At 40.7% G+C, this 144,179-nt stretch overlaps 2 protein-coding genes across 2 annotated transcripts in view; one reads left to right on the forward strand and one right to left on the reverse strand.

Annotated features, from left to right (window-relative positions):
• Positions 1 to 6,006: 6,006 nt before the first annotated feature.
• Positions 6,007 to 85,005, reverse strand: nr3c2 (nuclear receptor subfamily 3, group C, member 2). The gene is made up of 9 exons (XM_061253189.1): positions 84,626 to 85,005; positions 80,827 to 82,650; positions 32,751 to 32,881; positions 25,695 to 25,811; positions 21,860 to 22,174; positions 20,005 to 20,149; positions 15,943 to 16,073; positions 11,318 to 11,475; positions 6,007 to 9,898 (listed from the first exon to the last, which is right to left on the reverse strand). The coding sequence occupies exons 1-9, from the start codon at positions 84,637 to 84,639 to the stop codon at positions 9,743 to 9,745; spliced, it is 2,991 nt and encodes a 996-aa protein (XP_061109173.1). The 5' UTR covers positions 84,640 to 85,005; the 3' UTR covers positions 6,007 to 9,742.
• Positions 85,006 to 123,700: 38,695 nt separating this feature from the next.
• Positions 123,701 to 144,179, forward strand: part of LOC133135142 (serine/threonine-protein kinase DCLK2-like) — a 35,942-nt gene continuing 15,463 nt past the window's right edge. Inside the window, exons 1-5 of the mRNA XM_061251934.1 lie at positions 123,701 to 124,778; positions 127,594 to 127,982; positions 140,612 to 140,741; positions 142,895 to 142,996; positions 143,955 to 144,005. Coding sequence (XP_061107918.1) covers positions 124,370 to 124,778; positions 127,594 to 127,982; positions 140,612 to 140,741; positions 142,895 to 142,996; positions 143,955 to 144,005 — 1,081 coding nt within the window. The 5' untranslated portion in view covers positions 123,701 to 124,369. The remainder of the gene's footprint in view (positions 124,779 to 127,593; positions 127,983 to 140,611; positions 140,742 to 142,894; positions 142,997 to 143,954; positions 144,006 to 144,179) is intronic.

Raw genomic sequence — 144,179 nt, forward strand, 5'->3', positions numbered from 1 at the left:
TCGTTACCATGTATGTTTGACACAAGCTCTACCACAGGGACACTTAGTATTGTATGTTCTGCTCATCCAGCGCACCTTGGAAATGTGAAAATTAAATTGTAATCTGCACATGAAATACGCTCTGCTACTCTGTGAATGCTAATTCAGGCTCTGCCGAAGAACTGAGTGTGTAATGTCCTCCGTTCCTGCAGAAATAATTATGTAGGCAGAAGGAGCTAACTGATTTGTCCTATGGGTGCCCTTGAGTGAAGTTATGATGTTTTTCATAGAGAATATTAACCCAGAACCTCATTATGAGCTGAAGCTCGGTAGGCCACTGGTGTTCATACTGAATAGGCACTGTAAAGGTGTGTGTGTGTGTGTGTGTGTGCACGCACGAGTGTGTGTGTGTGTGTGTGAGAATGTGTGTATGTGTGTGTGTGAGTGTGAGTGTGTGTGTGAGTGTGTGTGTGAGTGTGTGTGTGTGTGTGTGTGTGTGTGCATGAGTGCGTGTGTGTGTGTGTTTGTGCACGAGTGTGTGGGTGTGGGTGTGTGTGCACGTGTGTGTATGTGTGTGTGTGTGTGTGTGTGTGTGTGTGCACGAGTGCCTGAGTGTGTGAATGTGTGTGTGTATGTGTGTGTGTGAGTGAGTGTGTGTGTGTGTGTGTTTGTGCACGAGTGTGTGTGTGTGTGTGTGTGTGTGTGTGTGCACGTATGTGTGTGTGTGTGTGTGTGTGTTTGTGCACAAGTGTGTGACTGTGTGTGTGTGAGTGTGTGTGTGTGAGTGTGTGTGCACGTATGTGTGTGTGTGTGTGTGTGTCCACGAGTGCGTGCGTGCGAGCGAGTGAGCATGAGATAGATAGATAACATAAACAATGACCTTGACCATTCAGAGTTTTGTAATGTACTTGGGACTTACTCTACATGATCTTAAATTACTAGCAAATGATAAATGGTTGGCATTTATATCGCGCCTTTATCCAAAGTGCTGTACAATTGATGCTTCTCATTCACCCATTCACACACCACCAACGGCAATTGGCTGCCATGCAAGGCACCAACCAGCTCGTCAGGAGCATTTAGGGGTTAGGTGTCTTGCTCAGGGACACTTCGACATACCCAAGACGGGATCGAACCAGCAACCCTCCCACTGCCAGATTACCTAGCAGGATGCACATCATTGTTAAGGTGTTTCTGGAAACTTTCTGTTTCTGGAAACTTTAACAACTGGTGCACATGATCTATACACTGGTGTGAAAGAAACTGAATTATTAATGTAAACAGGTGCAGTTTGAGCAATCCCCAGTTGCTTACTATCCGATTGTCCATAAAATTTAATAGTCAAGATATGGCATCATTGTATACATTTTCATATTTCATATCAACCTCTTTTTAATTATGCATTAGAACCGAACACCCTGAATTAAGGTAAGTCAATATGTTATGTCATATACATTTTCATAAATGTGTCCTATAATTCTAAATAATTTTAGATCCATTAAATCTATGCTTACTGCTTCCTAAATCAATACACCTAAAGCAATAATTATTTGTTTATGATGATTACTACTACTGCCACTACAACTTGATGAAAAATATTATCGTGACAAACGCAAGCAAAATGCCAGATATATTTTTTGTCACAATTGTAACATCGCACGCACTGAAAAATAACAAAAATGTATGAATGTATTCTATTGTAATAAGGATTAAAAACAAGCCAAGGGACGATGGTTCTGCTTACAAAACATTGTGGTAGAGAATAAAAGAATGAAAATGGAACCAGAGAGAAGAGGGTCTCTGTGAGGCTGCAGCGGTGGGTAGTTTTATACTGTAGCACCAGTCTCTGTTGACACCCATGCAGTTATCTGGGACATGAACTTTCTCCAGTAGCTCCCTTCTACTCAAATTTCACTTTCCTTTTTTCATTTTTATTTAATTGTTTGACAGAGAGTGTTTCTGCCTGCTAGCAACACTCCCTGAGCTTGACTGCTTTCCTTAACCTAGCCTAGTTCCCAGTGAGCCTTAAATTTGTGCTTCATGAGTGCTGACATCACAAATTGTCATCACTCATGTATTTATATAGCGCCTTCATCCAAAGCGCTGCACAATCGATGCCTTTCATTCACCCATTCACACATATACTCACACTCACACACCAACCAGCTCTTGAGGAGCAATTGGGGATGAGGTGTCCTGTTCAGGGACACTTTGACACAGCCAGGGCAGGATCGAACCGGCAACCCTCCTGAGCCAATGTTGACCCCATGATATAACTCTGGTTGATTCTGGGCCACTTGAATGTAACGTATTACGCAACAATTACGCTAAGGCTGCTGCAGATACCTTCTACTGTAGCTGAGTGTGTCCAAACTGAAAGTATACAGTATGTCTGCAGGGGGGATAGGCCTATGTGCCCTTGCTACAGCAGGCTTACATAATCAGCCCAGACAGAGCTAATGAGATGGGCGAATGATTTCCATTATTCAGCTCTACACACTGACCCCAGCCCTGCTGCTGCTCTGTGCTGAATCAGGACACAGCGACTGGGGGAGACTCTCTCTCTTCAAACCTGCAGTCTCCACAGGGTTAAATGCTCATTCACATTCATCAGACCAGATCGAAGAGTATTGGCATTCTGAAATAATATGTTAAAGTTTTATGTGCTGTTGAAGGCAGGTTCGTGGTACAACAGAGCACTGTGGAAAGATACATGATGCAAGGGTCGATGGAGTTGCTGGGGGTCTTTCTGTAAAAATGCAAGTCAAATTACGAGAAACACAAGGATAAGTTCAGGATAAGCGTATATACTGTGTATAAGTCCTCGGTGTGTTAAAATGGAGTCTCTGTAGCTGTTTCCTGAGTTGCCTGATGCATCGGCAGTGCAGTATTAGTCATGAGGAACTGTTTGACATTCTGGATCCATATTCTCAATGGCAGCATCCAGCTCTGAGCCTGCAGCACACCCTGTAGTGTCAGACCTATTTCTAAAACCGCAAGAATCCAGCACTGGTGAGATTAAATGCACCGCACCACTCTATTAAAAATACAGAGATACTTATTATTCAGACAGGGAAGACTCACCATGGTTCAGCTCTGACTGCGTCTGTACAAAATGTGTGGAGGCAGATAGTGAACCCTATACTATACTATAGTACAGTGAGAAAATGGGAACGTCTAGCACCACTGTGGAGTCTTTCTTAAAGTGGAGCTCACACAAGCAAGAAGTCAATTATTGACTTCCACAGCTCTGTTAATTGACTGATTAAAGATCTATGTCAATGAACTTCCTGTCAATGAGCTCTGTGTCAATGAGCTTTAATGAGTGGTGCTTCAGCTAGGGCAGCAAAAACTCCAAGACATTTTAAACAATTTAAAGCGATTAATGGGACCTTGTACATGATCCAGCCAAATACATGTAAATAAACCTGCCGTTACATTGGACAGGTTTCAGATATTTTATCTAACGGGATGTTAACATTTACTTAATGCATATTTACATTTATAGTGGTAAAATAAATGTAAAAATATTATAGAATTTGACATTATGGTCAATATTGAATCATTTATTTCTGATGCCAACATATAATTTCTTTACAGAAATATGTTATACTACTTCTGTTAAATATCCCTTCATATTTACACGAGGAATTGTATGCAGCATATCAATGCTGAGTTTTGTTTATTATCTTGGTTTTCAGATAAGCACCTTTTATTTTGATATGTTGTAATGCAGTGACAGTATTAGCATTGTTGCTAACTATCTTTTTTCACTCCTCCAGACCTGCTCTGCAGCTCTACGATTGGCTCGTCATTCTTGGTTGTCTGTACCTGAGCTGGATCTCCCATAGTGGCACCATGTTTAGCACTAACACTGGGTATGTGGTGTGCATGAAACATATATACAGTTCAATAGCATGAAGAGTCCATGTACGCTGTGCTAGCCTAGCGCACTGCATTCGTAGGAAGTACGAGTGTCCCCAGGTGTAGAGATAGGTGTCGCCAATGACCCAGTGTGAAGACAAAGAGCTCAGTCCTCTCTCACTGTGTCCAGCAAGCCAAGTGTCAATCTCTCTCAATGCCAATACAGAATAGGAATATGATTAAAATCATGGGCACCAATTTAATTTAGGTCAAGAAAAATGCCTTAGTCAAGACACTTCTATTTCAATTAATCCAGAAATGAAAAGACTAGAAATTCCCGATAAAAGCCTCCTCATGCCTGCCCTTCCATTGCCTTGGTTTGTTTGTCTTCCCAATGCACTACAATTCCAATTTCAATATCAGTCCCCTTTAATATTACAGACCATGACTCTCCACAGGAGAACTATGCCTTTAAATACATTGATATGTTGGGACACTGAGATGGGTAAATTATGCTAGGCTGTTAAATTGAAATCCATCCTGAGAGTATGTTCATGTCCAGATTGAATAACTGGACTATATGCATTTCACCCACTTGCGCTATGGCATAGATTTAGCGCAAACCATGAGTGTATATATAGGCAATTTTTCAATTGGCCTTATGACCTCTGACCTATATAGTTGTAATTGGAAAAATATGTGTCCAAAGTCACGCTTCAAGTTGATACTTTGTATGTCCCGATCGGGAATATAATTATCGAGTTATCAGCAAAGACGTGTTTTCCAAGATTGCTGCCCTACCGGATGAAAAGTAGGTCAAGGTTACAAAACAAATAGATGTTGCACAACTCAGTAAATATACATCTCGGATGTACAAGGACTAGTTCCAGTTTCTGAGATTCCGCCTCCACAGTGCAATTTTTTGTCACACCTCTTTTTAAATTGGCCATATGACCTTACTTTGACCTCTGACCTGTATAGTTGTCATTTGAAAAGATTTGAGTCAAGTTTCAGGTTGATACTTATTTGGTTCGGGGCAGGTTCTGAGATTCCGCCACCCAAAATTAACTGGCCAGAAAAGTGATTTTGGACTAGTGGGTGGACATGGAGTCTGATGACGCATGTAATTCCTGCAGGAAATCAATGTAGAAAGAAACCCAACAACTGGTCTAAGCCACACCCTATGGGGGATGCTTAAAAAAAAAAAGGATGAAAATGACAATTGTCCAATTACTGAAAAGTAAAATAATGGTAAAGTGGAGCAGAGGATTGGGAATGTGTGAATAAAAGGAGCTATGAAAATCCTACTGATCCAACACATTCTTGATGTCTGGCAGAATGAGACAGCAAAGCTAGTGGAAATCTGAGAGAGATTTGGAGCAGGATGTGGAACTCTATAAAAGAGCAAACGGTCTGGAGAGTAGGCAGAATATTAAATGAAACTTAACAAGGTTAATTGTGAGTTTCTCTCAGGGGGAGTATTAATTTCGTTATTACTAATCAGTGTGAGCGTCTCTTCTTGCCTTCCTTGCCCTCTTTCACTTCCCTCTCTCTTCCATCTCTCCTTTCCTCCTCTTGTCTCCCACTCTGATCACCATGTTGCTGATCTTGCTGTGTCTCCGTGAAGAACAAATGGTATTCCCACTATCAATTCAATATCATTAGCTTATGTGGGAACAAAAGATAATATCAATTGGGATACAGTACTGCCAAGATACAGCATGGTGAATTGTTCTATCATGTACATAAAAGTAGTGTTTCATTTGGTTAACGGGGAAACTACTATTTTAAGTCACTATATTTACATGGTTTTGTTTGCTCTTGTAGTGCTGTTAGCTTATAGCTAAAGCCTTACAGCGTACTGTAAGTGAAAGTAGTGTAATGATGTACTTTTAATATTGTGTGTGCTCTTAAACAGAGGATTTTTTTAATGCCCTTATTTAGTTTTATCAAATTAATTTTGTACAAGAGCTAAGCACTTTCATGCCATTACATCTTGTGTGTTGGTTTTGCTTACAATAGGTTTTACACTAGGACATTTCAGACATGTGGACCATTTAAACAGTAACTGTGAGTGAAATGACCTAATATGAAAATTTAAATGTGCCAGTATTACATGGTTCAAATATACAAATATAAAAAAAGAAAAGATGAAAACACATGTCATTGTTAAAGGGTTTATTTGAATCCCTTGGAATTTTTAGAAATACAGTTATAGCCATATCTGCGTAAAAGAGACACAGTAAGTTGTTTGTATGAACTGTTCTGCTGATGTTATAATGAAAAGTGCTTATATACTGCAGAGAGTGACAGAGAGATATTATACAAAGTATCGGATGAAAAAAGTTTAAAAAGTCGTATTTTGTAAAACTAATGATTATTAGCTGAGATAGTTTGAGGATTGTAATGGGTATATGGCTTGATAGCGAAATCCATGAACTTGGATCAAACAGAAACACGTACTATGTACCGCAGTTCCCACTTCAATAGCATTTCAACTCAAAGAGGTTTGGGGGAAACCAGGATTATGAGTTAGGACATCCACACATTTCCTCTGCACTGATACAGTAGTGCAAACTGTCTGACCCATCAGCCTGATTACTATCCTTCAAACCAAGTATCTATCTGCAGAATCACACTCGCTCAATCTGTTTTATGACTATACACATCAGTTACAATTCAGAAACAGCTAACTACCTTTACTGCAATAAAAACCATATTATTTTCTAAACCTGGCTGTGTAGATGTACTGTATGTTTGATTGTGAACAGTTATCATTCCTCCTTTTTTTTGCTACCCATCCCATCCTTGCTTACTTGTTTTTGCTGTGGCAGGGTTTAAAATAGCAATGAAAATGTCAATGTGTTACTCTGCAGTAACCTCGTATAAACATCCATTTGCTATGAACTGTTACCACTGGATCTACCGGCTGGTGTCTTTGCACTGTGCCCTATCTAGGTTCTGCAGATTGCTGAGAATTAGAAAAAAATAACTTTTGTACAAAAATGTTACTGGGAGCAAAGGCTGTGATGGAAAAGATAGGCATGCTAAAGACCATTCCGTATTATTGTAGAAAAATCCGGCTTTACACACAATGCAGAAAATGAAATGCCTGCTTGCTGTTATAATGGTGTTATTGAATTGTGTATGGCTAACAGGTCTGATTTCCGAATGCTTTTGAAAAAAGACATTACTTTCAAGTGATGACAGAGTATGTCTTCACAATGAAGGCCTTCTATGGTGTACAGCTTTTATTCCAATCACCTTCAAGGGATCCATTGAATTAAAATGTGAAAAGTACAAAAACATTTTCAGTTCACAGTTAATCCAGAGTGAATGAACACTTTGCCCTCTGTTAATCTTACCTTTAGCAAATTTAGTGCCTGCCATGTGATGCAACGAGTATTATGGTCATTCAAACTTTTCTGTACTATTGGCTTCTATTGGGGGATGTGAGCACCATTATATGCCATAAAACTCACAGCACATCAGTATAATTTGTGGGGAGCTACAGAAACTATGGGTTTTCCAACAAGAGTCCATGATGTAGAAATGTTTTATGCTAATAAATGAAATTATTCACTGTGGTTATTTACAACGGATACTGGAAAATGGTCAATAATATAAGATAAAGGCACAACTTTCCCTTCATGAACACACTGTAAACATCTCTTCAGCAAGCATGCATAAACATTTCACTTTACATAAAAAATGCTCTTTTTAGACAAAGTACTTAAATATTCTTTTCCAACAAAATAGAGATCTTTCAAAAATACTTTCCCATTCTTCCTATGAACCATTAACAATTAGTATCTTTTATTTTGTTTATATATGTGTATAAACAAAAAAAACTTCTTACAGCTTATTTCAGGTCCTTCACAATATTTTATACAGCAATATACAGAACAGCAAAGATTGCAAAAATAATTTGTAAAAGCCTGGAAATTTCTTTTTAATTCTTTCATTAATTTTCTAATGTCATAATTGTTTGCTGTAACATACCTTTTCATCAGACTGCCTGATGCAAGAACAGACGGCACACAAATGTGCCCAAATGTTAAATCAGGGGTTAAAGAGCAACTACCAAAAGTGTAAATAACATTTTGAACATTAAAACACATACTAATGCCCCAAGTGTCACAGTTATTCCTCTGTGTTAAATCTCAGGTCGACAGAAGGAAGTCCGTAATCCTTTGCGAGAGCAATAGACTGCTCTGAGTATATACTCAGATTAGCTCTTGGAAGCCAAAACAACCACTGCCCCACCTTTTGTAGTCAGACACACAATCACATCACAGTTTACATCTCCATCCACTGTTGTCTGTCGTTTGGTTGACAGAGTCTGGACCGTCATTTTTATGATATAAAAAGAAAAAGAAAATGGTCCAATGAAGACATTCTTCCAGACTCTTTTGAAACAATGAAGGGGTATGACACAAGAAAGCTGCTCACTAACGCACCAAAATATGCAGTATCACGGATCAATTTCATTGTGCATTGCCTGCTTCTTCCATACAACATTAACCTACAGTATATTTTGTTATAGTTTTTTTGTTTTGTTTGAAGCAATGCCATTTACAGGTAAGCTGAAATATATATTGATTCAGCATTAACTAAAACCGATCATGCTGGTTCCGCTTTATTCCAAGGTTCCTCTAACAAGTGCTACAGTAAAACTGAACATTTCAGAATTTTTGATATTCTATCAAATTACATTCTGTACATGTGCAGCAAGCATACAGTTCTGCAGATATTTTGTGTCTGCTGTAGGAAAAAGCACCTTGTTATAAAATGTTGATCAATTTAAAAAACCACAACAATAATTCATAGAAATGTTGCATGAATCTTTTTTTTCGGAACCTAGAAATAAAGCAATTTTGAGCACTTGTTGGTTTCGCGAAGAGCTGGTTTTAACTGTTTGGATAATCAGACTATTAAAAAAAAAACTACTTGGCTTTAATATGTAAGTACATTAATTATGGCAAAGATTATGTATAAATCAGTTACACACATGTCATGAGACAAAAACAATAGGGTCATATTGTATTGCGAGTCGAGCTAAATTGCACCTTTTTTCTACTGCACTACAAAAAGTTTACTAACATACAATGAACTTCTCAATGTATGTCACCTAGTTCAGAAAACAATGCATCTGACCAGTTTACTTTCTACTGACTTTAACTTGGTGTCCTCTAACAGTGCCTTTTATTTCATGTTAAATGTTTTCTGTTGTGGAATATAGTGTATATATTTATACAGATTGAATATCAGTAAAATGTTGATTGTTGTAAAATGATTACATATTCATGCACATGTGTGTAGCATAATACATACTAACGAGGGATTTAGGATTCATTTAAAAACTATCAATTTGTACCGGTTTTTTTATTAAACAGTTATAAACTTAAACTTATAAAGCCCTTGGAAAATGCCCACACATGTATTCCCCTTGCAAATGGTCTATCATTTCTCCTACACAGTTTTGTTTTGAAATTTTGCAGGACTGCAAAACAATATACTGCAAAGTGAAGTAAGCATTTGATACTACTTATATAAAAGCCACAGTTATTGATTGATTTCCAGGGAGAGGTAAGTAATTTAGCGTGTTTGTATGTGCGACTGTGTGTGACCAAAAAATAAAGTCTGTATGGCTTCAACTCCGTTAAAATCATGGCCTTTGGGGGCAGGATGCTCTCTTATACGACTCGAGTCCTTTCCAGTGCTTTTCAGTTCTCCTAAGACCTTCCTGATTGGCTCGCCGACTGACGAGCAGCAGCCACGGCCAATCAACGAGCCTCTCTCCCATCTTACATGGGAGGGGGAAGGAGGGGGTATGGCGCACTGGCACGGGCGACTTTAAGGCAATGCCCTTTGTCCTCTGAGAGGCTCCGGTGCGATGTCACTTCTTGTGAAAGTAGAGTGTCTGGGTGAGTCCTGACTCCACCTTTGGTAGCTGGTCGCTGATGATTTCCACTAGCATCTCAGGAAAGGCCACTTTGAGGGCCTGAGACTCACGGAAAGTGTAGAAGCAGAAGTCCAGAAGATCACCCACCAACTAGGGAAATGACACAGAGATCAGTTCTGAGATTTCAAGCATTTACCAACAGGCCAATGCTGTGTAGCCTCAGCACATCCAGTGCTTACAGTCTTTCTGGGCCAAATTGTCAAGAAAAAAAGGAAGAAGTTAGCAAAAATGTTCTACCTCAGTGCTGTACCATTGTTAAATTGTGCAATGACACAGACAGAAAGTCTAGCTCGGTTTAAATGGTTTCTTTTTTCCTCTGTGGCCTGAAGACTTTTTGAGAAACCATTACTGAGTGATTATAAAAACAATACAGAGGAAAGATGAAAATCTATTTGAGTCAACCTTTCTAATCAGCTTCTCAAGCCTAACAGTCGTCAAATGAAATATTGGCTTTGAATGTCCTTCACAGGATAGGCCACAGAGAGTGCAGAAAGATTGCTTTGTATAGGATCCCATCTTATATTAAAGACGGAGAAGACTAGATAAAAGTCAAACCCTGTAATGATGTCCGGCATTGAAAAGAGTCTTGGACTTTCGCATACAGGGCATAAGCCCTTATTTGCATTCTTGGAATTCTTCATACAGGTCTGGGTTTTGGGAAATTATATGATTTGGAAATATGAGGATATACCTATCAAGCTGTCTCAGTCCTCTGATTGTTTTGTTACCTAACAACAGCCCATTTGAGAAGAGACTTTCAAAGGTCTTACAGAGGTCACTGTGAATAAACCAACTTTGTTTTACCTCTAATTTTGTCCCTTGTGGGTGAAACTTAAAATCAATTCCAACTGGACCTGATTACTTCCCTTAATCCTTACCCACTTCTGTGTTATTGTACATGTTGCCATATTAATCTGTACCGAGGATGACAGAATGTTCTTTTTGCTTGTGTAATGCAACAATATTGTTTTCATTAATCAAGTATTGATCACAGAATACTAAAATATAATGACTTTTAAACTTTCTTTACTCTTAATTCAGAAGAGACAGCACTTCCTTCAAAATCATATAGAAAGGCCCAGTGAAGCTAATAATGTGTATAATTAGATCCCTGGTGAACCCTGTCACCAACCCTCTGTAACCCCAGGTCTCTTACAGTAGCACAACACATGAAGCTTGGCCTGTTTTCTTGTATAACGTGATGGGCTATAAATTAGGCCACAGAGCCATTAAACTGGACTGCATTCACAACACTCTGATGTACTGTACACAGATTAAAATTCCGAAACTTTCTTTATGTACAGCAGCTGCAGTGTGGACAAGCGTTTCGTCTGTTACTCTGTTGGGGTGTGCAACAGGCACGCCGGCTTCGCGGATAAACTCACCGACATGGTTCTGTTAAGTTTTAAATCTCGCTGAATCATCGTCAAGTTCAACAGCAGCACGAGCGGCCATTTTGTATTGCTGTAGTGTTGGAGAAACACTTCTGGAAGCTCTGGGCTTACTCACGTCGTGCATGGCGTCCAGTAGTTTGGTGAGCTGGTAGAAGCGTGGCCAGGTCTGCCCGGAGTTGTTGGTGGCCCTCCCCACTGACCTGCGTAGCTCTTTGATGTAGTTGACCCTCATCTCCTCAAATGCTGCTTGATTCTTCAGACCCTCCTTGGGAACTGCAATGTTAAAAATAAACCTTATAGATGGGTAATAATCACAACAGCCTTAGTTCCACAATATGTAATAACAAGAAGTTATGAGCACTGTGATATAGTCACTCTCTAGCTTATGGACACAAATTGTGAGTTTCACTCAGTATGATGGTCTCTTATGGGTATATACAGTGTCCACTAATGAAAATAAAACAAGGGCCTTGCTCTCTGGGAAGAAAAAAATTCCCTAGGTAATTTTGATGCTAGATTTCTTTCATTTCTGAGTTACTACAGTATATCAATCATTTTTTTAAAGTCATGGCCCAGAAAATAGTCCGGATCTGGCAACCAGAACACGTCTGCAGCTGGATTTGGTGAGCACTGCAAACTTCTGCTGCTGTGTCATACTGTCACAGTGAAAGGGAGGCAGGTAATCGGTCTGCTATGTAAGGGGTCTCTGCACAAGGTTTATTTAATTATATTCATCAGACACAATATGTTTTGTGAATAAGAATAACTAATGTGAATAGGAGTAACTACAGTTCTACTTATGTTCATTAGACTAATCCATTTCAGTTGCCCACAGGATGAAAATGTACAAAATTAAATAAATAAACAAATAAATAAATAAATCTGGCATGCTTTATGTGATATTTTTCTCTTACGGTTTGCTAGCAATAATATAATACTCAACTCTCCTTTAACAGCCACAGTGTTGAGGCTGCAGGAACACACAAGGATGTAACAGGCGCTACGGCATTAAAGCCTCCTTTCAAAAGGCCATAAACCAATTACAGCTGAGCAAAAAGAAACAGAAAAATACTCACAAACAACTGTCAGGTCGTGACAGGATTCAGCAAAACAGTCATTCTGCGAACCAATCCTTTCAGATGACTCACAATAAGACTGCACGAACAGTTAGCTACTGTAAAATCGAGGTGACGACTGTTTGCGTCCTATTGTGTCTGACTTTAGCCCTAAATTCAGTGCGGAGACACCCTGTGCCAAGGCGCGTCCGGATTTCTTCCGGAACCATCCTCTCCCGCGGCACGGCTCCCACCTATTGACCTCTCCCCGCCACCCGCTCGCTGGCGTAAACATGCAGCCAGGCCCACAGTCAGTTGTTTTCCTCAGTGAAGGGTAAACAAGCCATTGACCTGGTCAGGACACTGATTCTCAGTCCAGTCAGGGGCCTGTGGCTTTTTACAGTAAATTTGGCGTGTGATTTAATGCTGACAAATTGGGCAGACATTCCCAGCATTTAATAGGCCCAAACATCCTGTGAGTCACAGGAAGATGCAGTTTCCCTTAAATGAGAGCGCTATTGTACTTCCCACCAGATGGTTCTGCAGTCAGGAAATAGGCCAGTCTATAAATATTACCAGTTTAACCACAACCAACAAATGTATTGCACAAAACCGTTGTCTGTACTGTATAATGAAAAACTCAATGTGTTATGACAAGCACAGAATGGTAAGTGTCAAAGCAGTGCTGGTAAGGGAATTCAGTATACAATATGTATGTTTCCATGGCAACTGCTATAAATCTAAAGCCCTATGTAGACCTAAACCAAGCACTGTACATCCGCAGTCTGATTTGTAACCAGCATGCTGTAGTCTGGAATTCTTTGTGGACGTCCTGCTGTTGCATCATTGGACCGCAAAGACCGCAACCCAAGCTGTTCTGGTAGGTAGCCACATTTTTTATGAGCACGGTATTGGAAGCTAAAATGCAAGCTTCACTGTCAAATGATTCTTCACCGTCAATGCAAATATTTTTCTTTTACATAATCGCATAATCAAATTAAAGGAGTAATTTATTGGAAACTGATCGTCCCCTGGCATTCTCGATGGCATTATATTTTAAATCAATACTGCCATCGTCTAGAAAGCATAAAATAAATCAACAAAACCCACAGTTGGAATATGAACTGAAACATGCAATACGATCAATGGCATATACAAGCAGAAGTTATTTTCACTCTCTGAATGAACATTGCTGGATAATATATTTATATAAACAAAAAACCTGACAGTTGCGAAGGTGTTGCAAACAGTGCGCTATCAGACAGTATCGTCTCAAACAGTCCGTCGTCTTGGCCCAGACGGCTTGTCAATGCTCGTGAAGCTTCATCTGCCGATAAAAAAGCACTGCTCTCTAAGAAGACTCAAAGCGGAGCTCATTCCGCTTTTCTTTTTCCTTGAAAAGCCAGCCCCCGTGTTTGAAGAAAGTGGAGAAAAACAGTGCTTGCTGGAGCAGAGCCCAGAGTTTGACTTGACTTATTGAGCACAGCGCAGCTATTTGGAAGGGCTCCAAAATGGTGGCCTGGGAGTCGGTAAAAGCAAGACGGATGAGCGCGACACTTTTAGCCCCGCGAAGCCGAAAACGACAATGACTGTTGGGGGCGAAGTGTGGCAGCGTCTCGGCGTCAACACGATGCCTAATCACCCTTCCCTACTTCCTATTCCTCCTTCCTCATAACCTTCAGCGAACAGGCGCTGAAGGACGACTCTACAGCAGCAACAGTTACGTGTAAAATGCATTTCATATTTTTCGAAATATTTGCTGTAGGTTGCGGAGGGGGTGGGTCAATGTATACAACAGGACTTGACAGGCCTCCAAATTAAGTTACTAGCAATAAAGAAATAACAATTTGTTTGATTGATTTGTCTGATCAGATGACAAAGCTAACAGTGATAAATCACTGATAAACTAATAATGCCTTTCCCTTCCCCCACAAAGAAATAATATATTCGGAACCAATTGACGCAGACATCCCAGCAGCACTGTGGTGAGAGCTTAAACATGGGGGCTGCCGTCACCTCTGTGCATGCTGGGAAGGTGCACCCTTATTTGGCGTAAGCGAGCGTCTCCCTCCCCGAGTGCCTGACAACGCCAATAAATATTTCCACAAATCACGTTGTGTTTAAACAGACAGCGGCCCGACCACCTCTCCCTGCACACAGATAACTCTCTGCGCTGTTCACATCAGTCTCCTCCTCTCCCCCCGCTCGGTCTCGACAGCTGCCTCACCTTTTTTCAGCCGGTTTCATTATTTATTATTGCACCCAAAAGCCACAAAGCACACACTCATGGACACATCACTCTCAATTTGCTCTGTAATGTGGAGAGTTATGGTTGGCGTGTTACATCACCCAGTAGATTCAAATCAACAGCTGTGTGCCGACCGCATTTAGTTGCAACTGCCAGACAGACAGGCAGACATAGACAGACAGAAACACGCACACAAACACACACACACACGTGTGTACGCGAATAACATGGTGACAAGCTGATTACACTTTGTTCACAGCTGAGAGAGACATCCCCATATTACCCATTGAGCTAAATGACACTAATTAAGTAAGCTGTAAGTTAAAAAATGTCATTTTTATTTATTTTATTTAGTAAATTTTTTTAACAAAAGTTTTCTGAGATTCAGATCTATGTGTACATTAAATATGATTAAGCAGCCTTTTTCTGGTCTGCGTACAGCTTTGAAAAAGACAACAGTTACAGCCTTCACCATTCCTGTTTAGACTATGCGAGGATCCCTGCTGGGTGTTTAAAATGGAAGGTGATTTCCCGTTAAGCGATGAAATAAACACCAGAATGGAAGCCAATCTAAAGGCGTCTGTCTGAATCTTTGACCTTTCTCTCTCGCGTGATAATCAAGCCTGTCCTTTGAGAAGAAACGTCAGTAAATAAACAGATGATAAAATAAGACGTCACTAAAAGGCATGGCCAACTTCAAACGTCAATGGCCATTACCCCGCTGCTCATAACTGACCCTTAATGGAGTCGTATAGAGCTAGTATATATCAATGACTCTTACAGAGTAGATTTATTTGCTTGATATAGTGTTTGTTGATGGTGCTTTGCCTTGACAGAAGAATAATCATTAGCAGGGGCGTTGCAGTGGGGAGGAATAGTGGACTGACGACCCAGGGCCCCGAGGCAGTGGGTCCTCAAATGGCCGGGACTAAAAAGTGTGTTTTGGTCTACAATGGAGCCCATAGAGACTGCATAATGGCAGCATGGTGGTGCAGTGGATAGCACTCACAGCAAGAGAGGGTCCTGGGAATGAACAATAATGATTAAATGAGCAAAGATGCAAATAACTAGTCAACCAGCTCCGTATGAATAAAGGTTAAATTAAAATTAAATATGTGCAGGGCCCAGAACCACAGCTACCTACCAACAGCAAGTTGAGCCACTGAGAGCTCACCAATCACAAGCAGAGGTGGGGAGTCCAGGGTCAGAACATAAAAGTCCTGCCATGAACTCAGCCAGTTGATTTCACTAGTTCTACCTCCTGGCTGTAGAAATGTTAATGAGCAAATCCAGGTGACCGGATCAAAATACAGTTGGGGCTTTGGCTTCCTGAGCGTGGATTACCCATCTCTGATGTGTATGTGACCGTCACAGAGCCTCATGCGGCCGGTGTGCGATGTGGCGAACGTTGCGTGTCGCGGGAGAGGAAACACTCACCTGTGCTGAGGAGGAGCAGGACCTTCATGGACAGGAACTCCTCATCCGTCAGCTGCAGCCGCACAAACTCCTGGCTCACCTGCCGCATGCCCACGCACAGCTCGTACATGGCCGACTGCTGCATGCGCTCCCTGGGAACACGGAGAAGGAGGGCCTTCAGAACCGCGAGAGACGCAACCGGGGGTGTGTTTCACCAAGCAGGATTACCGCCTTAGCTGGATAACTGCACTGAGTAACACTCAGTACAGCTCTTTTTACTTCAGTCCATGTTCCAGGTTCATGAGCATTCCAGGATTTACTCAGTGCATGTATCCTGTGAACTCAATCACCCTGCTTTGTGAGACAGGGCCCTGCGCTGATCCTTCCGGAAGGTTAATAAAAATACAGTTTTGTCCAATACAAGTACAGTACTTTCAGCATCTGTAGATTTTCTAATCCCGATGTAATGCACCTAAGACCAGAGTTAACAATTTATTTATTCATTGCAAAAGCCATGTGGTCATCTGTAGAATCACACAATTGAACTAGGTCCAATTTCCCATTATTAAGCATTGGGTACAGTATATACTATACATGTAGGTATACAATGTGGCACACTGAGTAGAGCTTTAACGAAGAAGGTTAGGGGCTGTGGTTGCCTGTGGGGTTCCGGGCATCCTAAATGAAAATGAAATAAATAAATGTCAGCAGTGTTGACACTACTTAAAGTTCATGGCTGTGAATGCTATTTGCATGTTGTGGCCGGTAGTTTAATACGGAACCAACATTGCATACCTCCAGGCTAACAAGCGTATGATTAACTCGTGCAAAGCCAAACATGCTTCTCACACCTCGTTTCACACCCAAGTCATAATTCAGAATGCGCTAGACTAGGAAGATATTTGCAAATGTGAAAGGGCTATATATTTTCATGTTTATATATATTTCTTTGGTTTATTTGACATATGTTTCACAACTCAAAGTTTAGCTGTAACTGGGCATCTGCACTGTGTTTAAAAGGTAAGGATTTATCATATTAATATTCTTCGGTTTTCAACAGGAAGTGATTGGCATCTCATTATGCACAGAAAAATCCCCCATAACAGAACTGAGCATAGTTGATGCGTGATGGTGTGACCTGAAACAGTTCAGCAGAAAAACCACAAACCCAGATATTACATAAGCAGAGAAATCCCCTCTTTCACTGTAAACAGTCTGGCCTTGAGACCTGCTCTATGGTACAGAGAAAACTTAATGTTCTAATTACAGAAAAAATGCTGCTCAGAGTTTAAGTAATCCCATTAGTTTATAATCCTTCTCTCAAGGGGTGTTGTGTGTGAAATTGGATAATTATGCTGCACAGCTTTCTTTATGTATTCTGAATATTTGTTCTAAATAAATGCACACTTGTTCTAGGCGGTTTATTTAGAAATTTATTTGTGAAATACATAAAACTATGATGCAAATAGTTTTTTTTTACTTATTTGCTAAGCTTATGCCCTCATTTAGACTATAGACCTTATTTTTATACATAATCCATTCTCACAAAGCCTCACCTAAACTGAACCTGTAACCTACTTCCCTAATCACAAAGCAGCTAGACAGAGAATGTTTACGCACCTCTGACCACAGCAGTCTTCAAATGAGATCACACTCACATAGACCTTAAAAACCCTGTAATGCATTGTAGTGCACCTGTACTGCATACTTAAACACCCAAATCGGCAGTGGCATACTTGCTGAAACACCTACACTGTAAATCAACAGTGGCATACTTGCTGAAACACCTACACTGTAAATCAGCAGTGATATGACTTGACTGCCCCCTCTTTTATGATTGTTTATGCATTTTGGAATTGATTTCTAAAACAGGAAAGTTTAGGAAGGTGAAGTTGTCACATACAGTAGTCATCCACTGTCCAATGAAAAGGGCTAAAGAGCCGCCGGTGAAGTAATATAACAGAAATATGAGGGTTTTTTATTTATTTATTATCATCATGTTTGAGAAACTTTAGGGGGATACAGTTCAAAGAATCAGTCCATTACATTCCATTACACACGCTGCTGTGGAAACCCAAACTGCTGTGGGGAATTCAGTCTGATCAAGCTATATCCATGGATGTACAGGACGAACCAAGCTCTTCCCAAACTCTAAGCTCTCAAAACTCACTCGGAGAGTAGAGAGGAAAAGAGCACTAGATGGAGGTGTTATCCTCACAGAAACGTCCAGAAAGTTCCACTATTAATTATCTTCACACCCTTACATGAGGTCTCTCAGTGGCACTGTTTTACATCATTAGCGCATCTTCATTCTTAACAGGAGAACCAGGGGTTGTGAGATATTTTCTGAGGCGCAACATTACTGTCACACCAAGTACCAGAGCCTTGAAGTTTATGGAGTAGATCTGGGTAGTGTTGAAAGCACACTAGATCCAAGTTCACTGCACCATATCACTGTAAACTGTCAGTGGATGTGGTTGAATGTGACAATGATGCACTGTAATACCATTGGCACACTCTTCTCTTCTGGCCCAATATTGATTTGAAATTTATGAAAACCTCTTGCAGGATGTTCAGTCGTCATAAGTCACTGTTAGTGACAAACCTTACAGGCAGTGTTGTGCCTTCTGCAATGCTGGCACAACGCTATTCTAATTTTGAATATGCAGGTTGTAAACTTCATTTCATTTCTGAGTGACATTTTTCCAGTCTTTATTTCCCAGCAACATTAATTAACAAAGTAATATAAGGTTACATCAGAGCAGCTAGACTCAACAGTGTCTTGAACCTTGAACCCTCATGAGGTCACTGGACTTCAGGGCTCCAGTGAAGTCAGGGAGGTTGACATATCGACAGGGTCTGCTACTGAAGGTCAATTTCAGTGATAAAAGCAGCTGACGTTTGTAATTGTACTCATTACATTTACGTTACATTATAGGCATTTGGCAGACGCTCTTATCCAGGGCGACGTGCAAAGTGCAATGACGTACTCACTGAGGCCATTAAGGACGCAATAACTCTGTCAGAGTTCCAGTGATTTACTGTACTTGAAGGACTTTTGTAAGGAGTACACAGGTGTATACTAACAAGAATAAAACTCAAACATAAAGCAAGAAAATAGTGACTACTTTGAAGGACATTCAAATCTTCAAAGGGTTGACACTGACTCACTTCAATTAGAAGACGGGATTATGAATGCAAATATGTTCTTGTGTTGAAAAGCCTTTTCTCAGAACGTCACAATTGCATCTTCGTGTTTGACCTGCAGGGGGCGCTCTCCTCTTGCCTCCTCTGAGTCATTAAGCCAGTGTGGGCAGAGCAGTCCCAAGGCTTTAGAGCTTCCACAACCTCAACACGGTTTTGCATGTTGTTCTCATGTTCTGCTTGTATTGGAGCTGATTCTTTAGGCACTGGTCTATTTATAGCACTTATACTTTCATTTATTTTTCTATTTATCTGGCAAGGACAAAGCACAACCACACTACCCGCACTTTTATCAGCGGTCACTGGGGAAGGTTTGGGCAGTAAGGCGTTACAAAAAAGAGAAGGGACGTCATACGTTATGAAGCGTTTTCTGGTTACAAAAAGAGTGATTTATATAACCAATAAAAGCTGAGGTAGAATGGTGAGGGGGAGGGGTGATTGGGGGTAGGTGTGTGAAATGAGTTTGAGAGGTGAAAGTGAATGAGATGTGGGGGGGGGTACAATTCCAGGTTATGAAACTCATATTGCGCAAATGCGTCATGTTCAAAGAGTCATTGCAAAAGTGCTTTAGTGGGATAAAGCAAAGAACAATGAGTCTGCTCTCTGACATCATCTCCAAATTCAATGGCTGAAAAAACAAAAGATAAAGTCAGAAGAAGGCTTGCCTAGCCTCATATCTTTTTTTGCTCCTTAATCGTGTTCTGATTCATAAATCAAATTCACCGCACTTTACACACTTGAGGGTTCGTGTACCTCATATTTGTACCATCATATACACAGTGTACCTCTGCGGCTTGTTTTTGTAACAGTCTACAAAAAGGAGGCATTGTGAACAGTTTGCACCGCAACCATCTACTATGTACAATAGCCGCAACTTACTCATTGAAGACCAGATCTGGGGCGAAGTACAGCATCTGTCCGTTGGTGTGCTTGTAAGACCTCCAGCTGAGGGAGAAAGATGACAGGCACATCCAGGAGTACTGAATGAGAGTGATTTGGTCCTCGATTGGCAAGCTCCTGAAACCTGCACACAAACAAGAGACTTATGAGGATCCCGTTTGCAACTGGACCATCGTAACACATTAAAGATACCATCCATCCATTATCTTAACCCGCTTATCCTGAACAGGGTCGCAGGGGGGCTGGAGCCTATGCCAGCATACATTGTGCGAAAGGCAGGAATACACCCTGGACAGGTCGCCAGTCCATCGCAGGGCACACACACCATTCATTCACACACAATTTAGACTCTCCAATCAGCCTAACCTGCATGTCTTTGGACTGTGGGAGGAAACCCACGGGGAGAACATGCAAACTCCACACAGAGAGGCCCCAGCCAACCGGAATTCAAACTAAATCCTGGTGACTGGAACAAAATACTGTGGAGGACTTTTTGAACCAGGATTTTCCACCTCTGGCTAATATACAGGAGATAAGTGAAATGTATTGTCGTAAAAATGTATTGCTGTTGGTGCATAACACAAGTGAAGGTTCATTACAAACAGAATACTGTATTGTAATATTCAACTGAAAAAGCAACACTTCCACAGGTTCATAACAGCAGGGGAGCGGTGTGTTATTAATTTATGTAGAGATTAAACACCCTTAGCACACAAAAGAGCCCCTTTGTTTGAAATACCCTCAAACCTTCCGACAGTCATTTTCATATTTCAGTGTAAATATATTTCATGGGCCATTTGCCAAAATGTAACTAACGGTCATGAAATATTTGCATGCAAGCCAAACGAACATAGGCTAGGAACAAAGGCACTATATTTGCCCACACAGTACATATAAAGTAATGTATACTGGCTTCTATAAAACTTGGGAAGTTATCACAGTTGGAAGCGAAAATGTTTTTAATGTGCCAACACCACCACAACAAACCTAATCCCATTCTAAATGGTTTCATAATTAATAAAAAAAGAGCATAAGGGCTAGAATCCTCCCACATATTTAAAAGGCTGCTGACAGCCTTTATGCATGCTACAGTATGCCACATAATTGAATACAGTGACCTGTAATAAGATGGCATGATCGCAAACAGTGTCAGATAGTGGCACTGCAGAGACAGGGCTGGCGGTATGAAGGTGAACTTCCTCTGTTTTCTATTGGCTTCACTTCACAATGTAAACCAAATGCCGTAGGCAGTAGGATGTAGCGCTTTCAAAGTCAACGAGACAGTCTGCCCGGCCGCCTGTGTGGCCATCTATTTATACATCTGGATAAAGCAAGCAGACACTCTGGAAGTATCAAATATTTGTGATACAGCATATTAAACATCACAAAAGATGATATCCCGGTATCTGGGAGGGGACCACTTGGCTCAGTGGGTCAGAGGATTTGAAAAGTACCACATTAGATTAGACCATTTTTGAAACTTAAATCATTAACCGTCGATTATATCCCACATCAGATAATAATTACATGTTTTCACTTTATGGGATACATATTAAAGGGAGGAAAATTTGGTTTAAGTGCGATTGAATTACAGCGTGAAATATGATGAAAGTTTCAGAGAAGAATATCCCGTGCCACAGAGAAACTGATATCTGTTGATATGTGAGACGTATTTCTTCGAGTCTTCAAAGAGTGACCTTATTTTTATTATGCCTCAGACCAAGCTCATGAGCGGGCGGGATTAAAATGTGACCTCGGGGGCCAACCCCCTCTCCCGCTGAACTTTATGTCACCGCCAAGCCGCCATTTTGTGAAACACAGCCGCCGGTCTGACCTGGAAGTAGTTTGGCCCACTTGACGAGCCGGATCATCTGCTTCCCCGCCAGCTGGTTGAGGCTGGAGAGGAGGTGGTCGGTGGTGTCGGGCTGGGAGTTGTCGTAGCCGGCGTAGACCACCTCGGGCTCGATGAGCTCCAGGACGCTGCAGATGGACGGGGACAGGTACGGCGTCACCGGCGTGTGGGCCACCAGGGCGGTGCTGTTGCTCAGCTCCTTCTCCGGCGTCAGGTACGTCTGGCCTTCCTTGGATGCGTGCAGAGACGTGTCGTCACCCACTACTTTTAGTTTGCCCAGCTTCTTGGACTTCCGTGCTGTAGGCAGAGAAAGAGTGAGGCTGCTCAGTAACACTGCTCGTCCACCGTCCTTAAAGGGAACCTCCACAGGAAACACTCCAGGCAAATACATTATATCTCTAGTTTTGTTCCTGTTTTCAAAATGGCTTCCTTTTTTGTTATTTGCATTTCATTCAGAAGCACTTTCAGTTTAAATGTACTTTAATGTCATTACCAACTATTATGAAAAAAAAAGAAAAGGAAATGCACATATAATTATTCAATATAATAGTATCTGTACATAATACAGTACAAAAAATAATAGATTTATTTCATGGGTTTGCATTTTCTACATAAATACCTGAGGGTTTGCATTTTCTACATAAAATCTTCAATTGTTATTCGAAAATCTAGCCAAAAAACTTTCCATTACGTTTTTCTTTTCTTTTCTTTTTTTTTTTGCTCCCAAAGGTCACACTAAGCTCAGAGCAACACAATCAGAAAGAGCCATCTCCAACAGACAAGTAACAAAAGTTAAAAAAAAATGAACAACTTGTTTCCTTTTTCAGGAACGCACAATATTAACAAGCTGGCCTTGACTAAAGTGGCCCTCCATATTTTAAAATCAGTCATGCATTAAAATCGCATACTATGACCTGCAAACCCTTACCAGTGTATGAAATGTAAGTGAAATGCAAACTGCCTAACCTTGGAGATGACTGCACTGTGCTAAGTACTGCAGGCTCCAGCCTTCCTTTTCTAAGACTTAAATACATGAAATCTTTCCTCACAATTGAGAAACAATTTTCATCCATGCAAAAAAAGTGTTGCGTGATAGATTTCTTTGTCATACTGGATGTTGTGTTGCGTCCACTTTTAAGATTCCATGCTAAGGAAGTGAAAATTGCAGTGACAAGCCTTTTTCTACAGGGAAATCTTACATAGGTACATTATTGTTTTGTGCCTCATTTCGTCATACTTTTTTGTAAGCATCTCTGGGTGAGGGAATCTGCCAAATAATAACAAGTAATAATCCTTAAGGTTGGAGCTGGATTGGAGCACTAATACAATTTTAGGAAATGGCAGTATGTGGCAGAGTGGATAAGAGCAAAAAGAGAAATAGCCCAAAAAATGTCTCCAGGCTTATGATACAAGGCCATCCAGTCCATGGCAAAAGACAGACGATACACACACACACACACATGCACACCAGGCTTGGCTCAAATACAAAATTGTTTTGGATTCAAATACTTTTCTAAACTTTATTAAGCTTGTTTGGTGTATTGGAACCTATGAAATACTTCAAGTTCATGTCTTCTGGTCCTCTTGGTTGGCCCTATTGCAACAGGCAAGATCAATCAAGCACAGTGTCTGAATCCAAAATAATTATGGTCTGAAAAACACACATACTGTCCTGAATGTAACACACACTGTCTAACTTACCAATAGCAATACCAAATTTCAAAAGCAACTGTACAGCCAACTAGAATATTACATTGAGAATTTTGCCAGGGGGCACTTCTGGACCCGTCCAGACATCAAGAGATGCAACTGTGTTCAGACAGGGTCTGTCAAGAACTCATCATCCATTCTGCAGTCACTCCAACCAACAACAAAGTGTCCCAGAGTCTGTCAAAAGACCAACTGATCCATCAAATGTTGTATTTATCTACACTAATGTTGCAGTACAAACCTGACATTTGTTTTGTCAGGTCGGTCAGAGGACTGAGCTGGCACAGAGACGCTGACGCATCAAACTCACAGAAACCTCACTGATGTTTTCCAATACATTTCCAGAAACATTCTTTCTGCTCCGATCTTGCTTTTCCTTTGAATTAATTCTCAATACACAGCTTTCCACGGAGACCAAAAACCATCCAACATGCCTGTCTCAGATTAAGATCAGTTATCAGTTATTTCACTTTTTCCCCTTTCAACAGAAAAACATCTGCTGTCAGAAATATTTCGCTTTTTATGAAGCAACAGTGCTGCACCTTTTTTAAAATGAGTTTTATGACTATGTCTGCAGTCATATTTGATAAGTCAGCTTTAAAGAATCCCTATTTAGTTATTCAACCAAGATGGTATTTACCCTTTATAGTGTTAAATATGTTCAACAGCAAAATGCTAAAGAAAATGGTTATTTAGTAGAACTCCATAATGCTCTGTATATGTACATATACACTTCTTAGAATGATAAACTGTAATAAGTATCAGAGATATTTCCTGCTTCTAGAAGAGAGAAATTCTTAAGCGCTGTGTGTTACATAAGCAGGCTACCTTCCTCTAAGCTGTTTCCTTTCACAGACCAACCATCCCAGTTCTGGACTAAAACACAGTCTCCAGTGCCGAGTAAACGGCCTCGTATCCACAGTCAGAATCTCCAGCGGAAAAAGCTGTTCTGCAGCGAGAGCTGGCTGCAGTTAAGACACGCGCGGCCGCCTCGGTCAAACCAAAGTCAGAACAGGAGCGTCTGATAAACTAAACACACGACCGCTTTGGCACGGTCCTCTCTCCTCTCTACTGTTACGAGAGGCCCCGTCCTAACACACAATCGAATAAAGCGCCACGTTCATAGACCCGTCGACTCAATGTGCAGCTGTTTCTCCCCTGAACCACGCATTTCTCCATCCGTTCTGTTCTTTAAAGGACACCGAAGGTTACTCCCTGAAGATATACTGAAGGTAATTGGTTGGATATGCTGTAACAAACCATTAAACATCATCTTAGTTAAAGGTCATTGGCCAAAGTTTGCACTGTCATCAGTGGTGAGAATAATCTGCCCGATTTGTCCAATAATACACATTCCAAACCATAAAAATATAAAAATCACCATACACTCTACAGTATGTAACTTGACTTCATAATTTATAATAGTTGGCCATAGCCTCTTTTCAACGGTTTACTACACAACTTGCATACAGTGTTACTTATAGACTGAATATAGCTGGGTATTTACTGCAGTATGTTGGGTTACATACTCCTTCCTCAAGGTTAAAAAGCAGTTGCCCCCTGCCCCCTCTCCTCTCTCAACACCCCCCCCCCCCACCTCCTCAATAAATTGTAAAGTTGTAAACTTCAGGTTACAAGTCCTGCTCCCAAATCGCTATGGTACCACTGGCCCTAGTAACGCAATTCCAAGTATAACTCCGGGAGGCATTTCAATGCCATGCTAACACAGAGTAATGACATGACTTGAAGCCGTCTCCACAAATACACGTCTCTTCTCATGTTATAGAGCAGGGCTGCCAACCCTGTTCCTGGAGGTCTACCATCCTGTAGGTTTCCATACTCAAATCTGGCCCTGGTTTTCACTCCTCCCAGGTAATAAACTGAACAATTACTGCTACTGATTGGCCAGACTGTCTTCACACCTGACTCCCAGGTAAAGGGAGGGTGGAAAACCAGCCCTTGAGGAACAGGGAGCTAGAGATCTCATTGAGCTGCTAATTAGTACCCAGGCGTGCCTAATTAGGGTTGAAATGAAAACCCCTACAGGTTCTCCAGGAACGGGACTGGGTTGCCCTGTCATAAAGAATTCCCGTTTTCCAGGCCTTACCTCCCAGATTCATCCCGGCCTGCAGGCATTTCCGCACCCGACATGCCGGGCAGTTTTTCCTCCGGATCTTGTCGATGATGCAGTCATTCCGTCCGGCACACAGGTAGTTGTGCTGACCTGTAAAAGGACAACAGGGGGTCACTGGTTTCTCATGATAGCTAAACGACATTAGCAACAAAACAAAAAAACACTGAACATGAAACATATGGCCTCGAGTCTCTGAAAACAACACAAGACCACAGCACAGTACTCATACTCAGTTTAACAAATTACTGTTAATATTTATGCTTACTTTTTATTATGGTTACCAGAAAAATATATCACCAACTGCAAGAAAATACACTCCTTAAGCTTAAATACACATTAAAATATGCATCTTCATCATGTATATAAATCATAACCGTGGCACCGCTGAAAATAGCCTTGTGTGATATATGGCTGCACTGGAATGAATCAGGAACAGTAGGAACCGTGTGCTGGAGCTTTATTACTGTACCACACATATTTGTAAGTTATGATCTACCGAGATGTTGCATAGCTACAGTCTGAGACCGAAATGAAAACATTAACCAGGCTTATAAACTCATGACACACCGCTGGATTAAAAGAGTCAGTTGGACAGTGATTTTAACAGCCTGAGAATCATTGGACCCCTCCTCCATCCTGGTGCGTTAGCAGTAATGCTTCTCTCCGCCCAGGCCTGTTTGACTCCTGCAGTTCCACACGAGTTGTTAGCAACACACCCACGCCTCCTCCCCCTCCTCCTCCCCCCCCCCCCCCCCACTCCGGCCCGTCTCCCTCCGCTCCGGGAGGCAGAGCACTCGTTCGTTTTCTCTCTCACTCCATCACACGCGCGATCCTCAGAGAACAGGAGCGCAGCGATTAGCTAATTTCCCCTTTTTCTTTTATTTTTTTGATACGCTGACGGGAGCGGACGATGCCTCGAAAGAGGAGGAGGCGGAAGGAGGAGGAGGAGGAGGCGCCGGGGCAGAAGAAATGTGCCGCGCCCGCCCGGCCGCTGCCAAGAGCCGGGGAGAAGCCGCGGGAGCAGCGGCGGCAGCTGCAGCCCAGTCACATGACCCTTACATAAGCCTGTTTCTCCCGCTCCGAAAAACAATAAACGGGCCGCGGAGGAAGACGGACGATGCCCTGCGCGGCTCCGGCCGGAGTAAAAGTCACCGTTTAATAACTCCCCCTCCCCCCGTCTGTGCGGGCGCTACCCGTGCCCCTAAACCTGGTTAAACATTGCCAGCGTCAATCGCGGGCTTGACGGGGGCCATCAAACTCGCTTGTATCTGACTTCCAACTTCTTTTTTTTCTTTTTTTGAAGGGGGTGGGCTTAGCGTGTATTTGGTTTCCTAGGGATGTGTTTATCTCGGTCTCATGTACAGTACGAGAGGAGATAAGATACAGAACGCTTTCACCCCCTTCCTGTTCTTAAGAAATGTCAAGCGTACCTGAATTTATTGGTGGGTGTGACTGATACATTTCTACTAATGAGGAAGCGAACTCTGGCTCCAGCAGAGATTAAAACCGTTGAGCAGCAGTGTGGTAACTTCACGACGCAGTGCATTCTGGGGGGTTGAGCGGCAAAGGGTATAGTGGAAAAAAACAAAGTCTGTTTTAGCGGCTAGATGAAAGACTTTGTTCTTTAATCCGTCATACAAGAATGTGACCGCATTCCGGGGTGTTACGCTCACTCTGTGTTTCACAAATACATTCCACAGTGTAACACTGTAACACTGTAACACACCATAATATTAAAAAACAGACTTGCACTTTGATCTCTCTCTCCGTTCCTCAACCTTCCCTCCCTCTCTCGTGCTTCCCGCTCATGATCAAACGGGTGAACGCAGCGAGCCTCCTGAAGATCTCCATTCCAGTTCTGTCTCATCATCGTCCTCTGCCCGAGCCTGCGAGGACCCTGCGCTGCCCAATCAGGAAGCGCCACAGAACTCCCCCCTCCAATGAGCGACCGAACAGCTTCCTCTTCAGCTCAGATGCAGGCAGTCTTCCTGGCAGCGTTCCGCTGCTGGCTGCCATATTTACAGTGAATTCCTCTCGTCTGGAATCTGGTGGATCACTACCGTCAGCGGCTGGTCTCCTTCCCTACTCTACTAATAACTTACTATGTTAGCAGACACTTCTGCCCTAGGCACCATGTATACACAGTACAGCTCACACTTGACAAATCATCCATTTATAGAGAAGGATACAAATGAAGCAATCGATGTGAAGCCAGTGGATTGAGTGTACAAAAACAGTGTTACTTAAACACCACCTAGGAATTTAACTTCAATCTTGCTATCCCACTGACCACAATTCCAAACTACAACTGTATACGGCTTGCAATGTATACAAACATTGGTTATTGACATCGCCCCAGAATTTCCGTACCATGTCTGCTGAATTAAATATAATTAATACGGATATTTATCCTTGTCCCGTCTCTTTAAGAAACCGTAGCCCGCTCCAGAGGAGTGGTTCTCCCAAGTTTCCCACCTACCTCACAATCCACCACATCGATACGTACATGAGCCTGGTGTTTATTAGAAAAGACCAAGCAGCCAGCAATCCACGTAATTCGGGTACATCGCTAAACACACTGTGACATTTATAAATGACCTAATTAATCCAATTCATTTGGGAAATGGCACTTTCGTTTTACAACTAACATTCAGCCGAAAAGAAAACCGCCTCTAGCGACACTTCAAGGTTTTTAAATCCGAGTTAGCCCTCGCCCCCGATCCAGCGTTAATGACAACTAGTCTGCGTGAAAAGTTTTTGCAAATGCCCTGTGAATGAAAAGCACGTACTGAAGGCAACACAAGACAACACCCACTCTGTGTAGCGGTGTATTCAATACCAGACTTTCAGACGTTATCATCCAGGAGATGGAAAAGATGACAGATAAAAAATATCAGTGTTGGGGGCGAGAGGGCCATTTCAGGACAGAGTGAATTAAGGTCAGGCTTTTTCAACAGTCACCTCGGAGAAACTTGATAATTGGACATTTCCTGTCATTGTAGGGTATTGATGACAGTACATTATTCATGTGCGCAGGGCATGCCCTTTTCCTGCTTGTCTCCCTCAGATCACAGCCTTACGCATTACCCCTTTTAAAAAAGTGCCCCGGTTACGTAAGTAACTAGGGACAGTGACCTTTCACAAGGGCAGGGGGAGTGATATCCAGAATTTAAAACTGAAACCTCCGGTTACAAACACGCCGCCTCCCGAAAGGGACTGCTGATATGGTAAAAATGGCCGCTGCCCCGGTCGCAACAGGACAGCGCTGATGTGTATTGATTAACATGGAAACATGATAACACACACAGCATAGCTGAGATAGTAGGCCCGGTAGAATCGGGAGCGAAAGTGCGAAAATATAGCAACAGCGAGGCGCTGAATGTATCCTTTTCACTCGCGAGAATGAGGTAAGACGTGGGAAATTCATTCCACTTTACATACAGACGCACGCAGCTTGTGCGAGAACAGTCTTAGCTTTGTCCGAGAATGGCTGCCCGTGGCCAAGGCACTCAAAGAGCTGTTTAACTGCTCAGAGTCTGTCTCCGCCGCATTCGGAACCAGGCAGCTTGGCAAAGCGCAGTCGCTGGATTGGCCCGGACAATTACACTGTAGGCCCGTAAGCCAATTTTTTGGTCCAACCATTAAGTCATGGGATAAGAGACAGTAAATACACTTGATCCCAATGATGTGCCACGCTTTCGATAACCGGCATCAAAGACGAGTCTCTAAGTAACCTGGACTGAGATTACTTAAACCGACATCATGCAATGTTCTTGTATTTCTGTATAGTGTTAAATTAATTCCCTAAATTCATGTTTGTAAATTCATGTTTGTATATCATATCCATTGCCTGGTTAGCGCACATTTTCAAGCTGTAGAAAGGACTCTGAAGGCTTCACTTGCAAACTTGTATCCCAGTAAATACATTTCTGTCGACAATAAATGAATACTTGAAGTGTAATATCAGACTATGTATAGAGGGGAATTCAAACAAGAAATAGTCAGTACCTAAGCTTTGTATTATAAGGGGTATGGGAGCAGAAGTGAAAGTCTAATGTAACTGCAAATATCACATTTGTCTTCACATTGCTGTCGTTGCTGTTTGCTTGATGCCAGCAGCTGAGATTAAATCCTTTGCTCAAGAGTAAAACTGTGATTGGACAGAGGTGCCATGCCCATTTGGCCAATGGTGGGGTTGCAAGCTGCTACTTCCAATCTAATAACCGGGACCGAATACGGCTAGAATGCATTTATTGTGTTCAAGTTTCCCATATTGAGTCAATGAATCTTTGTTACTTCTGCCTGGGCTCTTGCAAAACAGGGAAGCAGTCTCTACTTTGAACAATCAATCAATTCATATTTTCCACAAAGGAATGTAAATATACTTTTTAGAGTTACTACTTCTTGCTTCTACATCCATTCCACAGGAGTTGATATTCTGTCTAACCGAGCAACACAGCACAAGTCTACAGTACATCTGTGGCAACCAAAAATGACTTATTTCCCCTGAGAGAACTACACAAACAAAAATGAAGAGATGTATGAACTCCCAGCTGTACAGTATCCTTGGTAGTGTTTTTGCAGACTCGTCTCAGTCTTCCAGAGGAGAATTTTAACACTTTTAACACTGAGACAGGGAATCATACACACTTCTGTGGATCTTGTGGCTGACTCAACGCATTTAAAAGCAGAACTCTCTGTAGTCAATTCCCCAATCCAGTTCCAAATATTTAAAAACCAACTTACTGTAACTAATCACAACACTCCTTAGAGCCCCAGTACATCATTTTGCAAAATAATCTACCTCTTACTGTATATCTGTATATAATCTGTAAGCAAGTAAACCTATTATTGCTGTTCAACCACTGTATAAACCCAAAAACATTACTTGCAATCTTCAAAGTCCATTCTGATCAATATCTGAGCATGCTGATCAAAAGAATTACAGAAGCTTATAAACACACAATAGTCACTGAACCACATTCTGGCTGCTAATAAGCAATATATAAATATATATGAACAACCCCTTACAGAGAAGACATATCTCAAAAGACTCGAAAACTTCTCAAACTCACACAGCATAGACTCCTTTGTCGCTAACTCTATGCATGGCATTTGGAAGTGGCCATTTTTTGGGAAAGAAATCAGTGAATGAAATATACTCCTGTGCTCCCTGACACTAATCCTTCTACCGCCTCATAAAAATCATGAACGCTTCACCCAAAATGACATTATCAGAGGTTTAACCAAAATATCCTGCTTGGTTTCCTGGCCGGCTGAATCACCCTGCCCTCACTATCCGCTCTGAATGGCCAATGTCCACACCCCCTCTGAGTGACATAAAAAACAGAAATCTCAAATCTCATTCTCCATCACTCCTCCCTTTCCCTCCCCCTCCCTCTCTACTGCGCCAGGGTTAGCTGAGGTAACGCACCAGGCAGAAATCATCGCTACTGTACAACCTGCAGAATATGAATAGGTTTCGCCAGGAGTGATGCTTCTCAAAACGTGGGTCTATTACGGCGGTTGTTGGTGAAACAAGCACGCGTCCGCACATGAAACGCTCTTGTCGATGCGACGCGGGGGTCGCAACAGCTCTTGTAACGGTTCAGATGACATGGAAAAGGCTCTGGAATTTGGTCTTGATCTGAAGACCGACAGAAATCCTCTGAGCGGTCTTTTCAGCGTACTGTACGAAGTCGAAATCTGCTGTGTCTGCGTGTGTGTGTGCCTGTGTGCGTGTGTGCATGAAAGAATGGCTATTCTGTAATCATCTGGTTATTTTGACCGATAAGACACATTTCAGTTTAAGAGGGTCGAGCATAATAAAATCAATCAGATAAGAATTGCCTTTTCTGTTTTTTCCACATTACATAAAGCACTGTTTAATCAAGAACTGTAGATGTTTAATCAAGTACTGTAGAGGCTGTTGTTTTTCATTACTGTCTCGTAATAAATTCAAAGATACGGTTGAAAACGTATTTCCCTTTTTTGTGTTAAGGAACCACCATGAAGAGCTTGTTGTGTTAATTTCATTGAGAGCTCCCTAGAGGTGGATCCACAGAAACAATTTCACCTGAATTGATTTCAGACAGCAGAAAAGCAGATTATGAAAGAGAGGGGAATCTGTTATTGAATGAGACAAACGGTGTTAAAAAGGTGGGGTGACTGCTTTGTCTGATAGTGTTGTTGTACACAGTTTGCTAGACGTCACACCATGGCTTAATGTTTCTCGATAAACTATGCGTCCACTGTTAAACTGCATGTTGTGCCAGCTTGTATATCAGTGGAGAAAACTTGCATCGCTCTGAGTAATACGTTTCATCTTCCATGTTAGGGCATCAAACACACCCATATACATACAGTAAGCCTTCAAGTGTTTCGTAATGACTGGTGACAGAAATGCTAATCAGAAATAACTGAAATTTGGGTGAAACTGGAAGCATCAAAACCCACCGTTTCCTTCCACTAAATCCCACATTGACTAAAGGACTTGAGTGAGACTACCGAAAATGACGTCAACAGGCAGCAAGAGAGGGTGGCAAGGACACAGTAATGTAATGGGACAAACTCCACCATCAAACAGCTTCATGTCAAGCTAACTTCTACTGAAAGGTTCTATTGAAAGGTGAAAGGGGCATCCTCATTTTGGCTCAAAGTTCGTAATGACAGTAGCATCTTCGCTTTGAGCCCTCCCTTTCAGTAATAGTCAGAGCAGACCACTCTTATCATCTGAAAAGACTACACTATGGACTGCTCTGTGGCTGCATGCACATTAATGAGGGTGACCGGGATTCGAACCCAGGAGCTCCTTGCTGTGAGGCGGCAGTGCTACCCACTGCACCATCCGTGCCGCCTGGCCCAAAAATAAGACATTAAATTAAAAGCAGCACACGTTCACACGTTCACAAGTTCACACAGTGCGGTGTGTAAAAGCCTATCATACAGCTTCCATCTTGTCTGTGAATGTATCTCACTACACATTCAACAACAGACCCAGCTCTTTCTCTTCAGTAAACCGGACTGTACCTTCGATGGCTCTCTTGAAGAACACCTTACAGCTGCCACAAGTAACCACTCCGTAGTGACATCCCGAAGCCTCGTCCCCGCACACCAGACACACTTTGGCCGAAGATGAAGTCGATGAGTTTCGAATCGAGCTGGGAAAGAAAGAAAATCACATAAGTTTCACATATTTCTTTACTGCCATATTTTAAGGAGTAAAACAATAAGAGTTTTATTTGGACTGAATTCTAGCAACAACAACACAAATTCTGTGTGTACACTACTTCATTTTGAAGAGACCCCAATTCCAGGGGGCTGTGCTGGAGGCATGAGGGAGGAGAGGCAGATAAGGCGGGAGGAAGAGAAGAGACAGAGGGAGAAAAGTAGCAGAGTGTGGGGGTGGGTGAAACTGTTCATAACAAAAAAAAAAAAAAAAATTAAAACAAATCTTGTGGCTGAGGAGCAACATTGTGAGAAGAATTCAGGCACTTTCACTGTTTGCTCTTTTGGGTGTTAAACACTAAGGGACCTTTTTGATGTGTAGGGATGACAAAAAAACTGTACTGTTTTTCATTTTAATTTAAACAAATGTACTGTATCTATGTGCGTGGGTGGAACGAACGCTAGTAACTCCAGCATGTGTGCGTGCGTGTGTGTGTGTGAGAGTGTGTGTGTCTGTGTACATGTGTGGCCAGAGGGGTTACCTCAGGTGACCTGCAACATTTGAAAGACTCTAAATTGTACATGAATTCAGATGTATGTCAGATATGCAGAATGTCAAAGGTTTATTCAGGGACTGTGCCCTTGCTGTAAACCACAAAAGCCTCTTAGCACCCACCTCTGCGCTGATAGGAGAGACAGAGACAGAGACAGAGACAGTGAAAGGAAGAGAGAGAAAGGGGGGGAGGGGGAGAGAGAGAGGGAGGCAGAGACACAGAGAGAGATATGAGGTAAAATGAAATAGACAGAGAGGGAGAGAGAGATCCTTTGCATGACATGCCCTCCAAATGAGACATCAACAATATAAAATGAACCATGCACAAAAATAGATCAGCCGACTCATCAGAAATCAGAATGAAACCTGACATAGTTTCAGGGCGACTTACACAAGGTCAATCATTAATAAAACAGATGTGACCTTTTCAAAAGGCGTTCAGACAGTCCTTTCAAATGCACATTATTACTATGTTCCATTCCCACGTCCCTGTCCCCAACCATAAAATCACTTTAATTACTAATAAAAGAAAAACCAATAGGTGTTATCGACCGTGTAGGAAAAAAAAGGCCTAACGATGGAAAAGCAGTAATGATTGTTGCTTTGCAACTAGGGTGATTTATTTTACCACTGCAAATGCAAACTTGGGCACAATTTATAGGTGCAATTGATTTAACTGACATTTCTAAGATAAGTTAATTTAGGAAACACTAAAACACAGCTAAACTGCTTACTTTCTGAATGAAATGGGGACAATTAGCCACCAGTAGCTGGTCTGCCTTCTCAGAGTTGATGCAACTTTAACACAACAGTATTGAAAACTGATACAGCTGTGTATCTATGTGGACTAAATCAGAGCTCAGCAAATTACCAATGTTCAGAATTCATATAAATTAATGTATTAGATTCACGGTTCATGAGAATAAATTGGGAGGCTTTAAATGAGGTTTTAAAAATGGTTTGATTAATAACCCGTTCATAACCCCAGTAATGCTCGATTAGCTTTTCCGAACTTTTCCGAAAGTGTAATAACAGTACAGTAAGGGGAACTATCTGCTTCTGCAAAACAAAAACAACAGCGTATTTCATCAATCACATACAACTAAACTTAGTGTGTATACTGTGACATTCACATGATGGAGAGAAATGGGTGGTATTTAATGTAATCGTCCATGGCAACCGAATGTGACAAAACATCGAAATGATGTTTGTTAAGTGCGATATTATCGTAGGATTAGTGACGCGGGAACTCGCCGACCCCCGTATTGTAACTGAGCAAACGTTGAGATTCATTTATCTTTATGGAAACAGGGCTTGGCACACATGTGACTGTTTATCTGAAGCCATGGCATAGCCCCCAGCATGAGGTAATTAACCTACATTGGTGCCAGAGACAGCCTGGCTTCACTCCTGCTACAGTAGATGAGTCATCACAGTGGGTAGGAGGAGATGACCATGGAAGGTGTTGCTGAAGAAGGCCCAGTGAAATGTCACTGTTTAGATTTTCTCCAACTCTGCTGCCATGACAAGACATGGCATTCCACTCCACAGTGCGGTATACTGTCATACTTTCTCAATTTACTCAATTTAAGTGAATACAGAACAATGTAAGCCTTTTGATACTGAAAAGTCAATATACCACAAAAAAAAATTATGTTTAACGTTTTTTTGTTTTTATGTAGCAGTATTACAAACAGGACAATGAGCATTTTAAGTGGCCTTCCTACTTGTGATGTTGCCATTACATTAATTTCACTTGAGGGTCATTCCACGAAGCACGATTATTGCAATTTTCAGTTAGCCAGATAGCCAGTTAGCCAGATAGCTACACAGAGTAAAACCTGAAACAGCTCTTTTTAGTCTGTGTTCCATATTTGGGGGCATTTGTGTTTTACTCAGTGCAATTAACAGGCTAACACAAGTAATTCTGCTCCATGGAACAACTCCAAATATCAGTATATAATGTAAAAACCGAACGAAAATAATGTATATATATTTGGTAATTTGTCTCCTCATTGCTCATTATTCTTTAGAGGCAGTGCCAATATTCATTACCGTGGAGTTGTACACACACACTTTTCAATCAATACCACAGGCTGATGGTCCGTTTCAAATTCTCTTCATAATCCTCATTACACAAACTGTCTACTCCGAGAGGCACGTTCCCCGTTTTAAATCCTGGAAGCCTTCTGAAATAACAGCACTTCAAATACAATCAGATCTGATCTAATTCTGTTGCGTCCAACTACACACACATTCAATTTGTCTGCTATTATAAGTCTCCTGTGAACCGTCGTTTCCAGCAGTGACGTGCGATTAGCATTTCGCTCTCGCTCTCTCCGCCGACTAGCCTGCCTGTTGATTGAAGCCCTGCTCGCCACCAGCTTGCTTCGACAAGACCCATTTAACACAAATGTATAAAGGCTATGTTTAGAAATTGCCATTTCATGCATTCTGTGCTGCAGACAGGGTGACTTCTCACACAGTGGGCTAAGTGGGTCAACGTTCATGTTCCAATGCCATGGACTGCACAGCCAGGGGTCAATGTGTACAGTAAGAAAATGAAGAAGTGGACAAGCAATAAGCAAACACCTGTCCCATGCCGAAGAACTAGGTCCTATTCATTGTCACATAGTAAACACATTTTTCTATGGGGCTGGATGAAGGAGGCCTATAAATCTGCTTTTACATTTTTGCCATAAAATGACTTACCCCTCAAGCGTCATTTGCATTCGCATTTGTCATTTGCGCACAGCTCAATTCTGTTCAGAGGGAGACAGCTTGTTCACGAAATTGCTGTGCATTGCGACGATCCCAGGCTCATAATGCTAAAGCCAGACACGGCATTAGTGTCGTGCTTCCATCTGGCGCTACGCAAGTCCAGCCAACTATCCGACGCGGTCCATGAGTGGTGACTAACAGACTGCCCTTTCGATGGTGGCGCACGCAGGGAGACATGCTAAAATGAATAAAATAGCACCAGCAAGAAGTGTAGAATAATAAAAACCAAAGAGCAGAAACTGTTTCGATAAAAGTAAAGGTAAAAATACACCACAGGAAACAAATGTCGCAATTAGTATCCGGAAGGAGCAGGCTACATTTGGCAATCAATAAACATGAAAGTGGAAAAGACGGAAGATACACAAGTTTCCACATTTATATTATTAATCAGTGTATTGATCTGTTTGTCATTCTGAGCTTTTGGTTTAGCATCATTGGGAATGTCATTTAGATAAAAAACATGTTTTACTAATTGCCATCAATAATGTGCATGTAGGCCTGCCTTCGAGCAGTGCCATGCACCGAAATTTCCCGAGATACACACACTGTCCTTCCAGCCACCCCGTTTACAGTATGCATTCCATATCTCATGTGCAAAGACCAGGGGTTTCAGCCTCGCGTGATGAGATGTGGACAACCCAACCCAAAGCAACCCTCTCTACCCAGCACACTCAGGATTCTGCACCACAGGGGCGTAGCGTAGTGTAGTGGTTAAGGTAAATGACTGGGATACGCATGGTCGGTGGTTCTAATCCCGGTGTAACCACAATAAGATCCGCACAGCCGTTGGGCCCTTGAGCGAGGCCCTTAACCCTGCATTGCTCCAGGGGAGGATTGTCTCCAGCTTAGTCTAATCAACTGTACGTCGCTCTGGATGAGAGCGTCTGCCAAATGCCAATAATGTAATGTTAATTAGCAAGACTAGCCACAAAATTTGTTTTCTTTTCACATGTGAAAGCTTTAAAAGCTCACTGATGCGCCTTGACCTTTTGACAGTCAATCACTGTCAGAAGAAGGAGCTTAGATTCTTAGACTTAAGAATCTTTCAGCACTGTCAGAAAGAGGTTAAGAAGACAAACTTGTTTAGCCATCACTTCCATCAACCAGGTTCAGGGCATTTACTGCATTACACTGAAACAAGTCTGTCTGCTATTTATCTCTCCGTCCAGTTCAACAAAAAATAATTCTGTTTGTTTAGGGGGCACAGTACAGTAGTCAAGCTAAGCTTCTGTACAGCCAATTAACCAACAGCTCTGGAGTCTTCTGTCAATGTAATGCCCCTCTAAAACCAGAATAGGCAACCCACATTTTTCACTTGGACACCATATTGTTTTGAGTCATGATTTGTTCTGCACTGCAATGCAAACATGCCCCTAACAACTAAAAAGAAATATGCAACTGGTATAATAAATACTACTTCAGAAATGATTGCCACAATTCCTTTTGGAAGGAGAAGGGTTATTTGGCTCCTTTTTAGTTATTTATGGAGCCCTCTATCATACTATATGTAGGTGTGAAGTGTGAGAGCTCCCAATCAGATAATCATTATGCCTGACAAAATGAAGAAGATCCCTTGAACTAGATGGGTTCTTGTATGGAATCAAAGGGTTCCATTGTGAGTGAAACTGTGGATTAACAGATTTTTGTGTTGAAGATGATTCAGTGAACATGCCACAAAGACCATATTTCATAAAGTAGAAACATATGCAACAACTATTCATACTCCAAATACTTCCCCTATGTCATAAAAATGCTGACTCAGAACAGCATTGTTGGCAATGTGATAACAAAAAGCAGGAGTACCCCTCCAACTGAGCGCTGTTCTGAGATCAGCTCTTAAGATTCCTGTTTGCTACTTAAATGTACAGTAAACGTTGCTGATTTTGGCCTGGTTTTGTTCCCAGACCTCTTAAGCCAAAAGTGCTTGAAATACAGAGAAAATGGCTGAGTTGCAGAGGTCAACTGAACTCCAGGGAAAAGTTGGGAAAGTTTGTATGGAAGCGGAAGCCTAAAAACACACCGGATGGGATTAATGTACGAATCCTCAGCTTGGCATTATCCCATCTTTAAAAGCAGCATGAGAAAAGAAGGAACAGCAGGTGCACGGGTCCCCTGAAATAATAACCACAAAACTACGGAAGCCTCCATTTAAGGGATAACTGGGGTTTAACATAATGCACGGGTAAGCGAAGGAGCAGATAAAGCAGTTGGACTCTGATAATCTTGGGTCAGAGGTTCAAATCCCCTATGAGCTACTTGTGGTATGCCCTCAGGAAGTCTAAATTAACTCTATAAAAGGGTAGGCGTGCACCTTTTAAATACGTCCAATACATACGTCCATAAAATTGCATGCATTAACTGACACTTACCATTCCTTTGGTCTACATGCATGAATAGGTGTTATTACTTTTTTTGTATGAGGTTTTAGCTGAAAAATGCTTGGTGTTTTCTTGAGCATACTATGTGCAATACATTTTGACTTACTGACAATAATTGTCAGAATAAAAGTCTTTATTCTGCATCTCGGTTGAGTTCAGAGATATTGTAGCATACAATAACCAATAAAAAAACATGTAAGATAGCTTAGAGTCACTGTCTACTTACAGATGGGTGCCAACCTACATTTTGCAAAGGCATGATCCAGCTATGTCAAGACTGTCCTTGTGGAATTCCTTACACAATACCATAATTTGTCCTACACCCAATTTTACATTCATTATGTATGCAACAAAAGAGAATTGCAATTTTTTAGCTTCATGAATAATAGATATTCAGCTCAGATGAAAGAAACTGGCCTTTTCATAATGGCTTTGGTTGAGCAGATACAGTGCACCCATGCATCTGTTTAGCTAAAAAAAAAACTAACGTCAAGTCAATAAAAGCATGTGCAGTATGTTTACACGCAAAATAAATATTTACATTTCAGCTCATTTCTTCTTCTACTTGTGTTTACTTTAGTTTTTCTGATACAGTGAGATTATTGGCACCCTATGAAGAAAAAAGACTGCACATAACAAACAACACAGATAATAATTAACATGTCATGTTCAAACATACAGTATAGGAAAACTATATACAGTCAAAATTACTGCCGTCCCTAACAATTATTGCAAATAAAATCTAACAAAGTGAAATAGAATTTTACTTAATTGAGTTAATCTCAGTCTAAAGGAACTACTTTGTTTCATTCCATCGCAATGTCTAAAAATATAAGTATAAAAAGGTAAGACTATATGTAATATCGTTATTTACAGTATTTTTTGTGCATACTGTATTTATCACAGGTGCCAATAATTCTGGAGCCCAGTGTAAATAATAAAACCCAAAGGCTGAGCATAAACGTGCAGGATCTTTGGAGACAAGGTGCGGTCATAGGGGCTGTGTGCAGTGTAAACCACTATAAAAAGACCATGTAATATAAACAGAGACATTAATGTTTGAATGCGACACTCAGATTGAAACACAGAGCAGGAAAATAAAATGTGCGTGTCAGTTTCACCCTCATGATGTTGAAAAATGGGTGGACAGCCAGAGAGTAACTGTCAGCAAGCTGCAAAGGTAATGTGTCAACTACACTGTAAAAGGTTTCATTACATGGGCTTCTCTCTCCCTCTCACACACACGCGTGCCGACAAACACTTTACAATTTTGTCAGGAGATACAGGCAATTACAAGTAAGTATTTATAATTACTTACAGTTCCTTATCTTCCACAGCAATGAGAAATCTACTCAGAAATGTTGTATTTAAAAACCTATTCTCAGTAACTGTGAGCCCTGGGATACTTCGGGAAATCTACTTGGGGGTAGAAGGTTCTACTGTGTACCATTGGGTCTGGTACATAAGCTAAAGTGTGCTCTATGTGTTCTGTCTACTCAACATCATTTTGGGAAGCTGACCTGAATGCACACCATCCATCTGGAACAGATCCAGTTACTCTTCAATTATTTCTACACCAAAGCCCAAGCCTGGCAGTAGTTGGGAAGCTTCATAAATAACATCTTCTCATATACAGTATACTAATGAATTAATATGCAGAGAAACACACATCAGTTATATAAATGCATTTCATTTTCCATGTGGGGACTTTGATATTCTCAATGTTTGGCCAACAATTTTGCAATAATACACAAACTTTGGAATACGCACTCGCTCCTTTGCATACAAAAGCAGCACTAAAACGGAAATTGGCTGCCAGTGTGGTTCAGAGTCCTTATGTAACATGTTCTTACAACTCTGAAATGCTAAAGGTGGAATAAACATTGGTAAAGACAACTGGGTTACGCAACCGCTATCAGGCTCTCATAGCGCTAGCTCTCGTAGCGCTAGCCCTGCGCACGCGGCCTTGCAGGGCCAGCCTGGCGGCCGGTGTCGACGCAGTGCAGAGCGGGAATTGTTTTCCTTGGGTTTCAGACGTGAAGGTGACCCTCGCCAGGGGTTGTTTGCAAAGCGGCCGAGTCAACAATAAATCACACGCCTTTCGCCGAGCCTTGGGTTACAGTCTCCCCACAGGTGTCCGCCAGTCCCCCGTCAAAATGGTTCCCCTCTTTTCCCATCGATAAAAACCAGCCACGAAATAACGCTTATGATGTGTGCCCCATTATATGAAATACTTTGCAGCACTGGTGACAAAATAGAAGGATGTTCAGATATTTGTACAATATACACTCAGGGATCACTTTATTAGACTTTATTATTTATTAGTAGACCTGTACACCAGCTTGTTAATGCAAATAGTCAGCCAATCATGTGGCAGCAGCCAAATGCATAATGCATAAGAAATGTGATCTTAGTGACTTTGACCGTGGAATGATTGTTGGTGCCAGAGAGGGTGGTTTGAGCATGACAACAGTGGTATGCGGAGGAGCATCTCTGAACACACAATGCTAAGTGGATAGGCTAAAGCAGCAGAAGACTTAATAAGTTTAAAAAATAAGTCTAATAAATGCCTAATAATGTGCTCACTGAGTGTATACCTTATCTAGTCATATGTATAAATGCAGATTGTGGGAAGACGTAAGTGCACATTGATCTTGTTGTAAATAAATACTGTATACATATACAGTCTGATAAAAGTACAGTAGATAAACTGTATCAGAAAAGGATGACGTCAGCTGTTCAGCTGTGTCACCCATCATGGGTTAAACAACCAATTTCTATGGAAATTGAAAGTAATAGTGAATCATGCATGCACATAAGTTATTTATAAATGATCATATTACATATATTATTGCTTTTATGAGCTGCAAGTAAACTGTTGTTTCAAACAGGAAACAATACTCTTTATGTAGTTGTTTTATTATTAGTTATCATCTGTTAAAATGTCCTTGGACACCTCATATCTTGATTATAGCTTGTGAAATACATAGTGTCATGGTTCATAAATTGTTCATGAAAGTAAATGATTGACCAACAGTTATCAGGATTATGCCAATATCTAACAGTATTTAAAACTATAAAATCAGACCTGGGTTAAATAGTTAGTTCTTTGGGATTCAAATACTTTTCTATGCTTTACTGGACTTCTGGTCTATTAGAACCTATGAAATGCTCTTAATCCCTTCTGGTCCTGTTAGTTGGCTCAATTTTACCAGGCAAGCACAGAAAAGTATTTAAATCCAAAACAAATTATGTATTTGACCCTGCATGGTAGATTGTCTACCTTTCACATTGAGTGTCAACACAAGGTATAGTGACAAGCATCCTCAATGGCTTGTTCTTGCCATTATGTAACCTTATGTTCTTGAATGTCAGACTGATAAAGATTGACTAAACACTCACAGCATTCAATATTTATATGGCAAATCCATTTTCAATAGTACTGTTTATCATCAGTCAACACAACTTCTATCGATTAGATGGATAAAACTATGAAACTACACTGAGCCAACGAAAGGGCAGATTCCTATCTATTCATGACAAATCTATTCTCAATCTATTTTCAACAATGGTAAGTTTGGCAACAATAGCATAAGCTACTCAACTGACGACCATTTTCTCTTTGTCGCACAACTCTAGGTAACCTTGGAGAGAACTGGCCTTCTGTGTATCTAGTGTTTGCCTGTAAACACAGCGTGTTGTGCGAAGGAGGGACCGCACGCTCCTCTGTCGGCAGACCCGCGTGCGTGTGCTTCCTGTTCCGTGCGGCAGACGCCACACAGTATCGCAGAATCGCAGATATCCTTCTCCCACCCCGATCGAGGCGGGCATCTGGAAACAGGTGAACCAGATTTTCAGGTCTGGTGGCGTGCCTACGTGACAGGCCAGGCAGCGAAAGGAGGGGGAAGGGCACCCAACGCCGCACGGGCGGTGATGGAGGGACGCTGAGAGACACAGCCGGCTCGCCGCAGCACCTGACAGTTGCCATTTTATGCCATGACATCATAGCATGGTTGACTGAACAAGTACACTGGATGCGCCTTGGTGCCTTTGGCATCTGAGTGCAAGTAGGTGTTACAACTTGAAACCTAAAATAACAGTCGTAAAAAAATAGGACTTCATGAATAAGTATGCAAATCCAATGAAGAGTGTTTGGTGTTTGAATAACTATTTCAATGTAACATCACATCAATGCAATAAAAATAAGCTAAATATGATTACCAATGGTAGTTCTGTGATGTGTTTTGCAAGAACAAAGGAGTGATATAGAGCTTTTCTTTTTAACAACATAGCAAACCCAGGCAGTACAGCAAACCACCAAAGTATTGGACAGTTTGCATTTTGAATATGGGCATGTGCTACACTGAGGTAAGAGCCATCTGTTCCGGTACACCTGTTTACTGTGCTGGCCTGGCGACCCACCACATCCTGCCTTGGCCTGACATCACACACCAAACCGCAAGCCTAATTAACCTTTGACTTCATTTGACACATCATTTCCTTAATCGTCCTGCTTTTTCCGGCAACGACAGAAAAAGATATCGTCATGAATCAAAAAATTGGACATAAAAGAATCCAAGAAATCGTGCTCCAACTCGATTCATTTGAATTAGTCCACTCTGGAAGTCTTTCTTGGATTCCTAGTTGTCTCAGTATTTTGCCACAGTTGTTCAGCACCCCTCTTTTCTAATCGTTTGCTGTTGAGCGCAGGCACATCTGTTCGCATTAACTGGACTGGTGCGTTCATGTACCACTGAAGGCCATGTAGAGTCCTCTCCTGCTTCTCCACGCGAAACACGGAGAAGATTACTGAAGCTTCTTCGGAAAAGTGCACCCGAGAGCAGTGTTCTCTTTCTACTGCATGACATACCCATGCGCTCCCATTATAAGCCATCCTCTGCAGCATGAAGTGGACATTTATAGAGGACGTCATATATTAGCTCCGGAATTTAATTGGCGCTATGTGCTATGCTGTAACTGTACATTAATATACAGTATGTATACAGCATTAAGCACAGCACACTGTACATGTGCTATGTGGACTGTCACCATGGGCAGCCCTGCCTCAACAACATCTATAGACAGCAGCAGTTAATCAGCTGTATTCAGACTGTTGATGCGTGCGAGTGATTTGTGAGTGATAGTAAATTATAAACCAGATGTATTATATACACATCAGGAGCCAAAAACAAAGAAGTGGACTTCCTAGTATCTTATCTATCTCCCCGCACATTTCTCTTGTGTGTCAACAAGTGCGCTTTGGAACGCTCGTCAACTACAGAGGTAATACTGAGGGATACTGAAATTGCTTTGCAAATGAGGTGATTCTTTGTTTTAATGGTCATATTCTTGCTTTATTATTTAATGGTCCTATTCTTGAATTAAAATATTCATACAAATTTCTATCACTTGAACGTCACTTATGCAATTTACATATCTTGTGTGAGAGACATTATCTTTCCACTCTGCTCCACCATTTTGTATGGTTAAAAGTGTTAGGCTTTCTGGATCCAAAGTGAATTATTACTGAATAGTAGCTATACAAATTTGAGTTTGTGTCCAACTGCATACAATATTACTGTAAATAATGAAGACATTTGACACCCCTGTGCTGAAAATCTTGCATGAATCCACAATCAATACTGACATACTGTAGCAATGAGTATCTGCTCACTTTTTTCCCCATTATTTTCTAATAACGATGAAACAACCTGTCAAAAGCAACTAGTCATAACAGCACTTCTATAGCCTGCTTTTGTAAAAGTTGATTCAACACTGAGCATTTGAACATTTTTCCATGCAGTTTCTGTGCTCCCTGTAGCGATTTCAGTATCAGGGGAGTGGGGGGTGCTTAGTCTGGCTGTGTTATCAACACAGTAGGACAGGTAATCAAATGGTAGTGGTTTCAATAAGTTTTCCATTTTTAAAAGTCACACAGATAGATTGCTAGTTCTACTCAGGCCTTGATTCCACCAATTCAATAAATCGATATTTGTTCTTAACATTGCCTCGCAATTAAATTCAACAAGTCTGGCGAGTTCAACGATCATGAAAATGAGTGAAATATGAGAGTCCATAAATCTTGTTTGTTTTAATGGTGTAACAAAAGTATTCTTCTAGCAGCCAAGTGGTCAATTCTGTGACAGCTCAATAGCACAATAGTCTTGTCACCCAATTGTGATGACTTTTATTATCTTTTTAACTATTTATTTAAATCGGTGTGTTTTATGGGCTGCAGTGTCACTAAACGGCACAATTAAAAAGGGTTTGTGTCCTCTTTAATCCCAGAGACCATTATCATTGCTTGATTACTTTGTGGATTGTGAAATGAGTAGTGAGTGAGTAAAAGCTAAATTAATAAACAGGGGTAAGCAGGTTAAAAAACCCCTGCAATATAATGATTTTAACACAATAACCTCTAAATCATCTCACCTGGCAAGCGGATATCATTTGTACTGGCACGCGGAAAGACTCATCAAACAAATGTTTAAAAAAACTTTTGTGTGTCTATTTATAAGCCATCAACTTCCTGGAATTACCTGGGACAGAAAAAAGTATTTAGAAACGTACAACTAAGACAAGCTGGCATTTCAGTTCAGTTGGGAAATACATGTTTGGACATTGGGTTGGATATTCTCAACCAGTTGAAGACAGCAATAGCAGGCATTGTTATTTTGTCAGAAATACAGGGCAGATACCTGTCAGGACATAAAATACCAACAGCTCAAAATAGTAGGAGTTACCCTTCAACAGACAATGATTTGTGTTCCAATAGAAAGTTCAGAGGTTTCTAGCACCTTGATGTAAGATTCTACACATTTTTACCAATCACTCTCGGTTGGGTGCCCACCTCATGCAACCGTTTGACCGCATACACAAAAATACACACACACACACACATGCACATGTTCATTTGGGCACACACACACGTGCACACACACACAGGGCAATGTAAGTACAACACAATAGGCCTGCGTAGGGACATAAAATAGGTATAACCCTCAGTTGTAACTCTTAGGGACTGCTCTTGCACACACACACACACATTACACACCTCTAGCCACATACCCACATGCTACAGTAGATCTCACTGCTGGTCAACTAGCTTTAATGCTTTGTGCACGTAACAATGAGAAGGGTTGGGCAGCAGCACAAGATGCAGCTTACACCCAACGACCCGTTGAGGTGTGTTATTTCACCGCACCAGTGACTTTGGCAGACCAAACATCTGTCCAACAAGACATGTTTATTGTATGCGCAAATGATTATTGAGTGATTCACAAAGCTGCGATGTCTGAAGCTCCAACCACAGGAACGAGCCTCTGTTGTGCGGGGGAGCGACAGCTAGAGCCCGCTGGCACTCATCCAGTCAGTTAGCGGCGAGCCAAGACATTCTGCTCGTGAACGCCACTGCTGTTTAAGGTTTCCAGCCGGAGTTTATTTAACATGTGGAGCACAGAGGATGATATAAAATATCGCTCCTGCCTGCCCAGCGAGAACAGCCATTCAACCTCGTTCTGCACAGTCACAACGCAACTGCAAGTCACGGCTAGACGTCAGTCTCTTGTGCACCAGAATGTGGCATTATGCACGGTGCTCAGTGAAAGCATTCTCAGAATAAAGAACACTCAAAGCTTTCATTTTCCTGGGGAAATGTCTTTGCACGCTGTTGTTTTATGAGTCAGCAAGCTCTTTGATGCCTTGAAATGCCCACGCTTGGTTTAGCATAGACGTGTGTGAAACACCTGAACTACTGTACACAATGGAGGCAACAGAAAAATGTCGTCACGAGCAAGGAGGCCACTTCTCATAAAAATAAATAAAAAAACAAACAAAACACGAATTCAATGGACTCTGGTGCCTTTGATATAAAATATTTTCCTTTAACAAGCAAGTGAGAAAGATAAAAACAGAATCCTGTGTGAATATTCCCAGGTGCTGGGTAAAAAAAATTACCACACTGGAAAAGGAAAGGAATCTACCCACAGACTGTTTAAATAGATAATAAACTCCATTATATTTTTAGATCAAGGGGAACAAACTAAACAGGAATGTGACTTCCTTACAGATAAATCCCTGTCAACTTTCGCTAAAACACACAAAAGCCAAAGACCACCCTGTCCCAAAGTGACCTGCTATTAAAGAACACCCCCCCCCCCCCCCCCACCCACCCCATTCTTCTCTGACCTTGGATATCTTTACCTCCCCTTACTCCTCATGTTAAAATTATGGTACATTATCTTCAACTATCTTTGCAGAAAACAACAACTGTTGAAGACTACAGTGTTCCAGAACTGTTTTTCTTATATACTCTTCTGACCCCTGAAGCAAATGGCAAGCCAAAATGGCTGTTCTCATCACTACATATTCTTCTGTTCTTTTGTTATTAGTGCCATACTGAACTACAGATCTAAAAATTCTGATCAAACAGGTCATAGAGAATTACAGAGCCTACAGAGACCATAGAATTCTGCCTGAACTAGCATACCAACAATGCAGTTCTTCCTGGCTCAAAGGCCAAAATAATATTATCATTATTATTTATTTTCAAACAAGTGGATTATTAAAATGCATGCTAGAGAACGGCTCAGTTTCTCCAACTAAACTGTGAGAACAAAGGAGTGAATTTGTGTTCTGTCATGGTCATAATCCCTTCTGGATGCATAGTGCTTCAGGCTGTCAGTACACTGAGAGAAAAACGCTTGTGCAGACAGGTTCGGCCTCTGTACTTCAGGGCTTCCAGTGTCACCTGAACATGGCTAACACAGATCTAAGAGTCACCATTAGCTTTGACAGCTCTGGGATTAGCTGCTTTGATGCTTTGGTTATTACAAGTATTAATTCATTCATCATTGTGCTCTAATTGAGTGTCTGGAGTACCCTGCTTTCAAATAGGGAGTCCATTTTCACACCTACTACCCGTCAATCCTTTCCTCTGAGTCAGAGGAACCTGTAATTCTGATTATGCGTTACAGAGGTCCCTGAAGGTAAATACAGTTCATACTGTTACAGTTTAATTTAGTTCAGTTTCCCTCTGAAATACAAACCCCAGGATTCTATACCGGTTGTATAGAACCATTTATTTAAATCAGAGCAATAGCAATCTAAATCATACTGAGCCCAAGGACTCTGGCATACATGGGTTAAAGAAGTCAGACATTTTAAATGTTGTGTGTTAGCAGTAGTTTCTTGTCAGCTTTTCATTGATTAACAACCATGCCAATAATCTGACTAATCAATTGGAAATTAAGAATCAGCTTCTTCACATTGTGTTAAATGATAAATACAATTTAGAAAAATCTGCTCTGTAAGCAGTTTTTATTTTTATTTGCATTACGAAATCGTGCACGTTTTCTTTCTCCGCATGACACTCGGAAATAGACTGGAGTGGAAAAGATCTGCAATGCGAAAATTGTAAACAATCTTGAAGCACAGGTTTTCTTATTGCTGGTTACTCTGAAAGCTAACACGGTAGATAAGAGGAGTGTATTTGTTTTGCTAAGTGCAGGCTAGGCTACTAAGTGATTAAAACTGATTTTTAAAAGATATATTTAATAAATTGATAAAATGAATTCATGATTTAATATGCCAAATCTGTGTGTTACTTGCCAATTGATTAGTCCTATCTTTTCAAGAGAAATGAATGAAAACGAGATGAGAGCAATGATTAGTTTAAAGAAAAGTTTTGGGCCCCATCAATTTTGAGCTCACAAGACACCACTGTGTGTTAGATAAGTAATACCCATACTATGGTTCCCAATAATCTTTTACATTTCCCTTTTGCAATTTGTCATGGTTGAGTGCACTTCTATTTGCATTTAACAGACACTTTTATCTGGGGAGAGATGTACACGGCTCGTTTCCATACACCTTTTTGACATTTTAACCTTTTTATAGAGAAAATCTTTGAGAAATATCCAGTTCAAGCAGTGGACCTAATCTGATGATGTGTCTGTTCAGTGCTGGTGGACTGATGCAAAGCTACGATAGCCCACTGAAGGTCATGGCTAAAATGCAGTTGTTTTTGTTTGTCCACTTGGGAGTATTTACATAATACTCAGTAAACCGCAGGCCTTCTTCCCTGGCCCTGGAGAGCTGCAGAGAGAGCTGGTTTGGGTTGTTACTCAGCACTTATCTGATCAATTAAAGTAGCTGATTGAACTGCCAACTGAAAGAATATCAGTCAGAGACACTTCTCATTACTGTACATCCCAGGCAGCAAGGCAAGAAATATTATTATATCACCCTACGTTAAGTTCTCCTACTCAGACTCGGTGTCTAGGACACAAGCAGTTCATTGGTTAGTAACTGTGGTCCATTTTCTCTTGTCCAATGAGGTCCAACTTCCTGTTTGCATTAAAAGACGCAGGAAATGTCATAGCTTCTTTTTCAGGTCGTACTGTTCCTTACGTCAGCAGCTTATTTTAGCCATTGCTTTAGCTATCAGATCTATGGAGGACAACCGTAAGAGAAGCTAGCTATGGGAAGGTATTTTTCAAAGTGTTCTAAAAACACATCTACGCTGGGTCACCAGTGCTAAGGTGACTAGACAGTCTAGATTTAGCTAATCATCGCAAGTCAAAGCTACCTATCTCAATGAGTGTCTTGTCCTGCAGTCTTTATTGAAGTGGCACTTGTTCTTTTATTTTATATGGAAGAGGTGTTCAATACATCTTAACCTTTATAAAGTTACTCATCCAGTTCTATTTTATGTGGTTTGAACTGGTATTCAGACGCCTTCCTGCGGTTAATGGTACCTGATTGGGCGGCAGTCTGGAGGTAAGATTGACAGGTGTGATAAATGAACATCACCTCGCAGCACTGGTTTCTAAAAGGTCTTCCTCAGTCAGCACGGCAAGTCTTCGCTGATTTTGGCACTAAGCCATACCCATAATTAACCTCTGCCGTTTTCTTAAAGGTCAGGCTACAGATTTTGGCTAAAAGCACGGTTCGAGGACATCATATACTGTCTCTCCAAAAATGTCCTTGCCTGTGACCTTTCTAAATTTTTGTTTTGTGCTAGTCTGGGGATTACTGTGCCAGATGGCCATTGGATCAACAATGCAGCACCTGTCAGGGACAAGTCACAACACGTTCATACGAAAAAAGCCAAAAGCAAATGAAAAGCTCAATTTGGGCCATAAATGTAAATGAAAGAAGTTATCAGTGTTGGCTAATTGTTGAGACGACTCATTTGTATCAATGAATAATTGTACTGTACCACAAAATATTATGAAGCCATATTTGGCAGGACAATGTCATGTGTATAATAAGGACAAACTTTAAGTGGCAGAGAAGACGGAATGATGTTGGTCTGAGCATATTGGGGGGTTTTCGGGAGAGAGGGTGGTGTTTATAGACCTGCTGGGCTTCCGCCCGTTACACATGTCTCCTTGTGACCCTATAATCTGTGTGGCTAATACAGAAGCAGGTCAGTCAGTGCTTCCTTGCCAACAGATTGCAGCAGATCAGGAATTGAATGGCTTGGGACCCTTGTGTCCTGGGACTTTTGATCTGGAACTGAGCTAAACTGCCAGCTGCTATGGACATAGCATTCGGTTAACAGGCAGCTGAACTCATGTTGTTAAAGATGCTTCTGGTAACACTGGTTCTACATTTTTAGGAATGTTAACTAAATGCCAGCTGTTAAGTGACAGAGCTGTGGATAACGACTAATATGGAAAATATGCACGATGGAAACCTGCTTTTTGACTTCAAAGGGGTTTGACTTGTGGGTGCTTTCCTGTCAGTTCCTTACCTTGCATAGTCAATGAGCAATGTTCAAAACACATTTGCAATTTTCAGAAAATATACACGCATGTCTGAAAAGACATGTTTTGTTGAGTATCCCATGGAGGGAATTATAGGGTAACACTTTACAATTGACATGAACTAATGTAGTTGTTAAACTAGCTGCTACTGAGAAGTTCATCTGTACAGCTCTGTTAATGCATTTGTACATAATTAATTAATGTCAACAACTACATACATAATTCATGAACCTTATTGTAAAGTATGACCATTTATACTAAACTGTGTGTCCACCCAAACACATTGGTGAGGCCCGGCTAGTATATGGCAGAAATACAGTCCTCTCTCTCTCTTCTCTTTTTCACTCGTTCACAGAGCTGATGACTCATCTGGGCACGTGTACAGTCATGTGCAGGTCAGGGTTCAGGATGTTTTCTAGAAAGACCCTACATCTGTACCCCAACACCAGTCATGCATGAATGAACGTGTGCACACACGCACGTACAGAAATGCACTGCAGTTCCCTACTGGTTCTACTCTGGTAGCCTCATACTGCTGTTCTCAGTACTATAAACCACACATTTTAAGACCAAAGGCTGAAATTCAGCAAAGTTAGCACTAGGTGCATCACAAAAAGGACACCCACACACACACACAGTGTGTATCTATAGGCATACACTGAGTCTTGTAGTTTTAAAGGGCAAGGTCAGTCGAAGCAGAATTATCCGGTACTTAGTTCTCCTTTCTGAGGACCTGTGGCTACAGCTTTGGGCCTCTGAGATCCAGCGGGGAAAGAAGGATAATAAGGCAAATACCACCACAGAGAAGAGGAAGGGACCGTCAGACTACAGCACACTGATCCAGCCCCATCGCTGTCTATGTTCCTCACCACTTTAAAAAGGCCCTCTGCGTTTCACAGGGAGAGAGGCTCTGAGCCCAGGTTTGTAAGACAGCAATAAACCACCTGTATCTTTTCTCCTTTTTCGCTTTTTTTTCCAACATTTTAGTGTCCGTAATCGGTAGGCACTGCAGAGACCTTATTTCAGACACAAGTGTGGTTGTGGCAGGAAACCAAAGCAGAGGTACTGTTTCATCCAGTTGGTGCTGGAAAAACATCTGAACAAAAGGGGAAAAAAATTTATTTCAATACATTTCTGAGCTGTACCCTGTTGCAGATATACTGGTCACACTAACAGTGTGCCAAGACCAATTAGCCTACTAGTACACTACACTTTGAAAGCAGAACTACAGTCCGAATATCTTTTTAGAAAATTTCTCAGAACCCCCTCCCCTGCCAAAGGTTTACAGGTGTGCATTGTTATAATGGTAAGGAAAAGCCCATTCACACAATATTACTTCCTGTGGAGTTACAGTAATTACATCTCAAGTGCATCCAATTGCACTTCACTGGAAAAGCCAAAGGTTTTGTTTTTTGGTTAGCAATCTCCAATAACAATGGGGATTCCTATCCACACCTACTTCTGAATTACAAAAAAAAGGCCTGAAGAATTAATTCCAACTTGAAAAGGATACTAATAAGCAAGCACTGTTTCCTCCTGGGCCATGACAATGCAGTGTGATGTAGTATATATTCCAGTTGATTTAGCTCAGTACTTTGTCTCAATTTACCATTTGGCTGTAGTTCCTCTGTAATCTAATTTCAGGTCCTAATGAAACCAGTTATACTGTTATGCTTACAACTTATTATGTCAGCTGTGGTTTTTCCTTTCCATCTCTTGTACATGCCACTCTCGAAGTTACAGAACATACCCTCCCCTCCAAACAAAAGCCAGATGGGTGTTCGTACTTCCCAGCAAACCTTAATCCAAAAATACTTCCAGCCCCATCTTTCTCAGTCAGCCCAACCTGTCGACCCCGAAAAGCAGTAAAAAGTTTTGAAATATATATCTGCCCAGAAATGTATTTAGTGCATAAACTGTATCACTGGGTTTTGCAGTTGAGGAGTTTCTCATATGAAACTCTGTGAACTGTGTGGGTGCGCCGACATTGCAAGTATAGCGTCATCTGAAGGCATCGGCTCTGGCAGTCCAAAGTCCAATTCCGTAATAAATCCCGTCCCTTAGTATCTCCATTAGCAGTTAAGTCAGAATGTAGGGAGAATTACTGCTTTCAGTCGGGGTTTATGAATGGATACGAATGAAAGGGAGCCTGGTAATGGATGTACATCTTACTTGGTGTGTGATGTTTTTACAGAGTCCGCTGAGAAATCAGACGCTTTATGGGACATTGAAGACGTAGCGGCGCCAAACGAAAACTATTACGGTGGCTTTGTATCTTTTTTCAAAACCTCCTCTCTTTTTCTAGATGTAAAACAATACCAGACAGTTATCCATCATAGCACACATTTTGAACCATATTCATACATACTGTATACTGAACAAATATTCCATATACAAAGTTCAGCTTGGCCAACTTCCATTTTTGGGCTCCAGTTTCAATTATTAAGAGGGGCTTGGGAGAAAATATAAGGTAATGATTCAGATATATTTCCTCCTGTAAAATAACTCACACAATTATTCCAGTGAACAAAGATCCTTTGCTTTTTAATAACTCTTTGTTGGCAGCGGGTTAGATTCAGCTTGTGAAATATGGGGTGATAAAATATGATGCTACTGGGATTTGTACAGGGAACAAAGGATTACAGATTTCTTCTCAGTGCAAAGGAAATTTAAATTGCTGGAATATGGATAAATCGTCTGAAAAAAACAGAACTGACAGCAACATACAAATTATCTATTACAAATATATTTTGCATTTTCCTTAGAGCACTGCCATGAATACAACCAATATTTACAGTATGGTACAATATTACTGCATGGGTGAGATGGTGGCATTCAAGACACCATGGCCTAACACAATATATAGCATACAGTGCAAACCAAAACCCCAAAAGCCACAGAACAATTTAGACAAATTGTCATCGAAAAATGCCATGTGTTTCTTCCAGCTGATTTCACCAATTAGTTCTACGTACTGGCTGAAGAATTGTACTAATTTCCAAATCAAGACAGTTGGAAAAAACACTGGACAAGACTTTTCCTTTCCTAACATGGCTTTTACACCTCTGACTGTTTTCATGACAGCTTTTGTCACTTCATAGGCTCTCGTTCATTTTGAGCGAAGTGTGCCTCGTTTTGGTCGACAGTGGCACCACAGGAGACATCAAAGTGAAAGCCCCACTGCTGGTGGAAGTGGCGTTGATTGCCCCTAATGGGGCACACTTCCCCCTTGACCAGAGGAAAAATAAACAGTGTCACAGAACAGAAATGGGGCCACAGCGTTGTAGCAGGTGTTCTCTTCGAAGCAAAACATTAAACCAAGGGCTTTGGTCCCCAAGCCTATAAATAGAGCACTCGGAATGACCCAGTTGCCCTTGTTAAATTCACAATAGGGCGTTCTTAATCCACCCACCTAATCACCCCCAGTTTACTCAGCTGAATTAGCCCTTGACTACGAGCCGTGGGCTGATTAACAGTGTGGCGAATGGTCGACAGGTGAACGCAGCTTGCCAGTGCTGGTGGTTTATCTCCCTGTAAAACCCTCTGACCTCTGACCTGATTAACAGGCTCAGCGCTGTACGTAAACAATGAATTAGCCTGGCATGTAAACAAGCAATCATACAATTGAATACACGGTCAGAACCTATCAACACTTCTTTCAATAAAAGATAGAAAGTGTCACTGCCTTCATCTTTTCATCTGTCATTCATCATGTGCATAATTACAGGTCTGAAGTAATTATATTAATATTGATGACAAGGATGTGTGTATACTGCCTCCACAATGTGGTTTGTAAATGATATGATTTTAAATAACATTACATAACAGTTCCCTCAGGGACCGTATGGCTCTGCAAAGGCTAGAGAACAGGAGAATCCTACAGTGCTTCTTTAGTCTGCAGCTATTGACTCTGCAGCTGGCCCCTTGCTCTTGTCAGTTTCTTTGTCTTTAAGCACCTTCCTCGAACGAGTTCTGTGAGCACAAGGCCTCACGGCATCGTGCACAGACTGTACAGTCTTTCAGGGCTCCAATCCATGCCAATTTCCAAGTTTTAACACATTCACTAGACTGGGTGCACATACAAAGAGAAAGGAGTAAAGGAAAAATTGTGTGTGTGACTTCGCTGGCATATCGCGTACAGCACAATGCATTGTGTGTTGAAACTCGAGACCATGGTGGATTACTTTGCAATAAAAGTATTAAGCCAAGAATAAACAAATAACGGGCTTGTTTGACAGATACAGATCAAGCCTACAGTCCTAGACTACATTCTATTCTGAATGGAGATTCTCAATACCAGACTCCCTTTAGTCCATGACTACCCTTGATCTGTGTCTGAGAAACCGGCCCAACATGAGGCAAAAATGAAAATAAATCTCACATGCATGGTAAAATGAGTTTGACTTGCAAATATGAGTGTATTGAGGCTGGCTGTTGAACGTGCTATGTATAACAGCTCATAAAATTACTTAAACCATGCTTTGAGTGCAAAAATTGGGAACACATTCCAGAATAGACATTCATCCTAACTGGAATGCTCGTTTCACGTTTTAAAATCAACAATCAACTCACTTTAAGCTACACGCAAACTAAAGCATGAACACGGTCACATAAATTGGATCAATATAAAATTAACTCTATAAACATAATGATCAGCAAAAGTTCTGGAACAGCAATATTTGGACACATCAACAGCATGAGTCAGCAGCTAGACTTCAAAGTAACTTTCTCTTTACAGCACAAACTAAATGCAATGCCAAAGTGCAGTGATGGGGAAACTGTGCTGTGGGAAGTGGGGCATTCAAATAATATTCACACTCACTGTGGTAATTTTTATATTCTCACTTAATAAAAGGTGTATTAACCCTTGCCTTCTGGTCTAACCAGGCTCAATGAGCCTGGCCAACTCATCATGAACCCCAATATTTAATTGTCTATGTCAGGGGTGCCAAACTGCAAGTGTCTACAGGTATGTGTGGTTTCCTTTCAATCAGCAGCCAATTAAGGCCTTGAGAACAAGGTGTGTGGACTCTTCAGCCAATAAAATACTTTGAAATTCATCTCTCATGCTGACACACACCAAAAACCAGCAGACACCGCGGCCCTCCAGGACTGGAGTTTGACACCCCTGGTCAATGTAATCTCTCATTCCCCCAGTCCTGTCTTCACAGGTCATCACTGTAAAAGAGGCATGACTTCTCAGTTGACCAGCCTGTTAAAAAAATACATCAAAAACCTCAATGATAATTATGTGGAACCAGAGCGAGTTTCCAAGTGGAGGCCTGCACTGTATTCATCACACAAACTCCTCTGGGGGATTATGGCAACAACCAGACTAACTTCTCCGATGTGTGGGAGTCCCACTTTAAACTAAGAAAACCTTGGGGGGGAAAGTGCACCGTTTGTGAAATGTTATGCAGTGATGTTTATGCCACAGCAGTTGTAAGCTGTTCAGCTCTGAGTGGGGAACTTCAGGCACTCGTGACAGGGGAATTATGATTGAAAAATGTCCTCCCCCTAAAGCTGTCCTAACCCCGTCTCACCCTGCCCCCTGTCACTTTATATGCTTGTAACTGCCATCTGCACAGAGTTAAAGTGTGCAAATATGAGCAACTATTTGTCATTCCTGTTATGCAAATAGTACAGTGGTGTGCAAGTCTTACTAAATGGTAGATAAGGACATATAGATGTCCTGAGGTTTGCGATAGCTAAATCTACGTCTACGTCTAAATCCAAATATCGTTGTTCAGCAAAAGTAGTCTAGTGTACACTAGCAGTACGGTCCATGCAGTGAAAATGAATTATAATTGTCATGAAACGTTCAGTGGGGAATAGAATAGTAGACCAATGGCCCTTTCACTATGGAATGTGATAGATTTAACCTAAAGCAAAACCACAATTATGTGTCTCATTTTTGTAGTCATCAGAAATGGCATGAAGGCATGAAGTCCTTCATTATCTATTATGTTCAGTGCCTTTCTGTCACTAGCCTTTACTGTAGCCAAATTAAACAACAATACTTAGCAGTCATAACGTGCTATATAAATAAAGGCAACATTTTCAAATCAAATGTTTCATCTTATTATGGATGTTTTTCCCAGTAATTTTCTAATTATATAATCCAGTAATATTTAAAATGCACCTGCATTTATTCAGTATGAGATGGGAAAAAGAGCCAAAAGTTAGCTTGTCAAGTAACAATGACTCTTTGAAGGTTTTAGCTGAATTTCTGAAATGGATTTTGTATACCTTAAGGCCAAAAGCTGGCATCTGGTCCATTAAAATATAATGCAAATTAATTCACTGTCTATTAATGAATCTTAGGAGGGATCTGAAATTTGAATATTTAGATGATATCTTGGATAACAAAAAGTGAGGCACTGTCAGTTACATGCTTGTTAACATTCCACAACTGTGAAATATGTTGTATGCTCATCTGCTTGTGAAGTAAACCGGTAATAGTTATCTGAGTGAAAGGAGACGCTGAGTCACCTGCAGGACCTAGCCAATGTAGAGCTTCAGCATCTAACGCTCACTGAACGAATAATCTAGTGATGACTCACGTAATGACAACATTCTTAGCTTGCTAAGATATGACAATGAGTATGAACTCTCTGAACCTAGTGGTACGAAGGAAAAACAAGATAAAATATAGTAAGAACATCATGATGTGACTGAGATGAACCATAATGATTTGGATGAAAACCAGGCTCGGTGTTTTGGAGTCCTTGACGATAAGAAACTTTGGCACAGACTAATTCTGTAATATGCGCGTTATATGAGTAAAATAAATATGATTTATCATGAAATGTACTAATTTTGTTGAAAATAAATCAAAGTTAGAGATGATCTGACTACCATCAGACCTGTCTTAAAGTATATTAATTGTGTTGTCCATACATGGAGTGGATGCATATAGTAGACCAGATTAAACCATTGTCTCATAATGGTAGTATGGAGTAGTGTATTAACATACATTTGCTTTTATATGCATAAACAGTAATTGTTATATGTTACTAGAATAACAGTGAGCACTCAAATCATAAATTGCTTACCAATATAATGCAATTCAGGTGGCAATTCTGGTGCTGACAAACTGCAGTAATTCTGTATCAAATCATGACCCCAACTGACTAGGCTGCCAACAGTGAAAACGGTGAAAAAATAAGCACCAAACAATGTAATGTGCAAGCAGCCAGTAGCCATTTCCTGTGAAATCATAATGACCATACGCAAAGAGAGGCAGCTTCAGAAGACGAAAGACACAAAGGCACCAAGGCAAAAATCTAACTGGACAGAAATGCAGAGCTATTAAGCCACGCTGAAAACGCATGATAAAGTGCTTCTTCGATCCCCTAGCAGAGAACTACAGTAAAAAACACAAGACACAGAATACCAGAAAGAAAATCTTAGCAGATTGATAGAAATGGCAGAGAATGCGATTCGATATTGTGCTCTGTCTCTTAACACCTCCAGGAAGCCCAACACGAAAATCGAACAGGTTCGATTCGATTTTCCAACAACTGTTATGGCAGCCATCTTGTCTGCTGTAAGAACTGCAGCCAGCACACTTGAGTATAAACACTTGAGTGTAAACAAGACTGTACAGTGTTTGTCCAGGGGTTAGGTGTGTGTCAGGGCAGGAGAGCAATGGACTAGGAGACTAAGCAGAGTAGGGCAGATAAAACACACCGCAGCTCTGGTAATTGCTTGTGGTGTTTGGTAATTGATCTCATCACCTCCATTATGGAGGAGTAACACCTCCTGCTCCTGCAGTCTCAGAAACAAGGGGCACACCTTCAGACAGGCCAGTAGATGTGAGGAGTGTGATGCCACACAGAGCTGCTAGTCAGGAACCGGGGCAGCCTGTAGCCTATTGGCTAAGGTACATGACTGGGACCCAGAAGATGGTTCAAGCCCTAGTCTAGCCACAATTATATCTGCAACTGTTGAGCCCTTGACAAAGGCCCTTAACCCCACAGTCAGCTAAATTACCAGTTTTTGTTATTGTCAAAAAGCAGGATTTCTGGGTTTTACTCAGCGCAGTTATCCAACTAACCCTGCTTTGTGATACAGGCCCCTGCCTTGTTCTCCTAATGGAACCCAGACTTGGAGAGACTGAACATCATCACTCGTTGATCGAGTAGGTGCCTGGCCTCACCCAAGGGAAGACAATCCACCAAAAAGAAGCTGACAAACTGGTGAAGATAATGAGAATCACACATTGAAGGGAGGCTGGCAAAGTGCTCAATAGCTGCACCAGAAACTATAAATTCATGGCAAGGTGGGATATAATGCTGGCAGTCAGATTGGAAACAATGTCATATTTGGATGGAAATTAACAGGAAACTCAAAGAAAGAACTATACCATTGCAGGTGATGATTTGCTGAACGACCTTTGCTGAACTAGAATCTGATTTTGGAATTCTGAACAACACGGCACTTTCCAGGTGGCAGTATCTCATAAAGAAATCTGAAATATGTTTTTTAGTTTTTTTTTCCCCCCAGTAACTTCTCAAGATGCTGAATAAAAGGTAAATACACTTATTCACTTTCACGGACGAGGAGAGACACGCGACTGATAAATCTGTCTGGGCCACTTTTCTCCCGCGCACGCAGTATCTGGCACTTGATCAAATCACGCTCGGCTCCTGTTCTGGCAGCGTATGCTCCGCTCTGCTCCCGCAAACGAAATAAACAACCGAGAGGCAACAGGGCCACGTCCCCCTCACCGCGCCCACCGGCTAGCAATTTTACCCCTTCTACGCGCTCACACCCCAAACACGTCTCGTTTGTTTCTTTCCCCATCTCCCTCACTCTCCCTCCATCTCTCTCTCCCCCCTCTCTCTCTCCCCCTGTGTCTCTCTCTCTCACACAGACTCTGCCCTCCCCTCCTCCCCCCCCCCCCCCCCCCCCGTCTCCTCTTCATTGACCGCTGTGTGGAACAGAAACGGGCGGGCAGGCTCAGATGAAGTTAGCCTCGTTGAGCGAGGCGGTAATTTGGAGCGCTGGGGAGGTCAGCGGGTTCTCCATGGTGATGACACGCAAGCGCTCGGTCCCCCGCCTGGGTGGAGCAGAGGGAGCGAGCTCCTCACGTCACGCTGCGGAGGGGGTTGCTAAATCAGGGCCTCCCAGCAGTAATTGGATTATTGCGCATTTCGAAAACAAACGGCAGGCACGGAACGCCTGATGGGTTTTAATGCGAAGTGCTCACCTTAAAAACACTGTAAAAACTGTAAAGATAACGTAGCAGGAAGAACAGAGACAAAAAGCACATAGCGTGGTCTGTAATGATTTGGACAGTGCCATTTTGTTGTTTTGGCTCTACTCAAACACATTGGATTTGAAATGCAACAATGAATATTTTAATTTAGTTATTCTTTAATTTAATTTAATTGAAAGTATTCTTCAGCCATCTGCTATTGGTCTTCAGTGTCACTTGCTATTGTTGAGCTTTTGCTGCATTCTTGCTTCCTAACAATCTACCAAGTAGTTTATTTTGACACACCCACTGTTTTGGCTACGTCTCCGATTTTATTTTTTGGCAGCCTCATGATGGCCTATTTTACATTGACACTTTTTTGGTGTCCAATATGGACACCCTCAAATTAATGAAACATCCTGCACTTTAACCTCAGTCATAGTTTCATTTCAAATCCAATGTGCTGGGCTACAGAGCCAAAACATCTCACTGTCCAAATACTTACGGATAGCATTGCAGTTTTCCTTCATGTACTGTTCACGCAGTATAAATATGACAGTGAGGCTGACTTTTGAAAAGACTTAAATGTTTGAGCAGTCAAAATCATTTATTCTCCGTTCAGCCCGGGGTATGAATCAGTTTGTAGCAGTCTGCTCATCTGTCTGTAGGGTGCTCAGCCTGGCTTTGTGGTGTCACACGACAGGGGGAAGAAAACCTGTTCCAAAGCCTGTTTATCACAGGCTAACAGGATTTGAAATCTTAATGCATGTTAATGGCCGGATGGATGGCACATGTAATCAGCCATGTTTGCAGCTCAGAACGGGGCGAGGCATGACTGGAAATGAGCTCAAACGGCCAAATGTATGAATCGCACATAAGTGGCGGGTACGTGTGCTTCCTGTCGTACATTATTTGTACAGTTCATACTGTAACTGCAATCGTTCATGTTAAAGGCTTGGCGCCGCTCATTTATTTCATCCCAGGCCAGCTGTCCCTGCCCTTGCACTTCTAACGGACTGTAATGGGTAATATAGCATCTGGAGGCACAGAACTGGCCAGAAAATTTGCATGACAATATTCACACTGCAAAAATCTTATCAAGTGTTTTTAGTCTTGTAAAAAGACTGAAGATCATATTTTCTCTCTCAAGTAGAAAATATTTGGCTGTTTTAAGTTAACGCTTGAAGTAAAGTTTTCTGGGAGCTTTGCATGTGGAAACTTCCGGGCTGCTCCTCCACTGTAACGTCTCTGACAGCGGAAACTTCCGGGCTGACACTGTAACATCTCTGACAGCGGAAACTTCCGGGCTGACACTGTAAGGTCTCTGACAGCGGAAACTTCCAGGCTGACACTGTACCGTCTCTGACAGCGGAACCTTCCGGGCTGACACTGTAACATCTCTGACAGCGGAAACTTCCGGGCTGACACTGTAACGTCTCTGACAGCGGAAACTTCCAGGCTGACACTGTAACGTCTCTGACAGCGGAAACTTCCGGGCTGCTCCTCCACTGTAACATCTCTGACAGAGCAGTGACACAGCAGGGGCAGGTGGCTCTGAACTTCCAAGCTGAGAAGCTCCTTCGGCTTCTATGATTATCGTGCCGGATACTTCGCCCCGCTCCCAACTCCGGCCGTCAAGCGCGACTGGAAATATCTGTGTGCAACTGACTCTGGAGTTGCGAGAGAAGGAAAGCTCTTGCGGAATGCGTGGGCATAAGGGGTGGACCTCGGGTTACCTCAGACCTCTAAAGCCGGTCCACTCTGGGTCAGTTCAGAAGAAAGAGCTTTAATAGCATAATGTACTTGGAGGAATCAGGTGAACAGCAATGCTTGGAAGAAAGTCAAGGCTTCATTGAATGTCTCTGAATGTCAACATAACAAATTACGCGATATGGCATACAGCAATATAGAACTACAGTGCGGAATTGATAGACAGACCAATGCTCAATAAATTTACCTTTTAAGTCTGCTTGGGGAACATTTTCAAAACATTATCCCACAAATAGATCCAGAATGTTTCCCAGTGATTTTGACACATTCCTCATCACCTGGGATGGGACATTTGACAGATTCTTTTCAAATTTGTTTCGTCATTTGTCAACCAACCTTTGTTCCCATCAATATACAATGGCATGATACCGTCTTCTAGAGAACTAGAGAACTAGAGAAGAAGGAGAAAAGAGAAAATTGACAATACACTGAATACCAACAGGCTTAACTGGAGCTGTCCAATAATTTGGCAGATACATGTTTCCCAGACACCATTTTTACTGCCTCAGCCTCATTCACTCATTGACTGAGTCTAGTGGAGCATCTCACCAGCATTGGAAAAGATCAAATAAAATATGAGTCTGACAGTTTATTTCTGAACATGGTCAAAGGAAGTGGTTCAAACTTTGCTCAGAGAAAGTTTCCTGTGTTTCATTACAATTTGTCAGAAAGGTCAAACGGCATTTACAATGCGTTAATGTATTACAAAATGTATCTTTTTTTAAATAACATTACTTACCTCATCATTACTCTGTGTTGCCTATGCTTATAAACCCAACATTCTTTCTTTTTTTTGTATTCACTACATATGTCAAAGCAAACCACTTCCATCTAGAATTAAGAGCAATAATGAACAACATAAATGTTTTGAGGTTCACCAAAATTTCCTTTTGGACATGATATGTGGTATAGTCCAGATTACCACTCGAGCAGAATGTGTACCAGCTAGTGTTCAATTCCCTGTCATGGTCCTTCCAGAGCAGTAATTCCTTCCCTGTCTGTGACCATTTCTTGCCTTCAACCTCTCTGAATAAAGCACAAAAACATTAAAGTAAAGCACACTCTTTGATTTTGCTTTAGAAAATAAAGAAATAAAAACTCCTTTTGAAAAGGATGAAAATCCCCAATCTTGTGTTAGCACCCTGCTGTGCTGTTTTAGATATGGGTGTGCTAAATGTGCTTTGTAGTGTTGTAGCCATGTTCACATTGGCCTAGACTAGTGTGTGAGAGAGAAAGCCATAAAATATATCTGTCGGAATCAACATTTTATATAGATTTAAATGGGAGTATTCTAACATCCTCTATCCAGCTTAATGAAACTGCCCACCTCAGTCTTTAAACCAGGTTAGAAGCTGTGATGACTTATTCCACATTGCTTGGTAATGTATGAGAATCAACAATGCAGCAAGGAGAAGCCCTTAATAAAACTTGCACACACTGCACAATGAACAGAAATTGAAAAAGTATTTGGTGTCAGGGTCACTGGCTTCATTTCATCAAGTGTGGGACAGTCCGCTGTAAACTATATTCCTTATCTTTTCAGAGACTTGCCAAGTGTAAGCTGTGGTTATGATTTAAAGAGTATGTTATATCATTCTCACCCTCCCAGCTGGCATGCAGAATCTGTGGGAAGGAGGCATCGAAGTACTGTCCACAGAAACCGGCTTCAAACATTTGTATTTTGAATTTGCACCTCGACACAGTAAAATGTTCTCTTAAATTCTTACGCTCGTGTTAGACTTGAATCAACACTGGACATGTTACAGTAGTTCAAATATTCCTTATGTTTTCTATTCCTATTAATAGTTGCTTCACTGAATGATACAGTGTGTCCAAGGCTGTTATGTAGGCTATAAGGCACACTGTATCTATAGAATATTTCTGAATACAGACATTGAACTTCAATTATAAATCAACCATTCCACTGTATGTCGTCAGATAAGGTTGAGGTCCTGGATTATACAGTACATTGCCCCACATTGCTATTCGCCTCTGATGTTACCCAGGTCATTAGCAGCACTCGATTTTTAAAGCAAATGCAAATCCTGCTATTTAACAGTTTTGGAATTTGAAAAAAAAAAATATATATATATATATATATATGAATAAATAAATAAAATGCGGGTTTTGTGCGTACTGTTATATTTATTCAGGGAAAAGCAGTATGCAAGGAAAATTAAGTATAAAGCAGTGTACCAAATTTAATTTCCACCACACTGAAATGACAGTCTCAGTGCAACAGAAGGTGAAGTTGTTAGTTATAATATGTATTGTTGAAACTGTATGTAAAGCTCATGGCACATCTTGGGTTAATTTTAATACTAAGCAAATCTGTTTTAATCCTATCAGACTCATTGACCTTTCTCGACCGCCTGGCACAAATAACACAGGCTAACACGCAACCCTGATAATTAATGTGAGCCAGGGCAGATCACAGGAAGTCATGGAGCATTCATCACTGAAACTCATTATTGCTTGAGCAACATTGAAATATCGTTGTTTACCTAAGCCATCTACAGTAAATACTGTCATTGTTATTGTTTTTAATCATCTTCCTCATTGCCCAGTTCATGCCATTGCAGATCTAATCTGATAAAATATACAGTAAAAGGTTATTAGGGTTCAGTCCAATAGTGTGCCAATTGATTGGCCACATCGTGCCATTATAACAGATAATCAAATGTACTATGTACTGTATAAACACTCAAACACTGATAATTTTACTTGGTACAAAACACATAAAAAATGTCATGAAAGGTTACTGACATTGACCGAGACTTTAATTTACATGTTGAAGCCTTTTTTGCTGATTTGTCTTAACCTTAATCAGCTAGGTGTAGGATAGGTTTACAGTTAGGCAAAATAACCACCCATGTGGTGGATAGGGTTACGGTCCACCAAAATAATCAGCCCTGGGTAGTGTAGGCCTTCCTGCGGTGTAGGCCTAGCACATGTCTTTGCAGACTGAGACACTTGGAAAAAAGTACTATGACAACCATTAATGAGATAGAGTCTTAATCGATATAACGGAAATAATTACAATCTGCGGCTTCCTGGCATTCTACAACACAACTACTCACTGCTAGGTAGAGCACACAGTGTCTGCATCCGGTGACCAGATCTTTCCTCCCTGACAGCTTGAACTTCCCACCACAACACAGATGCAACAGCTGCGATTCATCTTGGATATAACCAATGCTATTATAACACACACCTTTTTCATGCCAAAAGACAATTCTGCAACATAACAAATCCTGCATGCAATTAAAACACACTACGACTGCGCCACCACATTGATTCAATATTCGGACACGGATTACATTCATGCAACTACTTTTAGTCATTTTTTTAGTTTTCATATTACGTTTATCTGCAAGAAGCAGGAGCTGGTCTTATAAAATACCCAGACACAGCACTCCAATGGTTATTTATCTGTTATCTCAATGGCCAGTGTGTGTGTGCATATAAGTGAAGAACAATCTGAATTTCCACACTGTAAATGAATGATTTCAGCAGCTTATAGGATTCCACAGGCAGCACAAACATTGCATAACAGAGGTGTGTACAGTACACCCTTCAGCCTGACTTTAAATGTCTGCGGTTCCAAATATAAACCAAAGTCATTTTTCCTTCGGTTAGTAAATAAATAAAATAAAGAAATGGGCACCGATACACCTCCCCTCATTCAATGACCGCAGAACCGAGCATCGTTTGTGCAGCGCCGTCACAAATTGTTCCTCTGGGGTTTTAATTGGCTGTTCCTGCTGGATTCCTGCACATGATTGGTCTACCGTAGACAAATCCCAAAGCCCCTCCCCTCCGGCCCTGTCCTCCCCACTGGACACATCGGGTAATAAAATGATTACAGGGTAATAGTCCATAATGAAAGCCTTTCTTCTCTCCAGATTTGTGAGGCCAATTATCTTAATCGTTCTCCACAAGGTCAGGCCACCAGCCGCACTGCATCTTCTCCGACCCAACTGCCGAACGGCATAAAAATAAAGACACGCCACGCGCTTGATCCCTCTCCCACACTAATTAATCACAACTGTTTCACGCACACGCACAATAAAATCTTTTTCCGGCATTCTCACAAAATACTGTCAAAGACCCGAGCCATTAAAATGTGATTACATCAACGGCAATATACTGTTCAGTGTGACTGTCAACTATGCACTTTATTACAGACAAAAAATAGTAATGTATACTTGCACGCATATGACAAATGTCACAATTTATCAATGTACAAACGTTAATTGCACTTACTAAACTTTGTGAGAGCACAATTTGAATCTTTTTTTTTTTATTGGCTCATGAAAACAGTGAGAAGTCAGTCTAGCTGAGTCAAGTCTATAACGCTGTCAGATATGTTAGGAATCCGAATTGGTTCCCAAACACAACACAAACTCAGGGGTCCGCAGCAGATGCTGATAGGAAGAAAACAAAATTGAAAGCAGCTGCAACTTTCCCAGCGATATCCATTACGAGGGACTGAAAGTGAATCGAGTATATCGAGCGTTTACAAATAAACTGAGTTGCCCCAACCGCTGCTGTGAAGTTCCACACGGGTGTGCCTGCTACAGGTCATTAGCGGTGTCCTGTGCATCTCTACCGCAGTCCTTCTGATGAAACTGTGCGCAGCCCTACAGTCTGTGAAGGTCTGGAAGAGACTTGGGACAGCGTGGGCCTCTCCAGGTGACTCACACGGGCCCTGGTTTCCCTGCTTCGTTAGCCGGTGGGATTTGAGGAAAAACTTGACTCCTCCAAACGCTCCCAAGGGCAAAGCTTTCCTGACTCAGCAGTTCTCTTCTCGAGCTCTCACAAAAACAGTGTGAGTGTTGCGCTGTTCTGCTGGAGTCCTGCCCAAAACTGGGTCTTACGGAGCCTCAAACAAGGAGCAACCGCTTCGACGGGTCGGCCACAATGCCCTCGTTCATTCAAAAGGGCCCTTTTTCATTGGTTTGAGTTTCCATCCTTTCTTATTTGGTTTTGGTTTCTGCTCCACTTATGACGGTGCGTTTATAACACTGCGCCACGCTGTTTAAACTCTATCACACCGTAACAGGGGAAAGAAAGGCTCTGAATATTTCTACCAAAATAACAATAAAACTTTATTAAGATTGGAGAGTGCATTTAATGGGTTTTCATTTTCTCCACTGTGGTAATTCTGTGCCATTAGTGTCTGGCCCTCCTCCAGGGTGATCATAACGGGAAATCCTCCCTCCTTCTTGGAAGTCTTTTTTTTACATTCCATTCAACAACGCGGTGCTTTATTCATGGCGGAAATGAATGACAATGACAACAAAGAATGTGAAATTCAAGCTCAGCCAAGATTCAGAGTAATATCATGGCAATCTAGGAAGAAACTGCCAGCAATTGTCCAGCAGATCTGTGTGTGAGGTGAGATGGTTTACGTCTAACCTTCCTGAAAGGTTAGATGTAAAGTCCTGGGATCCCAGACAACATGAATTTTGACACATTGTGAAATTATTCAATGTGAACTTTGTAGGACCCAATGTGAAGTGAAATTACTATACGACTATGACAAGAAATTGGCTAAATGCACTCTTGAACATTAACAGTCAATAGATTTATATAGGCTAAAAGAACATTTCACTTTAAGGATAGTGGAGTAGCCTGCTTTCCCTTGTCAGTCTCCCTCTCTGACATCCCATTAACAGATGTTGTTTTATGAGCTGCTGGTAACTCAGACTCTATATTTCGTTTTGTTCCTCCGTGCTTAAGTGTATAAATTGCTGCGGTTTCTTTCGGGCACAGTGCTGTACAGTATACTGTAGGCTTCTCGCTATCTAGGGCACTGTGCCAGCCCAGCTGTACAGTACGGGTGAAAGATGATGAGGTCGAGCCCAACTTGGGAACGACAGGCAATGCTCTTCTTGTGCTAAAACTCTTCTTAGCAAAGCAGTTGCTATCCAGACAGTCTAGCATGACTATGCGATCAATATGTTTTGGTTTTGAATGAGTGCATGTCTGAATGTCAATGTGGATGTTTTCAATTAAAATATGTTAATATAGCAATATAATATGCTACAAGATAACAAGATAATATGCTAATGAAAAATAAGGTACTTGTTTGCAGTTCACAATGGGTTTAGTAAGTAGAGCAAAATGAATTGTCAGTTACTGTATAAACCGAAATTATGCCAATAATTCCAATGACCTATTAAACACACAACAACACTATCATGACTACGTCATGATTCATTAAGTGTACGTATATTCTTAGACCCAAGCATGTATCAGCAGTGTCAACAGTAATGATACTGTTCAAACTGCTAATAACAAATATGTTTTGGAGTTTGCTCCTGATTGTACAGTGCATGTACTATGTAGCCTTATACTTGTATCATTGTTAATTTCCTGACTCAAAATACTAGTTTGAACCACTACCTGCAATTGAAGCTGCACCTACATGAGATCAAGATTGTTCCAAAGATGTAACCGACCATTGGTCTATAAGTGTACACCAAGAAGGTGAGTGGACATACTCACTTCAGAGTGCAAACCTGGTTTGGCTGATAGTATTATTAGTAATATTAGTAAGGTTATGAGTCTAAGGCCTGTCTCATTGAAGCAGCCTTCCTCACAAAGGCCTACTGAAAACCCAGGGAAATCCCTGCACATGTAGCAGGCGCCAAGAGACTTTCCTTGGGTCTTTACAGGAAGTCTAAATATAACCAATCAGCTGGCAGCAGGCAAGGTCTTATGTCAAGTATGCCATGAGTAAGTGTGCAGGAAGTGCTCTGTATGATACATTAAATACTGCCACAACAACAGCCCTAACTACTCTTTTAGGCTCACATGGCTCTATCAGACGCATTTAAGGATAGATGGTTTCAGGGGAAATTAGCAGATAAGTGAAGATAAGCACGAATGTGCGTTTTGATTCATTTGACATTTGAATATTACACAGTACATCAAACAATGCATTCGCCTCTCTAGACTGTAGAGTACGTATGAAACTCCAGTTTTGTGTAAATATTGACTCACGGCATATATTATAAATTGTCTCATCTTAAGACAGAAATATGAATAATACTGTTAGATCATCTATATCATATACCACATAATTCATCCTCTGTACTTCAATGAATACGGTTCAGTTTCTAAATAAAAAATACAATTGATTTGTTCTTATTGTACTTGCTGTGAATTCAAGCTCCACATTTTTTACAGTTACATTATGTAATTTAGCAGACGCTTTTAATCCCAAGTGATTTACAAGACATTCCAAGTGTCTTTGTCATGTACATGTTAGAATTGTGAAGCTTTTGGTCAATTTGATATGGAGGTGTCGGATTAGAATGTTGGATTAGTGCATAGGAACCATATTGGGTGGAAGGTTTGTGTGTGAGAGGCACAATTACGCTACTCTGTTTACCTGCAGTATGGTAAATATTTCAGAGGAAGAAGCCATATGGATCAAGTCCTGTACAGTAGTTCTGCCGTCTCTAGGTAACACAGTTTCTATTCTATATCCTTTACCACTCTGTAAACAAAGGCCAAAAACTTAACTGGCTATGTGCAGAGGTGCTTACATTTGCATCTCATTGTCGCGATGTCTTTGCGTCATTTTCTTGTGCATGTGTGCTCTGCAGACACTCTCCTTTCCAAGGTAAAACCTGCAGGTTTGAATTATACCTGACACATAACTAAGGCATTTTAAACTGCCCGTGCCCAACATGTCATGCAAAAAAGTGCCCTACAGAAAAGAACTGTACATTTCAATTTGCTATAAGTCTTTGGGGTGTTGAAACCGAGCATGAGACCGGAGGTAATAAAAATGATTCTTGAATCCAAACACGCCATTACACGGCTATTAGTTTGACTGGGTGATGTCACTGCACCTGAACGCCTGCCCTTACTCTTCCTCGACCCTGGGGAAGGCCCAGCACATTTTCTTGTGTAAAAGCGCAGGAATGAGGAGAACCTTTCAAGCGTCTGAAAGTTTAAATATTCACCGCGAAGCTATTCAAATAACGCGTGTTCCCAAAACCCGGACATTTGCACACGACTGCCGTTTTTCAATATTCATAAGCTGTGAATTAAAATTACCCAGATGGTTGTTTGCGTATGTCCTGGAATATTTCCACGCTAAATGCTTGTCGTGCATTCATGCTATAAACATTAGCAACCTGAGGAGCTGGCATAATAGTTTTAAATATATTTCACATTCTATTTCTGGTATAGTATTCTAAATGATTCAAACTCTGGTCTTTGTTAGCATGGTGATATGAACAACATAATAGGCTGCTTTCCCATGGGAATGCCATGTTGGCCTATTAGCCTATCGGCAAGGAGGTTCTACTGCAAATACAAATGCAAACAGACTGCAAAATACCACTGCTGCAACTGCACGCAAGGAACTGCTAAAAAAAAACTTGGGCGTGAATCGGAGATGAGCCTCTGTTCAAGGAAGTCTCAGATATAAGCACATCTTCTAAAGTCTGATAAAGCCAGGTAAATTATTTTATTAGGACCTTGTTTAAAATACCTACATGGTCAGAGAAACCATTTTCTAGCCAATAGGGATCAAGAAAGTCCATGATGTCATTACATGTCCTGAAGGCTGAGCACAGGTAAAATATTATATTATATTAGTACTCTCATTTATTTCGAGTGGTAGAGTGTGATCTGTTGCAGAAAATGACAAATATCTCAGTCCAGATGTGGCCTGAAGCTATGCCTTAAGCACGGATTAAAAGCTTATTTGCATTGGGAAGATTTATGTTGTAACGGATATTACATAATTTCGCCTCGGATGCAAAATATTTTAAATCCACCTACTTGTGGCACATCTGCAGTTTCATACTTGCAAAAATAAAACGGATCTTGTAAGATGAAAACTTGACAAATGCATTAAATTATGTCAATACCCCATCCTGTTAGCAAGTAAATAATATTGGTGGGAAGTGAACAACAAATAAACATACAACAACAATATTTCTGAACTCTAATGGTTCCTAAAATGTTGCTAGGATTGTTGGTATGAATGTTGATCTATTTCAGTAGCAACAATCAAACATCCCTTTTAGATTGTCATTTAGAGCAAAGAAATGGTGAACACGGATGAAGACTGAGAGACAGAGGGAGAGACAGAGGGAGAGAGAGAGGGCACATGGTACATTTCAACTTTCCGAGCTGGAAATCTAGGAGGGGAAAATCCCAAAGACATGGGAAGAATCTGGCTCATAAAGTCCCACAGAACCGAGCAGAGCTCCAAAAACAGATTTAAAATCTGCGGCCTAGACAAGGTGGCTGATAAGGCCCTGTGCTGTAGTTGGTAAAAACAAGAGCGGGCAGTAAACACGGCCTGGCTGAAGGGTTGCCAGGTACAGTAAAGCGTCTGGTGGAGCTCCGAGCTCCGAGTGCCATGCGTACAGTAATGTGTTGGGACGAAGGAGACCGAGCACGACGCAGTCACTGCTGAGGGCGATCCTGTGAGCCGCCACGCCGTTCTCACGCAACAGGCTAGCCCTGGCACCCGCCTCCTATCTGCTTCCTCCATCTCCCTCCGGTCCACAATAATGATTTAAAACAGCCTGGACTGCCCGGGCAGTGCAAATCTTCCTGTGGCCTCTGCACTCCCTTTTCGCTTATGCCATGACCCCCCCCCCCCCCCCCCCCCCGCCCCCTCTCACTGTTGCCAAGCAGCCAGTGACAACGCCAACTAATTCCAGGAGCTCTGGACTACATCAGCTGCGTCTCCAGGTCACATGGGCCGCAGCCAGCCTCCTGTGGACTAGTGAACATTATCAGTGTGTAACAAGCAGAACAAGGACACAGCATAGCATAACACCCACGCAAATACTGTACTCCTCAACATTTCTTATCAGATTATCAGTCTTGCCAAGTCAACGATTGACATACAAATTAGACAGCATGCATACTGGTAATAAGGCCAAGTATCATTTATTAAATGTGTGTGCGTGGGTGTGTTTGTGTGTGTGTGTGTGTGTGTGTGTGTGTGTGCTTGCGTCTGTCCATGCATCTAACCAAGCTATTTCCAACAGATTTGTTCAAGAATTCAAGAATATTTTTTCCCCCCATAAAATCAATTTCAAGCCCCACTTACATACGCTCTTTTTTTTTACCTCTCCCCTAGTGGTCATATAATGTGCCTTGTCTACCACACAAAATCCAATTTCCTCCAATTTCAAGGCATACCAGTTTCCAATAGGCTTAGGACAACAAATCCTCACAAACAACTGTTTTAAATGGAAAAACAACAGCACCGTTGCTATTACGCCGAGCCGAGTAACATCCCAACCATTTACACTGTTCACGAGAAGGGCAAAAACAATCGTGTGTCCACCAGTATACAGGAGGAATATAGCAAGTCGGCGTAAGACACCACTTGCCTCGGTTAGAGGTTTTTCTGAAGGCCAGGTCACTGTGTCAAACACCTTGCAGATCCTAAGGGTGCTACATTTAAGATGTGTGTGAAAATCCTGCAGCCTTTGTCAGTGCAACGTGGGGGGTGTCTCCGTTTGTTTTTTACCACCGCAACTCAAGACCAAACAAAGCCGAGGTTTGATTCCGCCTCACAAAAATGACTATAAAGAGAGCCTCTGTGCACTTTCTGGGTCATATTCAATGGCAACTGTACTATATAAAAGATTTATTAGGTGGCATCGTAGCATGGGTTACGTAACACGATCCCATAGAGTGGGTTTGTAGCGCACTAGTTTTCTTTGACTTTAATTGAGCAGGCAGAGTATGACCTACTTTCCGCTGGCCATTCAAGCAGAACAATTAAACAGTTTTTTGAAGTGTTTTTTGTTAATGGAAGCCATTTCTGCAGATGTCATTGAACCCCATCCACCCTGGAAATATAGGCCAACCTGTTTCACAATGAGCAGTTTAGCATGAATGCTTGCACAAACACAAATGAAACCCAATCTAGCTGGGCGTGTTTTTTCTGTTGTTGTTTGCTTTTAGTTTAGTCACGAACATATGACTGGAGAAAATATGGTACATAGTGTAACAGCTTCTTCAGCACAAACATACAAAAGCCAAAAACAATAGTGTCAATTGTAAGCATTAAGAGTTCAGAATGTCTCTCCAAAACAGAGGGATCTGCATATGAATGAAAATACATTCTCACTTTGATTCAGTGTGGAAATACCTTACACGTTTAAGTTAAGTTGCAATTGATTGTTACATGTCACCGATGTCCTTTCCAAAGCCCTGGTTTTGCAATAAAGTATCAGTTGTGTAAACCAGTTCTCTTAATTTTAGGCATATTGCCAAGGGAAGACAATTATCAAAAATGACCAGGGGGAAACCAAAGAAGGATGTGAAAGCAATTTAAACACAACAAAGCTTCCCTGAACAAATTTGAAGAAGTGTTTTTTTTTTTTTTTTTTCAAAAAGCAGAGGCATTACTGTAGCATATTCTGAAGACACAGCAAGAGGCAGAGGTAATAGAATCTGGAGTAAGCATTTACAATACAGCTTAAACCAACGACTCAGTAACTGTAGCTGATTTACGCACTGCATTGTGACTCGATTTCCCTTTATTAACTGATCTAATTAGAAATCAGGCACTCTAATTAACTTGCTTTTTAAACGTATTCTAAGCATGCATTATGCTGGATGATGTAATATTTAGTTACATCAGTTGGACTTTCTTATTTCTCAATAATATTAAACGGTAACTGTCCAGAACATTTTTTCTTTTAGCCACAGTGGATAATCTAGCTTGTCTGAGCACATTCCTAATACTCTTTGATAGATTTTTAGTTGCCTCTGACAAAGACAGAATCAGTACTGGCACTAATCCTGCTTTTGGTAAAAACTCACAGGGGTGCTTGCAAAAGGAGGAAGGGGACAAATTAATTATGTCCAAAAATGCCATCTGAACTGGTTTATCAATCACAGATCCCTGCTTCAGCTATAAACAATGCCACAATTTATTAAAATATAAACACTGCATATAAATATAATTAGTACTTTACAGACATAAACCTTAACCAATTACGCCCTGAATTATGTATATATCATATATAGAAATAATAATATATCATGTTTGACACAGTATAAGACAGCATTGGCCCACACAGCAAGCAACCATAGTAAGTACTGAGAAATATCTGTAACTGTATCCCTGAATTGATCCAAAGACATCTGGCTGTTTTCCTTAACATGCTGCTTGTAATTTCAAAGTTCAGAGTGATTTTTGTCAATCCTGGAATGAAGTCGGATGTTTTCGACTGTACATCCAGACTGCAAAATTGTTTCTAGTCAAAACTCCTGACTGACTCACTGACTGAAGTCTGTTTTCTTTTTTAGCTGTCAGTTTTAATATTTTGTGAGTTTTTCTGTAGTGTCATTGAATGTTTAATATTTAATACATCGAAGGTTCATTGTTATGTCTGCGCTGTGGACCTGTTGTTTGATAAGCATTCATCGGCTCCTGAAAACAGTGGATGAGGCCTCACAAAAACATTTCTCCAAACCATTATTGTCCTTTAACTCCTTAAATCATTCATTCAATTTTTCACAGTGAATTTTCACTTACTATGGTAACAGGATATACCGTTAAAAAGCGTTAAAACTTTTTAAGATGACATTGCTTTAGCGACAACAGTTCCTTATTTTGTAACATGGTTGGCAAAACAAGCGTGCTTCTCTATCGATCTAATATCACTGTCCTATTCACAGCAAGGCTCCAGCAAACCAAATGCATTATAGGTTCTAATTCTAAAAAGCCACAATAATCTGTATCCACTCAAAAACAGAAAATATGTTCAGTGAGAAAAAAAATCTACCACTTCCACTGTGCTTCAGCTTCTGTAACTTTATTTTAATAATATTTAGAGTAATATTGACTCTTGGAAAATAAACCTCAAAGGATTACCCTTCAAAAGGGGTGGCCTGTAGTGTAGTGGTTAAAGTAAATGACTGGGACACGCAAGGTCGGTGGTTCTAATCCCGGTGTAGCCACAATGAGATCCGCACAGCTATTGGGCCCTTGAGCAAGGCCCTTAACCTTGCATTGCTCCAGGGGAGGACTGTCTCCTGCTTAGTCTAATCAACTGTACGTCGCTCTGGATAAGAGCGTCTGCCAAATGCCAATAACGTAATAATAATGTAAAAGAGACCAGGAATATGCCTGTGTTCAGAAAAGAGGACGATACTTAAGGCGATAATGAGATATACATCTCCAACTTTGAATGCAGATCAGCAAAATACCAAATTCTCCATTTACTTTAGCATGACTCAGCAGTCTTATCAGTAGAGAACATCGTAACTGTGACTTATATGTTCTGTTATTTTCTTGGTATTACCACTTTGGACTGACCAAATGCTTTTCAGTCCGAATTTAAATCATGCTGACTCAAGAGTGTTTCCAGTTGTTTTGTCACCTACGTACATCAGCCTGTCATGTTTAATGTTTGTGTGTTTAAGTCTTGGTCATATGGTTAACAGATATTCATATATGCAAAATTAAGTAAATATGTCAGAATGCAATGTACCAGTAGGATATTATTTTATTCTTTATTAGTCTTGCATCTGTATTTCAATTCTTCCACACGTATCTACAATAGTATAATTGTATTGTTTTTCAATGAGGAATGCCTCGAAAATGCCTGTATGCATAATTAGGCCCTAATTGTATAATTGGTCATGTATCTGTGCAGATTGCCAAATTATGTCCGAATCCACAGTGCCTACAAGGACACCTGCAGGATAACTTCTGACATTCAGATAGACAGCTCATGTGCTTGATCATTAGTCAGGGCCCTATATATTGCACACATAGACAGCATATGAGTCACATGTTTTTAAATACATTTAAAATGGAAATGCATTGAAGTATTACTGCAGAGCAGGGATCAGCAGTAGAACTGCTGGTTTTCCACCCTCCCTTTACCTGGGAGCCAGTCTGGCCAATTAACCGGGAGAAAAGAAAACCGGGGCTGGATCTGGATTCAGGGGCCAACGTTGATGATCCCCGCTCAGAGCAACTGAATTCCTGGACAGCCACGGTGTAGCAGCCAATTACAGTCTTAAAAACAATACGTGTTGACTCTTGAGCCATTTAGTGACAAATTAATCAGTGGTGCTGAAAACCAGCAGAGACCACAGCCCTCCAAGGCTGGCTTCTGATAGCTGTGCTGTAGAGAATCCGTAAACACTATATCCCCTAAATTTCAGTCATAAACACTTTACTGGTATCTGGCTTGAACATTTTGAAATACAAAATATCATGCTTCCAACAAAATGCATCTAATGGATTTCACTGTAGGAGTAAACTTCTAGCGAAGGAACGCTAACTAACTTCAAAACACCGTCACGCTTTTGATCTGTGAGTGTGGCAGCTGAGCAGCTTTTCTTAAAACAGTTAAGACAGAGTGCAGATGAGGTCTGCCTCTTTCCCATCTTCCCACCAAGAAGTAAATGTGTTTTCACTGGCACGCACAACTGGACAGACAAACAAGACATCAGATGGATCTGATAGCAGACTCCGCATAACAAAGATATTGTGTATTTAGTAAATTAAATTCAGTAAATTGGAGGCAATGGAAGCAAAGGGAATTGCAAAATTATAAATCTATAACATGTACTGGCCTCTAGTTGACTTTTGAATAGACTTCAAATCAAAGTTATTATATTTGGTAATGCTGTCCATTAGTGCGAAGATGAAGATGATTCATCTTACAGGTCCATAAGTAAGCACTTGCTTTCAATGCAGTCTTTTTAACGGTAGGTAGTATACTGCCTATGTTCATGGGATCTTGAATGGGAGGATTTTGTATGTGTGGCCATAGTTGATTTTCAACTATCTTAAAAAAAAAACAATTGGAAATCGAAATCCATATGAAACAGTCACTTGCGTGGCATAGTGTAGAACAGTTGTAATTCTTTGCAGCTTTTTGTTGTTGTTTGTTTTGCGTAATTTAGTGCTTCTCCCCTCTATTGCTGCACTTCTATCCCTGATGTCTGCACCCTGATGTCTGCACAAGTAATAGCAATAGTAATTATATTTTGTATTTATTTCTTAAAGATTGTCCGACTTGGGTACAGACTGTTGTAAAATGGAGCAGGGCATTGGGGGAGGCAGAAAGTGGCTCACCGGGTTAAACATGACAGAAGCAGTGACTCAGCTACCTCATCAGCCACTGCACACGAAACTGATACTCCCTGGCCGGTGTAAATCACCCGGAGTGTCGGGGCCCAGATATCACCAGATTTATTTCACAGACTGCAGAGGGAAACTAATCTATATAACGACATTTTCCATAGTCATTATGCTTGGTGCTGGGCAACAGCACACATGCCTGTAAGTATTCTTGCCTGAGATTTCAGGAGATTTTGTTGATTATCATAATGTGGATATTATTAGCAATTAATCACGTGTTTCAGTTACTGTAATTCAAAAACACTAAATGCCACAAATGGCTCATATTTTCTAAGCTCCAATACATAGTTAATACTTAATACTAGTTAATTGTTCTTCTTTTTACAGGCTGATTCAACTTTTCTTTTAAGTTGCAACAAATGCACAAAGTAATTTGCTACCTAGCTTTCCCCAGCATATGTTCACTGAACATGTTTAGCTGGTTCAAAATCAGGTAATTTCCAAGAACTATTGAATGAATGAACAGAAATTATAATTTGATAAAGAAAAATTATCATATCTGCAGTTAGTACACCACGGAGCATGTTCTTACTTGGCAGCCTAGTTTGTTGGAGCTAAGAGCTCTGGACTCAAGCTGATTGCTTTGGAAAGTGTTGTCAAGGCAACGACTCTTCTTTCTAATTTTATTCTAATCTATCTCACTGGAACCGAAAGAATCAAAAGTCCAAGACTGTTGCCAAATCATGTTCACTCGATTTAGGGAAACTAGAGCAATGACTCAAATGCATGAACGTAGACACTATTACTTACTTATTTTTTAACTCTGTGAAGAATAAATGGTGCCATTGTAAGCTCAAAAAGATGCTGTCTAAACTTAATGAGGAAGAATCTTCTCTCCAACACTAAGTTTCTAAAATGGACAATGGACAAAAAATAGTGGCAATGAGGTTTTTCCAAGATTTACAAGTAGGAAACTACAATATGTTTTAAACACGTGTCTAATTTAACTGTTTTTTGCATTTTTCGTATTGTATTGTATTGTATTGTATCTAGTCTTGCACAAAACAATTGTCCAACAAATATCAGTATAATTCCTGTAGATTTGGGTGAGTGATACATCAGAAACAACAAAAAAACAATACAATTTTCTTCAGATACCATCAGTCACTCCACAAGCCAAAAAAGTAATTTCTCTAGAACCCATCAAAAGTGTCAAATAGTTTATCCTGGCAGCCTCGCGACATTGAAAGTGATTGTTGGCATCGCCGGGTGCTTCTGCACTCGGAGTGATTAATAATTTCACTAATGGGCCATTGTTAACGAACAGCATCACCCCCCTCAAGCAGAGACGTACTGCACAAGGCAACTTGAAATTAATTATTTTCCTTTCATCTCAGTGCTTTCTGAAACACAGAGTAAATCTTTCCATTGACAATGAAAACAATTAGTAAGAAAGAAGACTATGTAGTGAAGACAGCTAGGTACACTAGCCCCAAGCCATAGTGGAGCTGCATGTTATTACAAAAACAATGGGTTGTCATTCTACCCATATGGGTTTGGTACAAACCTTGCAGCAGTTAATTTTTCAATTCCAATGCAGGCCGATTTATTTATTATTTAATCCCTGCCTTTTAAAAAAATAATAACAACAAATTTAAAATGACACATAGTTGGATAAAATGTTATTGATTAAAAAAATAAACAAAATGTACTCCAGCTATCTGAAATATAAAGCAGTGAGGGTATACGTGCAAGTGTATTTGCATAAAACTAAATGATATGGCCGAACTATTTTCATGATAAAGCAGATTTGCTTCCTAGCACAAGTAAAATAGATTTAAATATTTTACATGACGCCATTATTATCTAAGTATGCCAAAGCCTTATAGATAGGCACATTGACCTGCCCAATAGTCCTCAGAGCTAATCTCTTATCCTTAACTCCAATTCAAGCTAATCTTATCTTGTGAAAACAAAAAATAACATGGACATCAGTTACAGAATTCTTTTTGCAACAAAAACGACTATAGGTGTATGACCAAAAAAATGTTTCTAAAGAAATATGATACAGGTTTCAGCTCCACAAACACCAACAGTGATCTACGTACATACACATTTACATACGTGCATTATCATTATTTTTTTTATTTATCAGGGACATCAATCAACCTTTTCAGTTTCCACATCAATACTCCAGAGTTAGCAAATGAGGTCACTTTCATCTGTAGTCCCAAAAATGTCTTTGCACTGTGGGAGGAAACCCACACAACTTGTTGTGCGTCACCGTGCTGCCCCATAAACATTCACATTAAACCACATCACATCAATGTAATGTTATGTAATCACAAGGCAACCATCATAACTAGTCGTAGCCTATCTAATGGGGATATTATACGCCAAGAAATAGCCAGCCCTCTTGCAATATATATTTTTTTAATCTAAAACATTTTTTAATGTTTGTCATTGTGTTTTTCTCATTTGTTGTGTTTTCTAATTTGTCTTAATATTTTCTGATTTAATGTTGTGTATTCTGATTGGTTTTTGTGTTTTCTGATTGGTTTTTGTGTTTTCTGATTGTTGATTTGTCTTGTCCTTCAGAGCCACCATACAATACATATTTGGATTGAAACAATTGCAAAACATAAGCAATTCTATGCAGAAGAAAAAACAATATGTCTGAAAGCTGCATGGGCACCCACACAGTATAGCGCCATGTCTCAGGTCTTGAGTAATTATTGTTGTCCTTGGCACAACTTCAGCGATACTGATTTCATATCATTTTTCTATTTTCTTTCCAAGACCTCTTCCAAAATAACAACTCAATAAAGCTTCCTTGGTGAATACAGTCCCTTGATAAGGAACAACCTTTGCCTCGCTTTCCGGTTACAGAGCAGCAGCCGTGCCAAGTGTTTGTTTTACAGTGCTATTATGGTCCCATGCTACTGTACTGTACGAGAGACAAGAGGGCACTAACACACACACACACAGACACACACACACCCCTCCCTGCCCCCTTGTGTTTACTCCAAGGGTCACCTCACTGGGATATCTTCTCTGAAAATCATTTAAAATACTAAACTCTAAATAATTACTGCAAGGAAATAGATTAAAGTGTAAATTGCATTCACTTGATACCATTTTGAAGTGGTAACAAAACTATAAGCTTTAATAGCCAATATCAGTCATATTCCACTCTTATTCTGTCAGTTCATAGTCATGCATACACATACATGGACACGTGTGGGCAGATAAGAGATTCACATGTGCAAACACACACACACACACACACAATCAACACATAACAGCCTTTAAGTGAATTAACATCCTGGAAACTTATTTGCAGCATGTTAATAGTTTTATAAGCAAATGTCTATTGGCCTTGGAAGTCGTGACAAAGGCTGTTATAAATTAAAGCAAATGTATCATGCCGATTATATTTAACACTCGCACAAGGGACAAAATACGTATCATATGAGTTATATGAAAGTCACCCCAGCTTAGATCACTCCTTCTGTTTTGGGAACTCTAATATAATCAGTCCTTTGTAAATGGCTACGTGCACATTAAATTATTTTGTATATAATGCTGGTACCGACAGGAGCATTTATAATTGCAAGGCTGGGATTAACTGACAACAGGGCTGTTAAAATCCAGACACTGTTTAAATTCTCCTTCTCCTGTTCAACATCTGTCTGACATTGCATCATCCCTTCGAGACAATGTTGAATCTTATTGAATAAATATAATCTTCATTGTCATCAACAATTATAATGATCTCACTATGATTTATTTAGTGGGATTTAATGTCCAATGTGTTATGTCCAATTCACAATGAACATCTCTACAAAAGCAAGCCCACAACTGCAAAACTGCAAACACTTTAATATGAGAAAACAATTGTGGGTTTTAGTGTCACAAATGCCACTCATTACCAGAAAAAACCCACTCCGTAGACCTGAGGTAAGAAATACCAACAAAACACAGCCTGACAAACCGACTGAAATTTCAACAATTAGTTATAATTATATGGTTGATATATGCAGTTGTGATGTGGACTTTTATATGTCCAGAAACGGCAGAATCTGAAATGCAGATTGTGAAACAAAAGGTTGTTGAAATTAGACAAACAAATCTGTTGTGAAATTAGAGTTTGCTCTGCATCTCACAGTTAAAATATTTTTTTTGTAATCTGCTTCATATGTTTTCCTATTTCTATAAACACGTGTCATTCATAATTCCACAATTTATCTTCAAGTGAAACAGCAAACAGCTTGTTTAGGTCCACACACACATCCCACTACCACAAAACAAACCTGAAGGACAAAAAAAAACAGGCAAAAATATTCACTGTGTACAATGTTGCTTTTTCCTTACCTTGCCATGTTGTCTGCCATGCACCTTTGACCTGGATATCCTTCCCCTCGGGGTGTCAAAGAGTTCTGTTGCAAGCCAGGATGTGGCTTCCAAGTTTCAATCAATGCAGTGACGGGAGAAATTAGATTCAGCAAGGGGTTTGTCTGGTCCCTCGCATCATGTCGGGAAAAAGACATTGTTCCTCGTGCTCCGATCTGGTAATGAAATGAATGCCCACCTGAATTAACGCCAACAATGGCGGATGTCGGCATGTGACTATTCTCTTGGTAATAGCTGCCATCTTTACTCTCCTGCTTAATCCCCTTAGGCAAGACGTTATTAGAAAAGGCGTCAGGTTGGCAGTTGCCATTCAGTAAAGAGACCGGCGGTCCTAAAATCCCGCAGAGGCTGTGTTCATCTACGTTATCCCTCAAAGACAAATAAGTGGTCTCCGCCGCAGGAAAAAGGTTCAACGAGTGCTGCTCTCCGTTGTATTGGGGATGCAGACACGCGGTGTCTTTGTTTGGTTCGCTTTTTATTTGCATGGCGAAGGGCGAATTGGGTACGTGACTCTGGTCGCCATTAGCACACATGCTCCTCATGCAGTCCGGCTCGATCTTTATGTACTTCACCATTCCCATCTCGTCCAGGCCCACGCTGTACTGCTCAGAGTCCACCTTCTCCACCTTTGGAAACTCAAACACGCTGAAGTCGTGGTCCGTCTTAATTGGGCTGTGAACCTCGTTCTGCACAAGGCCCAGGCCACTCACAGGACTAGACATAGGGAAGCCGGTCGAATTAGGAGGACTAGACACAGACATAGAATTGACATTTCCTGGACTGGAAATCGATTCCCGCATACTGCTGTTGTTGTTGCCGTTGCTGCCAGTGGGGCTGGAGACCGATGACCTCACATTGGGGTTGCAGGAGGGTGGAGACCTCACGCTCCCCATGCTCTGGGGACTGGAAATGGGCGATTTCATCACATTAAGAGGGCTCGCGAGGGGGGACCCCACGTTGCTTGCGTTGTTTGGGCTGCAGGTGGTGGAGAGCCTGGGGTGAGGGACCTGGGCAAGGCCAGGCAGGGCTGGACCCTGGCTGAGGGGGCTCCCAGGAGGGGGGAAGGATTTGCCAAAGTTGGTAGGGCTGGCAGTCGACGATACAAAACTGTTGCTAGCAGGGCTGGAGATGGAACCGTTGGAGTTTTGAGGACTACACTCAAGGGCTGCGGCCAGACAGTCCTCTGCACTGGAGAGGACACCAGAGGCACACGCCATTTTAGTGATATCAGATGGACAGGACATCACAGGGTAAGGAGCTGAAACTAACAAACCCCTGGGGTTCAGCTTTGGACGACCCACCGAGGTGGACAGGTTATTGCCCAGACAATGTCCACTGTTGGGAAACGGTTTCCTATGGCCGCCAACGCCCGGCCTCTGTGCAGTCTGTGGGTTGAAGGCATACTCCGCCTCTCGCGCTGCGTTCATGTACAAGCCCATCGACTCAGCCACAGTCTTGGAAAGCTCTTTGGAGTCCATTTCTAACTTAATGCTGTTGGCAGCATTGCTCGAAATAGGAAAAACAAACTGCTGTTGACTCTGGCTCTGGGAGACTGGGGCCTGAACCATGCTCTCTCCTCGGTTATCCTTAATGCCTGCAATGCTGTTTGGAGAACAACTGACATTCACCATGTCCATCAGGACATCACTGTTGGTCTTGTTGTCCTGCTCCATACCACAGATGAACTCCATTGTGTTTGACACATGACTCCTTCTCCTCTCTGCGTCCATTAATTCTGGGAAACCTTGGTATCTTTGGGTCTCCATGGCTGGATCATTGATACATCTGTTGAATTGAATTTCAAAAATCAGTTCACCCTTTCTACTTTAATTTTATTTTGCAAAAAGTATACAGATGCACTAATTAAATTCTGAACTTTACATACATTCTGACATAAGTAGTATACACATAAATAATCATATGAAAAATTCCTGTCCATAGATTTATTTGATATTGTATGTATGATGAGGACTAGCAGCACAACAGTAAATACATTATAATACTTCAATTCACAATATACCATCCCAATAGCCTATCCATATCCAATTAAATGGCATTTTTATTTATTTTTATAAAATGTTTAAAAAAAATGTATTATTAGCCTATTTCTCTGATTAAGGTTTGTATGATACATTCAAAATTAATGTGCTACATAATAATATTTTTCCTATTAATTGACTGGCATTTGCGCTCGAATGTTTAAATACGATAACAGCACACAATGGTAACCTCACATTATTTCGACTTTTTAAAGTGACCTATACAACAAATAAAGTGTCAGGAAGGAAAAGTGAGAGGAAACATAAGTATCTGTCAGGTTTCGCCTTTCAGATTAGTGCGCAGTATATACAGCGAACTACTGAGGAAGGGGGTGGGGGTGGTGACGAGATGGGCCGTGCTTGTCATCATAAATAATGCCTAGGAAATTATGAGATTGTTTATATTTAAAATGCAGTGCGCACACTGTTATAAATCATGATAGTTAATAGTTTAGCAAAAAACTGTTAAATACTTTGTTGCATTATTTACTTAAGTTCAGTTCTGGTAGACTGCTATTCCTGTGAAAACTGTATTATAAGCTACGCAACACTTGCCTTTACTTCTCTTATATAAACCCCAGAGCAAATAGGAACATATCGCTTTAAAAGACATCACGTGGTTTTGTAGGTTACCGTCTCTGGAGCTCCAGCATTGGATAAACGCAGAAACTGTGCCGACAAACACGATAAACCCGTACACGGATTGGATAGCCTGCCCTGTCATTCTAGCATTAATAGGCCTTGTAGCGACATCAGTGCTGCGACATTACCTAGAAATTCTTACACCCTTAAGGCAACAGAGCAGGCTACTGTTAGTGAGAGATTAACAAGTTTTGCAAACCCTAAATGTAAGAAAGTGTGATATGGCTGATCCGGAGTTAAAACACTAACCGTAATACTAGCATTGCATCAAATCCACTTAGCGTTTGTATGACACATTTATTCATGTTAAAGCGTAAGGTCATATATTGCCTCCGCGAACGCATTTAAAATATATTATTTCAGTGTCTTCCGTTTTGTCAAAGAAGTATTACAAATGTGAGAAAACAATTATATAGGCTTATATAGGCTATTATAAATATGTCGCGATTACAATCAACGCGTTTACATGAGCAATGCACTGCGTTTGCAAAAGTGCAGACTACCCTATACAATTACTTGAAATAAATTATGTACGTAGTTACTGCACTCGCGGCAAGAATTTGACAGTTTTAGACTATTATTATTCATGGTCACATGTTTTTAGCAGAGCGACAGAGAACTTCGTGGACGTCGTAGAGTTAGGCTAAGCTAGTTAGCAACGTTGATAGTTTTGTTAGTGCGAAGTCTATAAATAATGTTATATTATTTTGTATGATGAGGGGTTATCTTTACTGTAAGCGCATAAGCGAAGTTAAACGTAGTTTAAGCAATGCAGGCAACATAGATGTAACATATTTCAGTGTCGTTAATGCCGCATATATTACTGTCATATTTGTTTACTGCTCAGTTTATACAGTCTTTAAACTGTTGTAGTCAAATTTCGAACGTGTCCATGGTAATGGCCTATGGTTGAAGCTGCTACATATGTTCGCCGGACAACAAAAATTGCATTAAAATAACGTTTAATATGACACAGCGGTTTATCAACCACTAACAAATGAAATGTCTCTGAAGTTACAATTTAAAGTTCATCAGTTACTGTAGCTTACCCATTAGGCTATAGAATTTTGCATCCTTACCTTAATTGCGACATCCAACTTAGTCAGGTGGCTTTATTGCGTGGAAGCAATAAGCCAAATAAGAAAAATAAATAACCAGTATTTTCCTTTCCAATATCCTCAGTGCAAAAGCCGACGTTTAGTTACTCTGCCCACTAGTAGCCTACATACATCCACTACTTTCAGTTCTGACAGTCTGAAGCGCAGAGAAGTAGGTTAGACACCTTCGCATTTCAGCATTAACTGTCGCTAATCTACAACTGCAGAGTGCAGTTTAAAAGCCACGACTGACGCCGAAGATTAAGACGGCTTCCTCGGATATTTTCCATTTTCTTCCTGTAATAGAACATTTCTGATTTTCTAGCTCCCAGACAGAAGACTGATAAAAAACTGCGAGGGAGACAGACTTGCCAAGCGACGTCACTGTCAGCACATGGATCCTCCTACTGCAACGATGAGCGCAATAGCCTACTAACTCGCAGAAATAAACTCACTCACCGTGCCGCTCGCAGGTACGCTCCTACGAATCCTTTGAAACACTGGGCACCCGCGAATGTCATTTAAGAGCGGGTGCAATGGAGCCACCTTGGCCATCATTAAGAGGATTAAAAGGAACAAACATTTTAACCGACAAAAATAAATTAAGACCCTGCCACGTCCAATTATGCTTGTCGGTAATTGTACAATTTCCACTAAACTGAATTTTATCTCCGGGACAACCGTCACTTGCGCTGATAGTCTCTTTCTAAAACACTGATTGATTAAGCTTAATAAATTAACCAATCTCTTTAATCAATCCCGTGCAAATAAAGTTTTGATACTCCAGACCAGACACCGATTTTTCCTTTCACTGATACCTCAAATGTTTCCGTTGTATTTCTCTCACTCACGCATCGACGCTGACCGACAAGGCCCCCAAAGCGGATTTTTGCCTTACATGACTATGTAAACAGGTTTAATTGCCAGTCCTATTGCGAAATTTAAAGTTCATACAACTATTAGTCGTAACCCAATGACGCGCTTGGTATATTCATGGAAGGCTAATAACTTCATGTTTGAATATATGAAACAATGTATGACTAACTTATCTTTGTATTTTACGTCTACTGTCAAATCTGTGGTAAGTGTTATAAAATGCAATTCCTATTGCATTCAAAGCTGTAAACCGTAGCCCTGCTGCAGCTACAATGTACGGAAACCTAAATTTCAATTTTGTGCAGGTTTAATTGGCCTAGAACATTCCTCAACTAATGGTGTGGTATTTCTAAGATGTAAATTTTATGACACCGTTATGTTGGTTGCAGAAATGCACTTCTGCGCTATTATGTATTTTATGTATAAGTTAAAATCTCCAGCCAACTGTGCATTATATTCTGTAACTGGTAATACTGTAAGAAATGAATTACACACAAGTACAACATTTGGTCTGCAAAGACACAGATGACATTGTGTGATTGTGTGTTAGACACTGCGTGGATAACACCCTGACGTGAGCTGAGAGTTAGAGTAATATTATCTTGGACCCAGGCAAGCAGGAGCCAACAGAATTTAAGATTCATATCACAGTAAGATTACCAAGAAATTAAGCATTTTCTAAAAGTGATGAGATACATATTCATATTTCCCCCCTTTATCTCACACCTTTACGTTATTTGATGCGCACTGTGTATCTGTCTGAAAGTAGTGCATCTGCACTGTACAGTATCTTCCCCAGAAGTGCATTTCCAACATGAGTCTTGCTTAGAGTATATTAGAAATTACACACATATATACACATACTGTCCATACACACGCATGTGCACACAGGCATACACTGTATATATACCATCGCACGCACACAGGCCCATATACATACACTTGCATGCACGCTCACATACATACATGCACACACAGGTGAATATACATGCACTCGCACACACACTTGCACGTGTGTATTAAGGGAATGCATATGCTTACACTTATACACACACAGGCAGACAGACACAGACACACATACAGACACAGTAGTATACTCTATATATGACAGGGCAGTACAGTATCTCTTCTGGTTTCTCCCCCTCTGTTGGTGGTTTTCTGTCAGTGCAAGTGTGCTAACAGCTTTACACCCACAGCCTTTTCGTAAGTATACCACAGAACACTAGAATTTCAGTGTTTAGGCATGTTGTAGGATTTCAGCTGTTTCCCCATTTAGTTAAAATGCCTGTATTCTACCCCCCCCCATCCATATTATTCTGCACTACGGCCAGCACTGCCAGACCCACAGCTAGCAGTAGTAGCACATTTACAGTAGTATCATTCTGTGGAGAAGGCTGACACATTAAAATTCTTAGCCCTAACGTATTCCCGCTGCGGTTACAATGCCTCCTTTGAGCTGAATTTGTGATCCCACCTCTTCTACCCTGATAGCGTGCTCTGTCCCTTTGAGTATGGACCTGCAGGGCATTTAGATTGATGTGCTCTCTGTTGTCTCCCCAGATGCCAGAGATGGCTGCTGAAGACTATCTGAGAAGCCCAGGGAAGCTACAGAGGACTGCTAACTCTGGGAAGGTATGGTTTCCTCCAAAAAACACTTGGCTCTCTTGCTCATTCTAGTTGTTGGTTAAAAAAGTGCTGCCATAAGACTTATTCCAAAGCTTTTTTTGTGTGTTCAAAAATGTGGAGTAGCTTTTTGTTTTAGTGAATTTGCTGCTTTGATGGCCCTTTTCTCCTGGTTAAGTTTAAGCCAGGTGCCCTAGCAGTCAGTTAATCATCTCTGTATACTAATTTATATGGTAAATTTTGATAGTCTCTATGATACGATGGTACAGTATATACTGCAGGACTGTCATTGCTGCTGTTGCCACCCAGTTCCCTCTTTCATTCAGCACTAAGCAAATATCTCCTCATTAAGATCCTCAAAGACTCTTTAGTTGCAACAGAAAAGGCATCTGCTCCAAGACCTCAAAATGTGTGGCGACGTCCACTCTTAATTTGGCAGAGCTAGAACCTTAAAATAGCGCCATCTTCACTCCCAGGGAGAAAACAGTTGGAGCACTCCACTGTTCCATTTCCATTGGGGTGTTTGCATTCATTTGCCAGACAAACAGCTCCCAATCGATTCCTTTTTCACAGCACTATTCAAGGTGATGTTTTCACAATTACTGCTGCAAGGCCACAGTTCTCATCTCCCCCAAAGATTCAGCGCTCCAGTCACTTAAACACACAGTGAATCACTAGCAAATACAGTGTAGCAGCAGTAATGTTTCTGGTGATATATGTGGTTAAAGTATTACTGGTTTTATTAATACTTTTGTCCTTGGGTTTTTATATGAATGACTACAACCGGAAACACTACATTCTTCTTTCTAAGATTCATACAGCTCCTTGTTTGAAAGCAGGAAAGATGAATTGTATGAGATCAATGCTCAGTGTAGACGGAGGTAGTGCAGGCAGCATAACTCCTCAAGGGCACTGATGCACTGAAGCAAACTAATGTTGAATGCAGAAGAAACATTTTTAGCAGAGCAGGAGATTTCCTCTGTCGGTCTTCATGTTTCTTAATCATTATTTAGCTTTCTATTTTCCATTTGCTCAATGACAATGACCTCTTTTCCAAAAGCAGGATAGCAACTGAATGTATACTAAGCAATGGAAATGTGAGTAATGAGAAGTTGTGGAAAATAACAACATAACAGTCAGCACAAAAATATTTTATGGGTTGTTTTTATTCATTCCAACTCTTACAAATGACAAAGGACAATTGATTACATAATATCATATAATGGCACATTTTCCTTATATTGCATGCCATAGGCATTTTAAGTTTTATGCTTAGAAGTTCAGTTAGTTACATACATACATAAAGTACATTTATTCCTGACTGGCTAGTTTTAACTACTGTTTCCGTTTTGTTACTATTTTACATTTTCGAAATAAAGATATCAAATCAAATTAAAAAATTGTGTTCAGTTTGAGACAAATTGATCAGCTTAAACTTTTAGAAAAAGAGGAATGACAATTAATATTTCATAACCAGTGATAAAACCACTGTAAATGTGGTTGTTTTGTGTTTTTATTTGTTCATCGTCTGTATTATTTGCATTTATGTCTTTTTTCGCCTGTACAGTTTCTTTGATATAATAAGAAAAGCTGAACAATAATTGAGAATGTCAGATCAAAACAATAAATATCACTTTACTGCAAGAAAACCTTGTTTCATTTTAATATTTCACAGATAAACATGAATTATGCCCACCCAAGCCTTCATTATAGCGGATCTTTTATATAGTGAATCACAGCTTCACAAAAAAGAATGACACTTTCCTAGCTAAATGTGATTTAGCAGAAGTAAATGGCAACCATTAAACATACATTCTGTTTATATTGTTTGGAATTCAGATAAAGGTATGTAATTCTGCATGAATTTTATTTCAGTTTTGCTTTAATATCCCCAAAATGTCCTGGGTCTCTTTGACCCAGGGCTAACAGTTTCACAGTTGCTAATAAGCAAATGGAACAGCAGAGTTAAGTGTATTGGGACATTCCTGCTGTTTCTAGCATTCCCCTTGGTATTGTATGTGAACATCATATTACTAACAAGAATCTTCCATCAGGCAATGGACTTTCCATGAAGGTTGGACTACAGGGAAAAGCAAAGGCTAAATCCAAGAGTATTTGTGCTCAGTGGCAGCAAACAGAAAAACACAAATTAAGAGGATTTTTTTGTGGGGAAACTGTCAAAATGTACAGCCTTTAAGACTCATAACCTGGCCAGCTGAAACACATTACATTACATTACATTATTGGCATTTGGCAGACGCTCTTATCCAGAGCGACGTACAGTTGACTAGACTAAGCAGGAGACAATCCTCCCCTGGAGCAATGCAGGGTTAAGGGCCTTGCTCAAGGGCCCAACGGCTGTGCGGATCTCCTTCCCTGAGTGCCATTATGGAAAACTAGTTTCCCAGCTGCATTTGATTGAAGCACACAATTTTATTTTAGACCATTTCATATGCCACTATGCCAGGGCTTACTCTTTTAGTTCTAGCGGAGTTTCATAAAATTAAATATACATTTTCTGCCATGCTGATTTTTACTTTACTTGTGCACTCTATGACTCAGTTTAGCCAGCCAATATTATGCAGGCTGTCAAATTATAAAAAAGAAATGGCATTTCCTTAAGAAATTTCATTTCAAGAAATGGCATTTCCTTACATTAACGTGGCCAAACGGAGAGGAAATGGGTCTATTGTGAGCGGTGGCCTGATGAACAGTAAGGACCTCTCTATTTACCCAGTGGTAGCGGATTAGCTTGTTTGCACACAGTGTTCCCGTTTTGGAATATGCACTGATTCTAATGACCAATTCTGACAGTTTGCCACCATAGACAATTTTCCAATAAATAAATCCATCTCATTCATTTTCTTTGAGCATTTTGGAGGAAATACAATCACCCAAATAATTTGATATGGATATTAAACACCTGTATTTTAGTAATCTCATATTCATTTATTTAATCTTACATTAAGGGACCTGTCTAAATCCATAATTAGCCTGTGTTTGAGAGAATATTGTGATAATTTTTTGCTCTTCTCAAGAACATCTTCTCATAAATATTTACAAAAAACTGAGTGTGTGAAATGTGCTTTTCAAAGACTTATAGACTGAATATCATGTAACAAACTGACATTTTCATAAATTGACTAAATTCACTTATCCATTATTTTCTGAAATTGTACCCTTAAATGTATTATTCTCTGAGAGAGAGTCATTTATATATGCAGTGAATTAAATCGAAGATAACCAAGAAAACAGGCAAAGTATGTTTCCTTAATTACTGGAATGAAGAAACGGAAAGTAGATTTTATATCAGTGAGGTCCAGCAATATGCAGGCCATCCCAGCCTCTTTGCAAATAAGATTCTGATTTCAACTGAGCTTCCTGTTAAAATAAAGGTTAAAATATTATGTTTTTATAAAAACATGACTCATTAAACAACCATACAGAATAACAAAAGCAGCAGTCCAGTAGTCCCAATACACATGAACTGTTAGGGCGTCCATGCATGCATGTACATACAGGGGCCAATGCAGAGCCCTAGAACTGCCTGCCTTTACTCTCTGTCCATTACTTCTGTTTCTGACCCACAAATAGTCCTGTTTGCCCACTGACTGACTGGTGGTGGACTGTGGCCGTGCGTACACCAAGCTGTGTTTGTTCTTTTGAGCGGCACGTTTTGAGAAGATTATATGTTGTTCGCACCTTTAGTGTTGACTCCATTTTTTATATGTTTTTGGAGGGCGTGCTGCAGTTGCACATTCCCGGATACCCCTGAAGGTGTGAGCGAACAGGGGAGTGAACAAGCGTTTTCGAGATGGTGTTGGCATCTTACCTCACAGCTTCCCAGTTTACGTGTGCCAGGATAGGGTTTGCTGAGAGCCAGATACAAGGACCATTGGTATCATGTTTCCGGAGCATACTTTGTGAAAAAATGATTTGTTGCGTTGATATGGACTAAGTCATATTTAAATTGATGCAGTAAAGACAAATATTCAGCACTCTGGACAGCTCTATGCAAAACCTTGTTTCTCTTCATGAATGTGATCATCAGTGACTCAAAATGTATACCCCTGTGGCTTAGAATAAATTACAGGAAGATACCTTTCAAAATGTGCTGTATGCCTTATTTTCCATCATACAATCTGACGAGGATTAAAATAATCCATTAACATTTGAGCTGTTGAGTGTATTAAAATGATTTACACTGCATAGTGGTTTCCGATGTTGATGATAAAATATATATATATTTAGAAATCAAATGCAGATAGCAGGTTTTTTTTTAATCATGGACCCAAGCTCACTGTATATTTCACAAGGGGTGTGCGTTTAAACACAAATCAACTACAGTTACTCAAAAGGCCTTTTCCTTTCTCACACCATGTTTGAAGGACACAGAATCTCAGAAAGCCTTAGCAAGCCGCAGACAGTGTCAATAATTTACTAAAATCATAGAGCATTTTCACATCACCGCATTCTGTAGACAACCCAGAGGAAAGATTGCATTATTAAACATTTTCTTGCAGGTGTTGGGCTGTCTGTTTTTATTCATGTGGTGTGCAAGTGGTACACTGCAGAAAAGGTCTGTCTTAACAAGTATTCCAGTCTTGTAATGAGACCAAAAATCTTATATAAATATTTAAATGTTTCTATATTTATATATAATCAAATATTCTTTCTCTTACATAGAAAATATTCACTTGTTTTAAGTTACTATTTGCCTGACAAGTGAAATTTTCTTACCCATTGGCAAGTCTTGAAATGTGTCTGAACTGTCACCTAAACAACATAATATTTGTCTTATTTAACAAAAAAGTAATATAAATAAGATTTAAAGTCAAAATAAAAGAATAAAATACCGGTTGTGACTTACTTTCTGTTTTTTTGCAGTGTAGCTTGTAAGGCCCCTGGTAGGGGAACATGCTGTTGGTGGAAGAATGTTCATTAATTTATCGATTTCTTCAATATTCATTTTGGTTGCTCAATATCTGACATTCAGGTCTCCCAAACACCAAGTCTAACTGCTTTCATTCACTCTATTAATAATGGCCTTCCCATTGAGAACTGGTTTGAAACATACACACGATGCTTAGCCAACTATTGTACTTTACACAAACTCCTTCGGTCAGAGTAAAATGAAAACATCAACACTAATGTGTTCAAGTTCAAGAGTTTATCTGTATTGATTCCCTGAGATCTTTTATCTCTACCATAGGAGAAAATCTCTAAGCGGCAACACATACACATCTACACCTACATTGAGAATAGTCCGGACTGTTCTGCAGGTTCATTATCACCTGGGTACAGTAATCTATCTTTAATTCTGCAATCTGATAAAAAATATAGTTGTTAACAATATAGTTGTTAGTGCCGGAATATTTGATATAATCCGTTTTGTCAGTTACGAATATGAAAATCACAAGGGAATTTTTTGGAAAGTACAAAATAAAATGTGAAGAGAAACTGAACTGTGCATGATTCATAGACATACAAAGACATACAACATGCTGAGTACCTTTACTAAATCAAATCATTATTCTTATTATTATACACAAAAATTCTACTAGCAAATATGATATGTAAATAAAATACGGTAAAAAAGTGCCACTATTTGGCTGAGTGCTCAGACAGCATCTGTTCTAGGTGGCGGTTTCCTGCTCCTTCACATGAGACTGAACAGGTGCTGTTTACTGAAAACGTACTTCCTTTTATTGCATTTATTTGCGTCATTGGACACTGCACTAAAAACAGCCAGGATATTCAGCTGTTATCTTGCCCTAATATTGGTTTACTGTGAGAAAAATGTAAGGTTTAATTGCGGTTTAATTGCCAGAGACCTGCCAATATCGGCTCGTTTTCAGTGGCTTGCATCTACGTTTTACTCTCTTGAGTGTTACAGCGTTACCTTTTAAATAACAGAAATACGAAGCTGTCATAATTCATTATCACGGTTACATATTCCAGCTGGAAGAAAGCTGAAGTACAGTATTTTGTTTTAAAAAAACATGTGGTGATATGACAGTGATGTATCTGAAGGTCTCTTGGTTTCTTAAACAGAATGATTATAATTAACTTAAACATGTCTGTTACTGGTTCTAATGCCCATGGTTTATCCTGATGTGCCGACTGTTTTATATTTGATCATGTGTTCTGTAAACAGTATAGATTACACAGAGCGGTAACACTTACTTACTATGTAATGGGTGGCCTGTAGTGTAGTGGTTAAGGTACATAACTGGGACACGCAAGGTTGGTGGTTCAATCCCTGGTGTAGCCACAACAAGATCCGCACAGCCGTTGGGCCCTTGAGCAAGGCTCTTAACCCTACATTGCTCCAGGGGAAGATTGTCTCCTGCTTAGTCTAATCAACTGTATGTTGCTCTGGTAAGAGCGTCTGCCAAATGCCAATAATGTAATATAGAATGCAATTGTTCAAGTTGATTTTAATAGATAACTATTCAGACCCTCACTGTGACACACATTATGTTGTAACATTTATTGTACAACAAAATATCCTTCAGATCCCCAGTCTGGAGCAGATTACCATTCAGATCCTCCCTGGGTATTACTATTGCTAACTGTGGTACACACTCAGTGAGCACTTTATTAGGTTCTTATTAGACTTATTTTTAGACTTATTTTGGTGTTCTGCTGTAGCCTATCCACTTGTGCTCTTCTGCATACCACTGTTGGTTCATTGCATTATTGTCACCTTCCTGTCAGCTTTGACCAGTCTGGCCCTTCTCCTCTGACCTCTCTCATTAACAGTGCACTTTTGCCCACAGAACTGCTGTTCACTGGAGGTTCTTTCCTTTTTGACCATTCTTTGCAAACTCTAGAGACTGTTGTGCTTGAAAATCCCAGGAGATCAGCAGTTTCTGATAACCACCTTGTCTGGCACAAACAATCAAAGTCACATTTCTTCCCTATTCTGATGTTTGTCTGAAAAACAGCTGAAGCTCTTGACCATGCCTGCATGCTTTTATGCATGTAGTTGCTGCCACATGATTGGCTGATTATGTATTTGTATTAAAAAGCTGGTGTACAGGTCTACCTAATAAAATGATCACTGAGTGTATTATCATTGAGACAAGTTATAGCTAAGAGGGAAGACATGAAAAAGACAGAGGGACAGAATTTCATATTTTCACTGCCCTTCTGTTTGCATCCATGCTTTAAGGTGCGTGGGCTGGTGGCTGTTGATGCAAGCCAATGCCCACATATGCAGACACATAGATATACAGAATCTCTCTCTCTCTCTCTCTCACACACACACACACACACATTACAGCACATACCATACACACACCTCAGCGATTTGCCACGTCCACAGGTTGTTCCACATATCGCTGTCCTCATACAAACTCATTACAGCAGCATTCTCCTGTGCAGGGGCTGCAGTCCTAAGTGGGTCAGTTAGACTGTGATGTAATACTACAGCAGAGACTGGCTGGAAAACTGTGCTGTGGGGGTGGGTGAGGGAGAGAATAATGACTTCCAGTATCCGCGAGTGTCTGAAAGTTTATGTAGTTATCGCCTCATTCGCTGCCTGGTTGGATATATTAACTGTCTTCAATTTCATACCAGTACATTAAGATTTATGTCTTCAAAGAAAGTCTATGAAAGCCTGATATAAATACAACGCAAACTCTACAAGGAAGGAAGTCTAGAAGGAAGAATTTAGTCAGCTCATTTAGAATCCCCACTGTCACAACAGACCCTGCAGCCAGGTAAAAGTTTGTAAAATAATGGATTTTACAATGTGTTCCCCCTACCCCCCTTCCCACTGTTACCCGAAAGCAAGTAATGCAGTGGACAGAGAAGAGAGGGCAAGAAATGAGGTACAGGAAGCATGTGAATCACTTGTTCTGGAGCATTCTCACTTGTACCATTTCAGGACTCACTGCTATGGCTCTTGCTCTCTGGCAGTGAAATTTACCAAATTAAATATTAATCACATAGAGAGCACATTTCAATGATGTGTAGTTTCAAGCAAAACTGATTGCTGCCTACGGAAAAGTGTTTAAAAACCACTGCAATTTGAAAAAAAGTTTTTCTGCACTCCACGACATCTATTGCATTCATAAATGTGGCAGAACCAAGTTAAAAGTAAGATGTACTGCATATATAGACTAGTGCTAATATGGTTTATTCAGATCCAAATGAGGGGCAAGGATGAAAGTCTGAATGAATGAAGTCACACTGAAGGAACTGATTCATTCATCCAGCTTAATAATATAAATTAATGTATTTATTATACAAAACAACTTATGTTTTTATAGTTTAACACTGAATATTGGTGTCAAGTACCAACCCTGAACTAGTGCAAAAACTTCATTTCAAATTTGGAAAAAAAATTTTTGGTAAAGATATCGACAGGCATTCAAATTCCACAATAGTTTCCCCAAAACTGCCACCAGACGTCCTCAAGTGTCCCCAAATCCTTTCAAATACAAAACATCTGCATATCTTTTTCTCCAGACACATGAATGATCAGAATATTATTATTACAAAATGTAATCATTTGACACCTTTGATACAAAATGTAAAGAAAATGTGTGTTTTATTCACATATATGAAAGTTTTTATAAAGCATGCCCAACATGTCCAAAAAGTTCTCCAAGAAGGATTGCTCACCCTAAAAAGCAACATGCAAGCAAGCAAGTCCAAATTCTGCAATTATGCACGTCTATATATTCATATTAATGAATATTCCTAAAATGTCCATCACCTGAATGTGACACACTATACCTTGTTGGAAAGGATAGGAAGCCCTATACAAGCCTACCATGTTTTACATTAGTTTGGTACTGAAATGACCCAGCAATGCATTTATGCAACAATAAGAAGCAGTTCAAGATGACATTCGCTTAGGTATTGTCCTGGCAAATATGTAGTTTTCTCAATAATGTATGGTTATCTAACTTCCCAGGGTAGCATGTTGTAAAGAAACCAAGTAATGAGAGAAACCCACCCTTTTTCATAAAGCCAATTAATTACAGTAATTGCACATAAAAATAAAATGCATGAAATTCAGAAGGTTGAAAATCCGTTGATATAGCTGTGAAATATTTTATGAGCATAGCAAATTCATATAAAACAAATATTATTTATGCTCCAAAACTGCTTTTGCATTTACATTTTTGTTACTACTGGGAAGTACTTCTATGGCAAGATATATAGAGCTACATTTATGGTCTTATTCATCTTTCTGAAGGTACTGTATGCAAAGCTACAGTTACCGCTCTGAAGCCAGTAATAGCATCATTCACAGAGGCAGTGAAAGTCCTTTCAGAACAAACACTTGAATCCTTTTTTTCTTCTTCAATGAAATGACACACACTACTGTATCTATTATCATTGCAGTGGATTTTGAAGGCTGGATTTGTGCTGTTACGTCTGTATGTGTGTGTGTGTACATGTGTGCGTGATTTCAGCATAAAATAGTTGCTGAAATAAGAATAATGATTAGTCATGAAGATATCAAATTTGTCAGTGATAGTTTATCAGCCATGATAATTTTATACCATGGAAAGTATGACATACGTACAATACATATACGAGTCATACAAGAGTGGGTGGTGCATTCTTATTGGTCCCCGCTCTGAGTCACCATCATGATATCACTTTTTGGCTCAATCCAGATAAAAGCTTTCAGCCTCACATAAGAAAAGTCACTCAGTGGGATGTTTGGCTACTACCGGTTTTGATTAAACTGCCTGCCTTCATCTCAGGTTGAAATTTTAAATTCAAAGTCAACTGATCTTCTGTTGCCCACCGGTTTTCCTTTGCACTTAATAAATGATAGCATGAACATCCAGTTCCTGGAAAGTGAGCTTTCATCTTTACCCATCTTCCCTCAAATGTTCCATACTTATATCATCCTCGGCTCTGTGGCTTGGAAAACAAAAGCGAGTATAGCTGTCTCAATAGCCAAAGCACCCACCAAATGCACCCCAGAAATCACCCCTCTTTCTCTAAGAGCTGCTCTTAAATTTATGCAAAGCATAACTACAGGTAATCAGGCCTTTCTAGCATTTTTCAATATGATAGTATGCATTTAGGGATGCTATCTGGCTCATGTGATATAGCCTCTGCTTTGCATGTACTGTACAATTGTATTTATTCACGTAGCACCATTTTTGTTGATTACACATACAGTAAATCAAACAGGAATGCCCTCTTCATACGTTGAATGTATGAATTAAGGTAACGCAACTATACTGTAGTCAAGAGAAGAGGAGGCATTTAAACAGTAACTTTGCCCCCATGGTATGCTAATGCTATTCATTTACATATATTAAGCACCAGAAATCATTAAATAGTTGAGTAAATTTGGAATTAATGTACCATTCATATTTTATGAGAAATAATAATAATAACATTTACAAAGAAGGAATGAATACAGTCCTCATACATTTCATAATTTGTGAATTAATGCATACTATGATGTTCTTTTGATAGCATAGTTTTGATTTTGCATCATAGAAAAGTAATGTAAAAATGAAATACAGTATCCATGTATGTTCCTATAGATAGCAAGTCATCAAGGAGACTATTGCTTTTCTCATGCATTTACAATGCAGGTATAAATTACTGGTGAATGTCAGAATTAATTAAATTTACACATTCACCAACAGTTACTGTATGTAGTAGTCTAATTTGGTCTCAGCTGGTATGCGTTTCTATGACAACTTGGCAGTAGATACTGTACATGTGTGACAGAGTTATGTACAGATATAGTCTGGCCACAGTTGTCCTGTGCATTGAGAATTCAAATAGGGTGGATTTTTAGATTCCTCCACAGCATTGTTGCTCAAAGTCTTCATTTTAATGGATAATCTCCTGCCTTCACAGAATATCACCTTTCCCACTTATGGTTTATTTTGTTCACTGGGAAAGGGCAGCCCCTACAAATAATTAATATACCTTTCAGAAATGTTCAGGGATAATTACTGTACAAGAGTCAAGTGGAGCAAATGATTAAATGAGAATATCAGAACACTACAAGTGAATGTAAAATAGTTTAAAAAGGTGCCCCTTGGAGATTCTCACAACATGTACCTCTAAACAAGGTATCAGCCAGCTTGTCATGTTTTTTAAATCAAGGCAAGATACTTTCTTATAAAGGACATGCTAAAATTGATTAAAGTGAAATATTAAAAATGTGTCATTTGAGTTTTAGCAGTAATTATTTCTAAATCTGTGCAAGCAATGACTGAACTGCTTAAGGGGTAAAAAAAAAAGAAGAGAATAAATCCTTTGACCCAGATACTTTTAAACAAAGATGCTGACCTAATTTTGAATATGGAGGTGGGTATGTGCTGTGTGCCTGATCCAACATGAAATTGTTCAGTTTGCCAAAATTCCACACAAGCGAGCAGACCTGAAATTCCACACGAGTAAACAAACTTGAGAAAATCCACACAAGAAAATGCACTTGAGACACATACAGTTACTGCATGTTTACAAATGGCATTTGAACATGAATACCATGGCTGAAAATCAGGACAAAGGAGTAAAACTTAGGACCAAATCATCCGATGTGTTTAGGCTTGCTTGTGCTGATTGTGCTGCATTGTTAAGGTGTGTTTTGGCTGAATGCTGTAGAATACTGCACACCTCTCCATTAAGCAACAGTGCCACATTGCTCACTATAAAGCCCCTTGGTGTTTTGATATATGTTGTCATGGTAGCCACAGTTAAAGAGGGGTATGGACTTCAGCCATTGGCTGTAGTGCCTAGTTACCCAGGTCAGCTGACTGTTTTGTGCCAGAATGCTACATTGCCCCCTAGAAAATAATACTCAGTTGCAAGTGCGCACTCTTTAGAAAGTATGTGCAATCGTATTTTTATGCGGTCGAAGGTCGAAAGGAGAGCTACTGGAGTGTGTGCCACAAAAGAAGTGGTATCAAAGGAGCTCTTTCGAAATGGTCCACTCTATCACTCAATTTGTGGATGACAGACAACACAATTCATGGAATCAGCTGTAAACCGAGGAACCAAGGGTCTGACCTTATAAATAAATGTGATGGGGATGAAAGTGGCTCCTCTACGCCCCACCACTGGCAAAGTAGGTCCGTCCCGCACTTCATTTTGGCTCTCCGCACCCCCCCTACCGCTCCCAACTGCCAATGCATGTCTTCATCTGCAAATGACATCCTCATCCTCCTTCAGACCTGGTGCCTGGTGCCTTTTACCTTCCAACATCAAAACCGCCGGCAAGGCTCATATCGTAGGAGACCTTTTAATCTCCTCTACTAATTAAATCAGGCATCGCTTCAATGCCAATCATTTTAAGGGGGGCAGGATTACTGGGGTGAGCTGATTTTGCTATTGGGTAGACGATTTTGGCAGAAGGTTTACCTTCAGCAAGTCTATGTTTAGCACTTCTGACACAAACACATTTCTCTCAAGCACAGTTCCCCAGTTTTTATGGATAACACATTTCACATGATAAACCTCTGTGCTGTACGTTGTAACACTGAGCACCTTCATTTGTAATGACCATTTTTTATACAATAATTCATCCCTGTTTGTCTCTTTTACCCTATAAAACACTGACTCAGAAACCTCATTGTTGTTTGTGCTTGTTTTGCATTTGAAAGCAATGATTTAGCTCATACTGATCTACTATTACGTACATTTCTGCCATGGCATAGTTGTTTGAGAAGGGAGGCATCTCCCCTGTTCAAACCCAGGCACTGGCAGCATGAAGCGAAGCTCTCCAGGAAAGAGGTCAGAGATTAAATATAAATGACTGCACATATCACTTAAATTAACACTCATCCGATTTTTTTTTCTCCACAGCAATAAAGCAAAGGACTGCCCCTCATTTGGGGCAGATGAGGATGCCGGTTCTAGGGCAGCTTTTCGGCAGAAGGACAGATGTGGTCCCTGGACCTAGCCTTTGGTGCTGTCATGTTGCAAAGCCTTTAAAGGCATAGACAATGCATTAAAGGCTGTCGAAATCAAACACATTTCATTTTAAAGATGGTGCGCATCAAATAAATTTTTCACAGGTGGGAAAGAGCATTAAAAATGGAAGCAAAGCTTTACAAAGCGATTTTTAAAAATGAAAAGGAAAGGTGATTTTCATTTGATGCTAATGCAGTTTAATGCCAATAACAGCCTGCATATTTGTTCATCTATGCCTTTTCATTAGTATCCACCTTTTTTGTGGTACCATGATTTTATTTTATTTTTAATGCTTTTAAAATCTTTAATAGAAGATTAATCAGTTGTGTCACATCAAAAAGAAGCTGACTTAACCTGTGCCTACTATGTGTAAGCAAGCTGCAGGGGCAGCCTGTAGCCTAGTGGCTAAGGCACATGACTGGGACCTGGAAGGTTGTTGGTCCAAGCCCTGGTGTAACTACAATAAGATCTGCAGAGCTGTTGGGCCCTTGAGCAAGGCCTTAATCCCCTGCAATGCTGTAATTGTCTCCTGCATAGTCTAATTAACTGCAAGTCATTTTGGATAAAAGCGTCAGCTAAATGACTGTAATGTAATATCTCAGTTCCTCTGCTAACTGCAAAGGGGTTTGACAAATACAATTATTACAGTAATGACTTATGTATGATATTATTAAACTTCAGAGATTCTAATGGGCACTCTACTGTAATTGTTAGTCAAACACATTTTCCTTCTGGTGGTTAAAATGTCCTCCATAAGGATAATAAAGAATATCATTTTATTGTTGTGGAGTTCAGAGGATCAAAATGTTGTTATATAACAGTGGTCATGCTCATCACAGGCGTTCTGTTGCACAACCTGGAACTAAAAATCCAAGCGAAACTTTTATTTCTGTGTTCTTAACTGTAAAGTCCATCTGGAAAATGACAGACACTGCTGCCTTCCACACATTTTTAAGGAGCAAAAACTGTCAGTGTGAAATGGCAGGGACCGTGAGATTCGGCCAAAGTCTGGCAAGTCCTTCTCGCTGTGCTTCTTTTGCCAGCTTCCACTTTAAAAGCGAACACAGTTGTGCTTGTGAGAGCCGTTTGGCTTCAATGGCTTCATAATAACGAGCGGGTGAGGAGGAGAAACACCCTTCTGTTACAGGGTTAATCATTTAAATGCCATCACTCGTTTTTCTTCTCACTTGAGAGTAACAGTGGATTATATTTCTTACTGATTGAAAAATATAAGGTTCAGATGCTCTACAGAAATGCATTTTTGCCAGCAATAATGTGAAGAAATTTGCTAACAATTGATTCCTTGATAATGCCTGGACATTACAGGACTGCCTTCATTGTTATAAAAGCCAAAGATCAATTTCGGAAGAGCTAACTAGCGAGCTAAATCGATCTAAAATTTTGGTCATCTTAAATGTTTGAATCCATATAGCAACTTATATATATATAACCATACTACTGTTGTAATGTGTGGCTATCTGCGTGACTGTCACCTTCCTGATGTCTCTCATTAACAAGGTGTTTCTGTCTGCAGAACTGCTACTCACCGGATTGTTTTTTGCACTATTCTTTGCAAAGCATTACAATCCCGGGAGATCAGCAGTCTGCACCCTGTCTGCCACCAACAATCATTCCACAGTCAAAGTCACTTCGATCACATTTTTCGCCCATTCTGATGGTTGATGTGAACATTAACTGAAGTTCCTGACCTGTATCTACATGATTGTATGCATTGCACTGCTGCCACACAACTGGCCGATTAGATAATCACATGAATAAGTAGGTATAATGAAGTAAAAATCTTTCTAATAAAGTGCTCTGTGAGTGTATATATGCTTTGTTATTTTGTTAACTAGCATCATTATATTACTACAGCAATTTTACTTCAGTCAGTATTGAAACCTGCCCTGACAGCTACCAAACTAAGTAGCAAGCTACAGTACTTCATGCATTTTAAATGAATGTTATCGCTCTGGACATTTTGTTCAATACCTTGCTAACAATATCTTGCTAAAATTTTCAACCAATATTTAAAGGAAGAAGCTACGGTAGAAGCTCAATCAATCAAACAGGGGTTGTTTCCTTTCAGTCTTGTTGGCTAACTGCTGTTGCCTGTTTCCCAGCAGGGGGAAGTTTCTCCCATCTTTGCTGTGGATAGAGGAACTGTAATTGAGCTATCCAACCTGATCGAGCCTTTTCTCTTACTGTCTCCCCGTACATTTAGCACTAGGAAAGTTTATTGTCCATCTTTTTCTATTTATTTGTGGTAAACTGCTCAAAGAAGTATTTGCTATAAAGGTATATGGTGTGATACCATGTCCTTTCATGCACGCCCAGTATCTCATTAAATAAAAATATGGTATCAACTGAATTCATAAAATGCTGCTGAGCTGTGCAGCTATTGCAAGGACTGTGGTTTATGCCTAGCTGTGCAGGCAGACTGCAGGGCACTCTTGAGTGATGCAGTGGTGTAAACTCTGTTGACTGAATCCTTTCTTTCCCAGGGTGAGGCCTTGGTCAATTTCCCATTGAACCCCTGAAGATTTCCCATTGAACCCTTGACAATGTCAAATTGAACCCCTGACAATTTCCCATTGAACCCTTGACAATGTCAAATTGAACACCAGACAATTTCACTTTGGTCTCCCAGGCAAATTTTTCACACAGTCAATACTGAATACCAGACCTTGGAACTCATCACTGCACTAAGTATGATCACTGAACATTCTGAGGGAAATCCATAATGCTATTCTGCATTTTTGGTTCTCATCCTAATTGGTTTTGTATTAAAGTGTGGTTGCCGAGACCATTTACGGTAACAACGTTTTATATGTCCATTGTTACCTTGGAGTGTATCCATAGAAGGTTTTAAGAGAATAATGACAGGATAAAGAGGGTAGCTTGTGCCTGGTGTTAGGACACTCCTGGTAGGTACACAGGTACACTACAGTACACTGGACAGGATCCTTCCATTATTAACAAAAGAAAGAAAAAAGACTAAAAGCTTCAATGTGCTGAGAATATCTAAATCAGCGGTAAACCATGTACATTTACAGAGATATAATTAGTGGGTGAATTCAGTCGTCCAACCACGAAGTCACCCAGGATTTTGTTTCCAAAAAGACTTTTCCCACAAACATGAACCTCCCGGTCCTGTTATGTGAAGCAGTGGAGAGGCCCACTGCAGAGCAGGATACAGAGACGAGAGAAATCTTCTACCATATCATTTCTCCCTGGACAGTCATTTCTAACAAGCTCGATCTACAAGGCTACGAGACGACAATGAAAGGATAGATGGACTGTGGGAGGTGTGTGTGTGCAGTAAACCTCCGCAGGATTGGTTGCACTATGCTACTAGACCCAATGGAGAAGGTCACTGGATTCATGCCATGTGTTTTCAGAGACATTGTGTGGGTGAGAAAAGCAGACGGCTCACGCCCACCTCTCGCACAAGAGCCTGGGGCCCAGATGAGTGAAATCATTGTCTGTCTGTCCGTAATCTTTCTCATTAATAAAACTGTTGATTATGCTCTCGCTCAGACGCCAACCAGCAGCCTGCTCTCTCTCGCCCCTGTAGGGGCGATCAATAATTCAGCACCGCTTCCGAACGCTGGCTCGAAACGAGTTGGAAAATGCTCGTTCTCCGGGACGTCTGTGCGTGGTGAGCCAAAGGGGACGGAACCATCTGAAAAGAAACTGACCAATCGCCTTGCAGTGCTGGTGTCAGGTGGTCTGTTTCATGCAGTAATAATGGCTTGCAAGAGCAAGGTGGCCAACCTACTGTAACAAATGTTCATTAACCATTCAAAAACCCTGCAATCATTTTCATTATTACCAGTTCAAGAATGAGGCCATTTCATCAGTCTGGTGAGGCAGTGGTAGGCATGGCTTGTAGCTGTACTTTCATATGCATTTTATTTAATATTCAAGCAAATTCATGTTGTTGAAATGCCAATAATTGCACGGCTCTATATTTTTTATTGTATTATTGTATTATTGCTCAAACTAGTACAGACGATACCCACAAACACTGGAATTTCTGAAGACATTCTGGACTTATTGTGAGCCTTTGAAAGTTGTGGTAATGCGCCAGAAAACCTGGTTAGAGTAAACTTCATCCTCACAACAAATATACTTAGCTAACTTAGCATTTATATTGATTCTGTGCTTAGTGAATGTACAGAGAGTATACATTTATGCCACACTGCAGTGGCAGTACAGACTCAGGGGGCGCACACTGTTTGCTAGCCAGAAGCGAAGGATATTTTGTGTTGGGAGATGGATTCAGCAGCATAAATGAGAGACGGCTGCCGGAGCAGCATCAGTCACATCAGTTACACCGAGACTGCAGCAGAACCTGGCAGGCAGAAGGAAACAGGAACCATGGCGGCTCTATGAGGCTACCGGAGGGAGTGAGGAGAGTCCTTTCACTAGAAAACTTTTACTCATTTAAATCACATTCTGTGCACTAGTTATGAACCGCATTGTGCGCACTGTTTAAATCTAATGACATGCAATAGTATCAATGGTGTTTATATTATACAGTATAGATTGTCCTGCTGGGTCTATTAAGGTACCTTAAGGCACATGGAGTCTGTAGGAGCAGGGTGACATGCCAAAGCACAGTTCTGAGATTTCCTATGGCAGGAATCTGTTTCAATGGGTCAATTTGTCATATAATTGTTCATTTAATTTAACTTGTATTATGCTTAACAACCCTTTTGTCCTGTTATTGTGGCTAATCCGGCATGGGGGCAACATTAGCTCAGGAGGTAAGAGCAGGTGTTTGGAGCGTTGCTCCAAATTGCTGCTCACAAGCTAGTTGCATGGCAGCCAATCGCCGTTGGTGTGCGAGTGTGTGTCTGTGAATGGGTGAATGAGAAGCATCAATTGCACAGTGCTTTGGATTAAGGCGCTATATAAATGCCAACCGCTAACTATTTATCTCCAGTTGTGATAAACAGATGAACAGCTTCACTTATGGTCAGATTTTATGCAGCATTTCTCAGCCTCATTGTGTATTTTCCACGGTGAGTGCTCCCTGGGCCCCATCAGCCTTCATGGCACCGTTTGTGTTCATGTGCATACTTTTCTTTCTTGAATGAAATCCAATAAAAATGACCTTGTGGCAATTGTACATATTGGTATTTGTGAATAATGCACTCGCCCATCACACTAGTACCTACAGCATTCAGATCCATTAGCATGGGAGTGCTAGAATTTAAAGTAATTTTTTGTGAAATACGTACAGAAATCACCATGTTGCATTTCTGTATTAAAGCGAAAAATGGTTCAAGAACATGGTTTCTGACCACTGCTTCTTTGCATGCCTGAGAACTGCAATTTTAATTTCCATACGATATTTGTTCTGTTTGTTCTGGAAAGCTTAATCTGTCCAGTGGGTACGGTCAGTGGAGACGGATTAACGTGGCTACAGAAGACCACTCCCCTGTAGAGTTACCACGGTAACTAAAATACAGCCTGTACTCCAGGCAATGTACAAGGAACTGGTTTTGTGTTCTGGTGGAAAAAACTGGCATTTCGTGTAAGGGTCTGTATATTTTATGTAGAAACCACTTTGAAGAAACAGAAAAATCATGTTTATTCATGGAGGTCCATAGCTGCCTGTAAAATTCAAATATATTTTAATGTTCAGAAACTCCCTTACCTGAAACTGCTTTCATGATGTATGGTACTATGCAAATAATGCTAGCAATGGGCTTGTGCATTGTGTCCATTTGTTTGGGAAAATGTTAGTAGTGAGAGCCCTAAATTATTCAACAGTACAAATAAACTTTATTCTTCTCCATGTACCGTTGTGATAAAAACAAAGCTTGCTATTGCTGGGAAGCCCTGTGTGGTTAATCTGTGAAGGCGGGGGTTGTTACTATGTAACCGGACTCGACACGATGCTCGTTAATGACCGAAAGAGCCTGACACCTTCTGTTCAGGAGAAAGGCCTGTGGCCTGTAATAATAACATCCCCTCGAGACAAAACGAGATCCACAATTCTCACTTTCCATGCATTGTTTAATTAGCCAGTTTTTTCCCAGAGTGTGTCTGGGAATGAAAGTACATTTAAATGTAAAGTTTTGTGTTTTTAATGCCTCATAGATTTAGGGAGGTGAACTTTATTTCTCATTGCAACTGAAACAGTAGTTTTCATTAGCCATGATCCAGTGCTATGGAAGACATATTAGCTTTTTTAAGTGTAACTTTCTTTTTGGGATTTATAACTTCTTCAGTCATTCAATTGATGAGCAGGCAAATGGACAGACACAAACAAAGAAAAAATATATAGACAAGAATGATAAATGCTCCATCTAGTGGTGTCAAAATAATTTGATCACTGCAACAGATATGCATGGAAATAGGATCCATAAAATATTGTGATACGTCCTTTCCTTTCTAATGACTAATACAAACACAGCTTTAGGCATGAATCCAATTTACGTTTAGCATTTGTAAAACCACTTTATGTTTTTTCGTAACTATATGGCAGTGCTGTTTATGAAATCATTTTTACAGTATAAATTTAAGGTTAATTAAATATCTCCATTCTGGGAGCAGCACTAGTTCCCGTGAAGAGTCACAAAGGACAAGGTTTCTGTCTAGCATTACATTAGCCTATTTATACCCAAAAGGGAATAACTTGTAAATGTGTAAAAAAAATAGTACAGAATAATATTGCATATATTATCTGTAGATCTGACCTGCCATGTTAGATAATTGTTGTTCTTGAAGTTGTTTTGTTTATTCCCAGGAACAGAAAGTTAATTTTGGATTAACACAGTGGCTTGAATAAAATAACCCTTGTTCTCACAGCTGATGAAGTCATTAATATGGAACAGGAAACTGCAATTTGCAAAAAGAATGTTAAATATAGCATTGGGAATTCTCTACCCTCTGTGAAGTCAAATATGCAGCTGTGTTGTATTGAATTATAATATGTCTATTTAGCCATTATTCCTTAATACAAATGTTTTATTCTTGTTTGTAATAAATACTAACAAGCTTTTGTAAGACTATAGTGGTCTGATTGTAGTCAGGTCTGGTACGATTGCAGTGGATCATAGACTGACACACATTGTTTAGTATATGCAAATAGGAATCTTCATACATCTCAGTATTTCATTTAAAAAGATATCATTTTGATACACAGGGGATATTTAACATGCATAATAGTATGCATGCGTATATTAAAGAAATAAATACAGTATTATTTTATAACTTCAATTGATTGATTTTAAGTAATATTATGTCTTCTGTCTTTGATTTAACCTACAACTACAAACAGACAGACTTACATATTTAAATAAATTCAGTAGTGTTGTGCTGTGGCAGTTTAAAACTGAACCTACTTAATACTTAAGAAGCAAATGTAATTTGCTGATCCACACCTCCATAGTTTCGTCCTGCAAGTTTTTGAGAAGGTCTGTATTGTAAGTCAATGGATGTTCACTTGTATTCTCTGAATAAACAAGTTGAATTTTGAATTCTAGGATCTTCTCAGTCCTTGGTGCTATATTAGCATATCAAAGGCAGTGACAGCACTTCTACTTATTCTTATAGCTGTAGGCTAACCCAAGCAAACAATATAACATCCACAAATACAAGGAACATGTCTATGTACACCAATTGGTGTATGACACACCTATTAATTGAGTATACCATATGGGTACAACATCAAATTACATATGATGTCAAAGTAAACTGAATTACAAGTTACAGTATAATCCACAAAGAATGACATGCAGTTTTAATTAATTCTCTCGCTCAGCATTGACTGAGACTGCTTGACAGCATAAGCTGTCTGAGATGCCTCCACAGGCAGATTCTCTGTGAATATGCAACAACAGAAAGACATATCAATAAATTCATAATATTTTTTTAAACTAATAAGAAGTAGGGAATGCGTACAAACTGCATAGTCTAACCAAAGCATGCATGTCATTATTCAAAACTGTAAAACCGAAAAGGTATTCTGTATAAATCATGAAAAGTATCTGTAAAAAACAACCCTCTACAGTAGTCATTTTACTGTTTATTACTAGCACCCCTCCCCCACGGTGGTTTTGAATTTGTGGACCGGAAAACTCAAGTAAATATGGTTCCAGTGTAGGATCAATTTATTCCATTAATGCTGCATACCCTTCCCCAGTCGTCTAGCAGAATGACTTATGATGTGTTTGAGTTGCCAATAAGTTTCAGAAGTTGCTGTGAGCTGCAATATGAAGTATTTCATTTATGAGAAACTTTAATTCGCCTCTGTGGGGATACATATTTCTGTCTGCAGAAGTCTTGCGCGTACATCTATATGCATATTCTTTTATCTGGGATCAAAATAATCACCAGCAGAGCAGTGCAGCCATCTTTGTTACCTACAGTAGACTCGTCTATCCTACACCCCGGGACACTTAAACGAAGCATTGTTTCCGAAAAGGGAATTCACCAACGACTGAATGTTCATACGCGTGGCCTGCAGCAGCCTGCCATTTCAGGTCAATTTCCACAGACTATTTCAGACCGGAATGTTTCTTTCGGTCTCAAATAGTTGCGGATGGCATGCATAAATTGTCGTTCTCAACTACTGCAGTTTTCTTGTAGCCCTCCTTTTGCTCGGTGCAGTCGAGAGTCAGACAATCGGCTCTCTCTGAGCCTCACAACGATTTCATTGTTTGTACTGAGAGAAAGCGGCACGTGTCCGATTGTAGCGTGCCACGGGTTCATAGCTCCGAGTCCTCAAGAGCCCAGAGAGTGTTTAGCTTTTCACAACATTGTGCTCAGGTCAGCGAAGAAGAGGCCTATCTGTATCCGTTTCCAGCAGTGGCACTCTCACCTAGCACTAGTGTGCTTCAACTGCTATTCCATTCATCTGACCCTATTAAATCTGTGACTTACACAGACAACTGGACTTGTTTTTTTATCACCAATTCACATAATCCCAGTCCCATCTCCATCCACCTTTTCCCTTCTCTTTACTTGTTTCTAGCCATTTAAACAAAAATACCATGAATCCAAACTTTGGCACAGGCAAACCTGCATTTTAAGCTGTAACTGTAATTAAAATCACCAGTTCACAGTTTTCAAGGCAGAGTAACTTCTGGGAAGACTAGATATACCTCTAATGAGGCCAGACAGTTCATAGATGGGCAAGTCATCAGCAAGACATAATCATAATGGTTATATTATATAATAATAATTATGGTTCTAGAATATTGACAAACGTGCTTAATGGCAAACTCTTGGAGCTTGTGCGGAAACCCTCAAAATAATCAATGATTTTGTCTCGTTATCAGTCTCGGTTTGCAAGCACCCACTGCCTTTTGCATCCTTAATGCCACGGTATTAAAAAGCCATGGCCATGTCAAACCAGGAGGTAAGCATAGCAGCGTAACCATTATATTTTCTCTGTCATGTTGAAGTGCATTCCAAAGTTAAACCAATTACAGTTTACCTGATGGGCACTTAAAAACCTTAAAATGGCATGTTGCTTGCAGACTAAACACCGAGGAGGGACTGAAGTGCACAAAATCAATCCGTTCTTCCAGGGCCTCTGTGCAATGGAGGTTGTTATGGCGACGTACCCTTCACAGCCCATTGGCCGTCGATGGCGACCAGTGACAGGTCAGCCGCGCGCGATGTGGGATGGCTGCCACAGGGGACTGGGCTCACATGGTACAAGACCTTCAAGCTGCTGGCAATGTGCATGACCTTTACCTATGAGGTGTGGGCTGGCAGAACGGTATGAGTTAGTGGTTGTATCACTTCTTTAACTGCATACTGCCATGCACTGCCTGAAAGATTTGGAATTATACTACTTAAATATATATCTCCAATATCCACTCACTGAGCAATTCATTAGGTAGACCAACTTGTTAATGCAAATATTTAATCAGCCAATCATGTCGCAGAAACGAAATGCATGAAAGCATGTAGAAGTGGGTCCAGCTGTTTTTCAGACCAAATGACAGAATGGGGATGAAATGTGATCTAAGTGACTTTGACTGTAGAATGATTGTTGGTGCCAGACAGGGTGGTTTGAGTATCTCTGAAACTGTTGATCTCCCGTGAGTTTCATGCACAAGTGTCTCTAGAGTTTGCAGAGAATGGTGTGAAAAACAAAAAACATCCAGTGAGTAGCAGTTCTGCACTTAATGAGAGACGTCAGAGGAGAAGGGCTAGACTGGTCGAAGCTGACAGGAAGGTGACAGTAACGCAAATAACCACACATTACAGCAGAAAAGCATTTCTGAAAACACAACGCGTCAAACCGCTAAGTGGATAGGCTACAGCAGCAGAAAACCAATAAGTCTAAAAAAATAAGTTCCTAAACAAATACCAAATAAAGTGCTCACTGAGTGTATTTTCATTCCCCTGTCAAATTCACTTAGATCACATTTTTCCCATTTTGATGGTTGATGTGAACATTAACTGAATCTCCTGGCCCATATCTGTATGATTTTATGCATTGCCACATGATCGGCTAATCACATGAATAAGTAGATGTACAGGTGTTCCTAATAAAGTGCTCAGTGACTGTATGATGAATTGTGATATATTTAGAAGTTTTTTTTTTGCTTAATTTCTTCCAGGGTACAAAAATGGAATCACAGCAGTATATACTCAGTCCTGTCCATCCCATGAACAGGACTCATCTGCTTTTGCATTAAAACTAAATACATAAATAAATAAAAAAATTAAGCCACATCACTGCAGCTCTCCATTTGGTCTCCTTAGCGGTCTAATTTGATTCATGAAGGAAACGGCCACTGAATCTAATGACGACAATTACACTGAAGGCCTGGTGAAAATTGCTAATCAGTAGGGCTGTGCTGCTGTTGCTTCGAGACTCATTCCATCTCAGTGGTGTACTCTGTGTTTGTGGCGTCTTAATGTCTTCTGTGTCACTCTGGCACACTCCTGGCTATCATCCAGCTCTCCCCTTTATCTGTTAAAACAATTTAAAGGGCTATTTAAGGAGCGAGGAAACAGCCCCCACATGAGATGCCATGGTAACGACCCACTTTAACCTCCGCCATATCGGAGAGGTGAGTCTCTTTATGAATGCCACACGCTGAAACGTACAACAGGCACATACAAAGTCCGTTTCATCCCGATTCTATTGATGAGAATCTCAAGTCAGTCACTTTCATGAACAGAAATTCAGGGAGCCATTATTATTATAATTTCTTAAACCTCTTTCTTCTCCAGATTTTGAATGCCCAGTTTGTGTGTTCTCACGCGCATCACTGCAACATCATTGGTCAGTGTGGCACAGACAGGTGCACACTCTCCTCCAAAACCCAAAACGCTGCTGGTTCAGCTCATAAGCTCATATACAGTAAACACTGGGCTGGAGAAGGTTGCTTCATGTGTAGCTTATGTAAGCAGGTTTTGGGAACCCAATTCACCAGAGGTGACATATAATTGACACATGTGATGTGTCACCGGCTAAAAATCCCTCTCTGGGTGATTCTGTGGCCAGTTACGTATGTTCCACCCTAAAGGACTGTTGTACTCACCCAAACCCATGTGCCACCCAGCAGCCTTTTCAACCTTTTGAATCCCATGTGATAAACTCTTATTCATTAATTAAATCAATAAAGAGACAAAAGAACATGTTTGGTATTTAATTTGGGACCCTCAGACATGTGATGGTGAAGATATGAATGGTTTAGCTTTCTAATGTACAATAATCAATCATAATGCATTTTAATTTCAGTAGATTACCGACCAACCCTTTTGTCTATGCAAGATGATGTCAACCATTTGTTAATTCAAGATGATGTCAACCTCTGTAACAAGAATGAAATTATTGGTTGTGACATATTTCATCATTTGAGTGGTACTTTGATTGTATAATATTGTAAAATGTGTTTTGCATTCAGGCATAGTTGAATGTTTGCATGCAATGTGGCTATTCCAGGCAGCCAGCCAGAGAACACATTTTTCAGTTTGTTAATGACATTATTGACAAACACAATGCATTTCTTTCAGGTTTCTACATCAATGGCATAAATACTGTTGGACAAACTTCCCTGTTAAGTGGTTGGAGACTTTTAAAGATTAATTAGAATGCTATCTGTTAGCGAAATATGGCAGGTCACATTTAGACATTCCCTGTCTTTTTCCAGGCAGTATGCCACAGACCGCACAAAACACTGCCAATAAGTACTCATATGCCAACTTGAAACAACTTCTGATGGAAAATGTGTTTCAGTGGAGAAATGCAAAATACTATACATAAGACTTATGTCCATCTGAAATGTCTTTCTTGATTTGAAATGAATGGAAATGTGTCGAAGAAATGTATGATGAAAAATGTGTTTCAGTTGCAAAATTACTAATTTTATTGAGATGGAAATTTATCTACATGTCAGTGAGCCTTTTTCTATGATAGGAAGGGATTTACAATGGTCTTGTAACAATGTTTTAACACAAAAATCTTGCCTATTGTACCTTTAAATTGGTACTTGAACCCATAGCTTTTAAAAGCTTTCACATTGAAATACTGTACATATTTTTTATTTCTGTGTTATTAGTATTTTTTAGACAGCCTACTATTTAGGTCTAAAAATATGTTGTTACCATATTATTGACAGTGTGACCTACTAAATCATAGTTTGGATAATTTTAATGTCCTCCAGCATTACTTCATCCATGCTTTCATTAGCTGGGGGCGACATGGCTCAGGCAGTAAGAGCAGTCGTCTAGCAGTCGGAGGGTTGCCGGTTCGATTCCCTGTCCGGGCTGTGTCGAAGTGTCCCTGAGCAAGACACCTAACCCCCATTTGCTCCTGACGAGCTGGTCGTTGCCTTGCATGGCAGCCAATCACCGTTGGTGTGTGAGTGTGTGTATGAATGGATGAATGAGAAGCATCAATTGTACAGCGCTTTGGATAAAGGCACTATATAAATGCCAACCATTTAAATATTGAAACATTATTTTAAAATAAATTAGTTTTGACATCAGCAGATGGGTTAGGCTATAATCACAGTCCTCTTTGTACTGTATTTGACCCTACTTTTCATCTCCACCACTCTTGAGCAATAACCATAGTTAAGTAACTTTCCTGATGGGAAATACAACTTCCTTATGTTCACAGTTTGCATTCACTATCAGGAAATTAGTCCAGGGAAGTTCAAATGAAGTCAACAACATTCTTGGAGACCTGATTGGACCCTCAGCTCCAGAGAAAAATCTTAATTTAATTCATTGTATCTGAACCTGATGCTGTTCAAAGGGTTGTTTTATTACTGCAATTGATGTCAGATGATATAACAGTTATTTTTCATGTTTAAGTGAATGCATAATGTTGTTATTTAAACAGCCATTTTAACTCCATTTAAAGATACAGAAAGTTTCTTTCCAGCATTGCTGGATCTCTGGCTAATCTGCTCAGCGGACTGGCACAGTACCTGCAGCACAATTTCTCTTAGATTCTTGTCTGAATCTTTCCCATTTGGGCTCGGGTTGCTCCGGCTCCCCTTCATGTTCAGCATCAAAGTCGCTCTCGGAGACAGAGTGATTTTTCTCCTGCAGTAGACCTGATTGCTGTCTGTTGCAGAGGTCTACAGCATTTTGATTAGTTTGGCGGCTGTGCTGTTACCAGATCGCCACTGTTGATTACAGCTTCCTCCCGGTTGTTATCACCGTTACCACCATTACCACCGTTACCACCGACCTTGAGTTCACGCACTACCGTAGTAATTTAATAATGTGTTATTTAGCTGACCATTTAGCTTTATCCAAAGTGATTTACAGTTGATTAGAGTGCAGTGTGTGTGTGTGTGTGTGTGTGTGTGTGGGTGAGTGTGTATGCACCATATCTTCTCAACACACTACAAAAAAAAACTGCATTAATTCATTAAGGGCTTCAATAACAAATGACTGAATTTGTAAAAAAAAAAGTACAGAATGAATGAACATTCATGAACTAATGAATACCATAGTAAAATAGCAAAATATTTGCTTCAACTGGTGATCTTCCCAGGTTAGATCTAGAGCGGCAACAAAGTATTTTCCAAGGTGAAGATAAAGAGCGTGAATACTACGATCCCCCGCTGGGGCTGTCACATCACCCTGCTGCCACATTCTGCTGAGCCTGTGAACGCCAGTTGTCTTCAGCGATGCATATTTCTGTCAAAAATACATATATTCCAGGGATCCCCAGGTAACATTGAACAATCCATGTGACCTGTGCACACTGTGGCTGGTATGATGTAATTGCAAGTTTCAAGTCATCCTCATGAGAACTTTTAATTAGAAATTTTACAGTTTACAATGTTTACGTGCTCCTCACAAGTGGCGTTGTAAATCATTTTCACAAGACTAGGGGGAACAAGAGCTGTCTTTAAGCCTAATTGAGGTTGCGCAAGGTCATTCCCCATTATTACATGTGCGACTGAGCTGAAAGCTTATCGTGCTTAACAGGTGCATAACGGTAGCCATGGTGCAATTAAAGATTTTACATTGTAAAAGGAAATCGATTTCATCTTTTATATCTTAACGCACCTTGACAAAAACTGTCCTCTAGATCGAGTGTAAATCTTAGCTGTCAGATTGTTACTATCGGTCAGGTCACATCATGCTAATATGCTCTTATTACTGTTCAATGAATCGGCTAATGGGGAGACAAGAAGAATAGCTGGGGGCAACCATAATGTGAAAGTTCCTGTTTCTTTCCTTATGTATTTTGCCATCCTGATTCCTTTAAGAAAGAACGTAAACCAGTAAAACCATCCATTATTCTGTGTACTGGTGCATGTCATTGCTAGCTTGTAAAATATCCTAAAGTGATGTGTGAAATAAATATGTATTGTGTATTTGACTTTTGAATGTTATTACTTAGTAGGCCAACATCTGTCACTCAACCAATTTGTGTACATTCTAGTGGTGTTTGTATATTCTTAGCAGGGTGATTTGTTTCTTGCATGCAGTCAAACTACCGTATATACTTTTCTTGAATACATTTTCTAAGTTGGTAATAAGATCAATGGTACTTATGACAATGCAAACAACATGACAATACAAACTACTGAAAAAAAGACAGAATCCATGGCACTGACACATATTTTGCATACATACTGTAAAACTATCTAGTATTTGGAACGTAAATTATGGGAAAGGTATATATCTGTGAATCTGCAGAGAAATTGTTCATAAATGCAAGCTTTCTTTGGGGAAAAACAGAAACAAGTGACGATGATTCATGCTTGAGTTTAAAAAAATAACTGCAGTAGCTAGTCATCCTCTTCTATGTAATCATTTTGTGTACCCTCAAGTATATTACCATGCAACTCAATCTGAACTTGAGCCCGAAGATATCAATCTTTGAATACTGGAAAGATGTCATTTTATAAAGTTTATTTGCACGACTCTCCTTTATCTGGGCGGGTTTGAAAAACTGGAATTAATTAGATTCTTCATTCAGCAGAAGTCAAGCAAAAGTCATTTTGTTATTTCTGAACTGCTGATTCTTACCTTTTCATAAATGCATTTATTTTGCTTTCTATCTGAATGCAGGCTTCCTGGCTACAAGGTGTCTGTATCTGAAAAGGCATTGCTGATAGGAATTGGAGAAACAGCTGAAAGCGCTATGGTGGAGAGTGTTCAAAAGGCGGAGGGCTGGAAATTGTACAGGTCTTAACAGATTTCTCCCATGAATATGAAAATATGCACAAACCCTCTGAGTACTCTACACTTCCATTTTATCTAGTTTAATTTCAGCCAAGGCATATATCTGAGGATATATATTGCATGAAATTATTTTTACATGGCACTTTACAGCAGGAGTTGATATTTTCCCATTATATTACTTCACAGCACTCTATTGAAAATGTAGCAGAATGATTAGAAGTAGAGTGTGATTACAAGGACTCAAAGGGGCCTTGAATATGGCAAGGCAACAATTTAAATGAGGGAACTGACTGTAGACATTTCAAAAATAGGTACACAATACATTAATGGAGTATATTACCAATGTGTGGTTTATGCTAAATTTGGTAATCTAAAGATGATAAAAGAAAAAAGATACCAAAATAATAATGTATTAGGAGGATAGAAGTTAAATAATATGTGTATTCAGCACCTTATTATTCTGTAATTTTTCTAAACTATTGTATCCGTTACCCCATTTTTGTATTCTATACACTCTTTGAGAGCCATTGACTATTTTACTACAGGACTATTTTACACCCTACAGGATATCTCTATGCCAGACAAATCTGAGATGTAATTTTAATTAAAAATAGTACTGTGTGTTTTGATTAAAGGAGGGTACAGGGCCGGGGAAATAAAAAGGGCATCATTTATATCATGCCATATATCCATGAATACATGCATTAAGTCCAGTTTCCAAATTTAGCAAGTCAGGAACTGACTTGAATCCATCAAAATATAAGCACTTGATACACTGTTAGACATATTTCACAGATCCCCCTCAAAAACATTCTAGCATAGGTATGCATTAAAAACCATTTCAATGGACAACTTTAAATACATTTACTTAGCAACTGTCATGTACTTTACTGCCTATATGCCTCTTAGTGAATAGCACATTTACGATTTGTGCAAAGAAGTACTGTACCCCACATACTCTTTCACAAATTGTACTCCATGGGGCCTATCAAAATCAATCTGTGCAATTTCCCCCCTTGAGTTGAATTTGGAACAGCCAGCCATGCTGTGCTCTTGTGCCACCGTTTCACAGTCTCAGAGATTGCTGCAGCAGAGCATGTGCACTCCTCCATGCTACCAAGCGACTGTTTTCCACAGTGCAAGCCACCCAGAGCAGCACAAGAGACCTAATGTCAATTAGAGGAGATCTGAATCTCTAACTGATGGTGACCTGTCGACTGCCCTGACTTCATTTGTTCATCATTATCAGAATGAAATGAATGGTTATTCTCCAATTCAGTCGGGCAGAAGCAATAACACTATAGCTAGCAAAAAGTTATAACCTGAATGAGGTGCCTGGTTTAAAACTACACTACATAATCAACTAAAAACATGTTATATGGCAGTGCTGAGCTTAGTTTCTGAGACTTTTAGGAGTGTGTGCGTGCGTGTACATGTACACGTGTGTGTAATTGTGTGTGTGTGTGTGTGTAAACTAAAAGCTCTGATTAATGACAAATGGTATAAAATGTTGCCTGTGGCACAGCATTATCCGAGCTGCAGAATGGCAGCCTCACGTCCATTATTCTGAGAGAGGTGAAGGGTGACAGCTTTCCTGCCAAAGACCTCGTCGTTTTTCTAACACACTGACATCTGATCATTACAAGAGGAAACGCGAATATGAATCACTTAATGCCTGCCACATCACTCAGCCCGGGTCTAATGAAACTATTAGGGCACTTCCATTTGAATAACACATCAAATTCCTTTTGTAATGCACGGAAACAAATCAAGAGCAAGGAGGAAAGTTTGAACAAGCTAATTTCAACAGGATCAAAAGGAAAAAAATATATTGTTGAAATAGATCTGAATAAAAACTTAACTTAAATCTGCTACATCAGTTCAGTAATAGGCATCTTTATCAAGAGCCATACCTCTAAAAAGCACAATTTCATTAAAATATGCAAACAAGCACTTGAGTTGGTTTTATTTCACTGCATTAAGGGCTCAATGAATAACTGTGCATTCACACAGCACACGGGGAGCTGTACAAGATGTAATATGAAGCCATATTCAATTAAGTTGTCATGATCACAACGCAAGCACTGGGACGATACAGGTTCTCCTTCCAGTTAATCCTGGAGAGATTAAAACATACCCTCTCACCACAAAGTGTACCACAAGGCCCAGTCTTTGGTTCCATTGCATTTTTCAAATTGTGTTGTGAAATTGTCAAATTTTTTTCCCTCTGTGCTAGTATTGTTGGTCAGGGACGGCTTCACTAAAACTGTAAACCTGAAAAAATTCTCAATAAGATTACATTAATTAAAATTCCAATTCTGTAAGCCAATCACGTTCTCGGGTCAGGTTTACATTCCAGATGAGTGACGCGTTCAGGTTCCTCTCCTCTCCTTGTCTGGGCACACCGCACTGCAATAATGACCTGGCTGAAAATGTGCTCACCAAATCATGCTCATCCTCCTTAAGTCAAACATATTTTTTAATCTCCTGGATTTATTATTCATTTTAAGTTCTCAGCAAAGAGCCAAAAACTACTTTAAAAGTTCAGCTCCGGGAAACTGCTGGTCTGTGCTCTCCGTGGACCATGGCAATACGTATCTGGAATGTGCACGGCTGATTGATCAATCCTGGCACAGCCAATAAAACAGGTTCCTTGTCTTCACCGTTTGAGCGGATGACCTAAGTGTCCTTGAAAGTGAGAGTGGTTTTCTCTCTGTCGCAGGAGGGCCGACAGTCTCGCGGAGCCCAGGGCTGGCTGCAAAGCGTGCCTGCTGTGTCTGTCCGTCATCTGGGGTGTTAACACCTTTCACGGGCCTTTCACGGGTCTACTTGCAGAGATAAATTGCAAGCAGACGGCAAGCTTTAGTGACAGTGAAATACTCAATCTCGCTTCCAGACTTTGACAATGCAAGTGTGTGTCTGTCAAATAGGCAGCAAATATATGCCTATTTAAATATGTAATGCACTTTCTTCTCGTGGGGCAAGAAATGTATTTTTATCAGTTACAGTGAACGCCTTAAGCAAGGTTAAGCAAGGGAAAATCAATATTATTGTTATTGTTGCTGTATGGATTTCTATATATGGTTTAGTGTAACCGTTTAATTCGTACGTATATTCTTTTAGAAATATTTTCATTTTTAGGTAATGATTTGGAATAGTTTTAATTTTATGTAGTTATGTTTTAGGGGCTCAAAAAAGTCTACTCATCCGCACTTCCTGCTGTGTGCATGTACTGTAATTTGATTTTCGACTGTAGAAGGAACAATATGGTATTCTATTTAACAGTCAGCTCACTGTGCAGACCGTGGGGACCAGTTTCCTAGCAACCCCAGCAAGTACAGCAGTAAAAGAGTTTGTGGAAGAGTTCCACAAGTCCTTATGTCTCTCCAGGGTTAACCAGATAAGGGTGATTGAGATGTGTAAGTGTGGTGAGTGCATGATGTTATCAAAGCAAGCGAAGAGACTGGTCAATACTGCCACCTCCTGGCCAATGCCAATATTACAGCTCTGGGAGTTGGTGCAGTATTCTGGTCCAGTCAGAATTTCCTCAGTATCAAATTATTCATTGAACAAAATGACAAATAGTTTATGTTTAAATAAAAATAGGTACTTTGAGAAAGAGTGAAAAGGGCACTTTTGTTTACTCAAAGCTTTAAAGCCTTTCAATGGTGATTCATCTCTAACTTAACTTACACATGATGAAGTAAATTTAGTTTGATTGAAATGTAGTTTATTTCATGTACGACAATGCATCTAATTGGCCAATAACCGACAACAGAAATGGATAACTAAATAGATCCATTTAATAACACTATTTCATGTCATTTGTTTAAGCTAGGCAGCTAGATTGTACTATATTCTGCCTAAAATACCAGAGCACTCTTTGTTTGTCAGCTGAGCATTGAGCCTAAAATATTACCTATTGTACTGACGTTACAAAGGTGGTAGCCTCTGGTGGGTCAAATTACAGTAAGACTTTTCACAGCAGGATATTAGCACCGGAAAATGTTCAGTGTTAACTAAACTATGAAAGATTGCAGTACATCATAAAAAACTGCTGTTTATTCTGGACATTTGAATATTGTTAGTATTTGTTTGTAAATATTGTATATATTATACATCACTAGCTCTTTTTCCATTACACATTTTGCAGAGAAAACAGAAACCCTACACAAGCATTGTGATCTCTCCCCCTGCCTGGCTGGATCGCCTATACTCACAGACTCGTACTGCTGCTGTTGATTGATAATCTCAGGGGTCGACCATGGCTGATAAATCACAGCTATTTATCTATCAGCCTTAACCTGATAGATAAGTCATGCCTCAGTCAGACACATCTACCAGTAGCAGTTCCTACCCCTGCTAGAAATCATTCCTGTGCAACAGACAGGATCTGTTGATGGGCTTGGGATGGGATAACTCTCTGCGTCAGTCTGCATTACCTCTGAACTGACAGAAATGTCTGCTCACCAGGAATATATTATTGGGCTGACAAAATAGTTATGGCAGAGAGATTTTCAGGCTATTTATTACATGTGCTTTTACCGTTACCAACAGCAATATCAGCAATAACAGTAATGACAACAACAGCAACAACACTTTCAACAGAATTAAACAATAACAATAATGCACCAGCAACACAGCTACTTCACAGCTGTTCACATATAACATATGCATATCACAGGAATAACATTACCTAGACCTGAGTGAATAATACTGTTTAAAATCAACGGCTACACATCAGAATAATTAATAATAAAGTGGTTTTGGAGGCACAATATAAAATTTAAATGGAACATAAATATAAGAAAATAAGTTAGATAGTGTTTGGGTTAATGTACCTGGCTGACAGGAGAGAATGTCTCTTGAGATTGGCTGTGTCACTGCATGTGCAGCTTCAGTGCTTGTCAAAGGACAGGGCAGGCACCATGATGCTCATACAGTCTGAGAGATCCAGGTCAGATGGAATAAGGTGCACCCTCCTGGCCAAAACATCCTCTGCTAATTTAACCCATGGTAATTCAATTAGCCATGTCAGTGCAGAACGCACACATGCACGATAACCAAGTCTGGGACAAAAAATTTCCTCTAACACAGAATATTAAATCATTTTTCTAATGATGAAAAATGATTCAGGAGAGGGTGATCTCATAGTGGCTGTTGTGCTTTTATTATTTCTACTATTTCCAGTGATAGTGATTTGCTTCATAAAATTTAAATGAATTCAGAATCCTTTCATTATTGTGGTCCAACAGGAATTCAAGTTCAGCAATCCAATTCATTAAAATGATGACAGAAGTACCCAGTGGTAGTAGACCCAGGTATGATCTGTTTGCTCTTGGTTTCTTGTTGCAGGGAACATGCCTAATGTGATTTCTGGCCACATTTTATTTTAGTGTACTGACTATTCCATATTTTACCAGCAGGTGGCAACAAGGTGCAACAAACTTGGTACCGCAGTGCTAATAAGGATTATCTGCAGGCAAAACTTGTGCTGTACTACAAACTGTTGTTATGCCACTGATTGTGTGAATATTATTTGCATTTTGCTTACATTTGCATTTGTATTATGAGAACATTTGCATTGTAGTGAGAGCTGCCATAGAAAAAACTTAAGTAAAATCCAGTTCAATCCCAATAGTAGTTAGTCTGTACCTTTGAGCAGGAGGTGTTGCCTCCGGGTTCACTATGGCATTTCTAATTGTACTCATTGACTATGTATAACTTTTTATTTATTTAGCATTTAGCATAAGTTTATAAATATTCATATTCACATATTCATTAATCTGCGATGGACTGGCGACCTGTCCAGGGTGTATTCCTACCTTTCGCCCAATGTATGCTGGGATAGGCTCCAGCCCCCCTGTGACCCTGTTCAGGATAAGCGGGTTAAGATAATGGATGGATGGATGGACATATTCATTAATAAAAATATGTACACATAAACATACACACACATCACATTACTAGATGTATCCCCCAAAATAATATATTTATTAGATATTTATTAGACTTATTTAGTCTTCTGCTGCTGTAGTCTATCTATTTAGAGGTTTGATGCATTGTATGTTCAGAGATGCTCTTCTGCATACCATTGTTGTAGTATATGGTTATTTGCATTACTGTCACCTTCCTGTCAGCTTTGACCAGTCTGACCCTTCCCCTCTGACCTTTCTCATTTACAAAGCATTTCTGTCAGTAGAACTGCTGCTCACTGGATGTTTTTTGTTTTTTGCACCATTCTTTGCAAACTCTAGAGACCAGTGTGCATGAAAATCCCAGGAGATCAGCAGTTTCTGAAATACTCAAACCACCCTGCCTGCCACCAACAATCATTCCACGGTCAAAGTCACTTCGATCACATTTTTTCCCCATTCTGATGGTTGATGTGAACATTAGCTGAAGCTCCTGACCCGTATCTACTTGATTGTATGCATTGCACTGCTGCCACACAATTGGCTGATTAGATAATCGCATGAATAAGTAGGTGTAACAAAGTACAAATGTTCCTAATAAAGTGTACGTCAGTGGATGACAAGTACTTTTCTCTCATACTAGCAAAGTAAATAATATAAATAAGGTGGGCATCAGTGTGCTTCTCATGTGCATGTTATTAAGTCAACCTTCATTTGCATTTGCAGACTGAAAAGCACATTTTCACTGCTTTTCTTTTATTAAGCTTTTATCACATATCATCATAATATTTGATGTCAATAATGATTTCTTGACTGTTTCTCAAATATGTTTGAGCTGCAGATTCTGGAGATTACTTTCATTGCAATGTGCATTCATGCCAAAAAAGGTTGACAAAACATTTATTTTGCGATGCCGATCTAAATAGAGGACTTCTGTTGGAGAAGTTCCAAGGTCTCGTTTGAGTGAATATTTCCGAGGAAGACATTGATAACACAATGGAAGGCATTTTCAGTGACCCCATTTTATATCGGTGAGCATCTAAATACATTCCCAAAATATTTTATTATTATTCACTATGCTTATAAAAAAGGAGCCAGCCTGCCTTTAAATAATAAATAGTGAAATTATGGAATGTGATTGCTTGTTGATGGGGTTGCTTATTTGACAAAAACTTCAATCAGTGGACCTCAATGAACATATTAGTATACAAGATGGTATTATTGTGATTATTGTACATGATCTTCTCGACCTGTTGCTGTCTGAGCACAGCTGCAAGGAGAGGGAGTTTTGGACAGATAGGTAGAGGTGGCTGACAGGCAGGCGGAAATGCAAATACTTTTTTTTGAGTAAGCAAAATGCAGTATTTTACACTTCAGACCCATAATATAATTTTGGTTCCAGGTGTCCTTTTAAAATACCCAAATGTCCTTTTTGGAAAACTGCCTAGACATAGATTAGAAATAATAATGCAGAATGCTCATTTTGTCCTCAGATTTGAAAGGGGATTTGTCCAGTGTTGTGGCTCAATCACAGCTAAAATAATATGTATCCAGTCAAAAACAAGAAAATCTTTTCAGGAAGGAAAAAAGCTTCCACTTTCACAACCTTCTGCAACTTTGTTTTAGTAATATTTGGAGTAATTCCAACGAAGGGTTACCTTTCAGATGCCTATATTCAAAACGGTTCAAGAATAGTCACCATTTTATTTTGGGTATGTCATGTTTAAGCTTGTATGAAGAAAAGGGGCGATAGTTAAGGGGTTAAAACAATCTGCCGGCCTACTGATGGATTGAAAAGCCAAATAAATAGGTAGGCGTAATTATAACGACATTGCTTAGCAGTACCATGGTCTATTGTAGCATTGTTTTTTTAATATATTTCATGTGGATTTTTTACCCGGCTGTTCAAACAATACCATGAATGTGTTACGACCCAACTTCCAAGCATAAATAACCATGGGATCTTATGCTTAAGATCATAAAATGTCTCTTCAGGAGTCGCTTTAGGACCCAGCAGACAAGCTCCTGCAGCATTGACTCGGGTACTGTACACCTGCTGTATTGCTGAGCTGGGAGGTCGCTAGAGGATCCGCGGAAGGGAAGGATTCGCGATTTCTGCGGCGAGTGCGGCTCTCTCAAGCCAATTTGAATATACCTGCAATGGACGCTATTTGAATTATTTGTTCATAAAATGCCGCATTATAATTAAACAAAGATAGAGAAATTCTTGTTTATAATGCTTCGCGTAAGGAAAGCATCTACACAAAAACATCAGTCTGGACGACGTTCTCAACAAACGTGGGATGATCCGCGAACGAATGGCTGCTAAAATAGCTCATTTCAATGAAGATTGCTGCATTTCTTTCGGACATATAGACTTTTACGACCGATGATCACTGTCGTTTGCCTACTTGGAAAGGATTCCATGTGGATGCAATAGATTATGAAAATGAGGCTGTAAACCGCTATTGCTGGTTCTGAAGCTTTTTAAGGACTGTAAAGGGGGACTGTTGTATTGTGTTAAAGCAATGTCGATGTATACAGCTCCACAATGAATGATAAGATTTTAACGATACACAGGGGAGGCTATTACTACTAAGACTATTTGCAGAAATCACAATCAACATTGATTGACGACATAGCCTATTGTTTTGTTCGAATCATCAAAGAACGCTTCTAACGACAGGGGATACCCCGGCTCATTAAAAATACAGCCAGATCACCACGACACAGCATTTTTCACGAATAAACAGCAATGTCTCTCCCTAGAAGCTTCGAGCTGGAGCATTTCGAGGAACGGGACAAGGCGCACCGCTCTTATCGAGGCGCCGGCTCGGGTTCGGGCTCGCAGTCTGGGTCCAGGGCAAACAGCCTGGTTCCCAGCCCAGCCCATAGCGCCAACTGTAGTTTATACCGCACCCGCACATTGCAGGCGCTAAGTTCCGAGAAGAGAGCCAAGAAAGTTAGATTTTACCGAAATGGAGACAAATATTTCAAGGGTTTGGTGTATGCGGTTTCCAATGACCGCTTCCGGTCCTTTGATGCTCTGCTGATGGAACTGACCAGGTCACTGTCGGACAACATGAACCTGCCCCAGGGAGTCCGAAGCATATATTCTTTGGATGGAACAAACAAGATCTTAAGTCTGGAAGACTTAGTAGAAGGTAACAGCGACCTCTAAGAGAAAGTCTGTCTAGGCTACATAAAGCTACACATGACAATTTAGTAAAGTCTAGTGACTGATGCATTTGTCAGATAATTCGTCGGCATTGCATTATGCTAGCATAAGATGCATGTTTTGCCATTACAGGTTTTACTGTTAGAGATTACTACGTTTGATTATCCCTCCTAGAATCATACATATTAGAGCTACGGTATATCATAGTATTAATACATTCAGGTTCTCCAGAAATACATGGTCATAGACTGTGCATAGCCTACCACATTTTAACGGGTGGCATGAATGATTTGAGTCTATAATTCGTTGTTCAGTAGGCCTGCATAAGAGTGTGAACTGTGCAACTACTATCCTTCTATGGAGGTGTCACCGCAAGGCATCACGCTAACGCAACACAATGTTCTATCCACGTGCAGCGATGACGCAGTACTTATGCAGGTCACATTGTTAAAACGTAGTCACGCTGAAACCTGCATTTATTCACAGATATAAAAAATATGCTACACTTATGCTCGACATCTTTACGTACGTGTATAGACTTTTTCTATACAGTCGCTACGCTATGTAGGCTATTCTGGACTAAATTGCCTGTTCGATTAGTATAAATCGACAGTATTTGTGTCCAGCCAGTTTAAAAATCATTGCCAGTTTGAAACATATAGAAGATAGGCCACTAGAACGATTATGGGAATAGGGTTGTAGAAATAAGACTTATGCTGTAGCCCACCTCTATTTCATCATGCAGCATTATTTAAAAAAAAAAATTTAATTTAAAAAATCATGGCATAGGTTCAGCACTATGGACAGCTCACACTACACCAGAGGAAGCAGGAGTAGATTAGAGTAGAGTAGATCTGCTTTACGTTTGCACTGTACCTAAGAATAAAGAATAAAATGGCCATACGTATATATTTCTTCAAAGTTGTTTCTATTTGGCCAGTTCATTTAAACTACTGAAATGTCATTCATAACTGTTTCTGCAGTCAACATATCCTGCATGTTTGGTTCAGTAACAGCCTTAAAAAAAATGGCACCATCCATGTCTTTCAAATTATTTCAAAAGTCTGTATACATCTTTGTGCCCTTGGTACCTCTTAGAAAGCAAGGAGAGCCCCTAAAAAACAAAACAAAGACACAAAGTACAAATGAAAAAAACCTGCATGTGAATAGTACTGCTGTTGCCCTTCCTGTCTGGGTCACTAAGGAAGTGCATGTGTTTAACAATAATATTCCAACAATAGGCAGCCCCTCCTCCTGTGCTCTCCACTCTGCAGAGCTCACATTATGTAGCATTTTAAAGGACTGTGGACTGCACTGTAACAGGAAAAATACATTGAAACGACAGCTGATTTTGAAATGAAAGAATATTAAGACTCATCCTTTTGAATCTAATCTCAAATATACGCATCAGAAAAGGTTGCATAATTGAGCCTCAGAATAGATATTTTCTTCCACAGAGAACATTAACACATTGCTCCCACTGTAAGGCTCACAGTCTGGCTGCTCTGAATGTCAGAACCTGACAACACGTGAAACAAAGACAATGTGACATTGAGATTGACGATAATCAGCTATTCCAAGAAAATGTCAAGATGCCCGCTTGCATGTCGGTTATTTCGGCAGGTTGCCAGGTGGAGAGTGAGGGGAACCCTTCTCCCCCTGTCTGCTTTCACACTTGGTTCTGGCTGAGCTGTTGCCTGCAGCTAATCCCGTAACAACGGGTTTCATCTCACTGCTGCTCCCTTTGAGCTCTTGTCCTTCTCGCTCAGGGAGAGAGGTGGTCTTTTTAAGATTAATGCATGACTGGCTTTTGATGAGAGGCATTCTGTCGAGCATTAGAATCTGCTTGGGATCACATGGGTGTTTGAACCCCCTGATGCCGACTGCATGGAGCATACCTTCTGTTTTAACTTTGGGGGGAGACACCGTGGACCACCTAGTCTTATGCAGTCTAATGTGAAGTCTCACAAGCATAGTATGAAAATGTCCCTGTCTCCACATTTACAGTACCATGTCTCTGATCAGTGCAGGGTTAGAAACACTGCTTCGCTTCATTAACCTTTGCTCCTGTTGGGCTTTGTATTGCTCATTGTCACACATTTTGTGTTAATTGAGATGACCTTGAAATGCCTGTTCAGTCACATGAGCTGAGTGACTGAATTTCAGATCAGAGCCGTATAGATTATAGATTTCAAGCCCATACTATCAGCTTCCTGTTCCACGGCTAACGTATGTCACGGCTAGCTGTAGCACAATGTTTCATTGTGCTGTTGGCATGGCTGGTTAGTGTAGAAAACACAGTGTCATGTTGGAGAGCTTAATTGTGTGCACACTGTGTTATGTGAAGAAGGTTCATTCTGCACTACAACTTGCCTCATGGAATGCACATACCAAACTCACAGAAACAGGAAAGACATGTCTGTTAAGCAATGTGTCAGGATTTTTGACAGTTTTGTTGATCTTTTTTTAGAAGTAAGCTTGTTAGTAGTTGTAAGCATGTAAGGACTCGTAGATAAAGACCCTTGGTCTAATAATGCAACACAACTTTTTTTTTGATTTGCCTAATAAGAATAGGCAAACTATCCGGTTAAGCTGAGTCAACCTTAATTAAAGGCTGTACATTTATTTCATGAAACTTGCTTAGGATACACTAATATCTACCAGGTAACCAACAAAAATGGCTGCATTTCCCCCAGAATCCCTGCAACCAAAAGCATTTTGATTGGACAGTTTGCAGGAAAGACGGAAAGGTGGAAATCGTGGAGTATTATATCTAACCCACACCCTCCTCCTCCATCCAGGCGAGAGCTACGTCTGTGCCTCGAACGAGCCGTTCCGGAAGGTGGACTACACCAAGAACGTGAACCCCAACTGGGGCGTGAACGCGAGAGTGGCGGCAGCGGCCGCCGCGGGGGCCTCGGGGGCCCTGGGGGCCCCGGGGGCCTTGGGCGGGGCCGTGCGCTCGCTCTCCTCCCAGTCCCTGAGGGGCGAGCTACGCGAGAGCAAGGACTACATCAAGCCCAAGCTGGTGACGGTGATCCGCAGCGGGGTGAAGCCGCGCAAGGCCGTGCGCATCCTGCTCAACAAGAAGACGGCCCACTGCTTCGAGCAGGTGCTCACCGACATCACCGACGCCATCAAGCTGGACTCCGGGGCAGTGAAACGGCTCTACACACTGGACGGGAAGCAGGTAAGGACGGGTCTCAGTGCCTGCGTGGGCTGTTAGTGGGTCAGAGCCATGATGTTAGGCTTTGGCAGGCATCCCACCTCTCCCGGAAGGTCCAGGAGACTTTGTGAATTTGTCACCTGCTTCCTGGTACCTGTGAGTGGGCAGAAATCTCCAGCAAATCACCTCCGCAGGCAGAAAATGTATCCTGTCGCAAATTGACAGTCGCAAATTTAGGAACCGATAAGCATGGGGGAACCCCAAACTCCCCCCCAAATGCCAACCCACCCCAAACGGTTGGCCGGTCTCCCGGAAATAATTTTTGCAACAGTGGGATGTCTGGCCATAGCTATCCATCCAGTGTACCATGAAGTGTACCCTCATACAGATGATACTGTCTCGCTTGTGAAATCATATGCTTCACTTCAAGCACTGCTTCCAGAAATCATGCTGTTAAATTCAGATAAACCTGTGCACCAGCAAAATCTACTGCCTGACAGCATGAATCCCTCTGGGCCATTCACAAAGCCTTGATGTCCTGTGGTTTCAAAAGTTGTCAAAACTCCTGGAATAGAGATGTAACAAAATCATTTTTAGAGTTGCTAAAACGAGACTAGGTAACTGTCACTCATACATGATGCAAAGGAGCTTTTACTGATACGTTTTCTTCATTGGTCTTATTTTTAATGCACTGAGAATATTGGAAAATATTATAGGAACTTCTGCTTCCGAGGAAGAACACTTCCGGCCAGTACGGGATGTTAAACCACCCCAGGTCCACTGACGTTGTATTGAGATGTGTAGCGGTCACATGTCAGGGCCTTACTCAGAGTCGGTCAGCTGGAATGCAGGCGGTTGACGTTGGGTGATGATGTCATCAGGGATTTGCCAGTGCTGCAGTTGATCGTAATGAGATCTCTAAGGCTGTCTGAGTCTTCCTGGGATTTTGGAGGGGATTTTCCTGTCTGTTCGTTTGTTATATTTTGTATTTTAATTATTCATATGAATTCCTTGAAAAGACTGGGTGATTAAGGTTTAAAATTTTCACGGTTATAGGAAATGTTTTTTTAATCACAAGCAAGTATGTAAATCAGATAGCATTTATTTTTCACAAGGTTTTTGAGTAAACAGAATACACTTCAAAGAGCTATTTGTCACACACGTCTTTTGAGACTGAGTTATTTTATTCTATCTAACTGCCCTGGTTTTTGAGTTAGAGAAAGCCTGCTTTGAGAATAAGCAGTAATGAATTGAATGACCACCGTATAGAGCAGGGGTCTCCAATCTTATCCAGAAAGGGCCGGTGTGTGTGCAGGTTGTTGTTTTAGCACAGGACTAAGACAGCTGATTCTACTCATCTAGGTCTTGATTAAAGACCACGATTAGTTCATTAGTATAATCAGGTGTGTTACTGCTGGGTTAAAACAAAAACCTGCACCCACGCCGGCCCTTTTAGGATAAGATTGGAGACCCCTGGTATAGAGTATAAGCCATAGATATCTATTCGGCGGTTCATGTTTCCATAGAAACTGTAGGTTAAAATTCCAGGCAATGACTGTTTCGTCTAGTAAAGCAATGGCATGATGTACACAGAACAAAGAGCCGCACTACACAGTGACACAAAAAAGAAATGGTGAATCAGAAAGACACAGAGCTAAATTGAGTGTTATTCACCGACACCGGGCCCGTGACCTTGTCGTTCCTTTCCTCCTTGGCTCCCGCCCCACTTTATGCAGCCCCCGAGGCAGGAGTGAAAGACTCACAGCTGGGGGGCTGAACAGTGTCCCTCCACAGCAGGTACGACAGGTAACTCAGATGACCGTGGAAAGGCTGGTCAGATCAGGAAGAGCAGTGCTATGAAAAGCATGTCACCAGTGATGAGGCCTATGCAGCTGACTCCATGGGGTTTGGAGCTCCTGAGAACTTGAGAGGGCAGGTGTGCCTGCTTCCCTGCTGGGCACAGGAGCATTATTTTACATAAATTATCCCTGTTGAAACTGAGGTGTAATTTCATTAATTCTGAGAGGAACCGTCCAGAGGCAGATCTCTGAGCTCTGTACGCTCCACTGTCTCTTATTTCAGGCTCGTCCCGGTGAAGTTAGGGTAAGGGGTCTCATATAGCACTTCATCACCTGCAATATGTCATTCTCATTCTGGTAAAGTATGCCAGAGGATTACTCATCTAAGACTGAGATTACTGTAATATATTCCTTTCATGGGGAAATTAAGGAGAATGCTAGAGATTTCTAATGAGAATAATCAAGATGTTCTGTGAAGGTACCAATGCTAACCATGCCATTGTCAGTCAATATCTCTATATTTGGAGATGGAAGTGGCAACTTGGAAAGTAACTTGGAAAGGTTTTGGATATGATAATCAACACATACCATGGTTGAGTTTTTCATGGTGCCCACAGTTTAGTACACAATTTATCGTTTAGTGAAGAGCTTCTCTACTGTACTTTGACATTGTGGAGATCCTAGCCCTCTCGGCCTAATGGCTGAATGCCTTGTATTGGAGATGGATTGTACTGAATGTTGTATTTTGTTGGATTTATGGTAGCACAGTGTTTATGCATGTCTGGGTAGTCTCTATGCTGCCTGATAGTATTAAATAACATCATCCTTATTTTCTATAACTGTTAAACTGTAAAATATTGAAGTGTAAAATTACTAGGCCCAAGTAAATGGCTTAGCAAATGTCCATGAGGTCAAGTCATGCCTGATTGCAGCCTTTTCAGGATACTTAGTCTTGTAATTTTGCTCCTGTTGGGCTTTGTATCGCTCAGTGTCACATTTTGTGTTAATTGAGATGACCTTGAAATGCCTTAGTAATTTAAGGGGAAAAGCAGGGTTATTTAAAAAGCCATTGTTGCCTTGTTAGTAAGTAAACACTTAGTAATAGATGTAATGTATTTGTGTCACATCCAGAGCTGTGTAAAATTCGATTTTTTTCAGTTTCCATTATTGTAAAAATGTCTCTGAGTTATACATTGATTAGGGATTTCCCTTGTGACAGGAAATGGCTCTTAAATTAGGTGAATACAGGGGATACATTTTACTGTTAAAACGATATCCCATCTGAGGCCATGTACTAGTCCTATCAATATGAGCATACAGAGAGCTTTGTGTATCTATATTTAATGTTTGTGACATGAATCTGAAACTGCAGAATGATTAGATGGTGGATATTGGAGGATATGGAGTAGAAAGAATGATAGCATTGCTGATATCTTCCATATCACCCTGTCCCTTTTCCACATTTCCTGCAGAACATGCTAAATGCTTTCACAGTGGAGTGAAACGTGAGACCCTCCGCCATAATAAAATGTCAGTGCATCTGCACACTGAGGCAGGGGGAGGGTACAGTATGTGTTGAGCGCATAGAGAGGATGTTGGTCTTGGATCGCTCCATGTTTGAACCCCCATATCTGCCCCTGGGGAACCCCCCCACCAGGCACTAACTGCACCATCCCGCCCCACACTTCCCATCATCCCCTCCCACAGCATCACTGTATGCATCTCGAGTGCATACCAATCCATTATATAGTGAAAGGGTACTTCAGTTATACACATGTAAGAGTGTTGCGTTCATACGCCTGTGCTCTAGATTCTCTGCACAGTATGTTGGAGTGCATAGCAACGCATTTTTCAGGTATAGCCTTTCTCACAAAATCGGGGGCGACATAATTAACAACGTTAGATGTTTTAAGGACATTCACCACCCCAATTACCGGCACCCTCATGACCACGGCTTTTGGGTCCCGATGCTGGCTTCAATAAAATGTCATTTAGTCGGTGTCACTGCGGATAAATATGAGCTCACAGGGTCTGTCTGTGATGTCCCTGTTCTTGGAGGCGGTGTGGAGTAAGATCCCCCTCACCCCTCATTACAATCACCCAAACGAGACAGCCCCTCAACGGACACGCCTCGAGCAGGGCCTGAAAAGGGGCCTGCTGCTATTAAAGCAATTGGGCTGTCAGATATGAGGAGGTGCCCCCCGCACCCTGCATTTTCCTGTGTCTGGACATCCTTCTGTGCGCATGGGCAGGGAGAATGCAGCCAGTAATCAGGGCCTGTCTTTTGTTCGAAAGGGCCGTTGAAAGAACACGATCATTAGCATCGCTTGCGTTCCAATTACACCTCGGAGTCAAGCGGACAGATTTGATAGGGTGGTTATTACGAGCAGCGATCTCCATATTCAACAAGGACGCCTCTTGGTGTGGCATTGCTTTAATTCTGCTCCCTGAACCTACACCTCACACACACATACACACCCCCCCCCCCCCCCCCACACACACACCCCACACACATACATACCCCCCCCACACACACACACCCCACACACATACACCCCCCCCACCCCCACACACACACACGCCCCGCCCCCACACACATACACACCCTCCCCACACACCCCCCGCCCCCCACACACACCCCACACACATACCCCCACCACACACACACAAACACACACACACATACCCCCCACACCCCATCATCTCGCTCTGCTCAAGCGGAAAGCTGAACATTTGCTCCTCCTGCAGAGCCTCTCTATCCCAGGTTTTTGAGAGTCAGCAGTCCTCACCTCCATAGGACAGCAGAGCCTCACTGCTCTCAGGCCTCTGTAGGGCCCTGCTGTGTGAGGGACAGGGCTTAGTCAGGATGAAAGGGGCCTGTGCGCTCTCTAGATCCACTCTGTAGCCTTGCACACAGCCTCTGTATGCCGTTCATTGCATTGAGCCCCAAAATATAACCAGTATTCTGAAAGGAATTCTGGGATTCTATCATTTGCTCTAATTTCAGCATATCATGTACATAATGATGATGATAATGATAATACTAATAAGAAGAAGAACAATAATAATATTCATTATTAAACATGAATAATTAAACATTAATAATAATAATGTAATAGTAATAATAATAGACACTTTGTTTTATCATCGTTTTTAGAGAACATACAGCATCTTGATTGTTAATATAAGTGTGTTACATTTGAGTAATATTTCAGAAATCTAATCTAATGTGATTGGCTTCCTGATATTACCAGTCATCCGTTTCCCGTAGCGCCGGACGTGTAGGGGGGGTCAGGGGGGGTTAGGGGGTTGGGGGTGCGCCTGCTGTCAGCTTCCTGTTCCCAGGTTATGAGGAGGTATCGCTGATGCAGCAGCGGTCCTGTAAAAGGCACTTAGCACTCAGCCCCTGGGATATACCGCCAAGACCCCAGCGTCTGATTGGTTAAAACGTTTCAGAAAATGACAACGTGATGCTTTTGGGGGAGATTTGTTTGCTCTTGGACAGCAGAAGCGTACACAAAACAATCCACTGAAATATCCTCCAGACTGATGAGAAATGACAGGAGATTGTGTGCACCTGATATATGTTGTCATGTCTCTGTCCGTGTTAGCTAGCAGGAGCAGGGCAGGAGATTAGCATCGTGCTTTATGTGGATGACTCCTTTGTGGGGCTCTGTTTTCATACGGTGTGATGTGCCTGGAGAAATGACATTCCTTTTTCTTTTTTTGACTGAACAATTTATGTTAAGAGGGTCTCTGAAGTGGAATGCATTTTTTATAAAGATAGAAATTTATCAGCTTGTTGCAAAAATTGTTTTTAATCTCTGTGATAAGACAGGACATTGACTGTTGTTTTCAGCTTGTTTCGTTCATTTTTTTTAATAACAGTGATTGGAACTGTGACTGTTAAAGTATATATTATCATTGACAATTGGTATGAGATTATTTATCTTTAGCTAAACTGAAGAGCTAAAATGAGGTTGCAGCTCTGGGGATAAGGAGTAGTACCAGTTGGAGATTGCTAGGTTTGGATTTGATCAGGTCCCTGGGGGTTAAAGGCCTTACTGACTGGTAAAATATTATTGATATTCATTAATCAGTAGAATTATGTCTGAAGTATTTATTTTCCTACAGAGGTGATCAACACAGTGAGTCCTGACCTATATTGATTAACAGCTTATGTTCAAAGCTGCCACATCTTATAACACAGTATTCCTGTCACTGAACTTGCAGAAAAAGGTCCCTACAGAACATATATTATTTAGTGATTTGTAATTTTGCATTGGATTGAGGAATTTGAAATAAAAACAGCTTACAGTGCTAGGTTCACTGAATGATGATAAGGGGTAATATGACAGTGATTGAGAGAGGCTCAGATTAAGAGGATTTGAGGGAACAATCAAGCCAGCAACAACAATCAAGCCAGGAAAATAGTGTGATTGGTTTCACCCTTTGGTCTCATACAGTAGCATCCATTTTGTAGACGGATTTTCTAGCACCTGATTCAGTGTATTAATCTCACCTTCTCCTTACCCACTAAACCATCCGTTGTCCACACTTCTGTATCATACCCAATCTCAGTGAATGTTTTTTGTGGAGCAGTTGACTGTTAAATGGCAGTGTTCAGCTCCACGGTCTACACATCGCCTGGAGTCGTGGGTTAAATTGGAGCCGATACCCCTCGAGATGGGAGCAGGTGCTGTGAAAAAAAAATCACCACAGTGGTTACTGCAGCTGCCCCTGAAATTACATTTCCTACCGGCTCAGTGCTTCAAAATGGAGGATTTCAGAATCGAGCGGTGCTTCATGCTGTACGCTGATTATGGACACGATGTCTGACTGAAAGTCTTAATGTGGAACCAGCTTCTTGTATGATGCATGTGTTACTGTCTTGTTTGGAATAACCATATTAATATGAGCATTTTTTTATGTGTTAGACAGCTGATATTAGAGTCTGGCACTGGGTCTGTATTCTTTAACTTTCCAGAAGTGCTTTATTATGAATATTATTGTTATTATTATTATTATTATTATTATTATTATTATTATTATTATTATTGTTATTATTGGTAGTAGTACTAGTAGCAGTAGCAGTAGTAATAGCAGCAGCAGTAGTATTAGCAGTAGTAGTAGTAGTAGTAGTAGTAGCAGCAGCAGCAGCAGCAGTAGTAATAGCAGTAACAGTAGCAGCAGTAGTAGTAGTAGCAGCAGCAGTAGTAGTTGTAGTAGTAGTAGCAGTAGTAGTAGTAGTAGTAGTAGTAGTAGTAGCAGCAGTAGTAATAGCAGTAGCAGCAGTAGTAGTAGTAGTAGCAGCAGCAGCAGCAGCAGCAGTAGTAATAATAGCAGTAACAGTAACAGTAGTAGCGGCAATATGATAGAACTAAATCTACCTTTTTATATTATTGAGCATTAAATAGTATCCGAGATATGAAAAAACTGAATTCAATTAAAAAAAACACTCAGGTCCCTTCTGATAATCATTCATTCTTAGAGAATGGAAAATGTTGAATGGATCAAACATCATTTTTTATGCCTTAATCTTAACAGCAGTAGCTGTGCCTGTGTGTGGGCGTTATGTTGGTTGGTTGTTCGGATGACGAATGGAATGAAAATGTGTGTTTAAACTGTGCCCTTACTCCACATCTGACAGATTTGTATTCAGTGAGTCACCGATAAACTCTGGCACTGCCAAAAAAGATCCTTGCTTTCAGCAGGCAGTCAATGTTGGTGTATTTGCTTTTATTCTGGCCTGATTTGTTGGGAATAACAGGCTTTCATTTTTGCTGATTTGTTGGGAATAACAGGCTTTTATTTTTGCTGATTTGTTGGGAATAGCAGGCATTTATTTTTGCTGATTTGTTGGGAATTATCTGATTTGTTGGGAATTATCTACAGTTGCCAAGAAACTGAATATTCTCGAAATTCTGCTCATTACTTTATTATCTAGTCCCTATATCGGCACTGTATGTTTACCTCTTCAAATAATTTACCTGCAGTTAGACATATTTTTGTGCCTCTAACGCTGATAAAAGTACTGGACCAGTAGAAAAATAATTAAACCGTGGAATTTTCTCCAAGCGGTGACCAGTAATTCACATCTTCCAAACGCAATGAGCCGTGACTCCTGGTGGCTGTCGAGCGGTTCTGTTTGGGCGGTTGCGGTTCCAGTCCTATATTTTGGAGCAGCTCCGTCAGGCAGCTCCTTTGGCTGGCGGCCGGTCTCCCTCGCAGACGGGGAGCGCGCTCTGCTGTCTTGCTGCCATGGCAACGGCGTTCTCTCTCGGCCTTACGCAGAGTGGTCCTGCAGTGAGCTCCCTCCCCATTAGTATTCAGTGTGGCTTCTGCTGCAGGAAACTCAGCCCCCCCCCCCCCAAAAGAAGTGTCTGTTCCCCACCAAAAGCAGCCGCTTTCTCATCTCCCGCTTTAGGGAAGCCTCGTCAATGCAAACCCAGCATGCGACTGGGTGGTTCCCTTACAAAAAGTGTATTGGTTTTAAGAACAGCAGATCCGAGACATTTTCATTTCTGCTACAGCTGCTGCGACTGCACTTCCTCCGACATGGGGTAAAGCCATTTTAAACAGATTAGCACTCCCTTGCACTTGTGTTTCATGTGAATACGGTGGGGTGGGCTGTGGATCCATAGACTCCACTGTGTCCTGCTAAAAAATCATTTTCATAAGTGTGCAGTCAGCACACCTCACTCACTTCCTGTGGTATGTGCATTTTATATACAGTAACTGTAACGGCAGCATATTACTGTAATTCCTTCTGGGCTAATGGTGTCACTCCCGGATTGGGAGGAGTACTACTCTGACTAATAGGATGTAAGTGGAAATGAACCAATATAAAATGGTGTTATTTATCGCAGAACTAGTACAGCAGTGTATGCAAGAGAGCACTTCCACTAAATAATACAGTAATTGCTGTGGATCTGGGATGGGGTGAGGGGGGTGATTTGGGGTCTTGCAGCTATGTCTCTGCAAGGCATGGTGCAGGATCATAACACCAGTAAAAATCAGCATCCATAAAAAGGCTCTTCACTTGTTATGCTTAGCTTTGCTTGACAAGAAGAGAAGGGCTTTTATTTTAATTTTAGAAGAAGATGAGCTGATATTACATTTACATTTACATTTTTGTCATTTGGCAGACGTTTTTAATCCAAAGTGATTTACAAGTGCATAGGTTCTCCCACGAGGTATAGCATCACATCCATCACTAGTAAAATACACATGAAGTGTTGCTCTAAACATACAGTCATCACAAGTACAATTTTTTAGACAAGAGGGATAGGGATAACAGAAAGGGGGGCGGGGGAAATCAGGAGGTAGGACTAAGGTACAGTTTGAAAAGGTGTGTTTTTAATCTGCATCGAAATAGGGGAAGGGATTCTGCTGTCCTGACAGTGGTAGGCAAGTCATTCCACCACTGAGGAACCAGAACGGAAAACAGGTGTGAACGTTCAGCTCGACCGCCAGGTGCTCGTAGTGAGGGAACCATAAGGCGACCAGAGCTGGCAGACCGGAGTGGTCTAGCTGGGGAGTAGGGAGTGATTAAGGATTGATATGCTTGGGTAGTGAGCAGAGGCTTCTCATTCAGCTATCTTGACAGAGTAACCGCCCTTTTGGAAAGACTCTGTGATACAAGTGCTACAAAAAAAGACTAACCTTTTAAATTAGACTCTACTTACCTCTACAAACACTTTTCAGAGCCATCTTTATTGTCTCTCTCAGAGGCCTGCAGTTGGATGTAGGATGATCTCCATCTGCATTGGGCCATGTTAAGATCTATGAGTCAATCCATGAGACTCCAAACACACCGTTATATACGGCTGTGTTTCCATTAGCTGGAATTAATGTGCCTTCGGAATGTCGATTCCCAATTTTGTGCAACTGGCTTTATGGAAATGCACATTGGACGCATGCAAAGGAAGGTCAGTTGACTTTTTTGCTATGCTATGATCTTCAATTCATGGTCCTTAAGGGCTGAGAACTGCTGATTTTTCACCCTCCCTTTGCCTGGGAGTCAGGTGTGAAGATGGTCTGGTCAACAGTAGCACTAATTGTTCAGATAATTAACTGGGTCGGATTTGGATTCAAGGGCCAGATTTGACTATCCCTATGTATCATTTGTCTCATTTGTGCATAAGGCTAGAAACAGTTTTCAAAAATCAGTTTCATATGAAAATGATTGGGCTCACTCCACTATAGTCTGCTCAAATCATATAATAAGGCTTCTCCAGGTTGGTATGATCAAATGTCTCTGTTGGTCACAAAAGCTATACAGATGTAAAAACCAGAAACTACTTAACAATTCAATTATGCCACAAGGACTGTGTGAAGTGGTAGAAACAGGTAGAATGAACAAAAAATATCATTTAGAAAAATGTCAGGCCTTACTCCATGAAGAATGAGGCAGTTACGTCGGTTTGTCAGTACAATATGGAGACAGGATGGATAGCTGGTAGAAGTGAGAGAAAACATTGATGAAGTGGAGTTAAGTCAAATACTCTGTCTGATATAAGGGATAGCAGGAAAGAAAATAAAATGAACCATCATTTGCCCTACAGAAAATACAATTATTAAAATAACCGCTGTGTTGCTACCCCAAAGAAAAAAGCAACTCAAACAAAAACTATGCACTGTATGTGCCACATTAACTGTCTGGGGAGAGTTCAACGATGAATAAAAATACCTTAGCCAGAATAGCCAGATTGACTTGAGTCAATCAGAATGCTTGCCAATAACTACCTACCTAACCCTATTCAGCACACAAATAAAGACATAGCCTACATTTTGAGGAACGTGATCACCACTGAAAGGAACTGGGAAACACACAGGCCTTTGACATGAAAAAGCAGTTGGTTTCCTGGCCCCTGGGAAAGGTATAATTGGAATGTATCTGTTGTCTGAGCTCATAATGGAGCTGTGTGGGGTCTGTGTGTTTTTAACCACGGTGTTTGTGCTGATGTGGGAGCGCTGAAGCAGGCTGGGGAGGTCCGCAGGAGATCTCTCTCTGCTGAACACGTGGTCCCCCAGGAGCCAGACAGACATTGTATTCATTGGCTGCTTTGACAAGAGTGGCCTGTTCTGCAGGCAGTGCTGGTTCTGCACTGCCGAGACTAGCACAGCTCAGTGTGTGCGGTGTGTGTGGTGTGTGAGTGTGTGTGTGCCTGTGTGTGTGCCTGTGTGTGGTGTGTGAGTGTGTGTGTGTGTGGTGTGTGAGTGTGTGTGTGCCTGTGCCTGTCTGTGTGACTGTTTGTGCTTGAGAGACACTGCATGAGTACTTGTGTGTGTGTGCGTGTGTGTGTGTGTGCATGTACATGCCTGTGCCTGTTTATACCTGCCTATGTGTGCCTGTGTGTGTGTGCGCAAGCATGACTATTTGTGCTTGACAGTCTGCATGAGTACTTGTGTGTGGGCTGTGAATTTGTGATTGAGAGAGGCTGCGTGAGTATGTGAGTGTGTGTGTGTCTGTGTGTGTGTGCACGCACGTGAATCTGTGCTTGGTAGAAGCTTCACGACTATGTGAGTATGTGTGTGCATGTGTGCGTGACTCTGTGCTTGAGAGAGGCTGCATGAGTACGTGAGTGCGTGTGTGTGTGTGTGTGTGAATGAGTATGTGGTAAAGAGCCGGCAGAGGAATTGTTAGTCTCCTTAGCAACAGGAATGCTTCAATCAGACATTTTAAGCTGCAGTCTATTTGTAAGCTCTTACACTTTGCTAATTTCCATTTTTTGACGTCACCCTTTTTACCGCGGCTTTTCTGTTAGAGGCTGATTCTTCCACATGTAAATGAGTAATACTTTAAGCTTCATTTTTCTGCTGGCTGCTCAGTTTTTAAATCACAACAAGATTTCCTCCTCTAAACATTTTCATTAGGCAGATTTTAATTAAACCATTTGAAAGAAGTCGGCATGCTGTGGAACACTAATTATCCAGCTGCAGGCAATGATTTCTTACAGGCTTTCAGAAGCTCTCTGATAGCACATCCATTTCCAATGACAAACAATAACACATGCTTTTGAATAATGCATCTTTTAGCATTATTGTATTATGGAAGCTTTGCACAAACTGCACTCTTCAGTGCAAGTGTCTGAAATTTGCATCACCTCAGATGAATCTGTTTATCATTATGCAGTAGCATGAATGGATATGTCGAGATGCTGTCTCTATGCCAAGCATGTATTAGGGATAAGCATCTTTGCTTCTAAGCCAGCAGCTATAAGCCAAAGCGTGAAGGACAACATCAATGTTGTCATGATTTTGAGAAAGTGAAGTGGGCTCTGTAGAAGGGCTCTCAGGGTGTAGTGTGAATCTGTAGCCACTGTACAACAGCATGCACTGTTTCCATAGATAATGGCAGTTTTTTGCACATTTATGGGGGCCAGCATATGAAGTACAGTACAATACCTACAATGTGTTAGCGAATGGGTCCAGGTGACTTTGGAAAGTGTATATGGACAAAATAGGACTATACCAGTACACAGCATCTGCTGTCTAACTGATCAGGTTTTGGAAAGGAGAACCTGTGAAAGGTCATGAAAGGTGCTGCAGCGGGAGGTGCCTTCATCCCAACCAAATCAATCCCAATCCCCTACAGAGGAAAAGCTAATGCCTGAACCAGCAAAAACAGCACTCCACATTAAATAATACAGGTTTATAAGAGTTTGAGCTACACCATGACAGAGAGTCCAGGTCAGGGAGACGGTCACCGAATGACATCAAAACACCAAAACATCAAGTTGAGTTCTACCTGGTTTTGGACGAGACTCGTAATGGAATCGGTCTTCTGATCGATTCCCGATGGACAGCGCTTTCAGTGGAATAAATCGCTGCTCCCTGTCCCTGCTCCAGATCACTTGTCTGCAGGACTTCTTCGGAGACGATGACGTTTTCGTGGCCTGTGGCCCAGAGAAGTACCGCTACGCTCAAGACGACTTCGTGCTGGACCACAGCCGCAAGGCGTCAGCAACCTTTGTCAATGGTAAGCCTGCTTTACATACACCTGCCTGTGCGTGTTTATCACAGTCAAACACAGATCCATCTCCACTACTGTCAGGCTGAAGTTCATTATTATTGTAGTAGTTACACAAATACATTACTTTTTCACTCCTTTACCTTGCATGACTGACATGGATAAATACTTCTTTATTACTGCTTGTTGAGGAGAGGACAATTACTTTCTTACCAAACAGTATTTCATTTGGGAAATTCATTATGTTTCATTTGTTTTTCGAATGATGATTTGTATCACACAGAGATGGCACAGCAAAGAGATTTGAGTCATTGCGTTCAGTGATTCAGCACGCCCAGCTGTGAAGAGACTGGCATGGAATTGAATTATTACGGATGATTCATTTTGTGTAGCAGTTATTTGTCAGTTATGCCAATCAAATGAGTGGACAGAAAATCACATGTAATCACCAACCACACAGTAATTTGGGCTCCTTCAAGCCTTAGTAATCTGTGTTTCCTGTGTGGTGCCATTTTACTGTGTGACACTGGGGTCTGTTAAATTAAGTAGAGGGGCATCTTCTGCTATTGGACCAACAACTGCAGTATGATCCATTCACTTTCAAAACCACAAACAATACAAGGGCCTGTTCTACAAAGTAGGATTACTGAGTTAGCCGGATAACTGCATAAAGTAAAACATATTGTACATGTATTGTCCGTCATATCCGTGCACAGTGAGCAAGAACCTTAAGTCTGCCGTGTCCTCCGGGATAGATATTCTGTAGCTTAGGGTTATATTTAAGGAATCTGTAGTGTGCACAACACGCCACGAGAGAAATGGTTTGGATCAGTGTGACATATAATTTGCTCTTTCCCCTTTGCATGCTCAGTGTTACTGGTTGAAGGGAATGAGTCTGTAGAGAAGGGACAAACGGATGTAACTACACTGCTGTCCAGTGGGCATGCTATGGCACCTGTCTCTTCCTATTAGCGGTCTGTATTCGACTTCATTGTTTACTGTCCTCTTGAAGCGAACTCCTGTCTGTGTGAGAAGCTCTAACAAGATGGCTCCTGACGTAATGTTTCCTCAGGAGACGCCTCGCTCCGTGTGGCTCGGCCAGTGGTGTTCTCTAGGGAGTTGACTGTCTGCCGCCAAATAATATTTTTGGCCGTCTATATTTGACTGTTGTGACTGTCTGCCACTCTATTAATATTGATGCTTGCAGCCTAAACTTGGATATACTGTAAGTCCTGCATGACAGAATGTTCTAAAATCCGTTATCCTGTTTTGATTGTAGTTCTGATCCAGCAATGCTAAATAAAAGTTTCCACTTTCGAGGGATTATTTTAGTATTCTTGGGTGTTTCGCTCAACAGAGAACTTAACTCGCCTCGTCATTTGTTCCAGTTTTGAGAACTAGCTCTGTGCCAAAAACATTGCGCACAAATTGATTCCTCCTCTCCAGCAATTGAGCTGCTTTAGGTGTTTTTATGTAATGTCAATTCTTACAAAGGGATCCCGGGTGGTTTCATAAACTGTGTGTGTCCTGAGAAAGGAAAACCGGAATTAGCCCTGGATGCCCCTGGGGTTTCCATAACCATGTTCTAGGAACTGTGAGGCTCCACTCCTTCTGGTGAAGTAGAAGAATGCATTTATATAGTATTTATTTATATTAGTTATGCCTTCCAGAGCAGAGTTTTCCTCTGATGAAATGTTCTCATGTGCAGTGTTTGTTAGGCCTCCCTGCTAGGTGTTCTCCTCTTGGCCCTGTTACTCTGTTAGCCTTTACTTTGGGGCCACATGAGAGCTATCTAAATAATGAAGTCCAATGCAAATGTGAGGGTTAGTGTGGGTGTCCATGCAAGAGGTAAAGTTAGCGTGGGGTATGTGCTAAGATGTGGGGTGAGTAAAGGCTATAAGAAAAAGGCAAGGACAGTTTCAGTGCAAGGTAAGACCTAGCGTAAGTACAAGGTGTGGTGAGTGTGGAGTAGGTATGGGGAATGTTGTAAGAGGTGGGGTGAGTGTTTGGTATGTTGTGAGAGGTGGGGTGAGTGTTGGGTATGTTGTAAGAGGTGGGGTGAGTGTTGGGTATGTTGTGAGAGGTGATTGTTGGGTATGGTGTAAGAGGTGAGTGTTGGGCATGTTGTAAAAGGTGCATTACTGTAAGTGCTATTCCAACAGAGTGCAGAATGAAGTCCTCCAGCTCTCGCCCTGCCCCACCACTGAGGCCCTCAGGATCCAAAAGCCCTGGGTCCTCACGCCGCAGCAAATCTCCAGGAACAAGTAGGTGCCCTTCTGCAGATGTGAGGGACCTGCACCACACACCACATCAGGGATCATCCACTCTGGCCCTCAAATCGAAATCCAGCCCTGGTTTTTGTTTCTCCAAGGTAATCAACAACAAGTAGTGCTACTGATTGGCTACTGTCTCACACCTGACTCCCAGGTAAACCACTTATTGGCCATGATCGAGGCAGTTATCGAGGACCATGATTTGATTATCCCTGCTCTCCATGAATATACTGTAAGAATCAATTTACAATACTTCCCCAATACACGTCCTTCCTCCCTGTTTCCTGTCAAAAGCCCGATATTAACACCAACTGAGATTATACAAAAAGTATTCTAGGTGCCTGTGATTTTGTTTGAGCTACCTTCAAGCAACACTGTCAACAAAGGATGGTTTTTTCTGCCCGCATTGCGATGTTGGTCACGGAAGGAGTCTGAGTGCATTCCCAGCGGAGGTGAACAGACCGTTCCTTAATGAACTTCTCTCCCGGTCTCTGGCTTTCAGAGACGGTCTGTGCTGGAATAAACTCTCCCAGTGACGGTTTGCCGTGATAGGCGGCGGCATTGGAGGCTACGGCATGAATCATGCATAGCCCGCTTGACAAATTCTGTTATTCACCCGCATCAAAAGTAGTTTCCAAGGGAACAATGCCCTTTCAGGGACTCAGGCATTTCCACATGCATATTTATATCTACACACAAAATTTTAAATTGCATCAGTCAGCTTGGAAGGTCTCTTAAGAAATCCCAGGGCTTATTGAATAGTTACTTTGAAATGTAACTGCCAGGGTAATACTCTATATAGGTATATTGAAGTCAAGACTGAGTGGATCTGAATGCATAAATTGAGGGTGAATTAAGCGATGATCACAGGTCTTAAAGTGTGCAGATCCAATGATTTGTGATATTGATTCCCTCTCTTCCCTCCTTCTCTATGTCTGATTGGATGCAGCAAGAAAAGCCGGACATTATTCTACCAGCTACTCTCCAGTCAGATCCCCAGGTAGGCACACAGTCCTTCATTAGTCTCTAACCATCACTGTACATACTCACATGTCCCATACCATATATGCTAAAGCAATCTGGCACGAGAGGCTGTGCTGTATCATGAATAGTCATGGCTACAGGTGTGTTGAGGTTTGTGCATGGAGTGATACGGTTTATAAACAGGTTGTTT

Source organism: Conger conger, chromosome 8 (assembly GCF_963514075.1).
Source record: "Conger conger chromosome 8, fConCon1.1, whole genome shotgun sequence".
Lineage (NCBI taxonomy): Eukaryota > Metazoa > Chordata > Actinopteri > Anguilliformes > Congridae > Conger > Conger conger.

Excerpts from the sequence above, each read along its gene's own strand:
- nr3c2 (XM_061253189.1), bottom strand. Across the intron at positions 11,476-15,942 it reads CCTGCTCCTCCTCAGCACAG|TTCCCAAGGAGGGTCTGAAG; the intron begins GTGAGTGTTTCC and ends TTAACATTGCAG. Across the intron at positions 9,899-11,317 it reads TACTGGACGCCATGCACGAC|TTGGTGGGTGATCTTCTGGA; the intron begins GTGAGTAAGCCC and ends TCATTTCCCTAG.